General features: G+C 40.0%; 17 protein-coding genes and 8 long non-coding RNA genes across 42 annotated transcripts; 10 read left to right on the plus strand and 15 right to left on the minus strand.

Moving 5' to 3' along the window:
• Positions 1–7,477: 7,477 nt before the first annotated feature.
• Positions 7,478–8,187, plus strand: LOC124344102. Its single transcript, XR_006919545.1, has 2 exons — positions 7,478–7,607; positions 7,675–8,187. It is a non-coding gene; the product is annotated as an uncharacterized LOC124344102 (long non-coding RNA).
• Positions 8,188–26,645: 18,458 nt separating this feature from the next.
• Positions 26,646–30,512, plus strand: LOC124342966 (AP-1 complex subunit beta-1-like). Its single transcript, XM_046796128.1, has 10 exons — positions 26,646–26,794; positions 26,878–27,072; positions 27,132–27,302; positions 27,372–27,591; positions 27,660–27,947; positions 28,007–28,281; positions 28,345–28,707; positions 28,767–28,880; positions 28,942–29,514; positions 29,599–30,512. The coding sequence occupies exons 2-10, from the start codon at positions 26,965–26,967 to the stop codon at positions 30,274–30,276; spliced, it is 2,790 nt and encodes a 929-aa protein (XP_046652084.1). The 5' UTR covers positions 26,646–26,794; positions 26,878–26,964; the 3' UTR covers positions 30,277–30,512.
• A 1,149-nt stretch (positions 30,513–31,661) lies between these two features.
• LOC124343952 lies at positions 31,662–34,719 on the plus strand. Of its 6 annotated transcripts, none has more exons than XR_006919476.1 (8): positions 31,662–32,248; positions 32,306–32,576; positions 32,643–32,795; positions 32,961–33,198; positions 33,274–33,498; positions 33,575–33,748; positions 33,807–34,551; positions 34,658–34,719. It is a non-coding gene; the product is annotated as an uncharacterized LOC124343952 (long non-coding RNA). The 6 variants fall into 6 exon arrangements; XR_006919473.1 differs by having other exon boundaries at positions 31,663–32,248; positions 33,807–33,909; positions 33,982–34,719; XR_006919472.1 differs by having other exon boundaries at positions 31,663–32,248; positions 33,807–34,719.
• A 1,597-nt stretch (positions 34,720–36,316) lies between these two features.
• Positions 36,317–41,120, minus strand: LOC124343283. Its single transcript, XM_046796566.1, has 5 exons — positions 40,282–41,120; positions 39,483–39,606; positions 38,601–38,830; positions 37,598–37,770; positions 36,317–37,529 (listed from the first exon to the last, which is right to left on the minus strand). Exons 1-5 carry the CDS (start codon positions 40,416–40,418, stop codon positions 36,838–36,840), a joined length of 1,356 nt encoding a protein of 451 aa, XP_046652522.1. The 5' UTR covers positions 40,419–41,120; the 3' UTR covers positions 36,317–36,837.
• Positions 41,121–42,081: 961 nt separating this feature from the next.
• Positions 42,082–43,259, minus strand: LOC124343698. Its single transcript, XM_046797141.1, has 5 exons — positions 43,107–43,259; positions 42,920–43,033; positions 42,678–42,828; positions 42,381–42,596; positions 42,082–42,286 (listed from the first exon to the last, which is right to left on the minus strand). Exons 1-5 carry the CDS (start codon positions 43,119–43,121, stop codon positions 42,222–42,224), a joined length of 561 nt encoding a protein of 186 aa, XP_046653097.1. The 5' UTR covers positions 43,122–43,259; the 3' UTR covers positions 42,082–42,221.
• A 1,652-nt stretch (positions 43,260–44,911) lies between these two features.
• On the plus strand, positions 44,912–45,969 carry LOC124343615 (ribosomal RNA small subunit methyltransferase NEP1-like). The gene is made up of 3 exons (XM_046797011.1): positions 44,912–45,179; positions 45,241–45,484; positions 45,546–45,969. Exons 1-3 carry the CDS (start codon positions 45,036–45,038, stop codon positions 45,866–45,868), a joined length of 711 nt encoding a protein of 236 aa, XP_046652967.1. The 5' UTR covers positions 44,912–45,035; the 3' UTR covers positions 45,869–45,969.
• LOC124343184 (proline-rich extensin-like protein EPR1) lies at positions 45,839–50,122 on the minus strand. 3 transcript variants are annotated; one of them, XM_046796424.1, is made up of 6 exons: positions 48,370–49,569; positions 47,870–48,038; positions 47,249–47,786; positions 46,319–47,172; positions 46,227–46,240; positions 45,839–46,086 (listed from the first exon to the last, which is right to left on the minus strand). In XM_046796424.1, the coding sequence occupies exons 3-6, from the start codon at positions 47,737–47,739 to the stop codon at positions 46,039–46,041; spliced, it is 1,407 nt and encodes a 468-aa protein (XP_046652380.1). In that variant the 5' UTR covers positions 47,740–47,786; positions 47,870–48,038; positions 48,370–49,569; the 3' UTR covers positions 45,839–46,038. The 3 variants fall into 3 exon arrangements, with proteins under 3 accessions (XP_046652380.1, XP_046652361.1, XP_046652370.1); XM_046796405.1 differs by lacking the exons at positions 47,870–48,038; positions 48,370–49,569 and adding an exon at positions 49,747–50,122; XM_046796414.1 differs by lacking the exon at positions 47,870–48,038.
• A 1,408-nt stretch (positions 50,123–51,530) lies between these two features.
• LOC124342980 (putative mediator of RNA polymerase II transcription subunit 26) lies at positions 51,531–56,422 on the minus strand. The gene is made up of 7 exons (XM_046796129.1): positions 54,932–56,422; positions 54,490–54,802; positions 53,466–54,420; positions 52,840–53,376; positions 52,707–52,766; positions 52,450–52,614; positions 51,531–52,354 (listed from the first exon to the last, which is right to left on the minus strand). Exons 1-7 carry the CDS (start codon positions 55,566–55,568, stop codon positions 52,313–52,315), a joined length of 2,709 nt encoding a protein of 902 aa, XP_046652085.1. The 5' UTR covers positions 55,569–56,422; the 3' UTR covers positions 51,531–52,312.
• A 1,023-nt stretch (positions 56,423–57,445) lies between these two features.
• Positions 57,446–59,841, plus strand: LOC124343232 (elongation factor Tu, mitochondrial-like). Its single transcript, XM_046796491.1, has 9 exons — positions 57,446–57,593; positions 57,909–58,160; positions 58,221–58,387; positions 58,457–58,597; positions 58,670–58,814; positions 58,871–59,089; positions 59,163–59,314; positions 59,373–59,518; positions 59,587–59,841. Exons 1-9 carry the CDS (start codon positions 57,554–57,556, stop codon positions 59,771–59,773), a joined length of 1,449 nt encoding a protein of 482 aa, XP_046652447.1. The 5' UTR covers positions 57,446–57,553; the 3' UTR covers positions 59,774–59,841.
• A 303-nt stretch (positions 59,842–60,144) lies between these two features.
• On the minus strand, positions 60,145–62,717 carry LOC124343152 (synaptic vesicle 2-related protein-like). Its single transcript, XM_046796344.1, has 9 exons — positions 62,320–62,717; positions 62,054–62,238; positions 61,910–61,981; positions 61,726–61,850; positions 61,594–61,657; positions 61,410–61,535; positions 60,835–61,342; positions 60,475–60,764; positions 60,145–60,405 (listed from the first exon to the last, which is right to left on the minus strand). Exons 1-9 carry the CDS (start codon positions 62,528–62,530, stop codon positions 60,289–60,291), a joined length of 1,698 nt encoding a protein of 565 aa, XP_046652300.1. The 5' UTR covers positions 62,531–62,717; the 3' UTR covers positions 60,145–60,288.
• A 286-nt stretch (positions 62,718–63,003) lies between these two features.
• Positions 63,004–65,363, minus strand: LOC124343258 (F-box/WD repeat-containing protein 11-like). The gene is made up of 9 exons (XM_046796528.1): positions 65,089–65,363; positions 64,881–65,020; positions 64,673–64,804; positions 64,427–64,609; positions 64,209–64,352; positions 64,013–64,138; positions 63,634–63,950; positions 63,502–63,570; positions 63,004–63,432 (listed from the first exon to the last, which is right to left on the minus strand). The coding sequence occupies exons 1-9, from the start codon at positions 65,120–65,122 to the stop codon at positions 63,201–63,203; spliced, it is 1,377 nt and encodes a 458-aa protein (XP_046652484.1). The 5' UTR covers positions 65,123–65,363; the 3' UTR covers positions 63,004–63,200.
• A 10-nt stretch (positions 65,364–65,373) lies between these two features.
• On the plus strand, positions 65,374–66,559 carry LOC124343863. Of its 5 annotated transcripts, none has more exons than XR_006919386.1 (5): positions 65,374–65,545; positions 65,606–65,797; positions 65,852–66,152; positions 66,213–66,424; positions 66,487–66,559. It is a non-coding gene; the product is annotated as an uncharacterized LOC124343863 (long non-coding RNA). The 5 variants fall into 5 exon arrangements; XR_006919399.1 differs by having other exon boundaries at positions 65,619–65,797; XR_006919392.1 differs by having other exon boundaries at positions 65,375–65,545; positions 65,711–65,797.
• Positions 66,560–66,828: 269 nt separating this feature from the next.
• On the minus strand, positions 66,829–67,747 carry LOC124343753. Its single transcript, XM_046797224.1, has 3 exons — positions 67,636–67,747; positions 67,329–67,558; positions 66,829–67,259 (listed from the first exon to the last, which is right to left on the minus strand). Exons 1-3 carry the CDS (start codon positions 67,673–67,675, stop codon positions 67,041–67,043), a joined length of 489 nt encoding a protein of 162 aa, XP_046653180.1. The 5' UTR covers positions 67,676–67,747; the 3' UTR covers positions 66,829–67,040.
• Positions 67,748–67,857: 110 nt separating this feature from the next.
• On the minus strand, positions 67,858–68,872 carry LOC124343707 (dihydrofolate reductase-like). Of its 2 annotated transcripts, none has more exons than XM_046797163.1 (5): positions 68,709–68,872; positions 68,475–68,633; positions 68,287–68,407; positions 68,109–68,221; positions 67,858–68,042 (listed from the first exon to the last, which is right to left on the minus strand). In XM_046797163.1, the coding sequence occupies exons 1-5, from the start codon at positions 68,783–68,785 to the stop codon at positions 67,967–67,969; spliced, it is 546 nt and encodes a 181-aa protein (XP_046653119.1). In that variant the 5' UTR covers positions 68,786–68,872; the 3' UTR covers positions 67,858–67,966. The 2 variants fall into 2 exon arrangements, with proteins under 2 accessions (XP_046653119.1, XP_046653109.1); XM_046797153.1 differs by having other exon boundaries at positions 68,287–68,410.
• Positions 68,873–68,959: 87 nt separating this feature from the next.
• LOC124343563 (mitochondrial protein C2orf69 homolog) lies at positions 68,960–70,141 on the minus strand. Of its 3 annotated transcripts, none has more exons than XM_046796918.1 (3): positions 69,871–70,132; positions 69,298–69,802; positions 68,960–69,231 (listed from the first exon to the last, which is right to left on the minus strand). In XM_046796918.1, the coding sequence occupies exons 1-3, from the start codon at positions 70,000–70,002 to the stop codon at positions 69,041–69,043; spliced, it is 828 nt and encodes a 275-aa protein (XP_046652874.1). In that variant the 5' UTR covers positions 70,003–70,132; the 3' UTR covers positions 68,960–69,040. The 3 variants fall into 3 exon arrangements, with proteins under 3 accessions (XP_046652874.1, XP_046652883.1, XP_046652892.1); XM_046796927.1 differs by having other exon boundaries at positions 69,867–69,987; XM_046796936.1 differs by lacking the exon at positions 68,960–69,231 and having other exon boundaries at positions 69,465–69,614; positions 69,674–69,802; positions 69,871–70,141.
• Positions 70,142–70,224: 83 nt separating this feature from the next.
• On the minus strand, positions 70,225–72,654 carry LOC124343366 (TWiK family of potassium channels protein 18-like). The gene is made up of 6 exons (XM_046796705.1): positions 71,840–72,654; positions 71,420–71,761; positions 71,223–71,354; positions 71,113–71,146; positions 70,929–71,010; positions 70,225–70,851 (listed from the first exon to the last, which is right to left on the minus strand). Exons 1-6 carry the CDS (start codon positions 72,317–72,319, stop codon positions 70,818–70,820), a joined length of 1,104 nt encoding a protein of 367 aa, XP_046652661.1. The 5' UTR covers positions 72,320–72,654; the 3' UTR covers positions 70,225–70,817.
• A 1,091-nt stretch (positions 72,655–73,745) lies between these two features.
• Positions 73,746–78,651, plus strand: LOC124343063 (leishmanolysin-like peptidase). Its single transcript, XM_046796184.1, has 15 exons — positions 73,746–74,332; positions 75,059–75,159; positions 75,236–75,266; positions 75,337–75,419; positions 75,534–75,651; positions 75,730–75,841; positions 75,953–76,019; positions 76,613–76,813; positions 76,884–77,071; positions 77,143–77,256; positions 77,323–77,434; positions 77,495–77,787; positions 77,857–78,023; positions 78,110–78,229; positions 78,296–78,651. The coding sequence occupies exons 1-15, from the start codon at positions 74,147–74,149 to the stop codon at positions 78,455–78,457; spliced, it is 2,055 nt and encodes a 684-aa protein (XP_046652140.1). The 5' UTR covers positions 73,746–74,146; the 3' UTR covers positions 78,458–78,651.
• A 119-nt stretch (positions 78,652–78,770) lies between these two features.
• On the plus strand, positions 78,771–81,035 carry LOC124343343 (venom protease-like). Its single transcript, XM_046796667.1, has 9 exons — positions 78,771–79,073; positions 79,133–79,247; positions 79,346–79,515; positions 79,602–79,863; positions 79,941–80,070; positions 80,147–80,304; positions 80,362–80,463; positions 80,537–80,688; positions 80,758–81,035. Exons 2-9 carry the CDS (start codon positions 79,139–79,141, stop codon positions 80,914–80,916), a joined length of 1,242 nt encoding a protein of 413 aa, XP_046652623.1. The 5' UTR covers positions 78,771–79,073; positions 79,133–79,138; the 3' UTR covers positions 80,917–81,035.
• A 742-nt stretch (positions 81,036–81,777) lies between these two features.
• Positions 81,778–84,551, plus strand: LOC124343315 (venom protease-like). Of its 3 annotated transcripts, XM_046796634.1 has the most exons (10): positions 81,778–81,991; positions 82,332–82,344; positions 82,378–82,556; positions 82,693–82,910; positions 82,977–83,187; positions 83,255–83,390; positions 83,462–83,625; positions 83,690–83,791; positions 83,961–84,112; positions 84,176–84,551. In XM_046796634.1, exons 3-10 carry the CDS (start codon positions 82,421–82,423, stop codon positions 84,329–84,331), a joined length of 1,275 nt encoding a protein of 424 aa, XP_046652590.1. In that variant the 5' UTR covers positions 81,778–81,991; positions 82,332–82,344; positions 82,378–82,420; the 3' UTR covers positions 84,332–84,551. The 3 variants fall into 3 exon arrangements, with proteins under 3 accessions (XP_046652590.1, XP_046652581.1, XP_046652599.1); XM_046796625.1 differs by having other exon boundaries at positions 82,332–82,556; XM_046796643.1 differs by lacking the exon at positions 81,778–81,991 and adding an exon at positions 82,023–82,182 and having other exon boundaries at positions 82,332–82,556.
• Positions 84,552–87,953: 3,402 nt separating this feature from the next.
• LOC124344073 lies at positions 87,954–88,174 on the minus strand. Its single transcript, XR_006919534.1, has 2 exons — positions 88,123–88,174; positions 87,954–88,054 (listed from the first exon to the last, which is right to left on the minus strand). It is a non-coding gene; the product is annotated as an uncharacterized LOC124344073 (long non-coding RNA).
• Positions 88,175–90,104: 1,930 nt separating this feature from the next.
• Positions 90,105–90,961, minus strand: LOC124344146. The gene is made up of 3 exons (XR_006919553.1): positions 90,858–90,961; positions 90,493–90,789; positions 90,105–90,431 (listed from the first exon to the last, which is right to left on the minus strand). It is a non-coding gene; the product is annotated as an uncharacterized LOC124344146 (long non-coding RNA).
• Positions 90,962–91,210: 249 nt separating this feature from the next.
• Positions 91,211–92,366, minus strand: LOC124344129. Its single transcript, XR_006919550.1, has 3 exons — positions 92,272–92,366; positions 91,582–91,610; positions 91,211–91,515 (listed from the first exon to the last, which is right to left on the minus strand). It is a non-coding gene; the product is annotated as an uncharacterized LOC124344129 (long non-coding RNA).
• Positions 92,367–93,041: 675 nt separating this feature from the next.
• Positions 93,042–94,130, minus strand: LOC124327378 (transcription factor TFIIIB component B''-like). The gene is made up of 4 exons (XM_046786366.1): positions 93,748–94,130; positions 93,431–93,677; positions 93,272–93,371; positions 93,042–93,181 (listed from the first exon to the last, which is right to left on the minus strand). Exons 1-4 carry the CDS (start codon positions 94,128–94,130, stop codon positions 93,042–93,044), a joined length of 870 nt encoding a protein of 289 aa, XP_046642322.1.
• Positions 94,131–95,003: 873 nt separating this feature from the next.
• Positions 95,004–95,580, plus strand: LOC124344039. The gene is made up of 3 exons (XR_006919519.1): positions 95,004–95,117; positions 95,177–95,321; positions 95,393–95,580. It is a non-coding gene; the product is annotated as an uncharacterized LOC124344039 (long non-coding RNA).
• A 13,593-nt stretch (positions 95,581–109,173) lies between these two features.
• Positions 109,174–110,000, minus strand: LOC124344066. 2 transcript variants are annotated; one of them, XR_006919531.1, is made up of 3 exons: positions 109,496–109,978; positions 109,331–109,415; positions 109,174–109,257 (listed from the first exon to the last, which is right to left on the minus strand). It is a non-coding gene; the product is annotated as an uncharacterized LOC124344066 (long non-coding RNA). The 2 variants fall into 2 exon arrangements; XR_006919532.1 differs by lacking the exon at positions 109,174–109,257 and having other exon boundaries at positions 109,295–109,415; positions 109,496–109,844; positions 109,925–110,000.
• Between the last annotated feature and the right edge of the window lie 597 nt (positions 110,001–110,597).

Below are 110,597 nucleotides of genomic sequence, written 5' to 3' on the forward strand. Positions count from 1 at the left end.
TATTGCAAATTAGAAGGCCGTCATCGACCCAAAGAGCAACAATTAAAAAATCATTTCCACTTTGTTAGAGATTAACACACGGGTCAGCTTGACTTGCAATAAGACCAAAAGCAAAAAAAAAGTATTATAGGTGTCGTTCCACGCACTGCTGGCCTGTCGTAAAGCATAGAGACATTTGTGGAGACGTTATACATCCCGCTCCCTACCAACGACACAAAAACCAGCAGGCTGTTCCAAGTAGGGTTCCTCAATAAGAGGGCTTTGGATATAGGCGGAGGCAACATCAAATTAAAACAAATAAAGATTGTCGACGGCAAAAATAGCAAGGATAGCTGGAAGAGAGTCGTACTTCAGGACAGGCGCGTAGGTTTCAGTAAAATCTATACCTGGACTTTGAGTAAATCCAAGGCGAGCCCGACGACGCTCAAAAGACCCTTTAATATTGCGTTTCACTTTATACACCCACCGAACTTTGATGGCCACTTGGGTAGAAAGTAAAGAAGTTAGCGTCCAAGTGTGATTGGATTCTAAACAAGAAATCTCAGTTTGCATAGCAACAAACCAAAGATTAGAATCGCTCCCTGAAATGGCATCGTCATAGGAAAAAGAGTTGCCAGGGTCAATTACATCAGGGGCAATCAGAGACGACGTTTTCATGAGAAATCAATGGAATGGCAAGAAGAGAAACAAAGGTTTTTGGAGTCCTAAGGCGATTTGATCGACGAGCGAGTCATTCAAAACCATAGAAGTCTTCTTCCGAATCGATAGCATCGACCAAGGGTAAAGGTGTACCAGACGAAAAAGACGGGGTATCCGAAATTGCAGTAGTATGAGGCGAATCTTTTTTCAGGATCGACAGCATCGACAAAAGATAAAGGTGCATCAGATAAAGTGGACAGGGTATCCAAAACTGCTGTAGTATGAGACGGTCGCGGCAAAATTTTGGAGCACGGAAAAGACGGACGAGACGAGAACGATGAACGAGCAGTGACTTCTGATGCAATCGGACACTGAGAGGAAATTGCGGGAGTAGAAACAGGATCAACCGATAAAGGCAATTGAGAAACACTAATAGTACGAAAACGTTCACAAAAAATAGCGTCACGACTAATGATGATTCGATGAGTAGCACGATAAAAAAGCGCCGAGACATTTGGGTCTCAGAATATAGCCAGAATGGTAGAATATAGCCAATATAGCCAGAAAATAGCCAACAAAAAGAAGTAGTTTATTCTTTGTAGCGAGTTTACCCCGGAGACTTTTTGGGATATGAATATACGCAGAAATGCCAAATACATAAAATTAGAGACATCAGGTTTGCGATGATGAGAAAACCATGCTTCGAAGTATGGTTTGTTAAGCAGTACTGCTTGACAAACAGATGAACTGAAACAATTGATTGAATCTTTACACTTGTGCTCGACTTTGGTGGGATGGAGAATGCATGTGAAAATGTGCACAATTTCGAAACGGTGTGAAAATCAGGTTCGGATTTCGCGAGGATATGCTAGAGTCGGTTAGTTTGTCGTCATTTGTTTAGCTTTTGACAATGATTATTTCTGTTAGCATCCACCACCCTCCCATTCATTCAAGTGAAAACGTCTTTAATTTAATCACCAGACAGACCTTGCTCCCACTGGTTAGGAATGAGCTTATGAGTAAGTAAAACTCATTTCCAAATCGTGAACCGGGTTTTTGAAATCTAAAAATTAAACCCAGATGAGTTACACATTCAAAACATAATACATGACTTTTCAGATTGCTGCTGCTGTTTTATACGTCAATTGCTTTGATTGAGGGGAGGTGTTACTGAAAATGCCGTGACTATGACACGTGTGAAAATCTTTAAAATAAAAAAAAGGAATATTGGTTTAACCTTTAATGAACAATGAGAGTTTGTTTTCTGCCAAAAGGGATGGTTCTATTCTTCTTTTCTGATACCCCCTCCCCCAATCCAATTTTTCTTTTTCTCGATTTTTCCTTACTCTTTCTCTTTTTATTGCCACAAAATTGTATCAAATCCACCAGAAATGACGCATTACAGTCAGTTGTCACTTGTAAGAGGTGTGTAGCAGTTGTGTTTTCTGTGGCTATAAGTTTACAAATGCAGCTCGAAAACGTTTGCAGCTAGTTTTTTTTAGTTTTTGAACAGTGGTGTATTACTGTTGCACGGGAAAGTTTTCGCGTAACACAATGTGGGTATCAAAGGGCATACCGATCAATTTCGAATTTCCCGCGACCTGGATTGATTGGCCTCTGGTAAGTCCTGTTGATTTGTTGAGATATTGAAAATGCCCCGTCAGCACAATCCTCCCTCTAAATTTAGTGCTCTCAGATCTCCTAGCCCGTCTTCCCTTCGTGACATTTAACACGTCGCTCCGGTTGGGCAACTGAGGTTGACTTAATGTGATGTGCCAATTTAATTAGAAAAAATATCGGCAGTTCGAAGAGGTTCTGTTGATGGAAATTGCGTAACAATCTCTTCGTTCCTTCTCTCCCGGGAGTATCCTAGACTCGTATCTATCCGTTTAAAAACTATGCTGACACTCCTCGTTTGGGGACATCTGAGTAAAAATTTTTGCTTGCAGAACTTTTTCTGGGACTTCGTGAAGAAAGTTGAATACACCGAGCAGTTATCGCACTGTCTTATGGAATATATCTTTTTCGTTTCTGAACTAGTGAACTACGGTGATCAAAGTTTCACTCAACGATTGCGAATACAAATGTCTACACCTGATTATTTTTTATAAGTCTATCTTGTGGATTTCAAAACCAAAAACCGTCTACAATTAGAGTTAGAAAGTTTTTATTCTGCGCAGAGACAGTAATCAAGACATGAATTCTTGTCCAGATTGCAATAAACAAGAAATTCTTTATTTCGGCACCTTTATTGCATTCGCTCTTGTTGGTTTAACTCCTAAAGGACGAAAAAATATGATAAAAAAATTGAAAATTTAACAAATATTTCTGTGCGTTTTCCTAACTGATGATGTTGCACAACAGCTGACTTGAGCGGAATACTAAATATGATATCCAATGGCAATTCAATGAACAAATTTATCTGTAATTCTGTTATTTCATTAATAGATATTCCTACAAAAAAACGTTAAGAATTTTAAAATCCCGGATTTTAAGCGACGTTGCCATTGTTGATAAATTCTTTTAACGGGTTGAAAACCGTTATAAACCTACGTCTGGTCGGTATTAAGAATCCGATTTTTTCGTCTTGTCTGGGTGGCTTCAGAACAAATTTTCATGCTTTTCTGCGTGAAGCTTATCCCTGTTAAAAATTTACCCTTTTGGGAAATTCCCGTTGATTTCTTGAACCGGTTCCATCCAGGGGAACCCATTCCACCGCGGCAGACACTCCTTTCCCAAGATAAAATATTTAAAATGAAATAACTGGTCGGTGTCTGTCATATGTCAAAAACATTACCTCCAAACCTGCTCAGCCTCTCGAACTTTTCGCGTCGTATAGACTGCGATATCGTTTTTTATAAATTTTCCCATTTCTTTTGTCTTTGGTTTAGCTTTTTGGAAAAAGTAGGGCATTTAAAAAATCTATTTCCATAAAACTTGTATTGGCCATCCTTCTATTCAAATCCAATACGAATATATGTTCCGGATTTCTTTATCCGAGTTATCATAAAGTTAATAGAAGCCCCATTAGGCCAGTCAATACTTGGTTGATTCTTTCGATACCTATAGATGGCACATGGATAGGGGACACCGTTTCCACTTTGTACACAGGGGACACATTGGACAGCACATATATCATACAACATTTGCCTTTTTTTATTTCTGAACTTTCTTTGTATTATAAGATGATTAATTGATATTTGTGAGATAAAATAATGATCGACCTATGTTCTTTATTCAGAAACTGAAATGTTACAAGCTAATGTTACAAAATTTACGCCGTCTAATGTGACCCCGGTATACGTGGGAACGGTCTCACCTTCTCTCTACCAAAAATTTCCAGTTTTTTAGGACATATATGTTCAATTGGTTTTTGGACCTTTTTTCCATAATTACTGGATATATATGTCCCTTTTTTTATATATATTGGCCAACAATGTTCAATGTCGTAAAAAATGACACATATTTCCATTTTATTTCTCGCCAGTTGTAGAAAGAAGTGTTGGGAAAGTAAAGGAGAAATAATCCTGGTGATATTATAACCAAACCCTGACTAGAGACCAATGTGGGTATAACTTGCCCTTTTTTAAAACTGTTTTTCCAACCCTACATTCGCTTGACAAAGTGTGATCAGAACTTCCCCTAAAATCTTTATTTATAGTTTTCCCCTGACGACAACATTGTGTAAAAATGCACATGTTTTAATTTATATTAGAAAGATTCGCATCGCTTGCGTTGAAATTTTTTGCTGTCGAGTGTGCCAAAAAAATTGAGGACTTTTTTGTGTCTGGATTGAGAAAACATATTGTGGCACATATCAAGGCGAGTTATCGTTTCAAGTATCCATTACTATGTTTGCAATGTAACTGTACGGGGTGGTATGCCGACCTTAAATCGTTTATTGTTCATGTCAAGAAAAATCAAATTGAGGCTAGATTGACAGATAATTTCGACCAGCACGCAAACCAAGTAAACTCTCCCCTCGGTCATTTTGACGACAGTTATATAGATCCTGGTATTGAAACGGAAGCTAGACCTGTTGAATTTGAATCATCAGTCAAAAAATTCAGTCGCTGCTTTTAAAATTGTTTAGTAACAGTAGTTTACCCATGACTTCGAAGATATTTTGAAAAACATTTCTGACTTTCTAAATGTTCTCCATATCAATAGATTTTAAATTTTGGGAATTATAGAAATATCTCACGAAGATAGTGTTTTGGTGATTGACGAAGTGGGCCGTGCGTTGAATGCTATAAGAAATTTTGACAATGTATATAAGGCAACCGATATTCCTTATGTAAAAATCCTTGTTTGTAGAACCAAAAGCTATAACTTTAGGCTATAGAAACGAAGCTCAGTTGAGAAATAGAACCAATGTAGCAAATTTTGAACGGAAAAGAAGAATCGTTTTATATTTCATTAATTAAAACGCTTGAAATAGTTTTAAGTGACCCTGAAATGGCAGATTTGATTATTTATAAAAAGGACGAGGGTGTTTCTGCTGGCACTTTCAGTAATCCGAAACACGGATCTAAATATCGTACCCATCCTATTTTTTCAGACAAAATGAAAATCTTGGGCGGATTCAATTGTCGTACGACGGGATTAGAACAACAAACGCCCTCTGAAGTCATTCTTCCATAGATAACGTAGGAATTTGTTATTTTGCTATTCAAAATTTGCCCATTTACTTTAATTCTTGCTTTCCCAACGTAAATTTATTAGCCGTATTTCCAAGTGGAAATGCTCACACACAAGGTGTAAAAAATGAAAGTACACTGAACATTTCTACATTATATTTTCTTTTATACTGCAGAAAATATGATGGTTGACTTTTTGCATATATTTCCAGAAGGGACTATTCCATATGTGTTAGGAGCGGTGTTCACTTTTATGCCAACATTAGCAAGTTGTTTAAGATGGAACAGTTTAATGATAGGTCCCTTGGAGTTTTAGTACAGTGGAGGTTGATAAAGGTAACGCACCCGCAGAACTTTATGCTATCAAGGAGCTGGACAAAGGTCTATCTCCAAAACTAACTGAAAACAAAATAAGAGTCCTCTCACGTCTTGTTTGCATAATTTTGCCAGAGTTTATTGATGAAAATGAGAAAAATGATCATTGGGAGCTATTGCTGCAACTTCAAACACTTACGGATATTGTATTTTCTCCCACCCTGAACAATAGAATGCTGGATTTCTTTGCTGAGGTTTACGAAGAGAATTTATTGTTGTTCCAACAACTGTTCCACATACTTTGAAAATCAAGCCTAAATAACATTATTAAGTACATTTCAACAGTATGGTGTTGATGAATGGACTCCCTACTTACAGCTCTTGTTTCAAATACAAGCAGCGTAACTGCTATTTCAAAAGACTGGCCCATATAGTATGCAATTTTAAAAACATTCCAAAAACTTGACTTTCCGTAACCAGTTTACTACCTTTTCGCACACAATACAACGGAGTAGAATACGAAACTTTTGCGTAACTACCCACAAATTGTTTGTTACTACAATTTTTTCCCTCCTGAGTGCAGCCTCAATTTCCTCGCGGTCGTCTTTAAAACCATAGAGAGTGGATTGTTGAGATATTACTGCCGAGGGTTCAAAGCTGCAACGACGACGACACTTTTCCCTGAAACGGACCAAAGACTAATCACTAAAATCTTAGGGACTTATTTAGATAAAAAAATTTTGAATGTATTTGGCGGTTAGGTGCATGAATAGTGATTTCATTTTATTCAACAGGTACAAAAATCCGGAACCCAAAGTGTTCGAAGAATTGACACAATCGGTTATGGCTTACTTCCCCGTAACGAAAGGCAGCAACAGTTTTTATGGATAAGATTACAACTTCAATTTTTTAGAGTAAATATTTTGAATCAGCCGCTGTTTATTCTTGACAGGAAGCCTGGTGTAATGTGTCTACTGGACGTGGAAGACTCTGGAAGTATACAGGTGACTCCAGAAGGAAGCCGGGTGTCAAAAGGAAAAACGAGAAGAAGACACAGTGTGAAGCTACCGTGAATGAAAACGACGCCGAGGCATTTATTAAGGCATCTGAAGTCGCCGAATCGAATGAAAATGCCACTATTTCAGCGTTCAAATCTTCTTTTACTGTGAGGGGGAAATGGATTCTAATCACAGCCGTCAAAAACTAAATGGCCGCTACTCACTTTTTAAATACATTTAAAAGGTTGAAAGAGTTAGATAGTTTCATGTTTAAGGCTATGCAGTGTCTAATAAGCTCTATACCTAACTTTGTCATGGGTTATAATTAAAAACTTTACCCTAAAAATACCCTAAATCGTGTTTTTCGGATATCCTTGATTCTGATTGGTCGAAAAAAATTCCCAATAAAGACTTTCGGGGTGCCTCTCTCAGCAGACTACTGTAACTTGTGCTGCTTTAAGAGTCCCTAAACCTTCGGTAATTTAGTAAACTAAATTCCTCATGGATAAATACAACGGATAATGTTGAAAAAATTATTCTTTCTTCTTCCTTCAAATGTTTTGTAGAATGTCTGTACCTTTTTCTGATCACTCTGCTTTTGAAACTTTAAGTATTTATTCTTATTCACATTCTAAATTGTTTTACAACTTTTAAATTAGTTGAAATGACGTTAAAGATCAAACGTCCAGAAATAATTCTGCTCATGTTTTCGTAATAAAAATGATTAATAATTTGAATTGCAAAATTGTTAATCAAATTTCTCAAAATAAATAGTCTAAAAATATGTATACGATGTTCATTAGAACAAAAGAATACGTGTCATTAAATGACCAATCTGTTTGCGATAGGTTTTGTCTTTGTTACGACACATATACAAACTGGCTGTATGTATATTTCCCTTGCAGTATCGTTGATTGTGTAGTCAGAAAAAATGCATCTATGGAAATATGTGATAAATCTTAAATAATCAGCTTGAAAGCTATACAACTGCTTGAAACTATCGACTTGCATTAAGGTGAATACTACAAATTATTCTTTATCGATATAGATACGTTGGATTAATTGTTTTACTCTTTCTACAGATGGATCTTTTTCGTCAGCTACTACAAGTTCAAATCCACCGTCTACCTGCATTGACGCCATCATAGATGCAACAGTACCGCCACTACGCAATTCAAGTTTTTTCCATTGGGTCCATCTTTTAGTTGAACTAACATCATTTGGAGTAGAATCTCTACTTTTTCTAGCAATTGTAACTGTAATGACACCTCCATCAATTTTAACCCTTGATGCCTCAAACCAAGAAAAATCACTTTGTGTGTTACAACGTCGGCACCAATACTCATCTCCTTCTTGTACAAAAGATTCTCCAGATACAGGAGGTACATTATTAGATACATGGATATGACGACCCATTGATGGGATAACAAGTTCTCCGTGACATTTTTTTTCTAGCGTAAAATGTTTTGTAGAATCAACACTACCTAGGTACGATCCAAATGGTTTTTAATTTTAAATCACATCCATAGTTCCTGTACCAAATAGTGGTGCAAGACATTTAGTCAAGTCATAAACTTCAACAAACCAAACATCAGTAGAATATTCAGGATTCATATCTTCTCCTCTTTTGTATTCGACAATAGGGTACACGCACGTAGAATAATTTTTTTTATTTAGTCTAGGGTAATTTTTTACGGGGATCATTTTTTCGAGAGGGTTATTACCTCGAAAAAATTTATTTCGCGAGATATTTAAGTTTAAAGTTGTATTAGTCTCCTTCTCAAACTTCTTAAACTGTTCAGCCATCTTTAGTAGGAGGAGCCTAATTAAGGCACCAAACCATGCAGACGAACAGCTGTTGAGTCAGTTTTAGCTGTTCTTTTAATAATCGATCGAGATGTTGATCGATATTCTATCAATCGATTAGGGTAGTAAGTTTTCTGTGCAGCCATGGACTACTCTAATAAAGGACGGGACTCTTAGCCTATCTCGCCGTGTAAAAGCTAGTCGGGTGGGCTATTTTCATGAAAAAATTAATAAAAAATATCAAAAATATTCAGTTTTTTTCGTTGATTCTAACTATGTAGATAAATCTAAGTAAAATTTACTAATCAATAAGATATTGTCATTTTACTTTCAGCAGTAAGGGTAAAAGTGGAAAACACCGGTGCCCTCTAGCAACAAAGCACCCTAAGCTCTTGCCAATATAACCTACAAGGTAAAGTAGAGTTAGGCAGCTATGTCAGAGGAATAGAGATAAGAGAGTGGTGTCTCTTGCACGCAATGGGTATCTGCTTGTAAAATTACAAGAGCTTATGAGGTTTGGTTCCTAGATGGCACCGGTGTTTTTTACTATTTAAAATTTTCAGAATAAAATATTGAAATTTCTCCATGAAGATAAATTTTAGGTATAAGAACATTAGGTAATTAAATACTTATTTTTTTATTCTGATTCCAATTCTCCGGGGAAAAATTTACATGGCCGACATAGGAAATGCCGAAGATTGCCGTCCTTAATTAGAGTAGTCCATGGTGCAGCACGCCGTAATGTAATAAGCGTCACAATCGCTTACTCCGTCGTCATCTTCAGTCATAATTGAATTTTTTTGATGCATTTGTTTACAAAGTCCATAAATTTGATCATGTGTGTCAAATCATTCCTTGTTTCTACCATTATAGTGAATTCTTCATAAATACTTGCAACGTCTATCTCTGTAAATGTGAAACAAATTAAAATGTAAAATTATATGTAAAATTTATTTGGATAAAATAAATTCGAGACTTACAGTTTGACGGTTGAAGCAAGCCTTCTCAGAATGGACTAGTGTAACCCCTCTAGTTTTTGACCGATTTTCTAATCTCCTAAAAGGGACACATTATTACTACGTAGTGTTTCCAATTATTTTAAATTGAATGCCGAGAAAAGCCTTTTGGAAATTTTACGGAAGTGGGCCGGAAGTAAGAGATAGCCCAACTGTTAAGCTGTATTTAAATCAAATCAGATATTCGTGATCCCCCTGAAATTTGCGGTAATTTTCATGTGATTTCAGGAAAACCAAAATTTGACCGAAATCCCAAATTGACGGTTTTGGTTCTTCGATTTTAACACCTTTTTTGATTCTCTTTATGACTTCAGAAGATCCAGACTTTGCGTTGACTAATTGTAAGAAAAGTTAGCAAGTTTACTTGTAAATTTTCAAAAGAGTTATTCTTACCAAAAGTGTGGTTGAGGAACGGGGTCATAACAGTTCTGAAAGTTTTCATCGAATAGTTTGAATCTTTATAAACTGCTCCCGCGATCGACTTGAAAATGTCTCCTAGGACATCGGGAGGAACATTAGTCGCAGCATAGTCTTCAGGGGGGTTACCCAATTTCACAATCTCGTAATACTAAGTAAAGAAAAATTATTCAATTAAATTCTGTTATTCTAATGTAAGTTATATTTATGAAAAAAGTAAAAGTAACTTACTGCTGAAGGAAATTTATGTCCATTTGCCTTTTGTTTCTTGGCGAACGTGTCGATTAAGGTCTGCATTTTTCTTGGCAAACGTTTCAGGAATTTGTGAAACTTGAATTTCACCGCCAGAACGCCTAAGGAGTTGTTGCAGACCAAGACGCTTTTCAGTACAGACAAGACACTTGGAGGATAGAACGGTGAAGCGTCAAAGCACATCTCAGCCGTCAAGCCTCCTACGATTTGTTCAAAAATGAGTAAGTTGTAGTTAATTCATCAAATTAAACGCAGTTCTTAAAATTAATTTAAAGGGAATACCGAGGAAAGCGTCCCCAAGGTGTTCGAAGCGCTCGTAACAAGGGCGAAATACTGCTATCTTCCGTGAGTATGTTAGCGCTTCCAGTAGCAAATTCTTGTAGCGGAACTCATAATTGAGAATTTCTTCTAATTTTTCCAGCCCTTCAAACAGTTCTGAAGTTGGAACCAGTCTCATCCTTTTTGAGGGATTGGGTTCCAGGATTTGCATTATTTTTAATACTCATTAAAATGTTAATGGAGCATCAGTTACACATCTTGCGTTAACAGGTCTGAAAATCTCATTTGTGTCCTAATTGGCCAATCAGTGTACAGTCTCTTTAAAATACTGTACGATGATTGGCCATTTTGGACACAAATGAGATTTCCAGACCTGTTAACGCAGGACGTGTAACTGCTCCATTAGACTTAGGAACCTTATTGTATACCTTTTTTTACTTCTCGTAACCATTCGTCAGCTTGCGTGTCATAATGTAGTTGGCATGCTAGACGTAAGTCTTGAACTGCCTGCTCCAGATGACCAGAAACTCTGCATGAATAATGTATTATGTATTGCTTACTTTAGTCAAATAGATTGTTTTTAAATTTATTACCTTTGCGCCCATCCTCTATATTGTAGGTCAAACCAGAGTCTGGATTGAGGGTAAGTGCACAATCGCAGTCAATGAAACATGCATGTGGAAATGGTGAAATTTGAGGAGCGATTGGTTATTTTTACGTAGAGTGGGGACATAGCATAGACATAGCATGTATATCATATCTGTCAGGAAATCCAAAGCAGCTTTGTAATCTTTATCAGCTATTGAAGCCAAATGAAGGTTCTTTTACTCTACAAACTTACCTTCATCGATCTGTGAATGTCCAAGCTCCACTGATTGGATGAAGCTTTTTGACCAACCTTACAACAACAACAACAAAGCTAACACATGCTTATAACCCACAATTCATGATGTATCACCTGATAGACTAGGCCGTTCTTCATTCAGTGTATCTTCACTAGTTGTGCTGGGACTTTCGTCCCCACAACACTGTCCTCCTTTACCACTCATAGATTCGCCATACGATGCCGTTCCCAAATGGGAAACAAAGAAAGATTTCACCTTTCCTAGACAGTATGATCAATATTAGAAATATGAATATTGAATAGCTGTTTGATTTGAAAGATTTTCAAGCTTCAATGCAGACGAGGTTGCTGAGCGACGATTACGTAACGACTAACGGTTATTCTAAAAGTTTTTCCATTTCATTCATCAGAAGACCAAGAGCCCATCGCTTTTGCTCTCACCACCACCACCCCCGGACCAGTTCATCAGCCTCCTCAATTTTCCCATTTGAACGAAAACACCCAGGTGTTCCAAACTCCCTCCGTCCATGAACAGTGCCCAGTCTTTCCTCATGTTTTTTCAGCATGTTTCGGCTATCCCCCTCCACGGTTCGTACTAGTCGACTAGCTATATGGGTTATGGATTATGGAACATTTGAACTGCCGGCAGTGCGCTAATCAGAATTCAGAAGGAACTCCTGCTAGCGTCAAGGCAAAGTTTCATTAGAAAACCTAACCTGACAGCATCGTATTATTACAAGAACTAAAATCAAACCCAAATTTTTCTAGTCTCCTCAGAAAAGTAAAGAGTATGTGAATCTCGTGAACTACGAATTCATCGCTTTAGTAAATAGTTCAAGTTAACTTGATATCACAGTTGAGCAAACCCGCTAGTAAATTGATGTTATTATTACTTCCATCGTGCAGAAATCGAATCTAATGCTCTGTGGTTATCATAACGCAACTCATTCCGTAATTTTTGTCTCGTTGAATTCTCGGGAACATGTCAAGGGTCTAGGGCTGCCCTTCAAACAAAGTGTAGCCAACATCATTCTCCAAATTTAAAGATTGAGGGGTGAAGGAAGCAAGATGAACAAAAGATCACCTTTTCTTCGATCCTTCTCTCAAAACAGCTTTGTAGTGCAATAATTTTCAAACTAACAATTTATTTATAGTGTTAAGGGAAACTGAACGGTCGTGGGAAACAGTCCATTTGAAAACGTCGGACTTATGGGAGTATAGAAGTCGCTAAAAATGGAACGCAAAGGAGACAATATACCGGATAAGAGTTGATGTTCATTGTTCAGAATTTAAATATTGCGGCCTTTGGTCTAGATAATTATGACAAAATTGTGATAACGCGGTGTTAGCTAGACTGCTTTAAAAAACTCGCCTCCGGTAGAAAAAGGTTTCCTTTTGTTTCTCTTGCAAACAAAACCAATAAAAAACGTTAACGTCGTCGCCAGAGAGAAGATAGTTCATCATAGTGTCTGGCTCTTAGTCAAGTATGCAGGCCCTATCTGCTGCCCTTGTAATTTTTTTTAGTGTGCATGTCTTATTATAGGAAAATTGACCAGTAACATGAAAGCGAATGAAAGATATGTTTTTTCCTTGTTCTTTGTTTACATGGTATTCAGATTTTTCTCAATTGCACATGCCACGAATTCTGAACAGTTTCACAAACATTTCTATTCGTAGTAGTGAAACGTAATTGAAAATTATGACGCTATGAAATTTGGCCAAATTCCTATCCTTTTAGAAAACTAAACACTTCATGCTCAACCATGGGTATTTCGTGTCAAAATTGATTTAAAAAAAAAATGAAACGCAACTATAGGTCGTATGTTTAACATAATATTTACACATAGAGGTGAGAATAAGTGAAAATCTAAAAAAAATCCCGTTTTATAGAACAGGTGTGCTCGGTTGATGCCTGTAATGCCGATGAAGAAGAGTTTTCGTGTGTTAGAGGAGATAAATTATTTCGACCACCGGTCATTCAAATTCAGAAGCCATAGATCGCCATAGATATTTCAGAGAATTTTGTTTGTGTCCAACTCTTGTTATTCAGAGCACACGAGCTCTCTGTCAGCAAGCAGATGCATCCCATTGAAAATGAAAAGTGTCCTTATAAAAAATCAAAACTAAAGAAAAACGAAAACGCGAGCAATTGGTATAGAAGGAGAAAGAGGAATTGTATCCGAGGGAGGGGGATTGAAAAAGATAAGAGAGTTGTCCCAATCCATGGGCGGAGAGAGAGGGACGATGGATGGAGCTGACCTTGCTGCTCTAGTTATTATACATGCATCCGCATTGAATTCGCTTATAGACAGTGGAATAACTGAATGAACCCGTTTGCTTTCATTAAAGGGCAATTAGAGACAATGAATTGTGGACAAAAAGACCCACAACAACGAAAAACATGGCTTTGTTGAATAGGTTTATTTTAGTCACTTCAGAAATTATTGGACAGGACAAGAATTTGAAAACAATATGGTTGTAGAGTTAAGAACTTTTCTAACATTCGAAAAGGGAAAAGAAAAAAGAACGTTGAAAGGAAACAAACGAAAATGCACTTTAGAAAATACCAAAAGACCGTTTTTATATTGTTGAAACCAGTTCTAAAATTCAAAAAATGGGTAATCAAACATAGTTTTTATTGAAAATTCGGAAGGAAGAGTATGCATTTTCCATCCCATCTTTTTTTTTGTCTCATTTTATATGGCAGTTTTTCTTTAAGTAAACAGCTTACGGATGGTCAGGGCAATGATATCTTTATTTCTTAAAGTTTATCTACCCAATAGTTAGGGTATTCTTTTTGTTTTGGTGAGCCTCGAAAGTATTTGTTTCATTTCTGGTTTTCTCCAATGAAAAATTCGTTTGAGAAACGGTTTTTTCTCTTTGCAAATTCAAACTCTTGTTTTTGGTTTCTCTCGTTGATTAAACTTGCAGATTCGGTTGGTCTTAAGAAATAATTCATGTGGCTTGCACGAGAATTGGTTTTATTTCTTGACTTTCCCTCTTTTTTTTAAATAATTGGCATCTCCCGTTCTCGTGCGACTCGCATTTAGAAATCCTCCCTTTCTAAGTTCTAACTGCATTTATTATAAATCCTTTTTTTTTGCCTCTCGTCTTGGTCTATTTTCTGTTAGCATTCCTGATCCTCTTCTGATTTTCGGAGCACAGAATAATTTCCGTCTGCTCTATTTTAGTAGTTTCTGGTGGTAATGATCTAGAGCTTGTACGTTATCGACGGTTGAAATTGTGTATCATGCGAGTTGATTTGAGAGCTTGATCCATTGTAGAAAAAAATTGATTGCCCTGCAACGTGTTGCTGTTGTTGATTTCTAATTGAAATTCTAGATTGGTTTTCTCTGGTCACCTTTGGTACCTTACAAATAACGATATCCGGTTCGTTATCAGAAAGTCTTTTTGATGTAGTACCTTATTCTTTTTGCTTTTCAACCAAAAATTTTCAATTTTCCTTAATTTTTAAGAAATATTTAATAATGTGATTAGATTTTTAAAAAATAAAAGACACAGCATCTGATAACGTTTAACGTTTTATCAAGAAAAACGACATAAGTTTCTTGACAAGCAATGTCGTGTTTGATTTCTTGGACTGCGAGTTAGAATCTTTTGTTCCCAAGCAAATCGGCATAGTGGTAGTACTTCAAGATTGATTCTTCAAAATGTCCTGCGTGGTCTTTTGCTCTATGATTGACAAGAGTTTTGTAATCAATCAAAACTTTGAGTTCTGTACAAAATTCGCCCATGTGTTCATCGAATAGTTTCATTTTTTCCTTTTTTTTATATGTAATGTACTATTGTTTTCATTTCCGGTATTTATAGATGAGGGATAAAACATTTATTTTCAATTTAAAAAACTGTCTAATGCAATAAAAAAACATGTAAACCTAATAAATCATGAATCAAGAATGTTAAAATTTTAAATCAAGTTACTTAAGTACCAGATTAAAAATAAATTACTTTAAAAATGTTCTGTAGTTTCCTGACATTGTATTTTGATTGAATTTTTTGGTTGACATCCATTCACGCCTACTCTCGTGTACGGTAATGAGCTACGCTGAAATAAATTAATAAAACAAAAAAAGGTGTTTTTGTTTGAAATATCAAAAAGAATTTTGTCTTTTTCTAGTAATCCGTGTCAACTGCGTAGTTCTGTGGAGCTACAACTGGGTATCATTGTTTACATACATAATGATTCATGGTTATGAACGAAGCAGAGGGGAAAAATAGTATATTGGCTCTTATCGCATAATTAAAACAGTGAAAAATGGGAAAAGTTCTGTCTGGTTTGCAATGGTACAATACGGTAATTGAAAATCGGTATTTTTACAGCAAATGATGCCTTTCGAAACCATGTACTACACAAAAGTTTTAGAGCTAAAGTAACATAAATTATTTTTAAATACCTACCCAAGTACTAGATTATCTATTTTTCTCGCACTTCAATATTGTTCGTATGTGATAGTGCTGGGTAATACATCATCATTTTCGTATTCGTTACTGCAAAAATCTATTACTACCTCCGGGAACACCATGTTAAACACGTGAATAACGTTATCATCGATGAATCACTGTGATACCCTTCGTTATGGAGAGTTAAGTGTTCTATTGAAATAGACTTGTTCTTTTTGGCGCCAAAAAAATTGCTGCATATAAGGTTGAAGGGAACGAATAAATGGGAGTTAGATAATGAGAGCTTGAGGCAGCAGGCCAATGGACATCAGTTCTCCAACTCATGCGATTGGTTGAAGTAGTTGTGCTTAAGCGGCTCGTGCTATTTGAGATTTTTTGTTTTATTGCGAAATCATGAACTAAAGTAAAGCCTGACAACCCAAATGAAGTCATTGAAAAGGCTGGAAATAGCAATTTTGTATAGATTTCTGCACCAAGTCCATTCGGAATCATTATACTTAGAAACCTTAAACAGAAGAACCGAATCCGAATCCAAAACGAATTTATGTTCCGGATTTCTTTAGCCGAGTTATCATAAAGTTAATAGAAGCCCCCTTTTGGCCATGGCTTCCGATACCTCTAAATGGCCCATTGATAGGGGAGACCGTTCCCACTTTGTACACAGGGGAAACATTGGACAGCGCAAATAACATCTAACATTTGCCTTTTTTATTTATGAACTTTCTTTGTGAAAACTTAGAAGAAGAAATAATGATCGACATTTGAAGTTCGAAATTCAGAAACTAAAATGTTACAAGCGAATGTTAAAAAATATACGCTGTCCAATGCAACCCCGATATACGTGGGAACGGTCTCCCCCACTCTCTACCAAAACTGTCCAGTTTTTTAGGACATATGATGTTCAGTCATGTTAGGTTGATGTTCAATGGGATTTTGGACATATTATACATAATTACTGGACATATATGTCCTCCATATATAATATGGATATGCATGTCATCTTTTATATATTTATGTCATCTTTTATATATTGGCGAACAATGTTCAATGTCGTAAAAGTGGACAAATATTTCCATTTTATTTCCCGTTAGCTGTAGAAAGGAGTGTTGGGAAGGTAAGGGAGAAATAATCCTTACAGTTTTGAAACCTAACCCTGACTTGAGACCATTGTGGGTAAAACTCACCCTTTTCCAAGACTGTTTTTTGGACCGAACATTCGCTTGACAAAGTGTGATCAGAACTCTCTCTAAAATCTGTATTTACATTTTTCCGCTGACGACAATATTGTGTAAATTATTTGTGTTTTAATTGATATTAAAAAAAGTTTCGCGTCGCTTGCGTTGAAATTTTTTGCTTTCTAGTGTGCCAAAAAATTGAGGACTTTTCTGTGTCTGGATTAAGAAACATATCGCGACACATGTCAAGGCGAGTTATCGTTTCAAGTATGTATTACTATGTTTGCAATGTAATTTTACGGGACGGTATGCCGACCTTGAATCGTTTTTTGTTCATGTAAAGAAAAATCTCATTGAGGTTAGATTGACAGGTAATTTCTACCAGCACGCAAACCAAGTTAACTCTCCCCTCGGTCATTTTGACGACAGTTACATAGATCCTGATGTTGAAATGGAAGCTATGCCTGTTTAACTTGAATCATATAGCAAAAAAATTAAAACTCTGCTTTTAAAAAGTATTAGAAACATTAGTATAGCCTTTAACCGAAGATATTTTGAAAAATTTTGCTGACTTTCTAAATGTTCGCCTTAGCAATATATTTTCAATTGTAGATATTATAGATATATCTCACGAGGATAGTGTTTTGGTGATTGACGAAGTGGAACGTGCGTTAAATGCCGTAAGAAATGTTAACAATGTATATAAGGCAACCGATTCCTAATATAACCACCCCTTATTTGTAGAACGCAAAGCTGTAACTCTAGGCTATAAAAAGATCAGTTGAGAAATGGAACCAATGGTGGCAAATTTTGAACGTAATGAAGAATCGTTTTATATTCCATTAATTAAAACGCTTGAAATAGTTTTAAGTGACACTGAAATGGCAGATTTGATTATTTATAAAAAAGACGAAGGCGTTCCTGCTGGCAGTTATCCGAAACACGGTTCTAAATATCAGATACATCCTTTTTTCAGAAAGAAACAAAAATCTTGGTGCGGATTCAATTGTCGTACGAGGGGATGGGCACAACAAACTCCCTCCGAGGTCACTCTTCCATACATAACAGAGGAATTTTTTATTTTACTATTCAAAATTTTCTTCCCCAACGTACATTTATTAGCCGTTTTATACTGGTGATTTAAAAAAAAATGTATCCTGACCCATTATTGATTGTTTTATGCAAGCTATCAGAGTACTCGAAACTACTGGAGGACCACTATCAAGACCTTACTCATAGTCTTGATATGCAACAGCAAATGACAAGTGGAAATACTCACACACAAGGTGTAACAAATGAAAGTGCACTGAAAGATTCTATTTTGTTTCATACTGCAGAAAATATGATGGTTGACCTCTTGCACACATTTCCAGAAGGGATTATTACATATGAGTAGGGGAGACTGGAGTAAAACGGGACGGTTTTTGTTTCCCCCCTATATCTCCCAAACTAATTATTGAATTTCTTTAAAATTTTGTTTTTATGTATTCCATATTGTAATGAACCCCCCATATTTTTTATATAATTTTATAATGAACCATTTCCCCATAAAATACCTTTAAAGTTTCCTCAGATTTGTGGGAGGGGCCTGTTTTGGGGGGTAATTGAGGACACTGGGGTGGGTGATGAGGGACGTCCTCCGTTTTCGCCTTCAAATTCATCAATAAAATTTAAAAAAATTGAAAAAGTGTTCCACTGCATATACTCTTTGAGTTTATAAATGTTTCAAATTGATTATTGTGTTAATGAACCTTTTTTCTTATAAATACAAAAACCCTTATGGAGCAGTAGGACATCCTGCGTTGCTAGGTAACGAAATCGAGCCTCTTAAAAATGCTGTACGCTGATTGGTCCGTAACTGTCCCAAATTAGCCAAAAACAGCTGTCCCGATTTCCCGGTTTAGACACTTTTTTTTTAAAGTTCATACTGTCTAAACTAATCGATCTAAAATTATAATTTCTGTTTTAAACGATCAAGAAATGAATCAGCTTCATTTCCATATTAAATTTACATGCCATTAGCGTTTATTTGTTTCTTCAAACATAAAATGGTGGAGACAAAAATTTCTAAAAAAAAACCGTTTTTTTTGTTTTGTCAATAACTCATGCAGTTATTGACAAAAACCAACCAAATTTCATGCCAAATTAGATTATACAGATTAACATAACATACTAAAAAATTTTACAGTTTTATTAACATCTACTATTTTTCCCCCCACTGTCCCTTTTGACCCGGTGTCCCGTTTTACTCCAGTCTCCCCTAAGAACGGTATGATGTGTTCCACGTTCATACCAACATTCGCAAGTTGTTTACGATGTTATAATGATAGGATTCATTGGATTTTTAGTATAGCGGAGGTTGATAAAGGTAACGCACCCGCAGAACTTGATGCTATCAAATTGCTGGGCAAAGGTCTATCTCCAAAACTAATTATGGAAACGAAATGATGGCCCTCTCACGTCTTGTTTGTATAATTTGGGCTAGTGTTTTTATGAAGAGTTATGATGAAGATGAGCAGGATGAAAATTGGGAGCTGTTGTTGCAACATCAAACACTTACAGATATTGCATTTTCTCCCACCCTGAACAATAGCGTTCTGGATTTCTTTGCTGGGGTTTACGAAGAGCATTTATTGTTGTTCCAACAACTGTTCCCTATTTTGCCAATCAAGCCTAAACAACATTATTTAGTACATTTCAAAAGTATGGTGTTGATGAATGGATCCCTTACTTACAGCTGTTGTTTCAAATATAAGCTGCGTAACACCTATTTCAAAAGACTGGCCCATATAGTATGCAATTTAAAAAACATTCCCAAAACCTTGAATTTCCGTAACCAGTTGACTTTCCTTTGGCACACGATACAACGGAGTAGAATACGAAACGTTTGCGTAGCTACTGTAGCGAGGCGGGAGCCCTCAGCCTTTTATAACAAGGCGGTCATCTTCAGCCTCGACGCTAAGATTGCTTCGGATGGTGCAATGCCAATTGCGCCATATGACCATATGACCATATGACCTTGAACTGAACTGAATAATAAACTATTGAATAAATATTAAGTTTTATCGTGTAAGATAAGTAATATATAGTATTATCGACATATATCTGCAGCAACACTAACACCTTAAAAGGGATATTTCACGTTACCTTGATTTTTGTTTTGACCTTTAAAATAAAAGGTTATTTGAAAAGATAAAAAATATTGGTGCGAAGGTTGTTCGGAGCTGGACATAAAATTTACCAAAATGTCATTTGAAAATAAGACATATATAATGTCCAAAAATCTATTGGACATCTATGTCCAGAATGCTCGTTATGGACAATTGTCCATAAATTCCTGGACATTTTTGGTAGAGAGTATATGTTGTTAAGTAGTGGGCGATCAATTGGTTGTCTATATGATCAATAATTTCAAACGGAGGATATCGTGGATTTCGTTAATGTACATATTCATTGGATATCAATACAACTTAGCTGTGCTGGATGGAATTATCGTGATGATTGACATATTTTGTATTTACTGTGAAATTTAGGAACGATGTTATAATTTTTGGAACCACCTGAAAAAAATTGCTGCAATTTCGATTATTTTTACTTTATTCCTGGAATCGTAAAGAAAATTAAACAAGGATGATGTGATAATGAAACAAATTTGGTGTAGCAAAATCAATAGTACTTATTGTTTTTTTATAGGGGACCCCGGATTCATTTGGGACACCGGGCCATGTTAGACAGTGAAATAATAAATAGTATAAATCACTGTAATGTGCTGAATTTAATGTATGTTATTCTAATATGTACTATCTTGATTTTCAGTTAGTTTTATAAACGTCCGCGTATTTATTCTGGAGTTTTCACGAAATAAAAAAACATTGAAAAAAATTTTTAAATTTTTTACCTCTTTATTTCTCACTGTGTTGTAATTAGATATCATATAATTATTTTGTTTCCACCATGTTGTAGCTGCGTCTTTCTCATAAAATAAGTAGTAAAAAAAGTTGCGTCCCATAGTTTATCCGCAATTGATTTTATAGTGGAGGGTGGAGGTCTGAGGTCACTCTGGACAATTTTCCGTGGGTAATATTGGACAAGAAAGGGAAGGAACTTGGGCGGAGCTTGGGCGGGGCAAAATAAAAGCGCCAAATTTAATACGTAGACGACAGATCCTGAAAAAATACTGATTATACCTTATTTATACAATGTATGATTATACCTTTTTCCCCATAAAACTATTAATGCAGGACGAATAAAACAAAGTAATTTTCGTGAAAAACATAGTTTATTTTACTTCTGGAATGAATGTGATACATAAATAACAATAAACAGAAACGAACTAACAATTTCTTTATAAGACATTAAGGTATAAAACCACACGCGTGGTGTCGTTTTGAGTAAGAACCAATTGTCGACTTGGCCAAGCCATATCTTTCAGCTGCTTTTCTTATTGAGGATCTTCCTGACAACACTTCACAGATTGAAATTTTTAGTTTCTCCTCGTGATGTCCATCTTTTACAGTTTTGTGTATATAATGGCGAGGCATCTGCAAAATATATTATTAAACATTAGCCTATTATTTGTAAATGTATAAATAAGCTGCATGTATGAATGAATGACTAAACAACTTATGCATCTATCTCTAGACTCAGCTTGCAGTGGGTATCTCAATCTGACAAGAAAAATCTTGTTCTGCGATGAACCTAACACATTAAACATGATAGAACTTAAGTCATTACTAATTTTAAATGTATTAATAATCTTTCATTACTGTATCGTTGAATTACTTTACAATTTATAAATGAAACCAGACTGGAATAATAATGCTGTGGGTATATCTATCTGCCAGGGCCAATATTTTTCGTTGTTGAACCTAACACAACAAAAAAAAGTTGATAACAGCTGCTAAATAATGAATTTTAATATCATCTGCCTTCTTTTTGGGTTAATGACGAACACAATCACTACCATCAAACAGGAAGCATAAATCAAAGGTAGGCAGTACTGGGCAAACAAAAAATTCCGCTGTTAAAAAATCTGCTGGTGTACGTGTCAAACAACCAAAAAATAAATTATCGGGATTTTCGTCAAACGTAACAAAGAAATCTTCACGAACCCTCAAATTCTCGGCATGTTCTACGGCAGCCATTATTCAAACTGAAAAACACAAGGGGCGTTTACAACAGGGATAATCGATTATTAAATATGTATTCCATAAGGAATTGTGTTCAATTTTTTCATTAAACTTCATATCTAGGTTCAGTTTGAAAAGCTACGCACTTCTCATTTTTAGGAATTTTTACTTTATTTTTTCGCCGATTTAAGACTACGTCCAAAGTGGTACAGAAATGAGTGCGATTTTACCCCACACAGTAAAAAACCTCTCCCTAAATTGCAAACCTTAAAAATATCAACAATTGTCACTTTAAAAGTATAATAACAAAAGGAAGAAAAAGGATAAGTTTTTATTTCAAATTTTAAAAAATCGTTTTGTGGTACAAAAACGGGAGATATTAAACGTGAAACACAAGTGTCCCAAGTGGGTCCGGTCTCCCCTATTGATCTTCGAAAACCCTTAAGGGGAAAGTTTTGTTGAGATAGAAGTCCTAGTTCAACTGGAGAAAACACTATAAAAATAGAACAGACCAGTACAACCGGTTATTACTCATAAATTGTGCGTTATAAATACATGTTTTTCTTTGTTCTTTGTTGTTTCTTGTTGTCAATGATTTTCCCCTATCAGTAGGCCAAGAGGTTGATGGAAAAATTTCTTGCAAATCGTCAAAGATCAATTTTCAAAAAAGAAACATCAGCTGGCTATAGCTTTATCAGCTGCTAAGAATTATGAATATGCTACAGGTTTCATCACAGCGATGATAAAGATAACCCCGGCTATTTTCCTAAGGTACGTGAAAAAAACCCAAATGTTTTGACAACTTGAAAATACCTCATGCCTGTATTCCAGATCGACTGCACTCTTTCTCTTGTTCTCAATCCAGACTCTTGTTTGGGCTTCAAATACCGAGGATATTGGGCGCAAAGGTAATAAAATAGGGTGCTGCGGTTTTTTTCAAAGCTATGATTCAGATAAATCTGGCTATCCCCCCACTCTAAGTGAAAAGAGCCATTATTTCTTTATTTATTATTTCATTATTTCCTGCTATTCAAAGCATTTTTACTTCACAGGAACTTTATTGAAATTTTATTTTCATTTCTTTTTTAATTATTTTTATCATATGGCTTCAATTGTTAATAATTAAGTAATTTTTTGTCTTTCTAATTTGTCTTTCTTCTTCATCGATAGAACGTTGTGCCTATTATAACATATTTTAATCATATGATTACTATCATTACATATTTTTCGTATAAATTTACAGTTGATCGTGCTTTTCTAAATTTATTGACCTTCAAAATTGTCTTTTGAAAAAATTACATACAAATATGGTGCAGAACTATTCATTAAAACTAATGCTCATGCAGCTTGCATAAATAAACATGATTATCAAAAGAGCTAGCATAGTTCAAATTTCAATTTCTGCTTCATATTCATAAATCTCTAACTTTTTTTTACGGGTTTTAGGTAAGTAAAGTGTAACCTAGCTAATTGAAACCAAAAGAACATGATTTATCTGTTTTTACATTGCGAAAAATTTAATCTCTGAGGCGAAGCAGTAGTACCGTAGTCGAAGACGGTATCGCGCATCGCGCTGTGACATTGACTGCTGCGTTGCCAAATATCTGGTGAATGAAAAGGCAACCCCGAAGAGCCATATTGGCATGGTATATGGGATGGGATATTGGTTTTTTTTTCGTTGAGCAGTCAAGTAAGGGAAGAATAGAGTGGGGGAAAAGAGATTGAACCCTATTTTTTCACTCTCCTTTGTCTTTCTATTTGTAACCCCGGTAACAGATGCTTACGGAAAAAAACAAAACATGCCAATACTTTGGGTTTGTGGCTGCACCAAACGTGGGAAAGTGACCATCCAAGATGGCAACCTCGAACCACTCTAGTATACCCAATCCAAAAGTCGGCTCTTCCATTTTTGTGGTGACGAACCCACCCTCCAACCCTCGTCACTCACCCGACTTTGAAGTTGAGTGGGTGACGAGGGATGGATGGGTGGCAGACGAGACTAGGGTTGGGTTTGGGTTCGTCACCAGAACCTACTTTTGGATTTGGTATACCAGAAGCATAACGTCCGTAACAAGGACGTTGCCATGCGTCACGCTTGGCACCCTTCGGTGTTGTATCAAAGCGCAACAGCCGCTTCGGACCCAACCACTCACCCGATAAAGTAACGAAAAACATCCATAGAGGAAGTTCATCTCCAATTTGTTGTAGATCATAAGCTTTTGAAGACAAAAGAAGTAAAATGAGATCCATGGTATAGGAATATGGTACGCGTACATCTCACAGCCGTCGACTGCCAGTATGAGACGAAAACTGGAATCGTTAATTATCGGCAATTCTGGCAGGTGTGTAGCGGAGTAGTCTACTTTAAAAATAAACTCTTCTGGGACTACCCCCTTTGAAGCCTTATTATATGTAAGTGTTGAAATATTTTTTCAACTTAGAAAATTTTTTATCTTACTCAGAATGAATTTTTTTGCAAAGTTCATGTTATTAATTTTAAGTATAAAATGCCAAAACATTTCTTTTATAAAGAAGGGACACGAAATCGACATCGCCAAGAAAAAAAGGGGTACATTTCCTTGTTTTTAGGCGCACGATGCCTGAGGCCCCGACAGCCCCAAAATCCCGAACCATGCACGCGCCAAAATAAACAAGGAAATCCACCGCTTACATCCAATATAGAGTAAATGGGCCATTTCGTCCAAGAAAAAAAAGCTTCTAACTTTTCAATTCTCTGTAAATATCAATATTTTGTTATCGTTTTTACATATTTCGAAGTTTTTATACAGTTTTCAAAGTTTTTCCTTGTTCCCTATATGGAAAAAATTCTGTTTTTCCCCGTGATTTTATCTGAAAAGAAGGTTAATACTTCAAATTTTTTAGTAATTAAAAGAGGATATTATAATCTATCCATTTCATTAAGTGGGATCATTTTTAGTTAAAAGTAACCTCTATAATAATTTAAAAAGCTAGCATTATGGTGGGAAATTCGTATGATAACACACTTGAGACCTTATGTTCGGCGATGGTCGGCTACTTGTGTTCAAACGAAATTATTTATTTTCCAGTAATTTAAAGCTAAAGTATAAAGCATTGTTTTGGCATATCGGTCATTGTTCATTTGTTAAGATTAGGGTCACAATCAGCGATAGACAAAAACGTTTTTTTCAAGCCGCGTGGCATTCATCAAGTCGGCCATTAGGCTAGTATTACGTTTCCCCTCGTCAAGTAGCCTTCGGCTACTCGATCATAGGTTAAAGTAAAGGAGGTCAAAAGAAATCCGTGAACGGATCAGCGTCCGATTCTTTCAAGAGACTTTGAATTGTCCGTGAACGTATCTATGACCGTCTATGACCGATCTTAAAAGCTGACAAGCAACGAGCATAAAGGGTGTTTGAATGGCCAGACCGGACATAGATCGGTTTTTCCCCGCTAGAGGATTGTGTTTTGGAACCACGAGATCGGAGAATAGTCTGTTCTCTGTCGAAGCAGAGCTATAGAATACTGGTAGCACCACTATATGACAAGCCCTTCCATCAATTTTTTTTCTCTGGAAGTGAAGCCTGCTTGCCTGCCCTGCTCCTTAGCTATAAGCGCCATGGCGGGTGTGTTGGGAAGTGGGGAATAGGAGGGTGGTGTGGAATGGAGGGAAAAGTGGAGGAATGGCAAGGAGCGAAATCGATATCTTAGCTCCGATTTTCACTATCGATTCACAAACTTGGATTTTGCTCCAGAGAAAATGTCTGAGAAGAGTAGTTAACATGGAAGTGGTTATCGCACCGATACTTTTTTGAAACTTCATCGTTCGTTAGTCGGCAAAAAAAAACACCATTATCGCTATCGCAATCGGAAATACTTTTTTTGCGATATTAACAACCCTGGCCATAGATAAAGACGAAGAATGTCTATCTATGCCAGGGGTATGGAGAGATGGTTTCCAGTTTCCATGCTAAATTTCCCGTAAGGGGTCGTCCGCTCATTTTACTAAATGGCCCCTTTGAATGTCCATATGTCACAACAGCCTAGATGGCGTTGATTCAATGGGGCCACCGTATCTGCGTATCATGTCCATACAAATGTCGCTAGTAAAAAAAGTAGCTTCCCGTCGAATCCCCTTAGTGGAGTGCTGGAGTCAAGATAATTTTTAACCAGGAACTAATTGCATCACGATATTTTTTTCGTGAACTTTGTTATTTATGTTAATCTATGTTTGTAGTAAAAACCCTCCTTTGAAATATTAATGTGTACTATAAAAAAATTACAAACCAAAATGTAAAAATTTGAAAATGTAACGAAATAGATTGAATTTATAGAAATAAATTTTTGAAAGCTAAGAAATGTTTCTTGTCTTTTAATTAATCACCCTGATAAGTTTGAATGTGATAGGATTAACGTTGTTGTAGTAATAAAAATAACTGTGAGGGACTATGCCTCAAATTTCATGAAGTCATCAAAAGGTGTTTACAAGGGGCCTTATGGCGGATAGTCCCTCTGTAAATTCCTTATATCTAGTAATGGGGTGGTCCTAAAATTATGATGTTATATGCAAAAATACTTAAGATAATAATTTACAAGAATTTAAAGTGGTTTGTAAATATATTTAGTCGTTTAAAGTTATTCAGCTTTTTTAAAGCCGATTCTGCAATAGTTTACCCAGCCGCCGCCGCATTCAAATTGCGTTTGGTTGTGCGTTAGGTTATGCGGCGGCGGGGGTACTCTATCACTCTGACGCTGCGAACGTCAGTCGAGTTTGTTGCTAGGCGACTAGTTTCGTCTGCAAGACTTCACAGCTGATGACAACTGTCATAATAAACGCCCTTCAAGTTGGATCTCTGAAAATATCGAAGCTCTGCTGTTTATCGGTAATTATCACTTTCATCTATAGACCTATACTTCAAACTTGAATTTTAATTAATTATTCTTTCAAAACTGTTTCTATAAGTAGTCATCGTCTTCTGCTGCTTGAAAAAGTTAGATTTTTCTTGAGTTTTGCCGATTGGAACTCCTATTTTCTCTGCATCTCAGTGTTGAAATGACGGACTCAAAATATTTCACAACCACCAAAAAAGGTGAAATTTTCGAGTTGAAATCGGAGTTGAATAGCGAGAAGAAAGAAAAAAAGCGAGAAGCAGTAAAAAAGGTAACGATTTTATTGGCTTTCTAGCATATTTGTAACTGTAAACCATTTTTACACTTTAGGTTATTGCATCAATGACTGTTGGAAAAGATGTATCAGCTCTTTTTCCTGATGTTGTAAACTGCATGCAAACTGACAACTTGGAACTGAAAAAGTTGGTGTATTTGTACTTGATGAACTATGCAAAAAGTCAACCAGACATGGCAATCATGGCAGTCAACACTTTTGTAAAGGTCGGTTTGTCTAATGAAACACTACAATATCCCGGTACCTATAGTCATCAACATACATTTAATGCATAGGATTGTGAAGACCCCAACCCTCTTATTCGAGCTCTAGCAGTGCGAACAATGGGCTGCATCAGAGTGGACAAGATTACTGAATACTTGTGTGAACCATTAAGAAAATGCTTGAAGGATGAGGATCCCTATGTCAGGAAAACTGCTGCAGTCTGTGTGGCCAAATTGCATGACATCAATGCTAGTCTGGTTGAAGACCAAGGATTCCTTGATCAACTAAAAGGTTGAATTGCTTAAGAAAACAAATCTACCTAAAAGTTAAAAACATAATTACTTCTTTAAAAATTTCAGAACTTTTGAGTGACTCTAATCCAATGGTGGTTGCCAATGCTGTTGCAGCTTTGTCTGAAATAAATGAAGCTTCCAGTAGTGGTGTTCCACTTGTGGAAATGAATACTCAGACTATTAATAAGCTATTGACAGCTCTTAATGAATGCACAGAATGGGGCCAAGTTTTCATCTTAGATTCTATTTCTAACTACAGTCCTAAAGATGAACGAGAAGCCCAGAGTATCTGCGAGCGAATTACTCCTCGTTTAGCGCATGCTAATGCTGCCGTTGTTTTAAGTGCTGTAAAAGGTACGTGTCGCTCATGATTCTTAAATTTAATTTTGTTTAACCTTGTGTCGTTTTTTCAGTGTTGATGAAACTGATGGAAATGATGGCACCTGATGCAGACTTTGTGGTTAATTTGAGCAAAAAATTGGCTCCTCCACTTGTCACACTCTTGTCGTCTGAGCCGGAAGTTCAATATGTTGCATTGCGGAACATAAACCTAATCGTTCAAAAGCGACCAGATATTCTCAAAAATGAGATGAAGGTTTTCTTTGTCAAGTACAACGACCCGATTTACGTCAAGTTGGAGAAATTGGACATCATGATCCGTCTCGCCAATCAATCCAACATCGCACAGGTATCACGAAAAATGTTATTTTGACTATTCAGGCTATTGAAATCTAATCCAATTGTGTACTAGGTGCTGTCAGAGCTTAAGGAATACGCCACAGAAGTAGATGTCGATTTCGTTCGTAAAGCTGTGCGGGCTATCGGCCGATGTGCTATTAAAGTCGAACCATCGGCTGAGAGATGCGTTAGCACATTGCTTGATTTAATTCAAACTAAAGTGAATTATGTTGTGCAAGAGGCTATCGTCGTAATTAAAGATATTTTCCGTAAATATCCCAACCGCTATGAGAGCATCATTTCCACCTTGTGCGAGAATCTCGACACACTGGACGAGCCTGAAGCCCGAGGCTCTATGATTTGGATTATTGGAGAATACGCCGAACGTATTGACAATGCTGATGAGCTTCTCGAAAGCTTTCTTGAAGGGTTTCAGGTACAAAAATTTTATTCTCCGCTCACGACTTTTCGATTCTAAATTTGTGGTATATTAAGGATGAGAGTACCCAAGTCCAGTTGCAGCTGCTAACCGCCATTGTCAAGTTATTCCTCAAGCGCCCTGCTGACACACAGGAATTGGTCCAGCAGGTGCTGACGCTTGCCACACAGGTAAATTTTTTTCCCCTTCTCGGTTATATTTGGACGATTGACTCATTTATGCATTAACTAGGACTCGGATAACCCAGATTTACGTGATCGCGGTTTCATTTACTGGCGTCTGTTGTCAACTGATCCGGCTGCAGCACGAGAGGTGGTACTGGCAGACAAGCCACTCATTTCCGAAGAGACGGACTTATTGGAACCGTCATTACTTGATGAGCTTGTCTGTCACATTGCTTCACTGGCCTCAGTCTATCACAAACCACCTTCCGCTTTCGTCGAAGGGCGTGGTTTGGGCTCTTCTCGTCGTGCTTTGCCTACTCGCTCTGGATCACAAGATATTTTAGAGTCTAGTCCATCGCATGGAGAGCGTTCCGGAGTTATTCCTACTCAAGAGTCATTGATTGGCGATCTTCTAACGATGGACCTTGGTGGACCACCAGTAGCATCTTCAGTTCCCGCAGCTCCATTCGCTTCATCTGGGCTGGATTTGTTAAGCGGAGGCTTGGATGGATTGCTTAGCGATAGTCCATCAGTGCCACCGCAACAAGCCGCAGTAACAGCAGCACCTTCTGTTGGTCTCCTCGGAGACATTTTTGGGCTTGCACCTTCCGCATCAGCATCGTACATCGCTCCGAAGCAGGTCAGTACTGTTACTATTTGCATCGGTGATCAGATTTGTCATTTGATTCGATTTTATTTGATTCGATTTTATTTGATTATACAGATGTGGTTGCCAGCTGCTCGTGGTAAAGGCCTAGAAATTACGGGCACTTTCTCTCGTCGCAACGGACAGATTCAAATGGAAATGACGATGACAAATAGAGCTATGCAACCAATGATTCAGTTCGCTGTTCAACTTAACAAGAATAGTTTCGGCTTGGTTCCTGCCGCTCCACTACATGTAGTGTCACCGTTGGCACCCAACCAGTCTTATGAAGCTGTGTTGCTTCTTAATCCGACGGGCCCTGTCCAAAGAATGGAACCTCTCACCAACCTTCAAGTGGCCATCAAGAACAATATCGACGTCTTCTACTTTGCAGTTGTTATGCCGATGAACGTCTTCTTTGCCGAGGATGGGCAAATGGACAAACGTGTCTTTTTGTCCACATGGAAGGATATCCCTGCTGCCAATGAAGTCCAGTACACTATCAACAACGTGAATCTTAGTGCCGATGCCGTATCATCCAAAATGCAGCAGAATAATGTTTTTACTATCGCAAAGCGTAACGTTGAAGGTCAAGATATGTTGTACCAATCACTTAAATTAGTTAACGGTATCTGGATCCTTTCCGAGCTGAAGATGCAGCCCGGCAATCCGACACTCATCCTGGCAGTCAAAACTAGAGCGCCAGACGTTTCTACGGGCGTCAATACTGCGTTTGATGCTATCCTTCACAGTTAATTGTTTTCTTTTACTATATTTTTCTCACTCTCATTATTATTGTCTCCATGAACCAGTGTAGAGAGGTTTCAATTTTGAATGTCAGTTGAGCTTAGCTTTAACTGTTTTTTCATCTTCACCCAACATTCCTTCTGTGCTTTTCTCTCCTGTACTTTCCTTCTTTTAGCTGTTAATGTTGGATGGAGCGTAATATTTCTGTTTTGTGTCTACTTGGCATATACATTGTGTTATCGAAATTATTGTTTGGCTTTGTAGTCTAGCTAGTTGATATTATGAATATGGCTGAGTTATGACTCAGTATAATTATTAACTGTTTATTTATTGAGTGGGTATTATTGATTTGTTTCGACAAGCCTGTTCTCTATCGTCGTTCTCACATAGGGAAAAGACCAGCTTCACCCAAATAATGGACAGGCGGAACGTTACTTCGTAAGGTTCTTAAATCCGGTGCAATATTAGCGAAAATCATCGGGACCCATTTACCATTTCAAGTTGGAAGATGTTCTAAGATATTTGGCAAGAAAATGCTTTAACTCAAAAAACCCATATTTTAGTTATTTTACAGCGTTATTCTATTAGGAATAGTAATTTTAATTTTGATTGTCAGCAGGACCTTACGTATCATCGTCTACTGCCAAGCAAAGCATTTCAATTAAGAACATATCCTGCGGCGCAATGGTTGAAGTTGAAATCCTTGTGAAATGTCATCTTTCTACAAGACCAAAACCGGATATTGTTCCGGTTTTGCGATTTCGGTCAAATTTTGGTTTTCCCTGAAATCACATGAAAATTACCGCAAATTTCAGGGGGATCACGAATATCTGATTTGATTTAAATACAGCTTAACAGTTGGGCTATCGCTTACTTCCGGCCCACTTCCGGAAAATTTCCATAAAAATAATAAGTGAGCTTTGTTCTCTAGTTCTCAAGCTTTCTTGATAGGTTTAAGTAAATAAAAGTGTGCTAATGATTCATGTGATAATGAAACATCTGTCGAAATAAAAGAAAAAAGTGGTTGCTGAACGGTTTTTTGGTGAAAATATAGGTAAATAATCGCATTTCGACAGTCATTTGTTTTCATTCATATTCGGCCTCCAGAGGGCTATTGTTATTCCGATTTGGAAAACCGTTAGTCTGTACGTAATAGAGTTGGCTAACGTCCGAAGTTGCCAGTTTTCTGAAATTGTGAAAAATCGATTGGACACGTAAAAGTAAAATGTCTTACATGGCGGCTTACGGAGTTTCGCCCGTTTTAGTTTTAGTTTTTAATTTTCTCATTTCCCCTCGATAGTCATTGTAGTTTATTTATTATGAATTTTTAAGTAAACGTCCCTACCGTGTTTACGAAAAAATATCGCCATTTCCTGCCCCAAGGGAAGAATGGAAAGAAGAGACGAAGGAAGAAACTAAGAGGGGACAAAGGGGTGGCGTGGGGTTCTCTTTCCTCGGGGCAGGATATTGTCCTTGAAAACCAAATGCCTTTTACTTAAAAATTGTTTGTTGAAAATGTTCATGCAGTCGGTCTAGTGTTGGCTCACCTCTCTCGGGTCTAGTGTCAGGCCGTTTATTCGGTCTGGTGCTGGCTCGCTCGTTCTCCGTTTTAAACTTGTCTTATTTGTGTCTTTGTAGACTTTGATGCTGGCTACACGGTAAAGGGCCGTGTGTATGCCTCCAATCTCTCTTGATGTATTTTTGATTTGCTTAAATTATGTGCGTTACGGAAATAAAACATCATCGAACGAAAACCCGCTTTGAGTGGAGGTTTTACAAAACCTTTCAATATTTCTAATATTGACCATACTGACTGTCTTGACTGACTGACTGTCTAAAGGAAAAGTGGTGGTGAAATCTATCTTTGTTTCCCATTTGAGAATGGAATCGCATGACGAATTCAAGAGTGAAGGAAAGTGTTGTGGGGACGAAAGTCCCAGCACAAGTAGTGAAGACACAGTGAATGAAGAACGTCTAGCAGGTGATAAATAATTAATTGTCGTTATAAGCTCGTTTCTTACTTTGCTGTTGTTGTTAGGTTGGTCAAGAACACAGATCGATACAAACAAGTTTGTAGAGCAGCAGAAACTGGCTTTGGCTGCGATAGCTGATAAAAATTACAAAGCTGCTGCGGATTACCTGACAGTTATGATTAACATGAACCCTTCCATGTCCCCACTCTACGTGAAAAGAGCCAATTGCTTCTTGAATCTCAACATTCCACATGCGTGTTTCATTGACTGCAATTGTGCACTACGCCTAAATCCAGACTCAGGTTTAGCTTATAAATATAGAGGATGGGCGCAAAGGTAATAAATTTAAAAACAATCTATTTGACTAAAGTAAGCAATACATAATACATTATTCATGCAGAGTTTCTGGTCATCTGGAGCAGGCAGTTCAAGACTTACGTCTAGCATTTCAACTACATTATGACACGCAAGCTGACGAATGGTTACGAGAAGCAACAAATGTATACAATAAGGTTCCTAAGTTTAATGGAGCAGTTACACGTCCTGCGTTAACAGGTCTGGAAATTTCATTTGTGTCCAAAATGGCCAATCAGCGTACAGTATTTTAAAGAGACTGTACACTGATTGGCTAATTAGGACACAAATGAGATTTTCAGACCTGTTAACGCAAGATGTGTAACTGCTCCATTAACATTTTAATGAGTATTAAAAATAATGCAGATCCTGGAACTCAATGGAGAGCGTGAAAGGAGGAAAAATTCGAAAGACCGTCCGTAAAAAAGGATGAGACTGGTTCCAACTTCAGAACTGTTTGAAGGGCTAAAAAAATTAGAAGAAATTCTGAATTATGAGTTCCGCGACAAGAATTTGCTACTGGAAGCGCTAACATACTCACGGAAGATAGCAGTATTTCGCCCTTGTTACGAGCGCTTCGAACACCTTGGGGACGCTTTTCTCGGTATTCCCTTTAAATTAATTTTAAAAACTGCGTAATGAATTAACTATAACTTACTCATTTTTGAACAAATCGTAGGAGGCTTGGCGGCTTAGATGTGCTTTGACGCTTCACCGTTCTATCCTCCAAGTGTCTTGTCTGAACTGAAAAGCGTCTTGGTCTGCAACAACTCCTTAGGCGTTCTGACGGTGAAATTCAAGTTTCACAAATTCCTGAAACGTTTGCCAAGAGAAATATAGACCTTAATCGACACGTTCGCCAAGAAACAAGAGGCAAATGGACATAAATTTTCTTCAGCAGCAAGTTACTTTTACTTTTTTCATAAATATAACTTACATTAGAATAACAGAATTTAATTGAATAATTTTTCTTTACTTAGTATTACGAGATTGTGAAATTGGGTAACCCCCTGAAGACTATGCTGCGACTAATGTTCCTCCCGATGTCCTAGGAGACATTTTCGAGTCGATCGCGGGAGCAGTTTATAAAGATTCAAACTATTCGATGACAACTTTCAGAACTGTTATGACCCCGTTCCTCAACTACACTTTTGGTAAGAATAACTCTTTTGAAAATTTACAAGTAAACTTGCTAACTTTTCTTACAATTAGTCAACGCAAAGTCTGGATCTTCCGAAGTCATAAAGAGAATCAAAGGTGTCTGATTTGATTTCAGCTTAACAGTTGGGCTATCGCTTACTTCCGGCCAACTTCCGTAAAATTTCCATAAAACTATAATAAGTGAGCTTTGTTCTCTAGTTCTCCAGGTTTCTTCTTTTCTTGTTAGGTTTAAGTAAATTCAAGTGCGCTGTTCCAGTTTAGTGAGTATTTAAACTATTGATCTGCATTGTCGCCCATCTAGAGTTGGATACCGTATGACGATTTCGAGGAATCGTATACAAAAAGATTAATAACTGTTTTAATTATTCTTTTACACCATAATTAGAATAGCGGAAACCAATTTCAGGACCGACGTTCTTTTTAACGAGAATTGGAGTTGTGATTTTGCTAATTCCATTTACAGAGAGTCAATATGCTCGTATGAGCTACTTTGGATTTATATCTATATGGATATATATCTGGCCACTGGTGCAAGTCACTGTAGTCGACGCAACTCAAAAAGAACATTGTTTCCAGTTACATATTATAAATCGAAAAACGAAACTTAAGTGAAATACCGTTAACTACCGTTAAATACCCATCTGATCATGCAGAAAATAGACGCTCCCTAGCGTCCCTTGGCCATTAAATTTGTGGGCCTTTCAGCGGCGCCGGAAGAAAAATTTTAAAGCTCTTTTCTTTTTTCATTTATTATCTTAACTTTGTCTAAATACGCTCCGGAAGAGAATACTTATCGGTAATTAGTGGATTACATACTGTACATATCATTTTAAAAAATTACTGGATTATCACCACAATTTTCTTTATCTCCCTGAATACATTACACAAACTAATCGCTGTAGTGTACAACCGACACAGTTTGTTTGTATTTTGTAACAGATATTACAGAGCTGTTCTTCAGAAACTTGCGGAATTAAACCATATAATCTGGACTATTATATAGACTGCGTGTTGTTTGCTGAACCTCATAAAAGAAATTTTACGATGTGCAAACGAGCCATTATAAATAATCCCTACTCAAATATCCCGAACACGCAATCAAGTTTAATCTTTTTAAAAGGTTTAGGGCGAGGAAGTTTTTGTATCGTTGGGAATCAATAAAGTTTTTCATAAATTAATAAATAAATTTCCCATTTCAATTATTATCATGCAAACACGAACTATATACCGATTAGCATTAAAATTCTCACTTTCGTGGACATCAGTTTCTCTGCTAAAATTGGAACACTTCTCATTTTGCAATCGTATTTACTGTAAACTTAAATAGTAGCCGGTAGCGCATTGGCTTTTTTGTTAGGCGATTAAAAGTTTCAGGTAATGAAGGACTACGTACTGTTAAATGAGGTTCACCTGAATTGTATCTGATGAAAGAATCTTAGAGTTCATATCTGGCTACTAACCAGTTGCTATCTAGCTTATGCCCGCCTATGCCGGAAATGACAAGAACTGAACTTGAAAAGAATTAGGTAAACCGGATAGAAGATAGCGGAAGATAGCTCTTCCACTGGAATGACTGAATGGAACAGGATTATTGAAATATCAGCAATACTTTTTCCGCAATAAATGGCGATGTCACGCACCGTTGGATTTATTGTTGCAGAGATTGCGATTGGGAATGAAAAGTACTCCCGCAAATTGAGTGTGACAATTTCCAATCGTATTGTAGACATCGTAAACAATAGATGAATGAGTATAGGCGTTTCCTCTCAACAAACTTCATCGGGTGTGGCTGTGGGGAAAGCAGCTTTCCCGAACAATAGCAACAATACAGGAATTGCGTGATCGTCGGTCGTTGTCCGCGCGGAGAAAATGTGAACAAACAGAATCTAAACTCAATTGCCGCTACGTGTACAATACGTGACTTGCACGCTTTCGCTTCATCCCAACTTTCAATTAATCGATTGAAATTAATCATCTGGTTTGCAAGGAAGAAGAGCGAATCAATTGGTTTATGGTTAAATCATCAATTTGATTGTCGAAAAATCGAAAAATTCTGACTTTCATAAAATTTCGCTATTCTAGCGCATATTATATAACTGTGAATACGTAAGAGGAAAATAGAAGCTTAAAAGTCTGAAACCCGCACCACGGTACCAAGCAACTATAACTAAACAAATTACCTCCTTCCAACTGTACAACTAATTGCCTAGTTAACCAGATTTATTTCTCCGCTGGCGATTATTTTGCAACATCAAACCGGTTTGAACATTTTTTTGCAGAAGCCAAGCATGGACACATAACGTTATTCTTACAATCGTTCTAATTGTACTGCAAGGGAATATTTCCACAGCATATGTTCGGTCAAGAAGAATGTTAACATCAACATTTTCCAGATTCAGGAAGAAAGAAAAAACCGGCTCTAGCCTATTTCCTATGTATATTCCAGATCATGCGCTTTGTTCTCCTTGTGTACGTTAGAAGTCAAACCCGCGACATGAATTTTGATATTTTAGGTTGCATCATTGTTTGCAATAAATTCAGAAATAAGGTTATACTTTAACTAATTAAAATTAACTGTATTATTTCGACACAAAGATGTAAGACTATCAAAATGGTTTGTGTATACTTAATTCACTGTGTTAGAGTGTATAATTGGTATTGGCAAAAATTACTGAAATAGTCACCACGCACCAACAAAAATACAAATACTTTTTTGGGAAGTCGAACATCATTATTCGCATAAGGGAATCGTCTACTACACCAAACCGTCGACGAAATAAAATATTTACACTTTTATATTTGAAATCTGACATTCATCATCTGACATCCATCATGTTGAGAGCCCATAGTTCAAACGACAACGACTGAGACAATGTCGGTTGGCGACAGTATAAATGAGAGGGAAATGTACAGATAAGGGAAGAATACTAGACGGTTTATGAAGAGAAATTTTGAGAACAGGACCCCCAATAAACTAGGGTCCTTTCGAAAAGGAACTTTAGTGGTTGTGTTTTAACATTTGCCTATGATAGCTTCTCTTCCGGCACACAAACGGGAAGAAAGCGAGTCGATAATTGATGGCTCACGCCGAGCTCGAATTATTCTCTTCAACGTCGCCGGACGCGGTCGGACTGACACCGTCTCGTGGCACTGAAACGCCATTGATGGTGACATCCAGCGGTTCGCTGATTGTCAAAGACAATAGACGGAGATCGCCAATTCGACGGATTGCGCGCGGCGGAACCGGCGGTTTGATATCTCCCGAACTCGATAGCTGCGGAGGCTCTTGCTGGGCGAAAACGGAAGCGGGAAGCTTGAGCGGTGCTTTTCGTTCGGACGGATTCACTCGACTTCGCAAATGTCGACACTGCTCGCCGATGAAATCCTTGACGATCTGGTGAAAGTAGTAGAAATACAAAATGGTGCCGCTGATGCAGACGATGGCGAAGAGCAGCGTGGCCAAAGTGATGATGATTCCGATGTACGTTCCCGGATTGAAATAATTGGAATAATACACGGGTTGATCCCATTCGGGAGTCGTCGGTTTCCTTGTCGTCGTCGTCGTTGTTGTTGTCGTTGTTGTTGTCGATTCAGTTTGCACGGATGATGTCGACGTCGTGGATGTAACAGATTGCGGCGTTTTGGTTGGTCGAGTGTATCTCGACGTTATAGTTCCTCTTGTTCTCGGTTTAAAAGTCGTCGATGTTGTCGTTTTCGGTGCAGTTGTAGTCGAATCGTGGGTGCCGTCTTCGGTAATTCTGATATCGGCGCATCCTATGTTTATGCAAATTTTGCTGTGAAATTACATACATTTGATATAATGTTATTAATGTATAGTTTACCGAAAAACTGCTCTTGAGGTCCGCATCCGACCTTCTCCGTTCCGTTTGGGCATTTGCCCCAGTTGTTGCCGGCGAAGTAGCGCCATTGCAAGACGCACTGGCTACACGTTAAACCCTCGGGTAATTTATAAGTTGAACGAAAGACGACATTATTCCCTGCCCCTGGGAAATACCTGTGAAATCAATCCGTAAAAAATTGGAACATTACTCGCACGATTTCATGTGGAAATAACAAAAAAGCGGACTTATTGTTTTCAAACATTTCATTATTTCCTAAATGTATAGTTATTACGGTCAAGTGACGTGGTTTATGGTATTATACTATCGGTAACACACCCGGCAGCGAAAGAAATTTTGAAGGGAAAACGGTACTGCGTTCAATTGAAAATGAATTTAGGGAAATCGGTTCGTTTTCGTTAAACGAAGTCTTGTGGCGAGACTATATGAAAGCTTGAGAATGTCACGCTCGTTAAATGGCCACGACTTTGCGATAAGCGGTGCTGCTGTCCACGCAAAATAGTTCAACGAAAAGAGGCCATCACCAATTAAAAGCTCATCTCTCGTTTTTTTTTTTTTTTTTTTTGTGGCAATTTAATTAAGGAGAAAGAAAAAGATGCAACAGTACTGAAATTGTTCAAAGCTGCTGCGCCTGAAAATGATGACATTTAAAATTATTTTTTTTTTTTTTCACTTAGAAAGTGGAGAGAAGAAGAAGAAAAAAGAACCTCAATCGATTCGCATGATGAGTTGACGACATATATAAACAAAGCACGATATATGCCTACAGCGAAAGCCATTTTTGTTTTAGCCGTAAGGGCTTTTTGAAGAGTGAAATCATGTTCCAGCATATCAAATGTTGAAAATGATTTCAAAAAAAAACTCGGGGAACAGTGGGAATATAAGATTAAAGTTACGAAACGGAAGGCGAAAGGTACTTTGGTGCGGTGACTTAATTCACTAGAACCATGAGAATTTTTCAACGAAATTTGTTTTCAAGTGTTACCTGTAGCTATGGGCGTCGGCTCCTTCGATGGCAACCCTTTGCAGCAGGTGTCGGTCAAAACACTCGTCCGTTTCCGGCTGTTTAGCTAAATTGTGCTCACATATGCGGAACTCAAAGTAGCCCTGATGATTGGCCGTCAGCTCGACTCCAATCTCGATGTCGGCGCTCATCTTGTAAGTCCGAACTACAACTCCCTGGCCGTAGCGGCCACCGTGCTCGTGCGAGCGAGGCTATAGAACCGTGAAATAAAAATTTCCCATTCGTGAAAGAAATTCGGTAATAAAACAGAAAGAAAATAAGAAAAATAAAAAAGCCAAGAGGCCACAGTTCATCAGCATAATAATACCGGATACGAAAGAATAACGAGAGAATTGAAGGAAAGAATAAAAAATAAGAAGATGGATTGGATTTGTTTCCGCTTTCTATAACGCGCGGCTTGACTGCTTTCTTCGAATGTACCAGACAGCAGACTACTAGGGGTGTAATAGAAGTCGGGAGTTCCGCCCGACGACGGATAAGGTTCAACGGAAGAAAAACACAAAATAAAAAAATTGATGGGGCATATAGTAGCTACTATAAGCAACAAAACAACAAAATGATGTCACCGAATTTAACCAGCAATTGAGGCCAGAAAATAATTCTCTTGCTGCTCTCAATTTTTCCGGCAGCAGTCTCACCGCCATAACAAGCCATTTCGACAGAGTCAAACACCCAAACAATAGATGGGAAATGTTGGGTGGTGATTCAGGGAACGGAGAGCGCTGGAAGGTGTTTATACAGTGAGCGCAGTGCGACTAGACCGCAAAGTTTTAAACGCAAGTGTTGAGAGAAGAAAAGGAAAAATAAGGAATCTTTCACCTAAAATGGTGTGTGTGAACTTACCTGGGGCAGATCCCATGCGTCTCCGCACACTCCGCATTTACCGCCGTTACGCTGGTGTTGACGGTTCCATCCTCCGCAGTAAGCTTCACTGTCATTGTAATCTTTCTCCGTGGAAAAACCGTACCTACAACAATCATCAAAAGAATTTAATTGTGTCACTCAGAAACGTCTCCACTACTGGTTTATACAATTGAATTTCGACGACGTCGGCTATTATTCTTCCCCCAAAGTTTGGGAAATTGGAAAGCCGAATTACATAATAATAGACATTCGCCACAATATAATCTCAGCCGTCTACAGATCACAGATCACAAGACTTAGTTAATTGTTTCCTACGTGAAAATATTTATACCGTAATGCAGCGCGCCATTCAATTGTAACGCTCAGATTTCACTGGCGAAAACCAATCGCCCCCTCTGAAATTCCATGGAATTAATCACCCAGAAATTTTAATCCCAGACGAGGAATATAAGAATCTCAACAATTTAAATCCTCCTACATTTATTTATCGCAGTACCTTATTAAAAATAATTCCTACTATGAACGGGAAAAACCTGTACTGAACATGTTGATCTAGTTCTTTAAAAAAAAAGATTGTTTTTTCTTGTACTACATCTGTAATCGACCCGTAAAAATCCAGTATGAATCCCACACATATAGACCACGCAGATCAAGAACCTGAAGTGATAGATACAACGAAAAGGAAACGGTGATATTCGTGACTATCGATTCTAAACGTCATGCTGTCGACACATTACGGAAGTGGCAAGAAAAACAAAGGCGGAAAACGTTATTTTACCTCCATGCGCTGGATCTTGACGGAGGCTCAACCAAGCGACCATGACCCTGCACTCGAGTGACCCCAATAGACGATAGGCAGATCGCCAACAGCATTATTAACCCACGAAGATGAAAAGGAGGGTGATGTTCTTGCATTTTTCCTTCTCAACTGTATTTCCTGCTGGGCACACTCTTATAACCAGACGGACAATAATGCAGAAATGGCCAAGTTCTGCTGTTGCTGCTGTCGTCTCGTTCGGGTTTCCTTTTGATGCGGTTTTTCACTGACGAATAACTCGGCAATCTGAATCCAGCACGTGTGTAAACATCACGCCAAATATAGGAAAAATAACAGATGCAGCAACACACACACACACGCAACAGGCTCAGTTTTCCAATTCACGACCGATTCCAATTCTGTGCTGGATCTCCTTTTTTGACTCTGCACGTTCACCGTGAATAAGAAACAAAGGCCAGCTAAAATAAAATTTACTCTGCAGAGTTGATTTATGCCACTAAACGAACTCGAAAGTATATTTGGATGTGCTGACTTGCGTGAGTGAGATAATAACGTTCGCCTGACGGTTGTTTGCCAAAAGAAACAATTTCTTCTTTGTGCTGTCGAGTCGATGCGGTCCGACTCGAGCCACAGTTCGCAACTGACTGAACAACTCCGCTCTTGTACATTCAGCTCTTGAGGAGGGATGACTAAGGTAGTACGTTCGTCCATTTTTTTTTGTGTTTGGTAGGAGGTAAGGAAAAGAATTTGGACCGGCAGGTAACGTTTCCTTAGCCCTCGGGGCTTTTGTCAGAGCTTGAGAACTCATCCAGACAAGATTGGAGTGTTACAATGCCTATGTGCCTGGTATACGTATGCATACACTGCTAAATTTTAAAACCGTATTCATTTCAGTATAGCAACAACTGTGTAGTGTAGTGGCAGTTGAGTTGTTGTGTAGAGAGACTGGCAGGTTTTCACTAATGTACTTTTATGGCCTTGGGCTGTCCATTTGATTAGTTCCGATCGCCAGGTGCGTGTAAAAACGTACGTACGGCAGAAAATTCGCCCCGCCCAAGTAGTGACGAATGAAACAATGATATATAAATTTGTATAGGTTAACAAGGCCGTTTTTCAATATTATTTTTAAAAGAAACGACCATATACCTTTGTTGTATGGCGTCTTTCGTTGTCTTGGTAACGGCTGGACTAGGTAATTGAAGCGTTGGGACAAGACAAGAATTTCGATAAGCACATAACTATGGGGACCAGCTTACTTAAAAGAAAAGATAATTCCGTGGGGAAATGCCCTTGAACGGGCATTACACCATAATACAACACTTCCATCTGTTTTCATTGACCTTAACTTTTACTACCTCTTTAAAATCCTAAATACAACAAAGAAAGAAAAAAGAATTTGAGAATTTCACTGTTTTACGACGGAATCATCTGCTGGTCGTGGTCGCTATACATGTTCAGTACGAATAAACGCGGATAAATGTTTCCAAGTGTTACCTGACCACTTCCTCGTAGAAACTAATAAAAACTTGTGGATTCGAAGCTGCTGATGCATATATGTATCGGAAGTATCAGATTTCTGGAAATAGCTGTAACAGTTATATTGCAGCAACCGGTACATCGCACAATTGCATATAGACTAAAAAAAGAAAGGCTATTTTAAAGTATTTATTTCGCTGTGGCTGTTTTGTAAACTTTACAAAATAATAATTCAGTGACGACATCGAGTAACCTTCATAGTTTATTTTCGATCATGTGACCTTTTACTCATTACGTAGTCCTCGGAGAAATTGACAAATATCACGCTGTGAAAAATTTTATTTGACGATATTGTTTTAAATACACAGTAGATAAAAAATGGTGACCTTGCTCGAAATTTCGATACTAATCTTTGGCATATATAATCTTCTCAAATTAACGATCTGTCCATGATGTTAATCATTTTACCAACAACCTTCTTGTTGGACCGACAAGTATGGAATAGCAAGAGGGTTCAAACCCAGGCCCTCTGCGATACAAAAATTAATTGGAATGGAATGATAAGAATTTCAAATTCACGATTATGATTTAAAATAAGAATGTATGCATTTAAAAATACTCACCAGCGTAATCGACCATGGTCTGCAGTTTGGTTGGTTCGATGGTAATGGTACGCGACATGAAATGAACGCAATACTCTTCGCCACCCGTAACAGCTCGGCAATCGTATTCCATGGCAGTGTCTTGATCGATCCAGATTATGTTGTAATCAACACCACGAAGTAGAGGTGGAAATCGCTGGTTGAAATTACCCGGAACTTCGCCGGCGGTTAGAATACCTGCACACAACCAAATGCACATTTTGTCGCCATTGTTATATAACATTATTTTATTTTATTTTTAATAAAGCGAAAATATACCATCAATAGAAGTGATGTTGGTGTTTTCTGGGGTGTACATTCTGCATTCGTAAGTGACTTCTGCGTCACCCCAAACGGGATAGTCGGACGTGATGGTTGTCTTGGTGCAAATGCAATCCTTTTGATATTCCGCTCCACCTGGCGTTTGGATCTATACACAAATGACACTGTGATATGCAATCGTATTCGTTTCTCATATAAATCAAAGCGATACCGTTACAGAATTAAACATTATTACGTACCCTTCCAATTTCGTACCACTCCCCGATGTAGGCTTCGTTCGTGTAATCTGGGGGCAGCGGTGGATGGACGCAAGCACTGGCGCAACAAATGGTCACCAGCATTACCACCAACAACTTGAAATTTATAAACCAGCAAAATTTAGATGTTAGGTTGATTTAATCAGCTTTAGTAATAGCATCTGCTTACCTGTGAGAAATTCATGATGAATATGCGACGGAGAAACTGATTTGGGCAATGACAAGACGATTAGAATGTTCGGGGTTTTTAAAGACCAGTTCATCATATGACGTACTTTGCTCACAGATAAGCGTATCAATCGTAAATTACCTTCATTGATTTTGGCTTATCATTGCGGTTGTATAAGTTCACATTCAAACAATTTCAGTCAGAGAAATTGGAAAATGATTTCAGATTTACTCGTCGTTAAAGTTTTCACTTTCACTAGAGGATCCGACATGTTAAAACTCATCTTCGCTTCACAGCGTGCACTCACGCAAAGAAAGTATATGATCCCCACGCCTCATTGATAAGGGGGTTGATGCAAGCGAAGCTTCGAGACACTGTTGTTATATAAATGCAGGCGTGTCAAAGTATTATCGCATCATTCCAAAGGTTGACACTTTCTCTAAAAAAACAACAGACTACAAACGCCTTATCCCTCATTATAATAAGAGTAAATCGTTTACCTAAACAGCCAAATGGTCTATGCATGCCGATAACAATGACGCGCGATGTACACTTTTTTTTTAAATTCGGTTTAGATAAGACAGCGTGTCTCACGAGTAGGTAGGATTTTGTCGAATGTCGAACGCCACAATGTAGTTAAGTGAAATCAAATAGTTATGAGCTATATTCTTAAGTAGGTTATACACGGTTATACACTGTCAGGCATCCAAACTATTCAAATATAATCATTTTAGCACAGTTTTATCACATTTACAATTTTAATAGAGATATTTTCTTTTGGGTTAGATTATAATATTGCTATGGGCGTTGTGGTATGCTAGACCAACGAGAATTCGAATTGTCGCGGTGCTATAGCCGCCGCACCCCTAATAACTGAAGCACCTAAATTGTTGCGCAAAAGTGATATATTAGTCTATGTGGTCGTCACTTTCTCAATCACAATCGCGTTTCCATCAGATTTCCATCTACCAACAACATTCTATAATGAAGAAGAAAGGTGTTTTACATGAGTCAGTTGCAAAGAAAGCCGAAGGAAATTCTCTTCCGTCGCAACTCCAGAAATTGTAACTGCGGAAACCGGAAGGCCCCACGGTGAAATAATTTATACCCATACGGAATCAAATCGTAAAAGTATTCTGCAATAATGATTTTCTCATTGATGAGTTTTCACGAAATCATCGCGTTCATTATGTAACATAAATATAAGGCAGCTGAAATACACATAGTTGACTTAATCAGTTTTATGGTGTTGAACGAACGCAATACCTTCGATATCTTATCGAATAACTTTATCAACTGCCGATGCCCTGGATTGATTCGAAAAAATTAAACAATAGATATTCCGAGAAAACGACTAGTCATGATTGTTTACTTGTCCAAATTGAAGGCCGTTTGTGGGAAGCATCCAGTTTGTTGTGTTAGATATAACAACGACAATACGACAGGGTGAAAAACTGAAAACTGATTTTAAATATCGAAATTTCGATGACACCCAATGGATATCGATTTCGTCACTGTACCAAGTAGGCCTACATACCAGTAGGCTAGAAAAAGAAGACTAGAAAAAGCCATAGGAAATTATTTGTTTCATAGAATTTGAATTCTCGATTAAATATCGATAATAAACAGGATAAATTAATCATTTGGAAATTTTCAAAAACTTAAACCTGTTTGTTCGGAAACCTTTATTTATTATAAAATTCGTATTCATGGTGAATGAAAAAATACACAAAGAATTGCAATTTAAAATAATCAGATTTAAAATTGCGAATGTAGAACTGTCGAAGGATGTTGTTTAGTATACAGTCGTATTTTTACACTGCGTAGTCTGCTTTACACGTGTTGAGATACTTGTCAGTTTTGACTTACTACGTTGCTGCAGCATATCTAAATCTAACTATTCAAGAAACATTTTGACCGACATTTATCATGAGCAACAAGAGGAAAATACCGGAAGGGGAAGAAACAGATTATATTGCGAAACCTCCCAAGATCCTGTCCAACATTCACTTGCGAAATCAAGAAAAGAGGTTGATTGTCATCCTAGAACAAGCTCAGCTTGAATCGGCCAAAGTAAGAACAGTTGTCATTTCTTGAATCTTGAAAAATTAATGAAATATAATCTTTGTTCCAGATAGGGAGAGATTTTGAACTTCTAAACTGTGATGATCATATTGGCTTTCTGAAAAAACACAATCGGGAACCATCATCATGCAGGCCTGACATCACCCATCAATGTTTGCTGATGCTCCTGGACTCCCCTCTCAACCGAGCAGGGCTTTTACAAGTGTACATTCACACTGCAAAAAATGTGTTGATTGAAGTCAACCCTCAAACAAGAATCCCGAGAACTTACTCGAGATTTGCTGGTTTGATGGGTAAGTTTGAGTTGTATTTGAAAATCTGTCTTTTACTCATCCACTTGTTTTTCATTTACAGTTCAACTGCTTCATAAGATGAGCATCAAAGCAGCAAATGGGCCCATGAAGCTATTAAAAGTGATCAAGAATCCAATTCAGGATCATTTGCCTGTCGGTTGCCGTAAAATCTCGACTACTTTTAGCTCAACCAAATTAGTCAAGCCACGCGATGTAGTGTTACCTGAGGAACCCATCGCCATCGTCATAGGTGCGATGGCTCACGGCAAAGTGGATGTGGAATACAGCGAGGAAGAGATCAGCATCAGTCAATACCCTCTGTCTGCTGCGCTCACTTGCTCGAAATTGTGTAGTGCGTTTGAAGAAGTGTGGGGAATTCATTGACAATTGACAACATTTTGTTTCTCAAACCAAAACTTGTTTTTTTTTTTCCATTTAAAAAACCACAGCAACAACATCGATAATACATAAAAGATAAAAACAGATATAAATTTTGTTGAAAAAGGTGAAACGGTGGGTGATCAATTTTGTAATTTTAGTCATTTTCGTCCAGGTCAGCTGTTGCGTTGGCAAAGTTGACTATGGTTGGGCCAATCCCTAGCCTTTAAATAAATAAAAAAGGTTAACATTATCATTTGATGCGTATAGTGCAGGTTAACAAGTGAAGATAAAAGGTAGGTCTAGATTGATTGATCGCATAGTAACAAAGATGCAGCTAGTTTCAGATCCACTGTCAGCTTACCTGGCAAAGAGTACCTAAAATAGAAAACGAGACGAGTCATGTTACTTTAGGCTCTGGTTAAATATTGACAAGGTGAGCGGAGAAATACTCACTGCAGTACGCGTTTCCATGACAACCGGCACAGCGGAAATCTGCTCTTCGTGAACAAACGACGCAGCTACGCAGAGACCAATCGGGAGGAAGCGTTGTCAAGGGATGAGATGCCGTCGATAAAGTTTTTTTTGTTGTCGATGCCGTGACCTGTTGAGGGTGAAATAGTCGCGGTCCGGTTACGAAGCCGGCTGACGGTTGAGCTGGAACAACCGGATGTAACTGCACTTCGGGACGGATTACAATGTTGCGTTGCTGTTGAGCAACAAGACTTTTCCAATGGTGAGGCAGCGGACGCAACGGAGGTAGGACAAATGGTCTACTCGATGGCGGAATGATGTTATTCACAGGCATCGGGGCTATCGGCACGGGCGGCCGCTGTTCTCTGTATGGGCGGAAGCCACTAGGGACATTTCGGCTCCAGTCAGGAAAAGAGGATTCCGATGTCCGGATCGATGGAATCCGTTGAATTGTATACTCTCGAATGGGTTTGGCAACAACTTCCTTTTCGTTACGTTGGACTTTGTGGATTTCCGATGGATTTTGAGCAAAACGCTGTCGCAACGGCTGGAAACCAACCGGCTGACGAACTGGTGGTTGTTTGTGGTTTACTCTTGTCGTCATGGCGATAATTTCGACTTCAGCTTTGTCTTCGTGCCGGGCAGGTGGTGGTTCCAATACACGTTTCGACAAATCAAGTGGTTTGTCTTGATCCTCGGCGTCGACGGGCATTAATTCGGGTGGAGCGGAGGATGCAGGGGGCGTCGGAGGCAGTACATTTCTCATAATCACGGGGCCTCTTTGAGCGGGTGGACTATGTCGTACGTCTGTCTGAAGTCTATCTTGGGTTATTATCCTGCGAAAATAACAGAAATATAAAAAAGAAAATGAATTGATCCATTCTGAATACTTGACTTTATCTACCGACTTACTTTGAGAGGTCACAAATGGGGTTGTCAGGTGTAATTGCCGTCATAACTTTTACTGGGTTGATTACTTTGTTGATAACAGGACTGGCGGCTGGACTCGCAACCGGTGTAGCGATTGGACTGACGACTGGACTGACTTGACGGATGAGCCTTTTTTTGAGCGGCCACCTTGAGGTGCATGTAATGGGTACTGAGGCTTCTTCTCTTTTTATATGTTGAGCTACTACTACTGATGGGTCTAGTTCCTTGCTGGCAGGTGGAGCAACGGAATGACCCTGGTGAAGCCTCGAAGCGTACGACGTCTTTTCCAAGATGCGAATTTTGAGCGGAACGATTGGGAGGCTGTCATTGCTCGAAGAAGAGCAAACACTGGTATCACCGTTCGGTCCATCTTGTTTTTGATTCAGTTTCAATTCCAGCCAGTTGAAACGAGGTAAATCAGTGGCAAGTCGTAAGCTGGCGTCTCCCTCCTTGACCACCAGTGGTTCTGCCATCCAAGATCTCAGTTTTAGCTTGACGCGGCCACGACGCAATTTTGATACTGAAATATATAATACAATGATAAAAGATAAGAATTATGCAAGAACCAATTTATAAGAAAAAAATTTAAAAAAAAAACCTTACATGCTGGATAACAGCAATTTCAAGTCAGACGATATTCAATATACTTTTTAAGGAACAGTTGAGCAAATTCCTGATGTGTGCACACACAGACGAATGTATTCTTGTCATGTGAGACAAAATAATTTTGGGTGTAGTGATGCCTTGCCAGCATATATAGATGCAGATTGCACTTTGTTTACAAAGATAATTGTAAATATGTGATAGTAAAAGTATGAGGCAAGAGCAAGACCAATATGAACTTTAAAGACCTTAGTCATTTAGGTGTGAACCTTACTGATATAAGACCATAAACAGTATAATTCTTCTTATCTGTTAAGAGTCTAATCATCGTTCAGATACTTTTACACCTGATTACGACACTGAGCATACGAGTACTAAGTCAGGAAAAGGACTTTGGTGAGTAAGAGATCACTAAATTGCTTAATGGCTTAAATCATTTACAACTATGGCGGAAAAGCTACTATAAAGCCAGAAAGATCGACACCAACACAGCTACCTACCATTCAATCCATGAGTAGGATAAATGTCCAAATTTCTCTGGTCCCAATCTCCCACCTGCTGGCCGGAAATAGAGTACCCAGATGGACGTTCACGGCGACGGTGCACGCATTTTACTCCTCCCCCTCGTCTTTCACGCCGATATCGATTTCGTTACAATATAGAAACGTGTTATACAGGGTCTGCACTCCTCCCTTACTTCTCCCCCCCCCCCCACTCTTTTCTGATCCTGTCAAAAGAGCTCCTTATTTATAAAACTAGCGAGGACACCTAGCGAGGAACCTGTCAAGCTGGTTTTTCCGGCTCACGGACAATCACCCCTCAGGCACTTCGTTCGTTCAGCTTCACCAACTCGTTTGATGGACGGACAGATTTAAGGAAGCAAATTAGATAAGATTATTCCATTTTTTATTCTTTGGTAGTGGGATGTATATAATACCAAACATCTATAAAAGGAAAGATTATTGCTATGCTAGCGAAAATAATCCTTGTAACATTCGAGGATCTTTCAAATTTTCCAAGGACGTTGCTGTCGCCCTTTTTATTTAAAAAACCTTATTTTCGCCATCACCACATTTACGTAATAATCTACATTTCTTTTTTGTGGTTGTTTGTATAGCGGTTGGTATAAGATAATCTGTTTGGTCACTGAGAACGGGAATTGGACAAGAGTGCTCTGTCTGACCTATGACATGGTATGTATATATACAGTATGTAATCGAGTTGATTGCTTATCAGGCATCAGAAATGCCTGTGTATGATGTGTTTGTTTTATATATATGCGCACTCATGAATGGCCCACTAAACCAAAGGTTCACGGGCCCGAGGAAAAACTAGGCGCAGAATAGCGCACAGTGAATACTGAGAAATGTTCATCAATATCGAATGACCGTAACATTTTCTGTACACGACAGAAAAATGATGGGACCAAGCCACTCGCACTGATCCAGTCTCGACTCTGCTGAGAAGAACCCCACACAAATAAATAACAAACTTTGAAAGGCAAAAGAAGTTCGAGGTTGTGCAGGGCGGATTTCTTTTGGAACCCCGATAAGATGAAACTCGATTTCTCCAGTCAGCTGGCACTAGCGAAAATGATGAAAACAACTGCAAGATCACTGATGGGCTATCACTAGACCCGGGCTTATCTCCGGGTACAAATGAACTTTTTGACTGCGTGGTGGAACGGACCAGTAACAGCTCTTGAAATGTGGGATATAAAATGAAACAGCAAAGCTCAGAGTCGTTTGTGTACATTGCCACTTATTGGGCACACACAGAACGTCACGAAGTCGGAAAGAAAAGGAGATAAAAAACCAAACAAACAGACAAACAAATCCAAATATAGAAGTATATGTGCATGCATAATAATGTAGTACCTGCTGAATTGGTGGCGTTGTTAGTTAAAGTCCATCCCGACGAGCACTTTCGTTTTAATTTGATTGCTGGCACAGGTGACGAGGACGACGAGGACGAAGACGGCGAGACAGGTTCTATCACGGCAATCTTCTCATCCAGCCCGATGGCGGTTGATGAATGATCCATCTCGTTCATACTGGTTTTCTCTACACCCCCCGAAAATTTAGTTTTTTTTTTTTTTTTTTTCGGTCGGGAATGTGTTTGATGACGACGACAGTTAGGGCGGGGAGAAGTGTTGGATATACTGGACTGGGCAAGTCTCGTTTTTCTCCAAGCGACAGAGTGTATATAGCAGGTCCTCGGTTGGGAATGGTCGGAAGGGAAATGTGTTGCTCGGTTGCGAGACGGAGTGGCTTTATATGAGCTCGGTTGGCCGTATATGTGTATGTGTGTGCAGGATAGACATAACCACTCGTATATGTATAATCAGAGAACCAATAACCGAGCTCACCATAACTCCGAGCTGCACAGTGCACACACACACACACACACAACTATACGTGTAGTATAAATATATTACATCCACTGCGACTTGTAGCGGGCTGGCTAGCAGCAAAACGAATATGACTATGGCTGCTGCTGCCCTGTCATCGGATACTCCCACTTCTTTTTTTTTTATTTAAATGTTTATTGTGCATTAGACGATTTTTTCTCGCGATAAGTTTGGCTTGTTGGGAGAGAGATTATTATAGTTGGCTATTTCCTCTTGGCAGAGCCTCGATTGAGGGACGAAAAATGCAAAACAACAAGAGGACTTTCTTGTCATACGATCGGTAACCATGGCGTAATTGAATCCCCATCGCGAAATGATGATGGAAAAAAAATTTCTTTTATCGTGACCTAGACTACATAACCTAACTGGACTGGTCGACCTTAACAGTGGCGCTAGACCATCGCAGATCAAATGCTTATTTGGATAGAAGATGATTGCATTTATAGACGATGATGACCACCAGCCAGTCGCCCGAAAGATAAACGCCTCAGCAGCTTTTCTCGTTTTAATAAAGTTTCCAAGGCATTGGAAACTATGTGTGTATCGAACTGTCTGTAAAGTTCGACAGCAGCAACAGCAGCAGCATGCGTATACATAAAGAGGAAGCAAATTTGTACAAGTGCACTATATTATCGAACGCGTGGTATAAATATAAGAACGAGTTTCCAAGGAGATGAAAAGTTCATCCGTCCTATTCGGCGGCTCATAGAGCAATAAAGGACAGGTTTCCAAGGAGATGAAAAATTCAATAGCTTGATTCTCTTCTGATCGATGCTGGTGACATGACAACGCGCAATAACCGAATCGTCAACAAGTAAAATGTCGCGGATAGCGATCGATCGACACGTCATCTCATCACATCCGGATTGAGAACATGTTGCCATAGTCTGTAAATATGATGGAAATCATATTATTTTTTATCAAAATGTTGTTGAAAAAAACAGTTTCGCTTTTCCCTGCGTGACAGGCAAGTTTTTTTTTTTTATCTGGTACTTGCGCACAAGTGTTTTCCCCCCTTCCAGTTTCATTTAATTCCGCACCTGTGCACACAGATACGATGACACATAGCAGCAGCGGCAGGAGCCTAGTACGTTTTTTCACTAAACGGCAACTAGTTGGAAATGCTATATAGTAGCCTAAACCCCCCACGAAACAAATCGTACGGTACACACCTGGCCTATTGACGTGCGCCAGAAACGAAACAGGTTTTCATACACACATATTGCAATAAATGTTTCAACAACACCTGTGTAAAGAACAGAATCGATTTATTCCATAATGCTGGAAATGGTTTTAACTCTCTCTTAAAACAAAAAAAAAATAATTAAAAAAAAAATAATAATGAAATCGTCATGAAGTCGGCCTAATTTGAAAAGCCGGGAAACATAACACACACATGAAACAGAATGAAAGAAAAAATGGGATCAAGATTATTCTTTATCAAACCGGGGATTTCTTTCGAAATAAAGGAAGTGGTAGGGTGGAATTTGAAGACTGGGATGGGGGAGAGGGAAATGCGTGATGATATGAAACATTATAGGGGAATAAAGGGTTTAAAACAGAAGAGACGATAAATTTTTTTTGTTTAGTATAGTGACTAGCCGAAACAAATGTCTCTTTCTCTCCTACCTCTTTCTCCTTATAATTCCAACAAAACCACCGTCATTCTTTTCAACAGAAAAAACAAATGGCAGAACATAGAAAACTGAACATTACGCTTGACGTAATTTACGCAACACAATTTAGCATACCAATCGATACTTGTTATTAAAAAGAAGTGGATATGTAGATACCATTCGTTTTCATCTGAACAAAAAAAAAAAAACAACCTGTAAACTGAAGATGGTCGACTCAACAGCGTTTGCACTAACACACTCTCGATTCTTAATTTTTTCCATTTCATTCAAAAAATATAATTTTCTTTTTCGTCCTTTTCTTTTCTTCCTCTCAGTCCTCACCCTGGCGTGGATGGAATTCAATTTTCTTTTTTCTTTATACTTTGCTGCATTTTTATTTTGCTGGATTTTCAATTTTCAACCTACGCAATGCTCAGAATGTTCCTCCCAGGCGGCCACCTAGCGTCAAAAAACAGAATGTCAATTTAAATTCCCGGGTTTTATTAATAAATAAAACATATTTTAATTCACGTGAATCACACGGAGCAGCATACCTGACATTCTCGACTGCAATACCATTGGCTGGAACATCCGGCACACACAAATTGCGCCACCCGTTCGTTGCAGCCTTGACACTTTGGCACTTCGCTTCCACCACTGGTTCGCAAGTAGTTGCCGTTGTTGGACGACACGTTCCGGCCGCCGGAAGTTGATCCGCCCTAATATGGCCAAGCGAAAAAATCAATACAAAAGAAAGAAAAAAGAGAGGGTTAGCGTTAGACGAGATCAAGTTTCTAGTTTGAAATTTTACCACTACAGTGACGTCGTCGTTGGCGAGCTCAGCACGTTCAGACGTGATAGTTACGTGACCCTGTAACCAATAAGATTGGTAATATGAAACATGGTCTAGGCAATGCGATCCAAATGAGGAAATTTTCAAGTACCCTGGCTGTAGCTAAGAGGTTGGAGAGAGTCAAGACTTCGGCAGAAGAGGCTGCAGAAGCTGCGGCTGCTGCTGCCGCCGCCGCAGCCGCAACGGCCGCCGAAGATGAGGATGATGAGGCTGTTGCGACTGGAATAGAAATTGCTGGCTGATGGCTGCTACTCAAAGGTGACTGATGTGGATGTTGTTGTTGTTGCTGTTGTTGCTGCTGCTGCTCATTGGCGGGGTTGGTAAGCAGTTGGGCCAAAGTAGGAGCGAAATTAGGGTTAGTTCGTCCGCCGCTGAGAGCGCTCTGTAGAATAGAACCAGCCGATAAACCGGCCGTGTGTGGGCTGCTGCGTGCATTACGGGCAGCGGCCAGACTCTGAAGAGCCGCCGCACTGCTACTACTACCACCACCACCACCGCCGCTGCTGCTGCTTCCCGCCATGGCGCTATTCCCAGAAGTCCCCGGCGACTCCTTTCCCACTTGGATCATATCCACCGGATTCGGGTGGCCTTGACGGCTGCTCATTTTGGCGAACTGGAGCAGTACGTCCTGCAAGAAAAACCGATCGTTAGGATTTGATAAAAGAACCGGATGTTTAAAAGTTCCGGAAATATTCTAATTATGTCTTTTGAGGTCACCTTGAAGCTCATATTGGCTCCTTCCTGCCCACCAGGTTGGGAATTTGGAGGTGGACTGCTGGACGAATTGGGATCATTGCAAATCCTAGATGGCTGTCGGATTCGTCTTCCACGTGTCGGTATTTCTTCGGGATGTTTGGCTCGATAGTCGGCAATTAGCGACTGAACGCTAATAGTGCCTTGACGATTCCGGGCATCCGCCTGTGAATCTGCACAGGCTCCAACGACTGAATCCACTACAGTGTTGTGGTGGTGATGGTTATTCGAGCTATTGTTGTTATTGTTGCTATGATGATGGTGGTGATGGTGATGGTTGTGTTGTTGTTGCTGCTGCTGTTGCTGGGTCCACATCTGAACTTCCGGATGGATTTGCAGGCTAGGTTTGGGTAGAATTGGTCGTTGGCGGTTCATTTTGGCTTGCTGCTGGAGCTGATGTTGATGTAGCTGATGTTGTTGAAGTTGATGCTGGTGCTGCAACTGTTGCTGTTGTTGGATAAGTTGTTGCGACTGCTGATGATTCATTACGGGGCTGTTGGACATGATGCTTTTTGACAAGCCGGATGATTTGCCCATCATGGTGTTCAGTGAATGATTAATGAAACTTTGTAGGTTGGATGCACCCGACTGTTGTTGTTGTTGTTGTTGATGGTGTTGAACATGGGCCTGAGCCACAGTGTGAGTTTGGTTGGAGTTGGGTACATTTTTTCTGATGCTGGATGAGGTAATCTTCAACACTTCCCTTCGTCGCATCAATTTGGCTTGCAATTCCTCCTTAACCTTCATCAATTTTAGAATGTAGTTCCATTCTTTTTCTTTTTGTTTGGCCATGAAACGCAGAGTGCGGATATCTTTTTGGACAGACGACAGAACATTACTCGTCCCTTCGGCATCCAGTTCTGATATATCCGGCTGACTGGCATCCTCCTCGTCCTCTTCCTCCATGCGCCCACGTTTCCTGCGACAAAAATGGCACGCAAACTTTTAAAATACATTGACAAAGTAAAAGTTATGATTTATTTTTTACTGTCGGGGTTCTCCTGACGAAGCCGATGGCATGGGATTATTGGCTTCGTGATTATTGACGCTAACCGGCTGGCCGTTTTGATCTACGTCGAAACTAATTTCGATGCCTCGTTTAAAACGGAGTGTGGTACGACGGACGCTGCTGTTTCCAGATTCGGCCGAAGGCGTGGGCGAAGGAGGTTGAGTAGACGGTGACTGGACGGAACGCGTAGGAGGTGGAGGCGTCAGCGATGACGACGATGACGCGATCGACGACAGACTGACCACATTGCTAATCAGAGGTAGTGAAGGGTCTGCAGTTTCCTTGTCCTTGTCTAGTTAAAGAAAAAAAATTATAAATTAAAAAAGGAATGAAAGAGACATATTCGTCCAAGGTAGTTAATTGGAAAAATGCGTCGTGAGCAAGGTCAGCGATAGCTGGACGAATCATAACATCTCATTACCATTCAAGGACTCGTCCTTGTCCTCCTCATCCAAATGGATGTGCAAGGCCGATGGAGAGGATGAAGTCGACGACTGTTGATCCTCCATTTCCATTTCGGCGTTGGAGTTTTTCTTGTCATTGTCTCCTGGAATTTCTTCTTCGTCTTCCTCAACTTCATCCATTGTAGATTCTTTGGCCTCATCCACCGACGCCTCCTTGGCCTTTTTCACTTCAGCAGACGCCTCCGCATCATCCATCTTCTCCGGGGGCGGTGATAACGGTTTTTCTTCTACCGTTTCAACTTGCTCAGGCTCCACCTTAATTGTCGGAACAATGTCTACTACAACCTCTCCGTTTTCTTTCACTTCTTCTTCTTTGGCTGTTTCTTCACTAGACTTTTCTTTCGATTCTACATTTTCTTCTGCTTTTATGATTTCTGGCACTTCAGCATTTTGACTTGGCGAATCTTTGTTGTTGTCAACGGTATTACACGTTTTAAGTTTGTCTTCCGACACGCCATCGTCTGTAGCTAAACCCGACGGTGGCAACTTTTCATCTTCCAATGCCATGATAACAACAGCAGCAGCAGTTTCAGGCTTTTTATCCAGATTCACTTCAGCTTTGTCACAGCTGTCTACTCCATTGCCGTTCTCCATCGTTCGAGAGCACGAACCAACTTGACACCAGGTCTTTTTATATTTCCCCCGAGTTGAAATGGCTGAACAACTATAAAAGCCGGCTCGACTGGTTTTTTTTTTAAAGGATATTCTGTGCCAGCAGCAAAGCCAACTCAGAAAGAACGCCGAAATTGAGGTCAAACCCTGAGCCGTTTCGGCTGGACCCCGAAACTGAGGACGTACACACACACGCTGTTGCACTCTTTCGATTTCACAGTTTTCACTCGAAATTTTATTTTAAGTACGTCGGTTCATGAGCTGCAACGGTAAAGAGAGAGTGAAAGACAAACGCCACATATACAGCACGTAGGTCAACGAACTTGTCAAACTTAGGGGGGAAGAGTCCAACGGCACTCAAACTCCAACTTTGGAATGAGCAAACACACACACACACACAAAGGGTACACAGGCTTCTTTCTGTCCTCAAAAAAGTTTCACTGAGTAATCGGCCATGTTTTCCGAAATGGCCGAGATGAAGGGAGAGTGGTGTTTCGCCAACAACGGCCAGCTAAATAATCAACGAGGTGGCGATAAGAACTGCAACAGTGACGGAAACTGTAAGATGCGACCGAACAGCGTGGTCTGCTTCGTTCGAACACATAGGGCGTCCCACATTAAGAGACGACTAGTCTTGTTTCTTTTCTAGTGTGTTGTGTCTCTTTACGCAGAGGCCGCATTATCGACCAATTGTAGAGGCACTAGTCACGAAATATTCCGCGTATGACATTTAGCTACTGAAATTCCCTTTTCTTTTCAAATATTGACCAGCTGCCCAACGTGACCCCCTGTTTCGTTGAGCGGCTCAGTCGACTGTCTGCGTGGAAAACATTAACAATGCACAAGGCTATATTCTATTTGTTCTCCCGACAGAGATAGAGAGATGAGTCGCTCCATGGGAAATTGTTTGGAGTCGCACAAGTGACGCCATCTAGCAACGAATTCCTTTCCTATCGTAGAAAAAGAAAAAATCGTCCGAGTTATATGATCGGTTTCTTGGGAAGGATTTTTATGCGAAATGTAAGACGTCTCTTTTCTTTTATTTCCAATTTTATGGTATCAGTTTTATTTATTTTATGCATGCTTTTGGTTAAATTTTGCGATGTTCACGGGATCAGTAATATGAAACTCAATGCATGAGCTCATCAACACATTTAAGGAGCAACAGATTAGCTTACGGGAAAATTTTTGAATTTTTGCAAAATCAAACTGCTGTTCCTAGAGCTGTAATCGAGCTCATTTTTTCGGATACCCTACCCATGAAATTCGAGCACCGCGATTTATAAGAAGAAGTTACCGTAAGAGGGCAGATCGACGAAACGTAACTCGTGATTCCTTTCACGCGTCCAGTCTTTTCATCTCTTTTTGCCCACCTCCTCACCTTCACTGACCTTGGGCGGAGAGACCAATAGCCGTCCTGCAACGAATACGATGTTTCGTATTCGTAAACCAATAACATGTTCGTATAACCCCGACGGTGATTCGCTAGTCTAGGCAGGGGGAGGGGAATTATTTTTTTATTTTAAGCATTTTCCCTATCTATTTTGTTTTTCTTTTTTTTTCATGAAACACTTATTCCGTTACAGTATCTTTTTTGGACCCTCGACGTCGGTCGAAGGTTGCGTCTATTTTGCCATATGAACGAAATAAAAATTTACGTCGGTACATGCGGGACTTGTTTCCGACTTCCGAGTTGGTTTTTTGTTAATGACACAGATAAACGAATAAGACATGACACTTTCTCTTCTGAACTGGTTGAGTATTTTGTTGACGTAGCGTAGTTTGCGATACTTTTTCGTTTGTTTCGAAGAATCAACCGAGGTTTTCTCACTTAAATATTGACTCGTTCATCATTTGTATGCCTCGGGACTTTCACCTTATAAAAACAACTCAATAGATGGCGATTGACTTTCGGGTTCACTATTTGATCGCTAGAGTTCGTTGACAAATTTTACTAGCCGTACACAATGGCCGCCTTAGCGACGAGCAGAATATTTTTCTCTCGAGGTAATGCAATTATGTTATTATTGTGAATTGAGATTTTGGTTTTCGAAATAGAAATCCAATAGTTTAATTAGAGGTATAGTTGTTGCGTTAAAAATATTACTCTTGAAAAAAGTCTTGTCCGTATAAACAGCTAGTCGCCGGTGTCACGTGTGCCTTGAACGCACATTAACTTTAAATAACCGATACAAGAATATTTTTTTTCTTTTTTGTATTCATACTTAAAATCTCAATTTTAAAGTTATGTATACAAGTACAAATATTTGATGTTTTGTAAGCAATGTTCTTCAGTGTTATGTAATGGATAATTACTTTCAGGTCTTTCTGCTGCATCCAAAAGATGTCTGCGTCAGTTCAGTCGTCAAACTGGGCTGTTGGCTCCAACTGGCCGTATTCTAGTTGCCAGATCAGCCTGCCTGCTCTCCAGACGATCCATTTCCATCTCTTCTAGATTATTAGCTGCTCCCACAGAGAAAAAGGTTTTCCAAAGAGACAAACCCCATTGTAATATTGGAACCATTGGACATGTAGATCATGGAAAAACTACACTTACTGCAGCGATCACTACAGGTTTAAAATTTTTCTTCAAAAGTCTTATAAGGAAAAAATTTATTTTGTGTTTGTACTTAGTGCTATCTGAAAAGGCTATGGCCAAAGCCAAACGATATGATGAGATTGATAATGCACCAGAAGAAAAAGCAAGAGGCATTACCATCAATGTTGCTCATGTTGAATACATGACAGAAAGTCGCCACTATGGACACACTGATTGCCCTGGTCATGCTGATTACATCAAAGTATTGTTGAAAATAAGCTTATTTGATTACTTCAGATGTAAAATTGATTTTCTTCTTCTTTCCCAACAGAACATGATTACTGGAACTGCTCAGATGGACGGAGCTATCCTGGTGGTGGCGGCGACAGATGGTGCTATGCCGCAAACCAGAGAACATTTGCTTCTTGCTAAGCAAATTGGTGTGGAACACATCGTCGTTTTCATCAATAAGGTTTGTGCTAAGTTGTAAATCGTGTTTGGCTTGTAAATCTAAAGCTTTAGTTGAAATACTCGCTCTTTGCAGGTTGATGCTGCTGATCAAGAAATGGTGGAACTGGTAGAAATGGAAATTCGCGAGCTGATGTCTCAGATCGGCTATGATGGTGACAATGTTCCTTTCATTTCTGGATCAGCTCTGTGTGCCCTTGAAGGACGGAGTCCGGAAATTGGTCAGCAACTTCAACTTTTTCTATTTGTTCACGTTTACATTTTCGTTTTTATATAGGAGTTGAAGCCATTCAAAAACTGATGGCTGCCGTCGATTCCTATATCCCAACGCCAGTCCGTGAATTAGAGAAACCTTTCCTTATGCCCGTCGAAAATGTTTATTCAATTCCTGGTCGTGGTACCGTCGTTACCGGCCGATTGGAACGTGGTGTTATCAAGAAGGGAATGGATTGCGAGTTTGTTGGTTACAGCAAAACCATCAAAACTACAATTACCGGTACAAGCAGAAACAATTAACTACATGGATAAAACCGGAAAATAATGTACGCAAATTTACTGATTGGCTACAGGAATTGAAATGTTTCATCAAATTTTGGAGGAATCTCAAGCTGGAGATCAGCTTGGAGCCTTAGTTCGTGGTGTTAAACGTGATGATATCCGCAGAGGAATGGTTATGGCCAAACCTGGAACCATGAAAGCCCATGATGACTTGGAAGCCCAGGTTCGTTTAAATAATTTACCAGCTTAGTGAACTTTAAATCACGTGTTTTCTTTGAAAGGTCTACATTCTAAATAAAGAAGAAGGTGGTCGATCCAAACCATTCACCTCGTTCATCCAAATGCAAATGTTTTCGAAGACTTGGGATTGCGCCACTCAAGTTTCCTTGATGGAAAAAGAGATGGCTATGCCCGGAGAAGACGCCAAGTATAAAATATTTTTTCCGTAAATGTTAACTAGATCAAAAACTAAATGAACCGTTAATTTTATTTAAGGTTGAGACTTTGCCTCCTGAAACCCATGGTGGTCGAACAGGGCCAGCGTTTCACATTGCGTGACGGTACCCTGACGTTGGGCACTGGTGTCATCACTAAAATTAATCCGAGATTGAAGGAAGATGAGAGAATGCTCCTGACGGAGGGCAAGAAAGCTCGTGAGAAGGCGGCTGCTGTCAAGAAGTGAATATCCATTAATAGCAGTATCTAGTTAAACGATTCATTGAATTTCAATAAAAAAAAAGTCATTTCAAATCTTCGGCAAAGCGAATTTGTAACCAACACTGTTAACCAGGTTTGTTCAGGCTAGAGAATATTAAGTATCGTGTCATCGTAGTAAGAGAGTGAGACATCACGTAAGTTTCGAAAGATGAAAAGTGTATTTCGAAATACAAATCAGTGATCGCCTGTTAACTGTGTGTGTAAACTTTGGGCGGTTAAAACTGGTCGAGGGAGTCACATAAACAACTTTTTTAATTACGTCATAGTAAATAAAACGTATCAGCTCCAACCACTTGTCTCACTAACATGAAATAAAACATACTAACAGATCATAAATTTGCTTATATATCTCATTAGTTAAATTTAAAGACGTTATTGCATTATGCGTATCAAAGAGAAATACTGGATAGATATATAAAAATTAGATATTGCATCAAAATTGAATGGACGGAAGACGAAAAGAATACAGATCAAACGGACTCAAACCATAGCCCTTCCTTTGGTTTCTATGGGTAAAAGCAACGAAGCCACCATAGCCAGAAGAGAGACACTGCCGTACAGTCCGATTGCGACATTAAGTGATTCCTGTACCAAAACCTGGGCGAAATAATGAAATTAAGTTAATGAGTAATTTTACATGAGCTTTTTTTTTATCTGTCCTTTTACCTGAGCGACAAACGGCGTGATCATAGCTCCTAAACGAGCCATGCCACTGCAAACGCCAATTCCTACGGAACGAAGATATGTAGGATACACTTCTGGCGTGTAGACATATGCGGCCTGAAAGACGCCGCTGATTATGCCTCTTGCCACAAAGAGCATAACCGTCAACATGGTCCGATTAGAGATGCACACAACCATAATGAGGAAGACGGATAAACTGAAGATAAAGAACTCGAGAGCCATGGTCTTTTTTCGACCAAGAAACTCGATCACCACAAGTGTCACAACGATGCCTGTAATCAACAAAAATTAAATCGCTGTGGGCTTTTTTCTCATAAAAACTAAAATAAAACTGTTTTATACCAGGAAATTCTGCAAGTGTAGTCCATAACAAGTCGGTGTAGTCGGCGCTAGTAAGAACTCGACAACCAGCCGAGCAGTCTTCGCGACTTGACCAGTTACCACCTTGATTTCGATTGAGACAATCACCTTCTTCTTCTGCGATGGCCGCGCCCGCCAATAATTCAGTGGACATGAGTACCATACCATAATAGCAGAAAGCACATGCCAACCAAATAAACCACAGCAGTAGTGATGTCAATTTTAATTCTGGGGAAAGTAAACGCTGAAGTGGACTCTTCCAGCGTAGATCCGAGGACATGGAAACAAGTGAGTTCATATCACCATGTCCAGGAACAGAGGGGGAGGCTGCTGACCCAGCTGCTCCACCGTCGGTGCAAGTGAGATCATCGACAATCAGTCGACCAGCTAGCATGGGCTTCCCGTTCTCTTCGGCAATACGACGTAAAACAGCTAGAGCTTCTTCAGTACGTCCGTTAGCAGCTAGAAATCGTGCACTTTCGGGTAACCACTACAAAAATTAATTAAAGTATAAGATTTTCATTCTAGAGTAAAACAGTTTTTTCCTTTTTTTTTACCGCGCAAACAATGGTAAACACAAACACCGGAATGGTCGACAACGCCAAAAGCCAACGCCATCCCAAAGTAGGCATAACGATCAGAGCTAAGAGCACTTCAAAACAGGCTCCCAAAGCCCAAAAACTCTAAAAATATGTCTTTTAAAATTGCGCAATTTGAATTATGCTGTATTATATGAATTACATCGAGTAAAACCACACATTTTCCTCGCTGGCGGACAGGAAGGAATTCTGCGTAAAGTGTCACCCTGGTCAAACAAATATATCTATATATATTAAAAATAGATCTGTAAAGCCAAGAATAATGTGATCATACGATTGTGGGGTACATCCAATGGCGAAACCGACAAGTAAGCGTAAAAGCAAAATCCAGAAAAATGTGGGTGAGAAGGAGCTTAATAAACCAAAAATACTCAACAAAACGGCAGACAAAGCTAAAGCCTAAGTAACAAAAATTAACAAAAACTGCAACTCATTAATAAATCACAACAGTGTCATACCTTTTTTCTCCCATATTTATCACTGAGTTGGCCCCAAAAAACGGCACTCATCATCATCCCAAGAAACACACCCTAATATTCAAGAAAAATAATTAGCTGGAAAATTAGTTTAAGACAAAATTAATAATTCAAAATAAATTATACAGTGGTAATTAGAGCTTGCTTCCAATCAGGTAATCTCCAATCACATTTTAATGCAGGTGATATGATCGATAATATCATCATTTCCATGGAATCAGCCATCCATGAAAGCCCAGTTATAAGTGACAACTTCACTTGAAAACGCCCAAACCCAGTGGCGTTGACTGCTTGGTCAACTGTGAATGTATCTGAAAAAGAAAGATACAAACAAATGTGTTTTACAATCAAAATTCTGGTCTCTAAAATATTTGTTTTTAAAGGGCACATACCATCAGGGACAACTCCTGCTCCAGCAGCACTCATTTCAATTGCAGAACCCAATAACCCACCATTTCCAGCATCACCACCCAGAAAACCAAAAGAATTGCCAAAAGGAGATGTTGATCTACCATCATTGGCAGTGGTGGATTCTTTATCCAAATCATTGTACTGTCCATTTTCTGATTTCCGTTTCAACCTTTGATTTAGTTTTCCAAGCATCTTGTAGTTGTTGAGATTACTGTTCTTTAATATGTCGTTGCAAGTCACTCTATTTCATTTCTTCTCTTTCACCTTTTATTTTCCTTATTGTACAATTTCCTGGTTTGTTTTCATCTCGCAAATCAACTTGTTGAACGATGAATTCTTATCCTCCCCTCCACTACCTGTCACCGCAAAGCTTCGTCTGCTATCCGCACTGTTGCAATTTTCCCAAATAGTCGTGAGTTCAGATTTGATTTTCATAACCATAGATAAAATCATAACCATAGATGATCATAACCATGAACTGAATCAATTGAACCATTGAACGAGGATAAAACGAAAGTGGGATAGTTAATATACTGATTAATATCCTCAGTTCTGGAACAAACCACGTACGTGTACACTGTACAGCTACAATAAACGCGGGTCATTCCATGAATGCCCACGCTAGTGATTTTTAAAATTATAGATGATTTTACGACTATAATTTCTGATTTCGAAAATCAATTTATTTCCAAGAGAATGTTAGGAATTGGTGTGCATACATGAGTTGCTGTTCGCAACGTAACGGGGTATCGATAATAACAAAAGTAATGACATATCTGTAGGCCCTATTGACTGCTTCAGCCCGAGATGAATGATGGCAAAGTGAGCAACAGTTACAACAGGACAAATTCTGCTGTACTGATTATTTGGTAGCATCCAAAAAGTTTTTCACACTTAGACGATATGATCGACGATCAAATTTAGTGACAACGACTATTTGAAACTCGTCAACAGCTAATGATGGGGCATACCGCTCATCCGCGTACGGTACTGGAGGAGGTGGGATTGCCTTCATTAGACGAGCTGTTTGGAGATCCCAAATCTTAATTGTACACGAACAATCGCAGCAAACGATGTATTTATTTGAAACAAGCCTAATTGAATGAATAAACTGATTAAAAATGCATCATACACATTGAATTTTATTATATAATGCTAAATACCGGATCGAAGCGATATTTTCACGATGGGGAATTTTGAAAATTTGTTGTCCCGTAACTACATCCCAAATTCTAATAAGAAATGGCCAAATTATACTGGGTTGTTTTAAAATGTATGAATTTAAATGCGGTTACCTAATCGATTTTGTCCCGTGAGTAACTACCAATCCGTTTGAGTAGTGGAAGTCACAAGGGATGTTTTTTAAATTGAACTTGATATTTGTTTTTATTTCAAAAGATGTCGTATTCCGTATTTCAATAATTAACTCCATAGTCCCAGAGACGGATTGTATAAAAAAAAGTACGGTGTAGATTTCGTCTACGAAGAGTCCACAAAAATATCCTGGTCCCGCTTTGATGACCGCCTTATGCAGTAATGCTACTTCTTCGCCCATGCATGGTGACAAGCATCTCAAAGTGACAATCATGTCAATCCAATTAGAGTCTAATGACTAAGAAGAAAATTTGAATTAATTTAGCTTGAGCAAGCAAAATTGCAATAGCATATCTTTACTCTATGATAACATGATAACAGAAGATTTTTCCATAGACTCAGTCCGCATTCTGGATGAATTTTTAAGTCTTCGTAGTTTCCGTCTTCTTCTTGAATGCCCAAGGAACCCGCATCTATCACGTATATCTAAAGAAATAACGAATAACTTGCGTCAAACTTGATCAGAAGTATTAATTTTATATTGCAAATAATATACTAGATCCCTAGTTTTCGTATTCCAGACGCATATTTCCGGATGTCTACAAAATGAAACCACAATGAAACTGTCGTTGATTTTTACGGACTTAACAATGGGTACATCTCCGTTGAACTGAATTTGCATGATCGGGATTTCAAGAATCTAAAATGTAAATTACAACACATTTCAAAAGTTATTAAGTACCATATTCTATGGGTCTTTTATCAGAAACAAACATCTTCGATTCCGAGTGTCCATCGATTACGAATAACAATTCTGCGATCGTTCTGATGTACTCGGACAATCCAATCTCCATTCAAGTCAAAATAGTCTGAATCTTCATGAGTTGACGTGCAAAGGGGTCCAAATTCACTTTTGCGTTCAGAGTATTTCATTTTCTTCCAATTTGATTCAAGTACCTATAAATTAAATAAAAAACATAATAAAACATGACATGTGGATCACAAAAAAAATATCAGAACCTGCAATTCAACTTCAATTAAACAGCAGACTTTACGATAGTATTCAGGAGAGTCATCTTGAAAATCCAAACTTTTATGCTTCATTCCTTTCAAGGCAACAAACATATCCTTCCAGCATGGAAAGAGAAACATCTAGATATATAGCAAAATTATGTCTATAACATATGGTTTGATACAACATAATAATCACCGCCATAAGCCTACTTACATTTCTACCAAGTAATGTTTTCCAGATTTTCCCTTCCAACAAAGCTTCTTGCCAAACGACGGATACCAACTCAGCCCGTCGAAGACAATAATAATCCAAATATCCAAAAATTTGATCCAATATGTGCTCTAGGCCTCGCCCTGGAAACAACGTATAATAAGAAATGAAAAAATATACGAAAATCCCATTTTGATACTGTATTGCTTACGATAAAGGTTTTCAATCAAGTCCCACTCAATCATAACTGTAACAGAGTAAATCTGATTCGAGGAAATCTGAATTTGCTTACACTAACTCACTAAGGGATCAGTAGCCTAACCACAAATTCACAACTAATAACAGAAACCACTCAAACCAGTTGTTTGAAATATTCACACATGTGATACCATGAAAGTCGTCTGCTTTGATAGAAAGCCGGAATGCTAAGTTGCAAAACTGCTGAGAAAGAAAGGTAAAATCTATTGCACCTCACCGGTGAGGACGTGAGGTACAGTATCCTTCAATAAATTCCGAGGGGGGTGCTTGGAGAATGAAGACATCTGTCGGATCCCAAGTAAACCCTTTGAAAATATTTCGCGCAAACTTGATGCCGTGCAGACGCAAACTTGACGTGTAGAGTGTAGACCGAAAAGGTAATCATAAGTCATAACAACTCAGAACAGCAGGTAATTGTGTGACTATTTACAACATGGCGTTTTCATATTGTCTAATGTTTTTTAACAAAGTGATTTTAAATAGATGCTAAATGATTTTGCTTTCTTTTTTTACTTGGCGTCTCATTCCTGGACTGTTTGTGAATGGGCTTTTTAAATTCTTCAATGGCATTCAAGGACGAATTGAACAAGAAACTGGAAGAAGTAAGCAATAAAACGATTCATTCAATATCCGAAACGCAAGAATTGATCCAGCAACTGACGGTATAAATACGTGTTAGTCAAAACGACGTCATTTGATTTTATTTTTTGTTGTAGGCCTACACATGTCAACAAATGTTGGAGGAGACAACGACCAAAATGGAGAATCTTTGTAATCAGTTGTCGATTAAGAATGAACACAATAGAAATTTTGACAGAAAGACTCGCAAAGCAGAATACATATTAGCTGGCCAAGAGACCTCTCAGCGATTAATATGCTGATTTGGAAAAACAAATTGCTTATCTTAAGTTTCAGTTGTCTGAAAAGGCTATTGAACTCCAGTGCAAGGAAAGGAAGATTGAGGAAACTGAGAATGCCTTGAAAGACTTGTCGCTACATTCTCATAGCAATGAACAGGTATTTTTAGAAACATTGCAAATGAAACTAACACTTAAGTTAAGATCATTTTGATTGTAGTTGACCATTGTCGAAGAAAGCAATCGCGAACTTTAGGGAAAATTTGATGAAAAGGCCCAGGAACTTGAAGCTGCTCTTGTTTGTCGAGAGAATTCGCAGCGATTAAAAGCCGATCTCGATAAGTCAAAGTCAATAGAACTACAGTAGAGCGGATGGAAGAAATGGAGAGAGCCTTAGATGAATTGACACTAAAGTCTCTTAACACTGAGCGGGTAATTATACAAAGTACTGACTTTTGTGCTGAATTTTTTAAATTACTAAGTTAATACTTCAGGCAGAATCCTGCCGATCAGAAGTGGACAACTGGACATGCCGAGACAAAAAGAAAAGTTGGAGATAGACGCTTTGAAAACATCCTTAAATTTAAAGAATTTAGAACTTGAGAGTATCAGCGGTGAATACGAAGAGGCCCAGTAGATAATGGCGTCATCGGAAAGAAGGAGTACCTCACCGGTGAGGTGCAATAGGCGTGACCAGAAAGAAAATGTACACGAAATCAGTCAGAGCCATTAAGGGAGAGGTAGCTCAGTTCAATAAGAAAATTTGACCTGGGGCCAGTCATAACCGTACCCGCCCGACTCTCGTGGGGACACAATTAAATGTAAAAAGACGACCATTAATTACTAAAAAAACGTATGTTGATCAACTGTATAAAAAGAGATGAGCAAGAAAAGACACATGGAAAGAGCACTGCAAAAGTCACAGTATAGGAATATTAACTGAGAAATGGGAACTGATAGTCTAGAATAAAAAAAGGTAGAAGACAACACAAGTTTATAGAGACCATGACAACCTTCAAATCAATATGAAAATGGAAAGAAAGGCATTTTAAAGGAAGACTTCACTGTTGAGTCCAGTTTTCATAGAGCTAGTCTTGGCAAGTTCATTCTTGTCTGTCATTGGAATATTTCCATTTCCATTCTCTTCTGGTCTAGGTTTTTCTGTCATCAAGTGAGGAGTTTGAGCAGCCAAATTTGAGGAATAGTTGTCTGTTCTTTGATACAAGTCACAGAGATACAAGGCGTAATACATTCCAACACACAACCCCTGTTTTGTAAAAATAAATTTTGTTAGTTTAGTAGTTAGTGAATAATAATAATCTAAAGACATTATTACCAAAACTGCAAGGACGATTCCAATTATACCCCAAGCACCAATTCCTTTGTAAACTGGAGTCTTAACTGGTGCTTCCTTAGCAGTTCGGCTTACTGGATAAAGCCCTCCATGGAGAATATATCCGGAACGTTTTCCTCCTGTTGAGCTATTGCTTTTTCCACTTCCTCCCCCACGGCCTCCACCTCCTCCACGACCGGGAGCACTCTCTACGATTTCATTTATCGAAGAGACTGCAAATAATTTGTTTAATTGAAAGCACGTGTAAGGTTCCGATTCAAATTTGAATAACAAAAATTAAATAACTTACGGATGACGAGAAAGAAGACAAATTTTCCAAGAAGATTCATCTTGGCTGGTTAGCGTCCCATCTCCTTGCCGCGGGGCGTTTGATCTGTCAATTCTCCTCAAGGTTTTTCCTTTGTCCAGATTGTTTTAAAAATACATTTTTGGTTCAAAGAATTGTTTCATTGTTATTATTTATCTTTTTTGTATTTGATTAGTTATTTGAGGAAAGAAGAAATTTAAAAAAGATATTTTATTTTTATTTTATTTTTGCCACTACTCCCAAGTTGACAACTAAGCAAAGGAATGGCGAATTTTTGAAATTGGAATCAACAGTTACAACTTTTTATGACAATTTAAACCTTTTCATAAACTTTGACGTTGAAAGAAATTCCGTTTTCTTCTTCAGTACCTTCTGGCACCTTAGAGTCTCTGCAAAAAAAGTATTTTTTGTATTCACTGGTCAGTGAATGCAATTCAAAATTTTTAATTGAATACCCCACTAAGCTAAATTTTGCTGGATCGATCGCTGGCATAAATACATCACACTCGAAGTCTTTCAGTATGTGGGTGACATAAATACGGTGACAAGAAGGATGTTCCATTGCCTCCTATTGGTTATTGTCCAGAAATGTTTACTTAAAGATCCTGATTAAATAAGAAATGTAAATACTACTTTGTACACTGAAGCTCCACCAATTATCCAGATATTTTCAATTTGATCAAGATAAGGTGGAGTCTGAAGAAGCTGCATTGCTGATTCTAAGCTTTTACATGTTAAGGTGTTTTTGTTTTCACTGCTTGCAAACATTTCAATATAAACCAAAAGTTGCATTTCTTTACATAACATATAAGATTCCTTACATTTGTTGTAATGAGGACAAAACGATGTTGAGTCTGTTGGAAAGAGGGCGATTTTTTTCTGGAATTGATTCCCATGTTTTTCTCCCCATGACAACGGCATTTTGTTTGTTGGTATCGTTAGTATGCTTAGTCAACTTTGCAAATAACGCCATGTCCTTTCTATGCAGCACAAAAATTAAACATAATGAAAAGCTTTCCACAAAATCATCAACAACTAGCAAAATGTCATTTTACTTCAATCGCCAGGGAATAGTTCCTTGAAAACCAATTCCCATATTAGAAGCCGTCGCAACAATCAAGTTAAGTTTCATTTTAATAAACAAACACTTTAATGGCCTTATGAATTGTAACTAACGAATTACTTCGTCTGTTTTCGAATAAAACAACGTTGTGACATCTACGGACTAATAAGGAAAATTTTCAAAATATTAATCGATTTTGAATTTTTGATTCATGTTATTATATAAAAAGAAATTTTTACGGGACTACGAGTATAGTTTGATTTTATTAACAAGGATTTCGCGTCGGACAGAAAACTCAATCAAAATTTTTTTAATGTACGAAAGTTAGCAAAAAATTTTCAGGAGAAGAAAATGATTATCAAGCGAAGGCGGTTCCTCCGCAAAATGTACTTTTCGAAATAAGACGACTCCCAGCTTTTTCAGAAGCGTATGAAACTGTTTTTCTTCTTTACCAATCCAGGGTCGACGATCGTCATTCACCTGATAAGGAGTAACATGAATATCTACCGCTATACCTAAAAGAAATGAAAATAAAATGATAAAAAATCTGACGAAGGTATTCGATTTTAATGAGATATTACCCGTTGATTGCAAGGAGGACAATACGTTAGAGGAAGTCACCCAGGTATCTTTCCCTCCTGAATGTCCGCCATCCAGCCAAACCATTTTTTGAATACGTCCCATCAAAGCATTAATATGACTTTCTTTGTCTACTGGGAGATGGTGAAAATAATGGAATTCATGCAAAAGTTGATTGAGGACAACACAACCTTTGGAAAATCCCATGATTGTCAAAGGGGATTCACAACCAACTTCAGAATGTCCTGTTTGTTCTGCCACTGATAGGAGTAATGTTGTCAAGTGAAGAAGTGCATTGTGATTAGGCAAATGAGTAGGGCTGCCAATATCATTGCATGTTACAAAGTTGGAGAAACAACTAAAGGTCTTTAATTCTACCTTTGCAGGACGTATAACACATATGAAGCTGCTTTTAAATTTAGAAGCTAAAATCTCTGCTACTGCTTCTAAATTATATTCAACATACGCCCCATGGTCCCGATGACTTTTCATGTTTTCAGGATAATCCTGCAATCAAAATAATTAGAAAAATTATTGATCCCACAATTTGTATGTAGATTTATATGGTAACCTGCCTGAACATCCCCTCCGAAGAACACTACCACCGAAGCAGGATCTGTCGAAATTTGTCTTTCAACGAAAATGACATCATTGACTCGCTCATTGTAGCCGGTAACTGCCACCAGCCGCTGAAGATTAGGAGCCATGCTCTTTAATCACTGTTTTTGTAAATTACAGCCACAATGTTTTGATCCGCAGTTCAAACTAATTATCGATTATACCGTAACTTCATAACTAAGCATGAAAATCTTTTGACTTTTAACACTTTTTGCAGACGACACCATAATCATGTTTTGAATCGACAGATGGAACCACAGGAAACGGATGACAAATTGACAATAATAAAAAAAAAGTAGTACAGCATCATGGACGGGGTGTTATAAAATTGTACTAGAGTACCATTTCATCCATTCAATATAAGAATAGGACCAATTAAAAATTTGGACCAAACAACAGGTTAGCTAAACGTAAGGGATCAATAAAACGTTGTCGAGGGTACACGGATACAAAGTCATACGTAGCATAATTATGAGAAGAATCCACAGGAAGTTTATAGAATTCAACAAAGGAAGGTCAGATGGAGAGATTGTGCTTTGTTTTTCTTTTTGTTAGGTGCTCACAAGGTGCATGTGTAATAGACGGCCCTGCCCAAAATAGCTCCGTCGAGGAGTAGAGAAAGAAAAACAACATTATTTAAACAAAAAAAAATAAAAAATCCAACATAGATGGCCCGTGTGCTCCGTGTATCTCCGTGTATGCGCCAGGCGGCCCAAGGAGGGTTATTTTCAAAAGGATTGTGAAACGTAGCGGCCGATATTCTCGGCTAGGTATTTTCGAATCGAGACTTTTTTCTTATGCTCGAATCACCCGCACAAGATATATGTTCAAGGTGACTAAACACCGACGTTCTATCCATATCTTGGCGGGCGTGAATATAAGTATATCGGGGGCGTGTGTAAGATCAGCGGCGCATGCGTCCGCTAACGTCTTGTAACCTTTGAGATCATAACAAATGTCAAACAAAAACTATTTGTGATACACGGTTTGTTGAAAAATTATTTTAACAATCTACCGTTCGATCAAGTCTGCTTTCAGTTCTTGTAAACGAACCAGTATCTCTTCTTTCATCAGATTGTAGCACATAGCAATGATTCCTGAAATATTTTTTAACAAAAGTTGGGATCAATTGACCATAGTTAGTTAGTCACGGCACGCATAACAAGAATGGTGATTGTGACAATTTTAATTAGGCCTACCCATTCCGACGAGAAGATACACAAAGTTGATAATCTATTGTTAGTTAATTAATAGAAACAAAATCAGAATTTTAGTTGTCAGATTTGTGAATAACGTCACTTTTTCTTACCAATTTGGTCTGATTGCTTGAGGCTTGAAGATTGGCACCGGGTACGAAATCACCCATACCGATTTTACACAAACTAGTCACGCAAAAGTAGCAAGCGTCTAGATATTCCCAGTTCTCCCATTCAGCAAACATCTTCAACAGAAATGAAGAGAAAATAAGAAGAACGAAAAACAAAAATAATAAAAAATGACAAATACAATTGTTCCAACAGCTAAGTAAGTCAGCCAGACCCAGAGACAAGCTGTTGATGGAACGATCACCAATCCAGAATAGCTTTCTTCGTCCATATCGTCGGATAGTTCATCAACAGCGCCAGCTGAATTCACACCTATAATTTCTTTGTTTCCATTGGTCGCAGTAGGATCAGCGTCTGTCAACGGTTTGTCTTTTCGTGCGTCTGCACAGCGGACTAACTTGCGGTAGAACCACTTAAAGCACGAGGCCAGTACTTGCCCCATGTTCATGAAGTACAGAACATAGACAGGGATACCAAACACGGCGTATAGCATGGTGGCGATTTTACCCCATTGGGTGCGTGGCTAATAAAATGATTTACGATATTAGATTTTTAATGATAAGTCATGATTCATATTATTGAAGAAAAAAAAATAAACAACCACTAAGTGTCCGAAGCCGATCATAGTAAAGACGGACAAGGAAAACATGAGGGCAGATGGGAAAGTCCAACGCTCCTGATTACTCCGGCCATCGTAACCGCCTTTGATGGCTAATGCCATGGCTTGTTGATGATCGAGCAGCACTTGACGAACATCCAGCTTCCACTTTCTCTCTTCCAAAACGTTGAGGTGGTCGGTGACATTCCAGAGGCGACTCAAGCAAGACGAGCGCAGATGAGCGACGTGGTCGTTGTTCTCACTATTTTCCGATTCGCCTTCGATCGCCATGAATGCGAACGCTCCCATGATCGCATAGCTAACGACCAGCGCTCCCACGCCGACCTGTGTAAACATGAAAGCCACAAACTGGCGACAACAGTCCTTCAACTTCTCGCGCGGATCGGAACTGGAGGCGCTGGAGGAGCCCCGACTCCGAACCGAGCCACGATCACGCACTGAACGTTTGCGATCAAGAGCCATCGTTCTAGTAGATCCTCTTAGCTTTTGCAGCAGCGATTAACGATGAACTGTGAAAATAAGGAAACGGCAGAGCCGGGAGAGAGATAGCACATCAAACACTGGAACCACATAACATTGGAAGCAGTCTGATGTGCGCCAACAGTCTAACACCTCTATGCACGAAGTGAGTCAGTCTTATTCCATCCTGTGGCGCGCGGAGACGTTCTATCTTAAAAGACTCTCAGCAACACGCAGGCTTACCTACTCTCTGCTCTGGGATGCACAGACACGACCACACACTGCTAGCAATTGCGTTATATAAATAACCGCCAGTCGGACGCGTAGCTGCCGCCTCTGTCGGGGCCAACGTTCTACCAACATCATCATTTTACACCCGTACATACTCTATCTCCGAGCGATGAGCATTTGGCGCTCATCCAGTTCCGTATAGAGACTATACACGGACGCTTTTCGAATCCATCTGTTGCCCGCCCTGTACACAATCCGGCATTTTTACGTATCTCTCTTCGGAGTGGATTAAATTCAATATCAAAATCAAATAATAGAGAAATTCTATCCATCGGCAATATTTTAATCAAAAAGGGTAATGGCTTAACTAATTCTATTAGATGAATGGGGTTGTCGAAAAATAATCATGTTGGAATTTTATTCCCAAATCTGATTTTATGTTTGAATAATTTTAATCCATACAAATTTTCTTAAGCGGAACCGCATACCAAATACAGTTAGATTGAATAAAAAAATCTTATTTCATAAGACATCAGTCATATTCAGTATGCAATTGCCCTGATTATAGTTGGTCCCGCCTCTGACACATGCATAGAATACGTATGCAGGGAAGCCAATCAATTGCGCTCGTCGGTATGTTATACTTTAAATTATACTGTATACTCCCAGTGCAATGGAAACTGCGGTCATTGTGGCTTTTTCCCGGTATCTCTTATTGGGTCTAGGTCGGTCTATCGTTACGAGTGTAATTCAAGAGCAACTACAAGAGCCCTCACTCTTGGCAATTGTAGGCTATGTAAATAAATCTCACAACATTGAATAGAAAAATTCAAAGTAGAAATAAAAATACTTCCCTTTGAATTCTGTCTTTCCGGTTGCACCAACATTTTTCTCGTCCGGGTGTTTTCTACATTGCGGAAGTAGTGAGAGACGCCTACTTTCACCTAGCAAATATGCGTAGAGCGTTCAATAAAGAAGAATTATACATTAGTTAGATTAGCAAGAAATAAACAATATTTATCCTATTTTGTATGACTCCATTCTACTATTCCGATAAGCATTGTTTTGAATTTGAATTAAAAAATAGTCAGTTTAATAATTCTGTTCAAAGATGGCGTTGATTTTATTTCCCGTTTGTTGTTTTTCGCAACTCGGCGCTTGTCAATTTGGTCGACATTCTATTGGCTCGGTTGCCGAAACTAGCGTAGTCTGCTGCCCTCAATTGTCAGATCACAGTGGGGCCGTTTTCTTCAACTAACGGAAGACTTGTTCTCTTGTTTACAATGGCCATTTCGAGTCTTTGCTGTTAGACCGCAGTTAGCTCGACCAGCTGACGTTTCTAGGGGTTGTGTTTTTCAGGGCAGCCAGCGTAAAACATTTCTTACTCTGTGAATAAGTTTTTCGCAACCTACCCTCATTCTTCGTCGAGTATTCGTGCCGAAATGTTGCTGTGCTTTCACGGGCTTCAAATGATTAGTTTCAGTCAGTGTCTCCTCTGGGTCTAGTGATTATTTTTTATTAGTAAATTAGAAGGAAACACTTATAAAGTGGGTGGTGGTTCAGTGTTCCTCTCCGTCTTGCAAGTGAGAAAAACAAATCATGAGTTTTGCTGCTCAACAACACTCGCTTTCTTTAACACAGTCAAACGTCACTACCAGATTGATATCAATGTTGATCCTACTTATCTCTGTAACAAATGTGTTTCTGCTTAGCTTTACGCAAGCAGCAAGTATCCATTCACATTTTGATTCACAGTGCAACCATGTGCATCCAAAGCCTAACGATGTAAGTATGAACTTCTAACCACCTTTCTGAAACCCTTGACAAATTTATAATTACTATTCTTCAAAACCTCTCAATTTGTCACTTTGATGTTCATGTCTTGAGTTTATCTTGAGTTCATCTTGTTTTTTTGTTCCGAGTCTAATGACATATTTATTTGTGTTGTGTTATGAATGCCAGTGTTGACTGATGCTGATCAGAAACCCAGTTGCAATAGCCAAGTTGATGAACGCCAGTCGCTCGTTCTATAGTGAAGGCAGCGCGTCGAATTTTAAAACACTCTTTTCATTCGGCTCTCATCCGTGAACCGTTACGTCGCACACGCGGACGGTTATCGAGGCGTACTCGTAATGTTTACTAGGCTACCAAGATCTTTGGCAGCATATGGTCCTTCACTCCTGCTGGTTGTTGTCGTGGTCTTGGCCATTAAGCCTATATCCTTTGAAATACCATCAGGACCCGTTACAGTCGAGTGGGTTAGATTTAACGCCAAACCTGTATAGGGAGAAGTGAGAATGAGGCACACATTCAGTGAATATGTTGACAGAATAGAAGGAAAAATAGAATCCCGTTACGCACCGATTTTTTCCTTCTTTCCCCATTTCTATTTTTTTATTTTCCCGATAGATTTTCAACTAGATGAGAATTAACGAGGACTGGTAGCCTCCTTTTGCAAACAGTGGTCAATATAAGAAATTTAATTATTGGTACAATCTCTCTCACACATAGATAATACACGGCGTTCATCTCGAATCGGAACACGTGATGAAGCGCAGGAGCTTAGACCAGCGGCTTCGCGTAAAAATATATTACGACACCAGCGTTTATAAGTACACCATAAAATTGCTTAATAAAAATGATTGGTTTTTGTAATATCGAATTTATTCGTTTTTGTGTACTGTGCAGGTTAGACGAGGCCATGTTTGAACTCATCAATGTGAGTAGTATACATTTTCCATTCCAGTTTGACGAGATTTTCTCATGCATTGTACATTGACATTTGACAGAATACGGTTCTTCCTGAAGCCGTCAGCTATTGGGAACGGGCTTTGATGGTCCGCAAGACGGAATCGGTTATCCGCCTGAGTCGGTAAATTTTCCAGTCTTTCTTGTTCGTTTCACGCATACTGTAAACCGAAAAAGAAAAGAAAAATAGGTAATGAAGGTGATTTCTTTTTTCTTTGTTTATTTCTTGTGACCATAGAAAATGCCGAAACAATCAAGTGTTCCTGGTTCCCAACGATCCTCATCCCTATTGCATGAATGCGTGCGAGGCTGCCACAATGTGTGGAGAAGTTCAGGTGCCAGAACATCACCTTGAGGTTTGTGTTATCATCATCCGATCAAATTATACGACCACTTTACCAAAAAAAACGTTTTCTGTTTTTGTTTTTTTATAGTCGTGCCGGGTATGCGATGCCCAAGGCAAGCAGTGCCGCTCTCTGGGAGAAGGAGCCGGAGTAGGTATCAAGGATGCAGATTTCGTCTTCTACGTTTCAGCTATGGATACTGGTAATTTAACACACACATTATTCGTGTGGTATACTGCTTAAGTATACGCTTGCACCTTTCAAACGCAACTGGCTGAAACGTATTGTAAATGTGTTATCTTTTTTTCAACAGAGCGTTGCCAGAAGGGAATGACTGTGGCTTATGCCGCCCATTGTCAACAAGAGGTTTCACTCGATAGGTGATTTTCTAATTTTCTAATTTCTTTCCTGTTAAGAACTAAGAGAGCGCAGAGTGAAAATCTGCCCCCATATTGAAACCGCACATAAAAATTGTGTTAATTACGGTTCTAACAACTCCCGCTGCTGCTACTAACTAGTCGTTGATGTGAATAGGAAATTCAACGGTTTTACTAAATTTTTCCCTTCCTCAGTGCGGAAGGTAGTATCTGTGAGGGCGCAGTTTTTTTTTTCGCCATCGCGAACGGTTCGTTCCGTGATGGGATTTCCGTGCAGCTCGGCGTGAGACTCGTATCACCAACCTGGAAAAACACATACATAGTTAACGGGTCATTCGGTTTCCACTAGCTTGAGAAACAGATATCGTAACTGGACGTGGATCAGTGCGCATCTTGGTGTTCTAACGAGTGTGACAGGTGGTGCTGCCATATCACACCGAGATGATCAGATTCACCTCATTACCGCATTCCTGTTTACTACGTTACTATACGTCTCGTTCCACTTACTGCGATTCACCTACTCTTTAAGTTCTTGTATAGAGGATTATTACAGGTGTAACAGATTTCTGTGTCCCGTCTTTCGCTCCCAATTCCAGGCCGATTGCTGGACATGCAAACTTGTGTCCACGTAGCATCAGCACCAAACTTCCCGAGCTTGACGTTCTCATCTCTACAGTTAAACACGAGATTCTGCACGCCCTCGGCTTTTCGGTCAGCCTCTTTGCATTTTACCGGGATTCCAAAGGATTGCCATTGACACCCCGCGACGAACACGGAAAACCTGCCCTCAACGAAAAGTATTTTACTTTGTTTTTATTCTTCCATTAGGCAATTATTTATTAACCGAATAATTTGGTTGTCTTCAAGTTTACAAGCTCGTCAGTGGAGTGAACGAGTTATCAAGAGAATCGTTCGCCCTGATTGGTTAGTCCGTGAAGGACGCGTTCGCAAAGAGGTGCACATGATGGTGACACCTCGCGTAGTTGAAGAAGTGCGCAAGCACTTTAATTGCAGCACATTAGAAGGTGCTGAGCTGGAAGACCAAGGGGGTGAAGGTATGAACTGGGTTCTTATTATGTTTAAGTTTGAAATCATGTACGTCGTTACCATGTTTGACCCTTCGTAGGAACTGCATTGACCCATTGGGAGAAGAGAGCTTTTGAAAATGAAGCCATGACCGGGACGCATACTCAGAATCCAGTCTACTCACGCATCACCCTTGCCTTGATGGAAGACACTGGTCGGTGGACGGAATGTGATTTTTATTTTTCTTCTGTCTTTTTAATATTTCGTCGATTGATTCTAGGTTGGTACAAAGCCAACATGGAAATGGCCCAGCCACTTAATTGGGGACGAAACTTGGGATGCAATTTTGCCCAGCGCAGTTGCATGGAGTGGATGGAGACAAAGGCCGACAAGTAATTATTCATACGTAGAATTATGATGAATTGAAAAGTAATTGAATAATTTTATTTCAGGGAGCAACATTTGCATCCTTATTGTAATCGAGTAAAACGGGATCCTTTAGAAACTGAATGTTCTGAGGATCGAAATTCGGTTGCCCTTTGCAACCTGGTTCAGCATACCTACCCACTTCCGGATCTTTACCAGAATTTCGAATTTATTCCTCACATTAGTCAGACGGAGATACCTTATTATGGAGGATCAGTAGCTCTGGCCGACTTTTGTCCTTATATTCAAGAGTTCACCTGGCGTTCGGACAACATCGCCATTCGGGGTTCCAATTGCCTTTACGAAGAAAATAATCCCCGTAAGTGATAGTTGAATCGATTGTTTAATTATCAATTAAACTAATCACAATCTGTTAACTTCTGACAAGGTCCTGAACGTAATTTTGCCTTGGAATTGTACGGACCAAAGTCCAAATGCTTTGAGCATGCTGGTTCAATGTGGGAAGAGCGGACATGTCGGCAAGTACGTCAGTGGCAGCACTGGGGTTCCGGCTGCTACGAATACTCTTGTCAAAACGGAAGACTCAATATTATTGTAAGTAATTGATTTCGTTTTTATTCTTCTTCAGAATTCATTTTCCTTTTAGCAATGACATTAATAATTAATATGTTTTGTTCCAGGTGGACAATCGAACATTTCCTTGCTACTATCCAGGACAGGAACTGCGCGTTCGCTTGCTTAGCCAAGGCTGGCTTCACGTCGGTTCACTCTCGTGCCCATCGTGCACTGAACTGTGTCAAGTAAGACTGTTGACCGCAGCTACTTATGAATCCGCTTATTTATCACTGTTTCGTGCTTTAAAACAGGAGACCTTTATGGCCGCTAATTCGTCATGCAAGCTTCCAATGCCCGATCCGAGAGTTGGACAAATTTACCCTAACGATCCTCTAGATTGTGGCTCTCTGCGACCTGCTCATTCGGTCGCTTTGTCTGTGATATTTTTTGTAGCGCTGCAGCTTTTGACTTGATTTCGTGTCAGTTTCCTTTCTCATTGAATTACCCAGCTACGAACATATAGTATTAAGAACTTAAATATTACGAATTGCCCCATCTCGATTAGGAGCATATTCTTTATCTTTTGTATTTGTATTTTTTTTTGTCTCGACCCCTGACATCACTACATAGGCAAAGAATTGTATGTAAATAAACAACATAAAAGCAATTTTCTTGAGGAGAATGTGGGGATCGGGTATTTCCCTCATCAATTAGAGGTTAGCTGGAATAACCCTTAAAGAACGGCAAAAAAAACAACACTTTATTCCGCCTGGATAATTCTAGTTACTTGTCGCTGTGCCAACACCTGTAAAGGTGGTTGTTAACTCCGTTTGATTTTTAGACTTCTTTTTTTGGGAGGAGGAAGTCCGGACGAAAGTTTTGTTAGATGCGATTCATTTAACAAAGCAACACCACGGAATTTACGCCATGTTAGTGACCAGGTGGGCAGTGGTCCGTCGCCCAATGCCGCAGTCGCTCGCGTTTTTTTTTGTGCTCGAGTCTCTTTTCATTATCAACCGACGACGGAAGTGTTAAACTCTTGTCCCGCCAACGCTTGTTTTATCACGAAACAGTCCAACATCTAATAAGGTATCCAAATTTATCTAACCAAACTTATTAACTAATGCTCAATATTTCAATTTCTGTAGGAAATTATGTTTTCCGTTTTGCTCAGCCATATTCCGCTTCTTCTGCTCATCAGTCCTTTATTTATCACTTACGTAAATAGTCGACCACAACAGTTTTCGAGCGTTGCGGACTTTGGTATTCAATTTTAAAAAAAGTTACATTGTGAAATATTACGTACTGTTTACCGTTTATGAGGGGCTGTTAATTCAATTCAATTAATTCAATTTTTCAAGAATATCAAAGTTGTTTAACATCAGAAGGACAGCCAGGCATTTGTAAATTGTCCGGGTTCTGTTCGTGGTCAAGCGCTGGGCAGCCGCTGCCTCCTCCAGACAAGACGACTGCTGGGGAAGTGGGCGGTCGTTACAATTGCGGTTCCACGGATGGTCAGCATCAAAGAATGGTAAGTTATCATCCTTCTCGCTCTATCAAAGCCTCACAATCACCTTCAATCAATCAATAACGAAGACTGTATATTATCGGCAACAGGTGTGCTGTCCGCCTGACGAATCCACGGTCCTATTCCCCGACAGTATTGACGTCAACCCATTCGAAAGTAGCACCCGAAATGACACAGTTGCAATGCCCAGAATAGCCGTTGTAGAAGATGAGAATTCGGCCGACAGTCTTCATACATGGCCCGGTGATTCCACTGAAAACATAATCTGGCCCCGATTACCTAGAAATTGCGGAAAAGTGCCCATCGACGTCATGCGAGCGCGAATCGCCGGAGGCGTTGTAGCTCCGAAAGGTTAATTGTGTTTCAGACTTTCCAGCAATTTAGTTTTAACAGCTTTTCTCTAATGATACCCGCCCTGTTGAACACAGGTGCCTGGCCGTGGTTGGCACGTCTGGGATACTGGGATGGAACGGGCATAACATACAATTGCGCTGGAGTTTTGATAACCAAACATCACGTCCTGACTGCAGCTCATTGCGTCTACAACCGCCGTAACTTGTGCGTGATTACCTTGAATTATTTTTTCTGGTTAAATGTTATTTTTCATGTCTGGACCGATATAATCATTCTTCAGAATATTTGTGCGGTTGGGCGATCACGGAACAACGGAATATGGGCCTCAAGATTACTACATCGAGCGTGTAACTGTGCATCAACGCTACGTTAAGAGTGGGCGAGGATCGAGTTACGACATCGCAATAATCCGCTTATCAGACTTTATCCCTTTTACCAGTAAGTACTACACTTAAAGTTATTTCTGTGCAAATGAGAACAAACCGTTTGTTTCAGGTGATATTCAACCCATTTGTCTACCGATCGATCGCCGTTGGGGTTCCCTGGACATTGCAGGGATTTCTGGTTATGTAGCTGGATGGGGTTCTACTTCTTACTGTATTTTATTTTTGCTTACTTTCAATTGGATTTGAAGGGCTTCGTTGTTTATTGCTTCTTGGAAATTTCACAGATGAACCGGCGTCCAGTGTTTTGATGGAAGTTCAGCTGCCTGTTGTTTCACAGTCTAAATGCGCCCGAGCTTATCGATCTCACAGCCAATTGAGGATTGACGGAACAGTTTTATGCGCCGGCCTGGATTCTGGAGGCAAAGATGCGTGTCGGGTAATGCCTAATTGTGCCAGCATGGAATTCATTTAATCCACGACTCCGATGCTATTTCATATAATTCAGGGAGACTCAGGCGCCCCACTGATGTTTCAAGTTGGGGAGAAATTTGTCGTCGTCGGTCTGGTTTCTTTCGGTGTCCGATGCGCGACGCCTGGATATCCTGGAGTCTACTCCCGCGTTTCTGTCTTTACCGACTGGATACTGCAAAACATCTCTCGGTGACTTTTAAGAGCAAACAAAAAACTTTCGTGCGTACGCTGGGACCCGAAAATGAAGTGTTCAATTTCAATGGAATATATGTAAATGCTTGCCAAATTTTACTACTAATTTTTAAAGGAAAAGGAATCGTCTCGAATTATTTTTATTTGTACTTCCAAAAATAGCCTTTCTTAGAATTTATTTGTCAAAGGGGAAAAAAGTCGGCAACCATCTTCTTATTGGTCATCTTATTTTTACGATGAGGTACAATGCGAGCATCGTGTGGTCTGATGTTGTTGCGTTCTTTCACCGACTCGAAGGCCGTAATAAACTTCTAACCATAAGCAAAATACCAATAAGCAAACCAGAAAGTCGAAAGAACAAAAAAACAATAAACAGACGGTGACTTTGCTGGGGAAAATCCCAACATTCTTTTGAGTACGAAGAAAGAGCAAAATCCTTCTGGTGTGTATTAAATAAGGATTGGGGTCCTGGCACTGGAGGGTACACACTTTATTTCTTCTTGATTAAACGAGATTATAGGTCCCGGACCCATTACGGCGTGACGTCATTCTTCGGTGAAACATTTTCTTCATGTTCCATGAAAGTATAATGAAGAAAATAATTCCATCGTTATGTATAAAATATGCGGGACGTCGTGGTGAGTAAATTTATTCATTTCTCAGAGAGCGGTGGCGAAATGTTGTAATTCTTGAATGACGACTACTCTTGAAAATGAACGATGGAAGACTAGCCCGGAATAACCCGGAGGCAGTAGGAAACGTTGAGAAATAGACAACCAAAAGAAGGCGCGGAGTAGGCGGAGTTTCACACACAGAAATTCCAGCCCTCCAGAGAGATTCGGCAGTCGGAGCGTGTGCAGTGGAAGTACCAAAACAGTGGGTGGGCAGCAGTGTGCGCTCAAGTGGCGACTTGAACGCACGTTTGAAAGCGTAATTCATCGTCCAAATTATATTTCTATTTCGCTGGCTGGCGTTTGAATCGGTTCACAAGTGAAACTCGTTTCGTTTCGTCAATAGAATTGTGTGTTCTCAATACGTCAACAATTGGGGTTTCCTCCTCCTAAACAAAACATAACGTGAGTCACGTCATTTGACTTTCATTTTCTCCTTTCCCTGTCCGCAGGCCCTGCTGGGTATTGCCCAGGTGTTGCGACTTTCGACCGTCAATTATACGGCCCTTCTGTCTGGGTATTTCCCAGTGCCCGCCAGTCAGATCCATCGGCTCTTCTCTCTTGGCAGGCAGGAGCAGGCCAGCCATATTTACCTAGTACTTCTTCTTTGTTTGCTTATTATTTGTTTCACTCTGTCGTGGAATAACATTGAAGCCAACATCAAGGCTGCTGACACAGCTCCCGGAAGATTGTTTATAATTTTTGCCCTGTCTGTTTTAACTTAAAAGACTTGGGAATTTTGCAGGTAGATCACCAATTTCAGATTAGTGGACAGGACTTGTACTTCAGCAAACCTCTCCTAACCGAAAAAAAAAACAGACCCACACACACACCATGCGTGAAATAACGCTTCTTCTAGTGCCATTGCTCTTCGTCCTCTTCATCTGCTCCGTCCAAGGTCATTTGCTCCGGCGGAGGAATTACAAGCCACTGCCATGGAGACCGGATACCCGGCTACATAAAAGACAAGGTAATCATGGCTGTGTGTCCAACATCCTTCATCTTTGTAAAAAAAAAAAAAAAGACAGAACAATAATACCAGCATGACATTTAGTTTTGAAACATCACCTTTCCCTTTTTTTCATTTTTGCCTGAAATGAATTTAGTGAATTTTGGAGAAGAGGAAACGTCAGAAATCAGCAGTCTCACCACGGGTTTTAACGGGGGTGGAATAAACGATTGTCAAACTCCAGAAGGAGTCGTAGGAACCTGCACACCCTTGACAAATTGTCCGCATCTGGCTGACATGTTATCTGTACCAAGCCCGGCTATACTCAACTTTCTTCGACAATCCATTTGCGGTTATGAAGGTTACGACCCTAAGGTATTTCTATACCCTACCTGTGCCTAAAGCGTGTGAATTTAACAGCAATTTTGTCGTCATGTTTAGGTGTGTTGTTCGTACCCAACGGGTATGGAAAATGTCGACTCATCGGCGTTCTTCTTCGGAGAATCCACCGGAGAAATACCTCCGCCATTCGTTCCGAAACCACCGGTACGTCCACCGCCACACCCGGGTCGGCCTAGCGTTTTGCCAGCTCGATGTGGAAATACCAACGCCACAAGTACCCGAATTGTTGGTGGTGAGGATGCTCCACCAGGTGAACATATTATTGTTGCAATATTCCCATAAGGACAATTCGTTAATTAGAGTGATCTCTTTAACAGGTGCCTGGCCATGGATAGCACTTCTGGGCTACAAGGATCCTATTACGCAGCAGGTTGACCACTTGTGTGGTGGTGCTTTGATCAGTTCGCAATATGTAATTACAGCAGCTCATTGCGTTTACAACAAAAAAGATTTGTATGTCAGCAGGGAATCAGCCAATGTGCTATGCCTTGATTAGAAGTTGATGGATGAAATTAAATTTTTAGGTATTCGGTTCGTGTAGGAGAGCACGTTCTCCAAAGTGACATGGACGGTAATAGACATCAAGATGTGCTGATTGCGAGTCGCATGCCGCACGAAGGCTTCGATTCCGTTAGCTTTCAGAATGATATCGCCATCTTGAAACTGGCTGTGAGAGTGGAATTTACAGGCAAGTCGTTTTAAAATCAAAGTGTTGTGTCAGTAAATTAATGTATCTTTATTATATATGGCAGCGGAAGTGCAACCTATATGCTTGCCCATGGATCCATTGATCCGAAATAAAAATTACGTCAGGTCCAATCCGTTTGTCGCAGGGTGGGGAGCAACATCTTTCAGTGAGTGTTGTCTTTCATTTTTCTCTAGAAAAGTATCTTTTCCTGTCTAAATTTGTCTTAACCGACAAAGGTTAAGTGTTTTTCATGTTACATTACCTTGTTGCGCCGTTCAGATCTACCTCCCTTTTCGTTTTGTACCTTCCATTATATTTAATAATTTTTTTTTCAGATGGACCATCAAGTTTGACGCTCAGAGAAGTGCAGATTCCCGTCGTTACGCAAGAAAGCTGCAAAGAATCCTACAAGAATTTTAAAACGGTTGTTGTTGACCAATCCGTTTTGTGCGCTGGACTGGGTAAAGGAGGCAAAGATGCGTGTCAGGTATGAAGAGAAAGTCAAACTGAATGATAATTTGGTTAACATGTGTTATTTCACTTATTCTAGGGAGATTCTGGGGGACCTTTGATGATCCCTGATAAAGATCGCTTCTATTTACTTGGCGTCGTCTCATTTGGCTACAAATGCGCGGTGCCCGGATTTCCTGGCGTCTACACCCGAATTCCTTTTTATCTCGATTGGATTTTGTCCAAAATGCAATAAATTAACATTAATGGAGCCTGGAAGTTGGAAATTTGAAAATCAATACTCTTGTATCTTACCGAGTTTACACGATTCTGTTGGAAAATTATACTAGCTGACATATGAGGTATAGATTTATCCTCGAATATGTATGATTATATATTATGCAATTGAATCCAAGTATTACGAAATGAATGATGTCGCAGAATTCGAAGAATAGAGTACCGTCGTTAGAGTTTTACCAATTTATTATTATACCGAAAGACTTTCCGATTATAGATAATTTGTGTGTAAAACTTGCTGCGAAATCTACCATGAATCTTCGATTAAGAAATGGTGAGACTACACTTGTATTGCTGTTGATGGCGATACCTGTATAAAATTGCTCATCTTCCCTATCACTCTATCAGAAACGCAACGATATCGCATGTTTATTAGCGGGAAATTGCGGGAAATTGACGATTAAAATCCGAAGGCAACATCGGAAATGCTGTACGATTTGCTGCCAAAGTGCCGATTATGAACAAACAACAGTCAACCAGTAGAAAAATACTGGAACCACTGACTGGGCTCGAATGAACATGCAACACATCTGAAATTGCACTCCCAAAAATATAAACAGGGTTAATAATGTGTGTTTATATAATTTCTCCTAAGCCGCAATGAGCCGTAATGCAATTACGTCTCGGAACCTACCAACGTCGAAAGAATTCCATTAAAGGCTAGACTTATTGCGGGTAAGCTACCGTTAAACAGAAGTCTACGGGTCACTAATCGTCGCTAACTCTTTAATTGACGGCTTAACCTACTCAGTAATGGGTTCTATATATGGTGCCTTAACCCACTGAGCCACGCCCAGCACCTTATTATAGTTATGGTAATGGTACTATTTATATTTGTTGCGATTTGTTACATATGATGAAAATTGAGTTTTTGTATAAGTAGTAAAAGAGAATAAAGGAAAAAAAAATAGATTTATTTAATAAGTTGTCTTAATTTTTATTTTCTATTATTAATTTAACGGGGTAGTCCTTTATCGAGTCAGCTATCGCATATGGTTCAAATCCTTGCAACAGCATTGAAACTTTTTCCAATTCATATTTGTATTCAAAGGTTACGTTTCATATTTTTATTGTCTTTCACAATATTAAAATACAATTTGTGCTTATTTCATGGCCTATTAACTTTTCTAATTTTTATTTGAACGGGGATCGATTCGGGACGAGTTTGTTCCGAGAGAACAGTGTGAAAGAAATTCCCGTCGTCTGCAAAACGCCATCTGTTAGCAACAGCCACATCAAAATTGTTTAATCGTGCGATATTTGGCCTCGAATGAAAAAACGAAAACGGTGACGGCTAAAATACCCTTTTCATTTATTATAAATGTCACTGAATGCCAATTGTACAATTTTTCTTTAATTTTAAGAGTTGAAGGGACAAACAGTTTGGGAGTGGGATAGAGAGAGCAGGAATATATATCCATCAACGACAAAATAACACACGAGCACCGGCTACATCGTAAACCACACACAAAATAGAGTAGAGACTAGAGAGAGCGCAAATACGAAAAAAAAAAAGAAATTAAATAAAATTAATAAATTTCAAAGTTCAGTTGAAAACAAAATAAACTCATTTGAGTTTTTTATTTTTCGGGAATCATGAACGAGTCGAGTCAAGGATATTGCAGGAAAGAGAATCTCTTCCGGTTCAATTCCAGTCTGTTACACCAAAACTTATAAGAGATGGAATGAAACGAAGAAAATAATAGCGAAACAAAGATCAACAAACAAAATCAATTTTAAATACAGACGAAAGGAAAAAGATGACATTCAAAGAAAAAAATAATCTTAAAAATAAGAAAATAATGGGGAGACGAATTACGAAATTTTTAATAAAATAGTGGCAGCTGCCACAACATCAAATTTTGTTACAGAATTAGAATTATAATTGAAAAACAATTCGGTGTTGGGCTGGACCTGGAATGCAATAATAATATTTCGATTTCTTCCCGTTCTTTTTAATTCACCAGAATTGTCTTCTTTTTTGGTCAGTTGCCAATCAAAGTCAAGTAAAACTTTTTTCGACGTTTTCACTTTTTTCCTGAACGCTTTCTCGGCCAATTTCTCCGCTTTGCGCTGGAGTTTTTCCCTTTCCTTGCGCTCCCGTCCGTGGTTGCGTTTGTCTTTGTCAGCAGCCGCTCGGAGCTCCTTGGGTCGGTGCCTGATTCGGGCCCTTTCGGCCGTCTGCGGCACTAGTAACTTGATCCGGGGCGACTCCATCGTCAACAACTCCTCGCCGCGCACTCCGTCGGCCGTGAAATAGACAACGTAAGTCTCCAATCCTATTGGGGGCAAATGCGACACAATCAAAATCCAAATTGGCTCGTTTTAATCTCAACTTTAGTAATTCAACGTACCGATGGATCGCAGCCAATTATTGCCGACGTGATCCAAGTTCCAGTCCGAGACGGGCGACTGCTGGAATGGAGTGTGCGACGACGATTTGGACGAGATTGACACGATCGACGACGTCAGCGAGTCCGTAATCCCGCTGGCGCTGTTACTCCTCGTACCACTCCGCCTCCACTCGTACCTCGTACCACTCCGCCCTCTGGAGTGGCGGCCGCGCTGGACGGATTCGAGCGCATGGCGCATGGAGCCCCTCATCTGGGAATCCAGGGCGGCGGGCCGACCGGACAAAAAACGTCGGGCGTTTGATGAGGTGGTGGGACGGGCCTCTGCTGTTCCGGAGCTACCGATTAGGCCATATACTGCGGTTGGACGAAGCGGCCGGCTGGAGTTGACTGCTAGGAACAACCGGAGGTTCGCCTCCGCCAGAGTTGACGTTGGAATGTTCCCTCAAGAATTCCCGCTCGACCAGCAGCTGCTTCAGTTGCTCGTTGACGTGTTGCTGTTGTGGCAGTGAACGAGGCGGTTGGGAGTGTTGTTGTTGCTGGACGTTGAAGTAACCGCACTACTGGCGCTGCTATTCGTTGTCGTGAAATGTTGGTGCTCGTGCTGGTAGTACGTCGTCGTCGACTGGTGCAGCTCTTCAGCCTTGACGGATGAAACAGTGGCAGAGTGGTGGTAGTGACGCTGTCGTTGTTGGAGTTGTTACTGTTGCTGAAGTTGGGCCTGTTCCTGGGCTTGCTGCTGTTGAATTTTCAGCATCTGTAAAAGTTGCTGATGCTGGAGCTGCTGGGTGGCCTCCTGTTGTTGCTGCTGTTGTTGTTGTTGGTAGGATAAGTCGGTCGTCGACTTGTCGTAGTGCTAGTTGATGAGCTTATTGATAATCATCACGTGATTGGTTGGTCCCGTAGGGCGATGGATGTAAAGCCGACCGTCGTCGTCCATCCAAATGGGTATGGTTCCAATTCCGGTGGGAGAGTCACGCTGGGCAGCCAACGTTTGGGCGAAGATTGGAGGGTCACTAACATAGGATCTCAGGCAGTCCCCTGTCCAGCAGCTCGTCGTTAAGGTTACCCGTCACCGTCTGGTCAAATTCCAGTAGGCCACCGGGTTTGATGTATTCATGGTAGAACCGGACGCAATCAACAGACTGGAAAAGTAAAGTGTCGTCTTAATTCCTCCTGGACGAAATAAACTTGAACGAAGAGAGCGCTGCACTTCTTGATGGCCTCTCCCATCTAGTCGGTGGCACAACCCGACCATTTGGTCACATGGCCAGCCGGGCCAACGCCCCACAAACGACATTCCAAAGCCAGTGCCGGCGTTTCCATCCATCCTGTTAACAAAATATTCAAAAATAAACAAAGAAAAGCCTTGGGAGAAAAAACGGACAAATAAACTCACGAGGATGACTCAGCCGGTAGAGTTGCGTGCAGTTAGTTGACTTTTTCTTTTTCCAACATCCGTCAGGTAAAATGTCATCGTCTTGCCGTCAACCATGTCCACGATCTGGCAGCGATTCCAATGGCCGTCGACGTTAGCGGCGCAGATCAAACCGACAGTCTTCGTGTTCGCCTGATTCAACTGCTCCAGCAAAAGCGACGAGTTGGCGAAATGAACGTCCAGGCAGCTGCTGAGTCGAGTTGGTGTACGTCTCTTGCACCTTGTCAGTCTGGATGTAAATTCTCCGGTAGAATTTAAGTGACTGACGACTACTTTCGTCCGCAAGCGATTCTCTTGCCCTTCATAAAGGGCCGGTGATGGCGGGACGTAGACGGGCGACTGTGATGGCACTGACGAGGCTCTAAATGCGGATTTCGCAGAGGTAGGAATGGGTGGAACAGGAGTAGGGCAATGATGATGATCAGAGCCATAGGGGACATCTGAGGTTCCTAAATGTCCTGTGGTCCTGGGAACCCAATCTTTGGCCGGGAATCGCTTCCTCTTGGCCCCAATGGCTTCAGGCGCAGGTGGGGTGGGAAGAGTGCGCACCGCTTTGTGGAGTTTCATCGGCGTATACGCAGTAAAAGGATCGAATGGCTCCTTTGGCGGAGTGTTCGTGCTGATAATATTCTCGTCGACCGGCGACGGACACCTGAAACATGTCAGAAAAAAAAGAGAAAACTAAAAATCCATTGATTGGTGGGTCAAGAAGAAAAAGACGCTTTCTTACATTGTGACCCAGAGGGTGTACTCTTGGCCGTCCGATCGGCCAACCCCGCCCGGATCTACACAAACTACACACACGTTGACGATTTCCGTTTCGCTGTGAGAAATGGACTTCTTTGAATCCGTCTGAGAGCAGCGGACGGCTTGAGCCGGTAAATCCGACATCCCGTCGCCCAGCAGCCGAATCGATTGAACGGTCGTGAATTTTCGGGTTGCCGTAGTCGACGAAAAAAATGACAAGATCTTCACAATTGAAGTCTATCTCCTCGATCAAGGCGCGGTACCATTTTCCATGGAAACATCCGGCAACCAGTTGACCCAGTTGCTATTTTCGAAAAAATCAAACAGAAAGAGTTAAAATAAAAATAAAATAATTTTTCGGCCAATAGATGACGTTACCGGTTCGCTAGACCGAGGCGCGGGATTCTTCTCGCAGGTTTGAATTTGAGATTGAAGCTTTTTCAGATCCTTGGGGCCTCCATCACCGTCTGGGCTTGGAGAAATGTGAACTTGAATGTAGAAAAATTTGTCTTCGTCGTGGACGACACGTCCAGTTAGCTGCATCAATCATTCATCCAATCATTCCGCTCTCGTAATGATTGATGGCCAGAGGAGACGAATTCATGTGCGTGTGCTTCCGGGCCCTCTTCTTCTCGGTCGGCTCGCAAGGAGAAGTCGAACTCAAATGATCCAGCGATTGGCGATCCTTTTCCTGCTTCAAATCGATAAACTGACTGAGAAGGCGATTCCAATAGGAGGCGCCTTCGTACTCTGAGCGGACAGTGGCCACCGGATCGTCGCGAAGATGATGGGCGTACTTCTCATTCGGTTCAAATAGAGCTGACAGAGTTGCCAAGTTCACATTTTCACGAGTCTCGTCCACGAGATTCTTGCAGGAATGACTGGCGGATCGATTCCGTCAAACGGGCGATGGCTGACCCACTGGGCGGAATGTCGCTGCTCACTGCATTGGTGGCCTTCTGCAATCGCTTACTGAAGTCCAGTTGATCTTTCCGGATGTGACGTTTGGCGTTGTTGAGGGAGCCGGTTCGTTCCTGGAATCTTTGGAACAACTTGTGTGCTGCATCTGCTGTTCCCTGGAAGCCAGAAGGGTGTACAATTCGGCAAAATGGCCTCGCAACTTTTAGACAAATAAAACAAATTATTTCAGCTTTAAATTTTCTAAATGAATAGACCAAGGAATAAACTCACCCGCGTTTGATGAGTAGGCCTAGGTCGTTCTGCTCAGATTGACCTTAGATGTAACTGCATGTTTTCTTCATATTGCCGACCAATTTCACCGCTTCATCAGCCACCTCATAGAAACGTTCTAGCTCCTCTTTGTTCCTGTCTAACAACCTGACAAGATCATGGACAAGATGGCAAGATATCCTACAACGCCCACACAACAGAAGTTCATCGCTGTAGTATGCAGAAGTCTATTGAGGTGTTGTGAATGGGGCATTATCCTGGGGAATTAAGCAGCCGGGGTCTTTCCACAACCAATTCTGGGCAACAGGGGACAAATAATCCTCTAGATCCATCTATATAACATAACAACAATAATACAGGAGGGGGTTCACAATTTTGTTTACGAGAAGCTACCTTTTAAGCCAATGTTTTCCACTGCCATATTGATCACCAGCTCATCCAGCTGAATCAGGCCCAATTGGTAGCAATTGATAACTCCCAGTACATTTTGAACAGCCTCGTGTGGAATAACAGACACAAATTTACAGACTGCACATCTGATAGTGGTGGAGTCAGTGCCATTATTAGAGGATACAGTGCCATGATGTTTGGGGTGAGATCTTTTAGAAACTATACATTGATAGCAAACAACATGACCACAATGTTAAGTCAATGGCAAACCACATCTTATATAATGACTTGTTTTGGGTACTGAAAAAAAAAGAAATTGTGTTAGTAAACCCTCTTGTTCAAAATTGGGAAAAAGAAAATCAACTTACAACTACTCGGATAGAGTTCTCTACACTGTGGGCAATTACTAATTGCCTTTTCCATTCTAAATCTTTGATAATACTGCTACATGGAGAAAGATATTCCAATCCACACGATTTTTTGCCTACATATACGCATGATTTACGTTAGAGCGACCAACGTGCGTCTTGAGGAATGTGGACTTTGAATAAATAAATGATTGCTTGTCTGCTAAAGAATCGCACGATAATTCGATTACGATACGTTTTCAAAATATTTTCAGCGCCTCAGCGGTGCAAATTAAAAAGTAAAAACAAATCAAAACAAAGAAATGAAAATCCTGAATATTTCAGAATTGAATTCTAGTTTAATTGGGGGAAAATTTTGACAAAAACATTTCTTTTTTCGAGCGATCGAGCAGCTGATTACTGACGAACCCAACAAAATCAATTAAAACAACAAGCAGCATTGTGTTTCAAGTGCATTATACAATTAATGATTAGAGGTGCTACTTGTTATTGTTATTTCTGGCTATTTTAGTTTCACTGTCAGCCCAAACAGCCAAGCCGTGTCTCCAAATAAGAATATTGCAGTCAAGAACAGCTAAGCCAATCCATCCGATAAATTTCTGAAGGACTTTAAAAACATGGCTGGAGATGGACAAGCTGCAACACAAACACCACCAGGCTAAAGAAAAAGTGAAAAAAATGTTTCGTAAAATGTTGGCCTCCTTCAGGAGGAAATCCTAAATACTTATCGGGATCCAGAAGCCGTATTTCGACCTCTTATAGAGATTCCATGTCGATTCGGCAAATTGCCGTTTCGGCGAATCACTGATTGTCGATTCGGCAACATTGCCGAAATGGTACCCAAATTATGTCATTTCGGCAAATTTATATGTCGATTCGGCAACTATGTAATTTTTAGCGGTATTTCAGTCAGTTGTTTCTCTGCTTTCACTTAAGAAGGTTATTCTTGCTGTTATCCCTTTCTGCTTGCAATGGCGGGAAATATCTGTGTTACTTGTGCAATGGAGATTACTTCGAAGCGTATTGTGCAATTTGTGAACTGTGTGTCATGTTCTCTTCCCATTCATATTGGATGTATTATAATTAATGTATTATGTGTTTCAAAAAATGTTCCATTACCTACAAGAGCAAATTCTTCACTTATTTGAAACCGATTTAAAAGACAAAAAAAACTGAGAAAACGCTTCTGAAGCGTTTTCTCAGTTACGTTGATAATAATTGGATAGTAGGCTCTGTCTGGCCACCAATTAAGTGGTCAGTTTTTAATCAGCCTATAAGAACGAATCCAGCACAGCCTATATAAACAAAAACAAAATAATAACAAAATTATTCGGCAAGTTTTGCCGAATCGACAATACCATTTCGGCATTATGTCGATTCGGCAAATCCATTTTTTTGCCGAATCGACCAGCACCCCTTATAGACACTCGAGATTCAGTGGCTTTCTCCTTCCGGCTTTTTTTCTCAGAGGGTGCAATCTCCTCTTCAAATTCCTCGTTCGACGTTTTTTTTTCTTTTGCTTTCTTCAAAGCTTTTCCTCTGGTATGTTTACTGGCATCTGTTATGTACGCGTTCTGCGGATTTCCCCCACCGACCGGTAGGTGTCCCTCTTCCCTTTGTTTCCCCGGCTATGCCCACCGCGGGCAGTCTAGTTTACGCTTCGCTTGTACACGGTGGTGTCTGACGCATCTGGCTCTCTTGTAATACAATCACGTCGATTGTTAACGACGACACAGAACTTATCAGCATCTTTTTTTGACGTCGTTTCGTCGCCACTCGAGTCCTCAAAATCTATTTATGAATATACATTAAATGATGAAGAATTGTCGAGTGTATAATTTAAATTTGGAGAAGCGGGGTTACCATTCTTCGAAATATTTGCTTCTTGTACAGCATCTTCGTCATCAGAAACGATAGGCTGGACTTTCTTTCTACCAGATCTATCAGTAGCCGTCTTTCGACCTCTTGTAGACAATCGAGATTCGGTGGCTTTACCCTTGCCAGTGGTCTCGGTAGATTTTCTGGTATCTTTGGGTGACTCATCTTGGCTTTGTGAATCTTCTATTATTTGAGAATTTCAATTTAATGATGAAAACATTATAATGCAATAACAAGAAAAAAAATTTACCTGCATCATCCAGGTAAATGGTTGGGTCGAATGGTCTCCTTTGAGACAACATTTTGTCAACAAATGCCCGTTTCTCCTTCTCTTCCTTCTTGAATTTTTTTTTTTAAATCGTTACGGCTACGGCCGGGAAAATGCTGTTCGATCAACGAGAAATCAGTGCCAAACATTTGTAAAACTGTATAGAAGCGAGCCGTTTCTAATAAAGAAAATATGTTAAGAATTGAGTAATCTACAAATTAAATTTTGCAACCTTTGCGTTTCCATGGGCCAGTACGTCGCGTCTTACGCCATGAACCATAATTCACCATAGTGGGATTATTTTCCACTCTAATTGAAGAATTAGCCAGTTGGCTTTTGTTACGTTTTGTTTCGCTGGTATCAATTACCTATACAAAAATTGACTGATTAATTATACAATTTATTCTTATAAATAATGCACTATTACCAAACTTTTCTCGTCTAGTATGATTTCCCCATGGAGACCCAGGCAAACTTGCGGCACTGGCATGGTAGATCCTTCTCCCTCATCTTCTGGATTCCCTTCGATCCTTATCACATCCTCTCCAGCGAGCCTATCATCCAAGATTGCATTTCTTGTACTTTGGGCATGTAGTACAGCTTGGCTCTTCTTAGAAAGTTCTGCGACCTCAAAAGGCCTTTTCCTCATATGCAGTTTCTCTGAAGTATTTTGACTGGCAACGAAACAAAAATTATTTTAAAATGGTGGCAATCATGTTATATTATTAGCTCTTTTTTACTTACGGCCTCTGTCCATCAGCTGGATTATTCTTAATAAAATACCCCATGGTCAACATGGACCGATCCACTTCAACACTGCCACCTGCAAGCTTTCTTTTTGTGACAGCCTTTTTTATCTCAATTGGCTTTTCTACACATTTCTTTTTATCGCTTTTAATGTTCTCTGTAGATGAGCTGGTTGGCAATTGATATTGATTGTCAACATTATCTTTGGCAGGGGATTTTTTTGATGGGGTAAGCGGTGGTCTTGTTTTACTTAAGGCTGCATCAGATTCGCCTGCGACGTCTTTGTTTACATTCTCAACTACATCGTTTGTTGTGGCAACTGTAGACGAACGGGCAGCCGACACCAAATTGGGGGCTATCTTTGATCTTGCCCTTCTCATCCTGATAGTTTATAAAAACTCAAATCACAAATTCGTACCTTATTTAGAAAATTAAAGTCTCAACTCTCCAATGAGATGGTGATCCGCTTCTGATCGTGGATATAGACCGTACTAGACACATGGGAACGTTTGGCACTATGGCACGATATGGCAGGCCGAAAGGGTCACCCAAAAAAATGTTTAAAAAAAAAGTTTCGCCGAAACGCCATCTAGCGGTCAAATCTAGAACTACATGAAAATTCCATTAGCTTGCCCCAAAACGCGGAAATTTTCTTCGCTTATTCATCAGTACGTGAGAAGAGAACTTAGACCACTCAAACTAAAATAAAACCGCTTTTGACCTAGGTAAATTTCATCTGAGTCAATAGATAAATAAATCAATAGAAAAAAATAGGGATGAAATGGGCGTTTCATTATCCTCACTGCCACCTATCGACCACAAATCGTTTGGCGCGCAATTTGTTGAACGGTAGTACCTAGTTGAACGGACCATTCTCCTATTTTGAGAAAAGGTAAATCCTAATTCCCAACCAAAAAATTATCTTCATGGCAAGCCTATAAATAGCTGACGCAGCTTCCTAAATTTTAGCAATGATGATGATGATTTTAGATGGCGGTGGCGTTTTTTTTTTTTTTATTTATTTATTAATTTTTTTGTGGCAATTTTGGCGCGCCATAAACGCATGTGGCCTAGCTGAGGGCAGCTGAGGGCAGCTGAGGGTGGGTGGGTGGCTCGGAACAAAATTGACACCCATGGGTGAATCTGTGCTCCGTTACTGTAGAAGGCTATGGATGTGAGAACAACAAGGGCGACACTTGCGACATCTAGAAATGCGTTTTTAATCTCAAGTTAGTTGCACAGTCACAGCTGATCACAGACATGACATTACACGTCGTTCCTTACTTTCATAAGTTACTTCAAACAAATTTCAAAACAAATTAAAAAGTTAAACAACTGAGATCGGATAATTAGTTAACTGTTTTAAAGTAATAGATAACACAATCTTTAGCCATTTATTCTTAATGCATTCTTGATTTGTTTTCAGATAATTTCAGTTGAAGTTTTCATGTACCTGCCTACCTGGCCAACTAGGTGCTCTTCAGTTCTTGACAATAGAAATAAAGTGGTTTAATCCAATAATGCAAGTTCACAACCTATGTTTTCTGAAGCGAAATCATTTTTATTCCAAGGTAGTTATTTTACAATTGTTTTTTAAATAACTGTGGTTTATATTTGTTCACATTGACTTTTGCTTGTTGAGATATTGAAAATCTTCAAGATATTGCCATATTTATGCCTTTGCCATATCCAATCATTTGCTGCTATCTATTTTGCGGACAACAGCAAGGAATTGCGGCCACTCAAGATTTTGATTTTCTGGTGATCACCAAGCACTTAGTTCTAATTTAGGACAACAAGATTGATCGATTCAAGGCATTGCTATCTGTCAATACAATATGGTTTAAAAATTTTATCTAATTATACTCTCCTTTTAGGTTAATCCCTCTCTGATCCCTCTCCATTGTTATAGTTGTTCTGAAACCAATGAGAGATTCCTGGAATCGAAGACTGATAATAATTTGTGTAGATGTAGATAATGACAAGTGCATATCTGGGTTCCCTTCTTTTCTGTGGCCCCGTTTCCCTAACCTAACTAACCACTAACCAACGCCCACCGGTGGTCACTCACCCGCTGTGAAACCAGGAGGAGGGGACGGCTCTGGTCGAACGAGGACTTGGAAGGCTCGTGGTCTGATGTTTAATAAATATTTTGAAGGTCATGAGTCTAACTAGGAAGTCTACTATAACTAATCGCTCCCTATTAAAACTGGCCAGTTAATCTCCCTGGTCGCAGTCAATTAAGGGAGTGTTTCCCCCTGTCTTGAATGATAACACTTACAAGTCAGCAAACAAACCAATTTACAGTTGCAACCAGTGATTACAATGTGCTCGCCGTAAATTAAAAAAATTGCTATCACCTCGCGCCTTTCTACTTCATAGTGATGGTCAATTTGAAAACGTTTCCTTACACTTCCACGTTAGCATTTTCGTGTAGTCCTATATTCGATTTCGGTGCAGTTAAAATGTTTGGTTTTGTTCAATTTAAACTGGTCGTACTGATGATTGAAATCTAGTTAATTATTTTTTATTTAGTGTATAAATTAGTAAACAAAATCACCTATATTTCTGGATTGACAAAAAGAAAAAGTTTCGATTTCCCATATCAGATTTATCGCAACAAAAATTGCAAATTTAGACATACAAAACAGAAAAACAAACATCATTTCTTTTTAGTAGTTCACAATATCAGCAGAACACACCACGCAATATGAAAACAAAGCCGTTTGAAAACAAAAGTCGAAATTGAATTATCATGCGAAGACGAGTGCGTCAACAATTCTCTTACATTTTTGAGCATTCCAAATTAAATTAAACCTTCAAAAGACAGTGTTTGATTGATCAAAGGGATCTGGACTATGTAAGACCCTTCGTCACAACTAACGACGACAACATCATGAACAGTGTTTTCATGCAGAAGCTTCTTGAGTCGATTAACGAGCTTAGGTTCAATTTCATCCATTGATTCTGTGAAGCCGCTTCGATACACTTGGCCTCAGCTGACTAATCAAATGACACCGATAATAATAAACAACGATACTGAAAACATAGTTACACTCGAGGCGTAACCGCCATGATGGACGCAGGGTCTGCTGGGGGACGTAGATTCGTTTCTACGGGTAGCGGCGGAAAAGCGGCCAATCGATCCGGGGAACGGAAGAAAATAACAGCAACGCACCGCCACGTCACGATCAAGTCTTTATTCAAGCGTTCACACACGACACATACACGCAGCGGCTACCAGTAAGATACTTCACACTGCCGGAGCAACACCCGAGCAGAGGTTTCAACCCCGACAGCAAGAATAAGACTGGTTCATCGTATCGCAGAGGCAAATATTTATATGAACGTAACAAGGTCAAGTAAGGTAGAAATCTCGGTGGGTTTAAGGTGTGAAGAAGGGTAAACTTGGATTTTCAAGGTTTTACAAGGTTAACCTTCGGTTGAAGGCCGTGGGAATTTGGATCGCTCTTGCTCCGTTTATTGGGAATCAGCGGATTCTCACATAACTATCCGTCATGTTAGATTGCGTCCCGCAATCGCTATCGACACGTCCTCCTTTTCTCTGCTTACCGATTCGATTACTTTTTTCTTACCCATATAGTAGAACTTTTTTTTTCCAGGTACCCATTAGGTTACGTTCGATATGGCATAAGATTGTAATAGTGGGGCTCGCCCTTGAACCGTCCGCAGTGGTTGAAAAGTTATCGAGGGTTTTTTTTTTTTCGTTACGTGCCCGTTTTTCCCTTACGGCCAAAGAGGGAGGTTTAGCAGGGATCCGAGAAGCGTAAAAAAGAGAGAGAGTGAGAGAGGGAGGGAGAGAGAGAGAGAAAAAAGACATAAACTTCATCGTCATTGCGTCATTGGTATGTGCACAACAAAAATTAAACATGTGAAATCATTTGAGCATGTGGGTAGATTTTTTTTTTTTTTTTTTTTTCATTATGTTGTTCGGTTCGCAAAGGCAAATCAGGCAATCGCCACTGCAGTTAACGATGCCCAATTCCCCCTGTTACTTCGCAACATGATTCGCAGCCTTTCATTGATTTAGCAATAGCGCAGCTTGTTTTTTCCGTGCCTCCTGATCGGTCACCGCCGTACTGTTGGCCGACACAGTCAACAGCGGCCGATCCGTCGGCGGAGCCCCTGATGGAATGTTGATTATGTTGATTGGGGAATTTGCTGGTTGGCTGCTGACGGTGTTTAATCCTATTTCGACGTCTTCACGTCTGAGGGCACTAGTTGCTACTTTAAATGGGTTACAATATTGAAATACAGACAAACACGGTATGAATCTGGTAATCATGGAGCCTAATCCGCAGAACCTGAAGACGACGGCTAGAAGTAGTCCAATTCCCGAAATTGATCCGAAATTTTTAATCCAACTTCCCATTCTGGATAAGAATGATATGTGGGGTGCGTCGTGGCGACTTAGCAGCACATTACTAACGTGCCGATTGCTCGTGAAATCAGCGGAATGTTGTTCTTGAACGGCTGCCAATATATCTGCCATTGCGGCCGCGGGACTCATAGGGTTAACCTTCAGAGCCGGGTGCATGTGTAAAAGGTTTCCCAGCGACGCATCGACTTCATATGGCATTGTGCCAATCAATTTGTCCCCTTGCACGAGGACTGATGGCAGCATCGGGACCCAGGTCCCGTTTTTGAACGTATGCGATCTTCCGTTAAAATTCACGAAGTCGAAATGCCAATAGCATTCGGAGTAATCCGTGAGCTCCCATCCTTCCACACTAATAGTGAAATTTTCGTGCCGAGGTTGTGGGCCGCAGTTGGTGATTTCCGTCGTGAACGTAATGTTTTTTGGGTGGCACTGTAGAACGGCTACATCTTTTCCCACCGGAAGGAGTTTATAACACTTAGGCAGATTAAGATAGCTTGCCGCTATCCATCCGTTGTATTGCGCAGTTGCGATCGCGTTGCGATGAGTTATTTCACGCAGCTTGCACTGTAATTCCCGCACTTCTTTTGCGACACTATTGGACATTTCTACTGCGAAGTCCCGCATGTATTGTGCGTGCGCCGCCGAGTCAATTTCGGCGCGGAGCACAGAAGAAACGTTTTCGAATTCCATTTCTGACTTAACTGCACGGGTAGAGTTATGAATTGGGTACCAGGTTGTCACAACACGGTCCATTCCCATCACTGCTTTAGCTTTAGACATATTAGCGGGAATACCGCACACTCTGACGTCCACGTTCTTCACCATAAAATCCATCTGTTTGCGGGAGTCGCGCAGTCGCAAAACGTCTGGAGTTGTGGTATTGTATAGTAGTCCGAGCCCCTCTTCCACTAGCCTGGCCTTACACTTGCCCAATTCCCTCAGGGAGTTATCCCAAACTATTGTCACAAGGTTATGGGATAGTGAACCATTGGCCGATCCCGAAATATCTCCTAACGGCGAACTGATGATACAGTCGGTGCATTCCGTTTCCAGAATCACTTCCTCCAGGCGACAGTTGATTATGGAATCGGTGTTGGTTCGTAACCAACTACCTTGAACATGGGCCGATTTTTCTAAGGCCCACTTGTTAGAGCCGAGGTTGTCCATCGGCGCTCCGTTGCAGAGGCGTGAGTCTCTCATTTGTCGGCACTGGGCGCTGGACACTTCCAAGGGCGTGCGGCTTTCAGTTACGGAATCCCATTGCAGAAAGTCACGATATACTGTTTTCGACATCCGCCACATGCTACACGTGTGCCCGATGAATCGCTGAAGGACCGGAAGGGTGGTTATTACTTTATACATCACAGGAGTTGGTGATCCTGGCTTGACGAGGTGTTTGCAGTCCTCGTTGTCGAATTTAACGAAGCCCTTTCTTGCCGCCTGGCTGCAGTCGCAAACGGTCGTTTCGAACGCACTAATGGTTCCGAGCGTGAAAGCTGCAAGGAAGATTATAATTCTAGAAAGGACAAAAAGAAAAATTTATATATATACACCAAAAGTTCTTGTTTTTTTTTTTTTTTTTTTTTTTTTTTTTTTTTGTTAAAATTCTCGCTGTCGAATTTTTGACCATGGTCGCAATCCGGCTGGGCGGTCTGGCTTGGGACCAGGGGGCTCCGTTGGCTCTCTCCTTTTTCTTCGGGGAGGAGCTACGGGAAACCCGTAGAATGGTTCCGTGATATCTGTTAACCCCGTCTCTTCCGTAGCCGGGATTGCACGCTGAGCGTCAGGTTCAATGTTCGCTCCTTTTTCATCGTCATTTCCCTCGGTCCCTAGATCCTCCGGTATTGCCAACGTGTCCTCCAGGTTGTCATTATTAATTCGCACATCTTCAAAATGTGGGACCGGGTCGTCCTTCCATACCATCGATTCCAAGAGAGGCTTAATTCTATTGGAATGGTATAATTTTGAGGCGCCCCCGGTTGTTGCCTGTATCTCCACCGTCCGATTATTGTGAACCTTGGTTACCCGATATGGGCCTCGGAAGCGGGGATACAGTTTTTTGCTTATACCAGGCTTTACTGCACGGACGTCTAACAGCACCTTGTCTCCGACTTGATATTCGAAATCCTTTGCTCGCTTGTCGTATTGTTTCTTTTGCTGACGCATTGCTTTCTCTAAATTCTGCTTGACCAGTTGGAATGCGTCAAAAAGACGTTTCATTGTCAAACTTTTGTAGTCTTGTGGTGTTACGAGTTCTTTGGAATACGGCGTTAGAAACATGTCGATCGGCATCACTGCATCACGACCGTGATTAAGAAAGTATGGTGTTTCCTGAGTAGACGAATTCACGCTGTGACGATATGCAAACGCAACATGCCCCAACATTTCTTCCCAGTCATCGTACCCATCCTCGGTGTATTTCCTTAACATTTCCATCATTGTTCTATTGAATCTCTCCGTGAGACCGTTCGACTGCGGGTGGTAGGAAGTGGTGGTACAATGCTTTATTCTCAGGGCTTCACATAGATGTTTAAAAAGTGCCGACGTAAAGTTGGTACCACGGTCCGTGACAATGACCCGAGGGGGGCCGTGATAATTTATAATTCTTTCAACTAGCGCTTTACACGTAGATAACGCTGTTTGGTTCGGAAGCGCAACTACTTCCACCCATTTAGTAAAATAGTCGGTTATTACGAGTATGTAGCTACTCCCTTCCGTTGACCTAGGGCTAAGTGGGCCCAAGAAATCAAGGCCTAGCCTTTCGAAAGGTCCCGCAGCGGGCTGGAGAGAAAACAGTGTTGCCCGATTCTTTGATTTTCTTTGTTTATCACAAACTTCACATTTCTCACAATATGTTTTAACATCATCCAACATGGAGGGCCAATAATACTTGTCTCTTAGTTTTTGGCAAGTTCTACGATACGCCAGATGGCCTGATAGCGGAGAATTGTGGTACTCTTCCACGAGAGCTTTCCTTAAGGTGAGCGGGACCACAACCTGCTTCTGCGGAAATGGTCTTCGTTTCTCAGATATCGGTGCCTGTAGTCTGCATAAAATATTATTCTCTATGTAAAACACGTCTATTTCCTTCGCCCAAATCGGCATGATCCTATGATTCTCGTCCCATAATATTCTATCTTCCATATACGATCTAATATCCTGGCATAACGGATCCGTATGTTGCTCCCGAATTATATCGTCCGCGGTTTCTGGTTGGATCTGGACCGATGCAATAGGGATACGGGATAGGCAGTCTGCGTTCTCATTCACCCTACCAGGCCTATACTGTACGGTGTATTTTAAATTCCCTAGCATTATTGCCCAACGGCCTAGTCTTCCAGTTTCATCCTTGAACGTCTGTAGCCATTGCAATGGCCTATGGTCACTTATAATCGTGAACGGTTCATCCTGCAGATAATATTTAAATCTTTTTATGCCGAAGATCAGGGCAGCCGCCTCTTTCTCTATCGTTGAATACTTTTGTTCTGTTTTGTTGAGATGTCTACTAGCATAAGCGATCGGCCTATCCTTTCCGTTAACATCTATTTGAGATAGAATGGCACCCAATCCGTAGTCACTGGCGTCAGTGAATATAACAAAATGCTTCGAGAAATCTGGAAAAGCCAACACTTGGTCCGATATGAGACGGTTCTTCAATGTTTCGAATGACGATATTTCGTCCTGGCCCCAATTAATTAATGTTTGTGGTTGTCCTTTCGCCTGAATGATAAGAGGATGTGCGATGCTCGCGAAGTCCTTAATAAAGCGTCGATAGTACGACGCTAAACCGAGGAACGATTGTAGTTCACGGACAGTCCGTGGTTGGGGGTAATTCTTAATCGCCTCTACTTTAGAGGGATCCGGCGCTATACCGTCGGCGGAAATCACGTGACCTAGGAAATCGACTGATGTTCTGAGAAATTTACACTTTGCTAGCTTTAATTTCAAATTTGCATCTTCCAATAATTCAAACACTACCCTAAGATTCTGAACATGTTCTTCAATCGATTTTGCAAAAACAATTATGTCGTCAAGGTAAACCAGACAAATTTTCCCTATTACTGATTTCAAAATAAAGTTCATGACTCGCTGGAAGGTTCCAGGAGCATTCGTTAAACCAAAAGCTAACCTATTCCACTCGTAAACATTATTCTCTACTACAAAAGCGGTTTTCTCCTTCGATTCTTCGTCTAATTCTATTTGCCAATATCCCGAGGCCAAATCTAATGTAGAAAAAAATTTTTTCCCTACTAACAGATCGAGAACGTCGTCGATCCTTGGCAATGGGAAGGAATCCTTTTTAGTGATCCCATTCAATCTTCTGTAATCAACACATAAGCGGGTTTCTCCCGATTTCTTTTTTACCAGCACGATCGGTGCTGCCCACGGTGACAAAGACGGCCTAATAATTTTATTTTTGATTAACTCCTGTATAATTCCATCCGCAACCTCCCTTTGACGCGGAGAGTTACGGTATGGCCGTAAGCGGATTGGCCCGCGCCCCTCTGTGTTAATGGTGTGCTTAACCACCCCTGTGCAACCCAGTTCCTCGGTTTTTGACGCGAAAATGTGATTCTTTTCTGTTAGAAGGTCCTTTACCAGGACACTACCCTTTGGTGGAATGTTTGATAAGACTGAGTCGAAGATGGCTGGGTCGACAAGTTTAGTAGTCGTGCAGGCCGCTATTGTCTGGGGGTTTTTTTTCACTTCGAATGAGATCTTTCCTATTACTTGAAATTTCGGGAGTGTTATCCTACGATTTGTTTCATTTACCAACACGATTTTGAATAGCCCTTTCCGTTCATTTTTAGTCACCAGAGGGTCTACGCGGATTCCCTTCGGAAGTTCCGGGGCCGACCTAAACATACAGACAACATTAGGGGGCAGATTGCCATCTTCCCCTTCGCTTTCCACTATTTGTGCAGAGTGCGCGGGAATTTTGATTTTTTCCTGCGATACTACAAGTGGTTGATACGGGAGGTGATCAGCCTCCCTTATTCTGTAAATGGAGCGTTCAGATCCGTCAAACATAAACCTATGCTGGTAGAGCGCGTCTAGACCTAGTACGCAACTCTCCGCTATATCATCCACAACAATGAATGACTGCTCTAAGTTTTCCGGATTGCTCTCCCCTACAACTTGAAAACATACTGTAATTGTTCCCCTGGTTTTTAGACGTCTGTTGTTTATATCGAACAGCTCCACCGCTACCTCTGGACTAAATTTCCCTACATCTTTCCCTAATTTCCTATAAAAGTTACTACTTATTAATGATTTACCTGCCCCACTATCAAAGAGAGCCTCGACTTCTACCAAACCAATTTTCACAGCAACCTTAGGTGGTTGAAAACTTCCTTGCACGCCTTTTACATATTGACGGGGCTTAGGACCAATTCCACCGTTCGGCCCATCTTTTCGATCGGTGGTTATCCGTTTAACGCTTCTTCCGAAGCGCTATGTATTCCCGTGGTTGCCTGCGCTGGATGTTGGGAAGATTTCTGTCTCCAGTTTTGTGACTGAGGCCCTTGCTGTGGGCGAGACCCTCCTGTGCACTCGAACGATTTATGCCCAGGATTCCCACATTTGAAGCAGTGTACAGAGTTTTGGCTTCTCAACACGAGACATTCGTTTGTAGTGTGGGTGCCATATTTGTGCAATGCACAAAACTTTTGTTGGTCCCCTTCGAACGTGACATTCCGGGGAGTAGATTTCTTTTGCATCTCCTGTAGGTCCTTTCTTAATTCTTCCTGTTTTTCAGCAGTTTTGTCTAACTTATCGTTTAATTTTCTCAGGGACTCTAGTATACTGTTATCCGTTCTTGTTGGGGTCGGTGAGCGCGTTTTTGGGAGCATATTAATAGCATTGACTAATTCCCTCTTTTGGCGAGCTTCCCTCTGTTCGATGGCTGTGTCATGGCGCTCCGCGGCCTCAATAAGTTGATCAAACGACGTAAATTCTAGGCAGAGCAGGCGGTCCTGTAAGTCGGCGGAGAGGCCATCTAGAAACTTGTGTCGGCTAAACTGTTCAATAGTTTCCTGATTCTTCCCGTTAGAAAGTGCTGGGTATCCTCTCCGTAAAAGTTTTTGTACTCTACACGCAAAACTCCTAATTGATTCCCCCGGCTCTCTTCTACAGTTGTCGTATGATGTTTGGTACTTATACTCGATGTTCTTTCCCATAAATCTTTCCTTTAACGCTCTTTTTAAAGTGTTGTAACAGCTGGCCTCCACCGGGTGATCTAGCCTATATTGTTCCACGAAATCTCCTGCAGGCCCTATTAATTTTGAAACTAAATACTTTATTTTTCTGGAGTCCTCAAAATCCCCAATATCCAGCGTGTTTTCGAAGTGTCGGACCCACGCTTCAAAGTCCATTCCATCCCCTTTGTTTTTAAATACGTGAATTTGGGACAACAATTGCGCACCCTGCTTATCTACATCGCTCAACTTGCGGTAGGAGGTTGTGTTGTTTTCCCCTACCCTTAAATCTGTTTGTACGGCCGCCGTACTTTGATCAACCTTCGCTTCCGTATTCCTATCAATTGGAATTGTCTGGCTAGAAGCCGTGACTGATGGCGCGTTTTGTTGCCAACAAGAATTTATTTGTGCATGAGGGGTTGAGGTAAATCGAGGACCATTCTGCTGGCCCGTTTCCAAAGCGCGAGATGCGGCTAGTGTTGCCAACTCGGGGGAGATATTCTGCCTAATCAACGTTTGATAGATTGTGTTAAACTGAAAAAGCCTGGACTCTTGATCGTCCTGTTCCCATGGCCGGCAAGTCTGGTTATCCATGACGTCCACCTCTGGTGTGAAAGAAACCCTCTTCGGAACTGAGGAATGTTCGAGCGGAACCTTAGGTGTTTCGTGCTTTTCCGTATCTGGTTGCGGATGAGACTCGTTTTCTTCAGGAGGCGTTATATTTTGCCCCTCACTGTCTCCTTGATCAGCTTGTTCAGACTGCGTTGGCGAAGGTGTGCCCTCCTCCACTGTTGGAATTCCCTCCTGTGTCAAGTTGTCTAATAATACTGGCGAGGGACTTGGGAAACTAATGCTTTCGGGTGGTGTAAAAAATGTTGTGAGACCCAGAAAATGAAAAAACTCTCTTGGTGTCGCGAAATTTCCTTTAAATTCCTCAAGCGCTGCCTCAACTGATAATTCAATTGTTTCGTACGCTAATTCCGTTTGCTTATTAAGGTAGCGCAAAAAAATTATTTCATGTACAATTTCACTCCGCGGAACGCGTTCCAATGGTAAGTCAGCGTATGTGTTATAAAAATGTCTATTTCCGGTGATCTCAGCTGGCAGAACGGAAGGATCAAAACACAGCAAAGTTGCGTTTTCCCAACGTGTCGCCTGTAGTTCGTCTTCTCTTTCCTGCTCTATTCTCCGTCCTACTTTCAAATCCACAATTTCTGCCTGAATGAGACTTGTTTTGTGTCCACTTGGAACTAAGGAAGCAGCCGCTTCCTGAAGTGAGGGGGCAGACGGGACAACAACGGAGGCGGGAGGGGCTGGCTGCTTAGGAGATTGTGAGTTTCCCCTTGTGACGCCAAACGATAACCAGGGGTGGTTTGCCTTTTCGGGTGACCTATTTTTTGGTGATATTTTCGTAGCGGCCCTTCTAGCACTCTCTAAAAGCTTCTCCCATACTGGTTTTTGTTTACCCCCGGACGCCATGAGCGATCATGACGGAAAACAAGGTCTAGAGCCGGAATAATTTCCCGACTGTAATCCGTAAAATACAAAATTTCCTTCAAAACGTTACAGAGGGTTAAAAGGTTCGTGACCGCTGCCACCAAATGTGAAGCCGCTTCGATACACTTGGCCTCAGCTGACTAATCAAATGACACCGATAATAATAAACAACGATACTGAAAACATAGTTACACTCGAGGCGTAACCGCCATGATGGACGCAGGGTCTGCTGGGGGACGTAGATTCGTTTCTACGGGTAGCGGCGGAAAAGCGGCCAATCGATCCGGGGAACGGAAGAAAATAACAGCAACGCACCGCCACGTCACGATCAAGTCTTTATTCAAGCGTTCACACACGACACATACACGCAGCGGCTACCAGTAAGATACTTCACACTGCCGGAGCAACACCCGAGCAGAGGTTTCAACCCCGACAGCAAGAATAAGACTGGTTCATCGTATCGCAGAGGCAAATATTTATATGAACGTAACAAGGTCAAGTAAGGTAGAAATCTCGGTGGGTTTAAGGTGTGAAGAAGGGTAAACTTGGATTTTCAAGGTTTTACAAGGTTAACCTTCGGTTGAAGGCCGTGGGAATTTGGATCGCTCTTGCTCCGTTTATTGGGAATCAGCGGATTCTCACAATTCCGTTCCTTTAAGAATGACAAGATGGGCCAAAACGGCAGAAAGTTAACTAGAGATTTCAAAATGCAGTGGATATCGCTAGCGTCAACGGTGTGCTTCTCGCCATAATCAACTTGTTGGAAAATGTAGCGATTGCCATCGGAATCCAAACCAGCGCAAAAGGCTCTGTACCACTGGCCATAAGGGAAACGTACGATGCAGACTTCATTTTTCTTGGGATAATGACTGCCTCCCAAATCATTTGCGTAAGCTACCATATCATCCTACACATAAGGAAATAATAAGACAGTTAGGCCTAATAAGCCAGCATAGATAAAAATGTAAAAGGACATACCTCTAATTGGGCCAGTTTTGTTGATATCTCTTCGCTAGTGACACGCAGATATATACGCTTAGGACCTTCGACTTTAATGATCAGGTCTCGAAAACTTCCGCTTTCAGGTAAATCCAAGAATGAGCCATCACTGTAGAAAATTTCACTAGCTGTGTTGGCATTTGAAGTTCCTTCGTCCTTGTTTGGTCCAGAGACAGCATCAGGAGAAGAAGTTTCACTTTTATTCGTTGGAAAACATTACTGCTCGGTTGCTGCAGAAGATCACTTGTTTTTTCCGGAACTACCCTATCTTTGGATTTGACGGATGGCACCACTGAAGACACTATCTCGTTTTTCACTTCACAAGATGGGGCACATGCACAAATCAATTTTTTGAAACGAAAGCCATTCAATCTTGAAGTAATTTGAAAAACATTATTAATTTCGGTGGCAACGTTCTCGTTTGGAATTTGAGAACAAATCGGAGGCTTTTGAACACTGAGTTGTTGAGCAGTTGATTTGGGAGGAATTTCAATATTTGAGCTCGGTACCAACTGCTGTCTTCAGGGAAAACATCGACACATGGCCGTCCTTCCACTGGATTAATTACGGGGTCAGAATCTGGAGAAGTAACGTTCCTCATCACCTCTTCCAACTCTTCTATATAACAGGCGTACTGGACCCAAAGCTCGTCCGGTGATTTGGCTGAGCAAACAACCACTTTGTTACGCTTGTCTAGTGGTTTTTCCAACTGCTTGGAAGAAAATTTCGCAGCGTAGAGCTTGATTGCATCAGTAGATTGGGTTTGTGATGCCATGTGAGAAGGTGGTGAATCAGGTGTCTCCGGAAAATAAATTGTCAAAGGCAAATTGCGAGGCTTGGATACGGCTGGCAATCCCCAGTGAGCTTCACGCTGACACTCGTTTGATGGGCTGTTTTGAAAAGGTGCTCCATTACTTAGAGACGATGTGGCACCATTGATTTCCAACTTGCATTGTGAAGAGTTAGTTTTCCATTCGGGGCTACGCAAAGAGCTTCCTTGTGGAGTGGGATTAATGGTATTTGAAACCGACTGGACGCTTCTCACTTCTGTCGGGCACATTTTCGCTGAAGACCCATTTTCAAGATTGCGATGTACCGTCACGGACAACAATTGATTTGTTCCTTCCTTTTGGTTTGGAGAGCGTGTACCCTTAATTAAGTACGTATAGGGGCAGGAATCTTCAATTGTATCGTTATTTTGATGCTGACTTACGAATTCTTCGGCGGATGTGTCATGAGACTGCTGCATGGCAACTGACGTTCTTCCGTTTTGCATGTTCGGATAACTTCGGATAACTAAATATTATTTCATATGAAATTTAATGTACGGTAATTGTTTTGCAAATTGATTGATGAGAAGGCCAATCACTTCTCTGGCATCTTGGTGAGCAGTATCGGGTCTTGCAAATCGTGCACACGAGTAATGCTTCTATACTGCATACAGAACAGGTCGGGAATTCTGGAGTCATTGAGTTATTCCTAATAGGGCGGATAACTGCTGATTTAAACAATGGAACGATTAGTATGAACGACAGACCCTAATGAATAAATACTTTTAAACATACCCATAGAAGAATCGGTTCCTCTCATTTCGATAAAACGAGGAGATTGCCTGGAGTTTGAGGAGTGCAACCCCATGTCCGAATACTGTCTTTCCGATGTCATTGTAGGAGATGGGGAACGCTGACAGTGATTCGGAACTTCATAATTAAAGCGAGCGTAATTCACCTCCCAATTCAGAGGAGGTTTTAAATGCAGTCCCATAATTGCATTATCCACCTCACTGTGAAACCCAAATTTCATGAATAAAGGTTACAAACATCATACATCTATAGATATTTACTATTGGGATTCAAATTCCACAAAGGCAGTGAGTTGTTGATTCCTACTCCTGATCATTGACACAGACATGGGATTTCCATAATTGCTAAAGATATGTCTTAAACCCTCCTGTTAATGAGACATAATTATTAATGCAGAAAAATGCAATATTTCCTGGGAATTACCTCTGTTGTATCAAAATGGAGACCACTAACATGAAGTCTGTAAAACAGATTAGACGATCTAGAAAACAATAAATTCACAAAGTTATTTAAAAATTAAGTCTTTTCCACTTCTAAATAGCCCCATGAATGAACAAAAAAGTTTTAGATATTTTGGCCTACCTCATTTCATTGGAAAGACTTGTGGGTGCACAGTATCCCGTTCTAGCATTGTATATTTCATGATTAATAGCTGATCCGTCAACTCTAGGGCCATAGACTTCCAATGGCCTGTAACATCCAGGCAGGCCTACAGATCTTCTTATTGGCCCTAGATGGAATATGCTTGCCTCATTGTGTTGACTGTTGAGTGAAGTAATGAACTAACGACAACACGAGGAAAAATTTTCTGAAGCAGTTTTTAATCCTACTACAGATGAAAGGTTCATTAAAACAACTTGCCGCCATCCAGGCTAAGTGCAAAAAAAATCAGTTTAATTTACCAAAAGCAGCAAAATTCGAGGCAAAATTCTCCCATCGCGTGGTCGAAAATCGTGCTTCATATAATGATTACTTCCAGTCAGAAACCTAAAAAGCGGCACCAAAAACAATGTTTGTGAAAAGGTAACAATAAAACATGTGACATTATTTCATTGAGTCTACCATACCATTTGAACAAGTAGAGCATGAAGGCCATTTTTCTGTCACAGGAACAAGATCCAGGTATTAAGCTCCGGAACTACACTAACTGTTGAAGTGAGGAAAACTTCTGAAAAGAGATGAGGTAAGTTCCTTCAGCTATAAAAACCATATATGAATCCCTTTCACCCAAATAAGAATCAACAATCACTTCAAACAAGAGTAGAAGGTGGGTATACTCATGAATTTGAGTCCAGAGAGTCATTATTTGTGCTTAACACTTCCAATCATTTAACTGCTGCATAAATGGTCATTACTGCAGTCTTCAGACAGGAGAATGAGAATGAAATCATCACAAGTAAACACAACTTGTGTTCTCTGTCATTGTTGAATGGTTCAATATGACACTTTAATTTGATTTGCAAAATGGACTATCATAAAAGTATAAAACTATATACCTGTCACTGTCTGAGCCACTGAAATATTCCTCCATTTCAATGTAAAGCTAGAATGTGCCCTGTTGAGATCTTTTGATTTTTCTTACATTTTTTTCATTCAATAGAGGTGAACATTGAAAAACGTTAGAATGGTTACTGGCGGTACCATGCTGGCGCTTGTCATTCGTTTTACATTCTCCTTTGAACTTTTTGTTTTTGTTTGAAAGGCGAGTAAACATTTCGTCCTGCCATCTACCATTAGAAAGTGAAACTATCTGTAAAAAAAGCCCAACCCACAAATTAAGCAAGACACGACAGTACTTGACTCCACAGTACTTGTTGGATAACACAATCGTCTGTCTGATTTTTATTTAACAGGAATGAGATCCAGGTTAAGCTCCAGAACTACAAACTGTTACTTTTTTTCTACTGTTACCTTTTTTGACTGAAATGAGGAAAACTGCGTAAAAGAGAGGTAAGTTCCTTCAGCCATAAAACCATATGAATCCCTTTTGCCAAAAACAATTCAAACGAGAGTAGAGGGGGGGGGGATATACTCACTAATTTGAGTCCAGAAGGAGAGAGTTGATATTTGTGCTTAACACCTCCAATAATTTCTGCTGCATAAATGTTCGTTACTGCAGTCTACAGATAGGTCAACAAAGAAATCATCATAAGTAAACAAAACTTGTGC

Source organism: Daphnia pulicaria, chromosome 1 (genome assembly GCF_021234035.1).
Source record: "Daphnia pulicaria isolate SC F1-1A chromosome 1, SC_F0-13Bv2, whole genome shotgun sequence".
NCBI classification, from domain to species: Eukaryota; Metazoa; Arthropoda; class Branchiopoda; order Diplostraca; family Daphniidae; genus Daphnia; species Daphnia pulicaria.

What these genes read in the sequence shown, in the direction of transcription:
- LOC124342966 (XM_046796128.1), top strand. Translation starts at nt 26,965, where the DNA reads ATGACGGACTCAAAATATTTCACAACCACCAAAAAAGGTGAAATTTTC. An exon ending in ATCAATCCAACATCGCACAG is followed by an intron (nt 28,282 to 28,344) that starts GTATCACGAAAA and finishes ATTGTGTACTAG; the next exon opens with GTGCTGTCAGAGCTTAAGGA. An exon ending in CGTACATCGCTCCGAAGCAG is followed by an intron (nt 29,515 to 29,598) that starts GTCAGTACTGTT and finishes TTGATTATACAG; the next exon opens with ATGTGGTTGCCAGCTGCTCG.
- LOC124343283 (XM_046796566.1), bottom strand. Translation starts at nt 40,418, where the DNA reads ATGCAAGAACATCACCCTCCTTTTCATCTTCGTGGGTTAATAATGCTG. An exon ending in TCAAGATCCAGCGCATGGAG is followed by an intron (nt 39,607 to 40,281) that starts GTAAAATAACGT and finishes TGATTGTTGTAG; the next exon opens with GTACGGTTTTTCCACGGAGA. An exon ending in ACCTCAAGAGCAGTTTTTCG is followed by an intron (nt 37,530 to 37,597) that starts GTAAACTATACA and finishes GCATAAACATAG; the next exon opens with GATGCGCCGATATCAGAATT.
- LOC124343698 (XM_046797141.1), bottom strand. An exon ending in AGTGGTACGAAATTGGAAGG is followed by an intron (nt 42,829 to 42,919) that starts GTACGTAATAAT and finishes ATTTGTGTATAG; the next exon opens with ATCCAAACGCCAGGTGGAGC. An exon ending in CAACATCACTTCTATTGATG is followed by an intron (nt 42,597 to 42,677) that starts GTATATTTTCGC and finishes GGTTGTGTGCAG; the next exon opens with GTATTCTAACCGCCGGCGAA.
- LOC124343615 (XM_046797011.1), top strand. Translation starts at nt 45,036, where the DNA reads ATGAGCAACAAGAGGAAAATACCGGAAGGGGAAGAAACAGATTATATT. An exon ending in CTCAGCTTGAATCGGCCAAA is followed by an intron (nt 45,180 to 45,240) that starts GTAAGAACAGTT and finishes TCTTTGTTCCAG; the next exon opens with ATAGGGAGAGATTTTGAACT. An exon ending in GAGATTTGCTGGTTTGATGG is followed by an intron (nt 45,485 to 45,545) that starts GTAAGTTTGAGT and finishes TTTCATTTACAG; the next exon opens with TTCAACTGCTTCATAAGATG.
- LOC124343184 (XM_046796405.1), bottom strand. Translation starts at nt 49,921, where the DNA reads ATGAACGAGATGGATCATTCATCAACCGCCATCGGGCTGGATGAGAAG. An exon ending in CAACGCCACCAATTCAGCAG is followed by an intron (nt 47,787 to 49,746) that starts GTACTACATTAT and finishes TATATATTTCAG; the next exon opens with TATCAAAATTGCGTCGTGGC. An exon ending in CCCATTTGTGACCTCTCAAA is followed by an intron (nt 47,173 to 47,248) that starts GTAAGTCGGTAG and finishes TTATTTTCGCAG; the next exon opens with GATAATAACCCAAGATAGAC.
- LOC124342980 (XM_046796129.1), bottom strand. Translation starts at nt 55,568, where the DNA reads ATGGAGAACGGCAATGGAGTAGACAGCTGTGACAAAGCTGAAGTGAAT. An exon ending in GAGCCAATATGAGCTTCAAG is followed by an intron (nt 53,377 to 53,465) that starts GTGACCTCAAAA and finishes TTTTTCTTGCAG; the next exon opens with GACGTACTGCTCCAGTTCGC. An exon ending in ATTGCAGTCGAGAATGTCAG is followed by an intron (nt 52,355 to 52,449) that starts GTATGCTGCTCC and finishes TTTTGACGCTAG; the next exon opens with GTGGCCGCCTGGGAGGAACA.
- LOC124343232 (XM_046796491.1), top strand. Translation starts at nt 57,554, where the DNA reads ATGGCCGCCTTAGCGACGAGCAGAATATTTTTCTCTCGAG. An exon ending in GTCATGCTGATTACATCAAA is followed by an intron (nt 58,388 to 58,456) that starts GTATTGTTGAAA and finishes CTTTCCCAACAG; the next exon opens with AACATGATTACTGGAACTGC. An exon ending in AGGACGGAGTCCGGAAATTG is followed by an intron (nt 58,815 to 58,870) that starts GTCAGCAACTTC and finishes GTTTTTATATAG; the next exon opens with GAGTTGAAGCCATTCAAAAA.
- LOC124343152 (XM_046796344.1), bottom strand. Translation starts at nt 62,530, where the DNA reads ATGCTTGGAAAACTAAATCAAAGGTTGAAACGGAAATCAGAAAATGGA. An exon ending in ATAAATATGGGAGAAAAAAG is followed by an intron (nt 61,851 to 61,909) that starts GTATGACACTGT and finishes TTTGTTACTTAG; the next exon opens with GCTTTAGCTTTGTCTGCCGT. An exon ending in ATTGGATGTACCCCACAATC is followed by an intron (nt 61,658 to 61,725) that starts GTATGATCACAT and finishes TTGTTTGACCAG; the next exon opens with GGTGACACTTTACGCAGAAT.
- LOC124343258 (XM_046796528.1), bottom strand. Translation starts at nt 65,122, where the DNA reads ATGATTGAGTGGGACTTGATTGAAAACCTTTATC. An exon ending in CTTGATTGAAAACCTTTATC is followed by an intron (nt 65,021 to 65,088) that starts GTAAGCAATACA and finishes CGTTGTTTCCAG; the next exon opens with GGCGAGGCCTAGAGCACATA. An exon ending in GGACACTCGGAATCGAAGAT is followed by an intron (nt 64,353 to 64,426) that starts GTTTGTTTCTGA and finishes TTTACATTTTAG; the next exon opens with ATTCTTGAAATCCCGATCAT.
- LOC124343753 (XM_046797224.1), bottom strand. Translation starts at nt 67,675, where the DNA reads ATGAATCTTCTTGGAAAATTTGTCTTCTTTCTCGTCATCC. An exon ending in TGTCTTCTTTCTCGTCATCC is followed by an intron (nt 67,559 to 67,635) that starts GTAAGTTATTTA and finishes AATTATTTGCAG; the next exon opens with TCTCTTCGATAAATGAAATC. An exon ending in GAATCGTCCTTGCAGTTTTG is followed by an intron (nt 67,260 to 67,328) that starts GTAATAATGTCT and finishes TTTACAAAACAG; the next exon opens with GGGTTGTGTGTTGGAATGTA.
- LOC124343707 (XM_046797153.1), bottom strand. Translation starts at nt 68,785, where the DNA reads ATGAAACTTAACTTGATTGTTGCGACGGCTTCTAATATGGGAATTGGT. An exon ending in TTGTCCTCATTACAACAAAT is followed by an intron (nt 68,411 to 68,474) that starts GTAAGGAATCTT and finishes AATGTTTGCAAG; the next exon opens with CAGTGAAAACAAAAACACCT. An exon ending in GCAAAATTTAGCTTAGTGGG is followed by an intron (nt 68,043 to 68,108) that starts GTATTCAATTAA and finishes CTTTTTTTGCAG; the next exon opens with AGACTCTAAGGTGCCAGAAG.
- LOC124343563 (XM_046796918.1), bottom strand. Translation starts at nt 70,002, where the DNA reads ATGGCTCCTAATCTTCAGCGGCTGGTGGCAGTTACCGGCTACAATGAG. An exon ending in TCTTCGGAGGGGATGTTCAG is followed by an intron (nt 69,803 to 69,870) that starts GCAGGTTACCAT and finishes TTTTGATTGCAG; the next exon opens with GATTATCCTGAAAACATGAA. An exon ending in GTCCTCCTTGCAATCAACGG is followed by an intron (nt 69,232 to 69,297) that starts GTAATATCTCAT and finishes CATTTCTTTTAG; the next exon opens with GTATAGCGGTAGATATTCAT.
- LOC124343366 (XM_046796705.1), bottom strand. Translation starts at nt 72,319, where the DNA reads ATGGCTCTTGATCGCAAACGTTCAGTGCGTGATCGTGGCTCGGTTCGG. An exon ending in TCGGCTTCGGACACTTAGTG is followed by an intron (nt 71,762 to 71,839) that starts GTTGTTTATTTT and finishes TCATTTTATTAG; the next exon opens with CCACGCACCCAATGGGGTAA. An exon ending in ACTTAGCTGTTGGAACAATT is followed by an intron (nt 71,355 to 71,419) that starts GTATTTGTCATT and finishes TTTCTGTTGAAG; the next exon opens with ATGTTTGCTGAATGGGAGAA.
- LOC124343063 (XM_046796184.1), top strand. Translation starts at nt 74,147, where the DNA reads ATGAGTTTTGCTGCTCAACAACACTCGCTTTCTTTAACACAGTCAAAC. An exon ending in TTACGAAGAAAATAATCCCC is followed by an intron (nt 77,788 to 77,856) that starts GTAAGTGATAGT and finishes ACTTCTGACAAG; the next exon opens with GTCCTGAACGTAATTTTGCC. An exon ending in CGTGCACTGAACTGTGTCAA is followed by an intron (nt 78,230 to 78,295) that starts GTAAGACTGTTG and finishes GCTTTAAAACAG; the next exon opens with GAGACCTTTATGGCCGCTAA.
- LOC124343343 (XM_046796667.1), top strand. Translation starts at nt 79,139, where the DNA reads ATGTTTTCCGTTTTGCTCAGCCATATTCCGCTTCTTCTGCTCATCAGT. An exon ending in AGACTTTATCCCTTTTACCA is followed by an intron (nt 80,305 to 80,361) that starts GTAAGTACTACA and finishes CGTTTGTTTCAG; the next exon opens with GTGATATTCAACCCATTTGT. An exon ending in GAGGCAAAGATGCGTGTCGG is followed by an intron (nt 80,689 to 80,757) that starts GTAATGCCTAAT and finishes CATATAATTCAG; the next exon opens with GGAGACTCAGGCGCCCCACT.
- LOC124343315 (XM_046796625.1), top strand. Translation starts at nt 82,421, where the DNA reads ATGCGTGAAATAACGCTTCTTCTAGTGCCATTGCTCTTCGTCCTCTTC. An exon ending in GTGGGGAGCAACATCTTTCA is followed by an intron (nt 83,792 to 83,960) that starts GTGAGTGTTGTC and finishes TTTTTTTTTCAG; the next exon opens with ATGGACCATCAAGTTTGACG. An exon ending in GAGGCAAAGATGCGTGTCAG is followed by an intron (nt 84,113 to 84,175) that starts GTATGAAGAGAA and finishes CACTTATTCTAG; the next exon opens with GGAGATTCTGGGGGACCTTT.
- LOC124327378 (XM_046786366.1), bottom strand. Translation starts at nt 94,130, where the DNA reads ATGAGAAGGGCAAGATCAAAGATAGCCCCCAATTTGGTGTCGGCTGCC. An exon ending in CCAGCTGATGGACAGAGGCC is followed by an intron (nt 93,678 to 93,747) that starts GTAAGTAAAAAA and finishes TTTCGTTGCCAG; the next exon opens with TCAAAATACTTCAGAGAAAC. An exon ending in TACTAGACGAGAAAAGTTTG is followed by an intron (nt 93,372 to 93,430) that starts GTAATAGTGCAT and finishes ATTTTTGTATAG; the next exon opens with GTAATTGATACCAGCGAAAC.